This window comes from Ambystoma mexicanum, chromosome 14, assembly GCF_040938575.1.
Source record: "Ambystoma mexicanum isolate Mex_15411 chromosome 14, UKY_AmexF1_1, whole genome shotgun sequence".
Classification (NCBI taxonomy): Eukaryota; Metazoa; Chordata; class Amphibia; order Caudata; family Ambystomatidae; genus Ambystoma; species Ambystoma mexicanum.
This window is the reverse complement of record NC_090940.1, coordinates 55,208,792-55,352,970: the sequence shown is the minus strand read 5'-3', so window position 1 is coordinate 55,352,970 and position 144,179 is coordinate 55,208,792.

Here is a 144,179-nt window from a genome sequence, read left to right as displayed (position 1 = left end):
TGTGTGACTACACATTGATGAACGCATATGTGTGGTCCCTTAGGGCTGATGAGATGTCGCGTGAGAACAAAGTGATCGAGACAGTACAACAGGGGCCGGAAACCTTTGGCGCTCCGGATGCTTTGGACTACAACTCCCATGAGCCCTAGCCTGCGCTGTCAGTGGTGCGGGATTATGGGTGTCATGGTCCAACACATCAGGTTGCAGAACCCTGCGATACCATAATGCAGCGGCAATGCACATGTACCTGGCAGAGAAATCTGGGAGATTGTGCACTATGTATAAGGAGACCATACACATGAGGTAATGAAAATTAATTCTTTTTTGCATTACTGTCTGCTTTGCTGTGTCCTTGTAAGTCATTTGATTGTAAGTTAATAAAGCCACCTTCTGTGTACAGTGCTTTTTTTTCGTAAAGTTGGTGCACGCTTTGTGGGCCCTGGGGGTGTGTATTAGCATTTTGCCCACGGCTGTATATTGAGTAGAAATTGCCCTGCCTGTTGTGTACCCTGGGGCAGTTCTCTTGGCAGCGGGATCCCTTTGTAAACCAAATGCAAACAGACAATGCATGCTGCGGTATTTGGAGATGGCACGTGCTTAGTAAATGTGTGCTGAAACCAAAGCAGAGGGATCGTTTTTTAACATATAAAAAATGACATCAGCTGCGTCTGTTACTCCCTCTATTCTGGTTTTGTGCACTGGCGGGAAAGAGAGATTCTCGGTTTTCACTCTTCGTGCCTTTGCTTGTTGTGGCTTGGCTCCACCCTCTCTTTTTGGGTTCCACGCCGGTTTATAGTGTTCTGTTTATGTATTTTTTCTAGTGTCTGGTGACCGGTTTATAGTGTTCTGTTTATGTATTTTTTCTAGTGTCTGGTGACCTTGTTTTGTAGTCACATGATTACTTTCAGCCAATGTTAGCTGCTAAAATGGACACCAGAAAGATCGATTTCAAAAGCACGCACATCGCTGCTTGGTGGGGAAAGGATGGAGGGTTGGCGCGCGGATTTAGGTTTTGGTGGCAGATAGCCAGCAAAATGAAAAACGTCGAATTTAGCCGCCATCCCATGAATAATGACACATCTTTATACAAGTCCTTCAGATGTACAAAGCTAGTGATATGAAAGTCCTTCAAATGATATGTTGTGTTCCTGGGATTAATATCGTGCTCCGCGGCCTTTTGCATGGTCTCTGGGCGCTCTGGCGGATTTGAAGGCGGCCAGGGTGGGTAAGGTTAGTGGGGAGAGTGGGAAAACAGAAGAAGGCGTTGCTGCTGTGTAGATGCTTGCAGTCTTGAACTACCCAAGTACTGTGCACGGATTTCTTTCCAGGTGGTCTGTGTCGAGTGCATAGAAGCCTAGTGTTTGTGGTGCTAGGGTGAATTGTCAGTGGCAGTGGTAGGTAAATTGGTTGTAGAGGTGTAGAGTTTGTTGTTATTGCAAACATACCAGCACCATTACAGTGATTACATTTAGCAATCAGCACACACTTTTTTTAATGGAATCCTACCTTTGGCCCACCTGATCTCTAACTTCTCTAACTTTCAGTGCTATTTGGATGACACTCAGCTCCCCTTCAGGCTCCCCTCAGCCTTCTCCCCTCTCCTGCTCATTCCTGACTGTCTATCCGGGATTCAGGACTGGTGCACCTCCAATGATATCTGCCTCAATGCCAGTAAGATGGTGATCCTTCTCATTAGGACCCCTGCTCCCTCTTTCCCTCTTTTACTCTGGCTGCCCTCCTTGGGCCCTCTTCCTTCACCTGCCTGTGAGGCAAAAAACCTTGCTGTCATATTCGACTCCACTCTCTCTTTCCCTCTGCAAATCTTGGATGTCGCCAAGAAATCCCACTACCAGCGGCACCTCCTCAAAGGTACTCTTCCCTTCCCCCAGAAACTCACTGTCTCCATAGCCCTATTTCTCTCTAGGCTGGACTACTGTAACAGCCTCTTTCTCAACCTGCCTTTCACTGCACTCTCCCTCTGCAACTCATCCAGAACAGGACTGCAAGACATCCTTGGCCTCATGCCCAGGGACCGCCTCTCTCCACCCCTGAAATCTCTCGACTGGCTCCCGGTGCCTGAAAGGATCAAGTTCAAGACCCTTTGCATTGTCCACAAGGCTTTCTGAGGCAGGGGCCCACACTACATCCAACACTCTCTACCTAAATACCTTCCGCCTCGAGCCCTTCGCTCAGCTAACACCAACTCTCTAAGAGTCAACGCTTCTCCAGGCAGAGAGTGGGGGGTAGATCTCTCTCCTCTGCAGGTGCCTCCCTCTGAAATGGCCTCCCTGCCACTCTTAGACTTGAGCCGGTCCACCTGAAGGTCCGTAAGCAACTCAAAACATTCCTCTTCTCCTCTGCTTTCTCTCTCCCCCTCCCCTGCTCACCACCTGTCCGCCGCACCAACTGTTTGCTTGGCTACACTCAGAGTCTCACTGCATACATGGTTCCTCTTGACCGGTCACCCCTGCCCTGCCTCTGCGCTCCCAGGCACTTAGGGTCTGTAACTTCTACAGTCCCTTGCCTCCTTGTACTTACCCTGAGCTGCGCTGCCCCTGTGCTGCGCTTACTCTGATCATCGCTGCAATGTTTCTGTCCCTCTCCCTGGTGCCTCTACCCCTCCGTTCCCTTGCACCTATCGTTCTCGCACTTCTCCCTCTTTTTCCCCTTGCACTTCTCTTTCTCGCACTCGCATCTGAAAGACACAAAGCCTAGTAACATCGTTTGTCTTGTCCTTCCCCCTGTCTTGTAGTGCCTAGAAACACTTGTGTACAAGCACGTTATAAATGACTTATCATATTATATCATTCTCTATGGGTCAATAATCTAATATTATTTTACCATTCAATGCATTCTGAATTAACGTCAAATGCAAAAAAAAAAGATTGAAAACGTTGAAATATTTTCTTTTTTGATCCAAGCGTGTTATTTTGCTCTTGTGGAAATTGTATTCTTATTACCATTACCCTGAAATCGGCTGCAGAATAGGATTAACTGAGTGGTCACACAGGACTGAGATATCGATCGGCAGAGGCTGCGCCTGCGCACATCGCATAGCTCGGGCTGCCTCGATACCGAGCAGCACCCTGGGAAATGCTGGGCCAATAGCTGCTCTGGAAGCAAGTATAGGCGCGCGGCAGCTCTGCGCTCTTCCGACAAAGGCAATTTGCCGTCTTGGCCGTCGAGCTGTCAGATGCTAAGATGAGCATGAAATGTGGACATGCAGCGAAGAAAACAAGGGCCTGCTGGCTTCTGTGCACGGGCACACACTCCGGGGGTCTCGGAGCAGACGCGTAGACACATTCAAGTTTAATGTAAAACATGTTTGGAAAAAGGCTTGAGGGCAGCCAGCCACGGAACAGAGGAGAAGGTAGTGTTTCCCAAATGTGCACATGGGAGTCATAAATAAGTGGGTGCTTCTGAACTGATCAGGCACCTACCGGCAAATAAATGCCTGAATAACCGGCACTGATTATACTGGTGCTGGTGATTCAGGCAATCCCATCTCATGGAGTCCAATAGGACTGGAAACGTACACTCGTCTCTGCTGCCCATAATATCCTGGTAAATCAGGATATCGGGTGGCAGAGACGGTAGGACCAGTTTGCCGGCGGGTACCGGCAAGCATATGATGATGGCCTGTATGTGGAGATTGGAGGTCCTTCCTGTACTGTGAAGGAAAGAGAGCGAAACCGGGCTTCCTCTTCCTTTTCAGAGAAGTGATCTAACGTGGGTTTGGGTCTCTAACCTTTAAGATTTATCACAGGTGTACGTGAAGCCCTTTAGTGCGGCATCACTCTTATCCAATGGAAGGAAGGTTTGAGAGGATGCTCCCGCCCCTACATGGAGTGATAGGCATACAGCCAGCATAGTGGGCTACCCCTCTGGTCAGGAGCCACCACCACTCCTCCAGGCATGGGTGCCAGAAGCAAGGGCACAGAGATAAAGGAGCCGCCTGGGGCAGGCTGGACAACAGGTTTCCAGCATCGTGCAGGCCTTTATGTTTCCTTCCTACCACAAGGAGAGCATCTTCTGCTTGCTGGCAGTACAAGAGTACTTTGCTGACTTCCTATTTGTAGGCTAAAGGATTCCACAGGACTAAGCTGCCACCTTGGCTTCATTTCAAGAGTTAATATGACTCTTCAAAGTCCCCCTAGCAATGGAGAAGACTCACCGACCCGACGGGTGTAGTGAGGAATTCGACCATCCGCATGGGGAGTGTGCGCATGCCTGGGCTTTTAAAAAAAATGTTGTAGTGAAATGGAATGTTGGGAGATCAGCCTCTGGAAAATGTGTGTGGCTAATCTGCACACATTTTCCAATGCTTGCCGCACAGCAAACACATAGTCACATGTACTCTGGGGGGACACAGCCTACAGGTGCCGTTCTCCTATTATGTTCAGCTGGAATGTGACAGCCACAGGTACATAAACGCATCTCAAGAAGGAGGCAGAACTCCTTCCTGCCTGATGAGAGTTAATTTAAGCAGGTCTGTGAGAGGCCTGGTTGCAGAGCTGACAAAGCGGACAGGAAACCCAACTCCTTTTTGACATGCATATGTGTCAACCTGAAGTCAGCTCCCACCACTTAGTTTGAAAGGCAGTGACTGTTATGTCTGCGACAACTGTTTACAGTAGGCAACCAAAAAGGGTGGAGCCCCTTTCAGAGGGAAGAAGTATGTGATTTGATGGAGACAGAAAGTCTGTTCTCACCATAACTTCAAGTGTTTTCATCCCTTTACCTTTCCAGTTGCAAAGCACTCAGGTTATGTATAACCTTATGCATAACAGAAGATTGTTGATGGGGATCCACAAAGATAGGCATAGCCTGCACCAATCACTGGGGCCCATTTGGCTTTAAATGAGGGCTTATCCCCTCTCTCAGGAGATCATCTGAAGAACTTGCAAGGAGTAACAAGAAGGACTCATTTTGAACCCGGACTGAAGGTACAGTCTGCCTTACAGCTTCTGCCAGTGAAGGAAGGCTAGGAAATCCAAGAAGGAAGCAAGATCTCTCCCTTAAAGGTCTCCCAGGGAACAGAGGGAGATACTCAATCCATAGAAACCCTTAGAAGCTCCAGAACTGGTACCCAGCCAGCACACAGTGTGCCCTGCTAGGCAAGCAAGCTTCCTAGGTGGGAAGTGCCAGAGAGTCTCTGAAATGAAAGAAGGACAAGGTCGTTGCCTGCAACACTCTCCTCAGCTTTGGGTTCTCCACCTTAAAGAACGACACAAGCCCAGCGAAGAAGGTAGGAGGAGTGCACCGACAAGCATCAACCAGCGTCCACTTTTAAGGACATTGTCTAGGCAGTCGAGGCCCTGGAGCTACAACAGACTGCACCGCTGACTGTTGTCCCACTGTAGTTGCTTACGCCATCCAAGACGCCTCGACTAGTACTTCAGACTCGCCAACCAGCATGGAGACAACGATTCCTGAGCCGCCATGTAGGCCAGCCTGCAGCCGTCCATCCAGCCTCACTTGCCATACTGCCTGCCACCTGATTCCTGCAGCTGTCTCCCATCTTGCAATATGTTTCAGAAGCTGCAAAGCACCCTGAAACTGACTCGTCCCTGTCAACCACCAAGATCTTCTACAAGCACAAGGTACATTGTGGTTCTGACCCCCTGGTCCTATTCCGAAGGCCCACAATAACATTTTACGACCCATTTCTCCCTTTTTGCTGAAACCAGGTATCCTTGAACATTGTGATTAATTACTTTACCGACTACCCTCCTGTCAGTATCCCCTTTCCTTCTTGAAACTGCCTGTCCTCTGCATTCCTTTAAAGGGTGAGTTGTATTTTGTAGTGTGCTACAACTGTCTGTTTTAATCCTAATAAAGGTGATATTTGTATACAACCTTGACTGGACAGTCCCTTTTATCATTGGGTAATAATTGTACTTTCACTGTGTTGCATCTAACCAATGATCCACGACCATGCAGAGATAAGCCTGCCGTTCCGTCCATGTTACCAAAATGCAGAAAGGAGGTTTATAATTAACTTGTGTTTCCAATCTTTTCGGATCCCTTCTGGTGTACTAGAGGTGTGGGGCAGATTAATGGTTTATAAACTGATACTCATCCCTGGACCACTGGTGCCCCAGAAGTTGATTTGTCACAGGTGTTGACATTTTTGGGCTTACAGATTGGCACACTGAAAGGCGCTCACAGGTTGCATAGGGTAGAGGCACTAATAAGTGGGAGAATGTATCCAAGAAAAGCACTCTGACAAAAGTTCGGCAAACTGAACCTCATGCCCAGAGTAAATCTTGATGGCAGCGTGTTTGCCAGGAGGCTGAACAGGGCAATGGCTGGAGTCACAGAGAGGTACTATGACATCAGACTCAACACTGACATTGAGGTAGACCGGAGTATGTGGCAGTGTTTTCTGAGAGAATTAAATGGAGTCAGGCTGTGAAGGTGAGCATGGATATCCAGCCCAGAACTGCAGTTATACACTGACATATCTGGGCACAGTGATGAGTGTCGTGCCGAGTGTTGACCCACATCTTGGAAGAGGAAAGGTAAGACAAAGAACATAACGGCTCTAAAATGATTTCAATTGCACTAGCTCTAATGGTTGGGCTTGAGAGGTTGAGAAACAGAAAAGTTTAATTGTGGTCAGACAACATGGCTGTGGTACAGCCCTTTAACTTGGCGTTAGAACCCTAGTAGGGGGCACTGGCCAATCAGGAACGTTCCCTTTCAACTGCCGACCATGTTCCAGAACCACTGGTGGTTCTGGAACACCTTCCGAACATAACACATCTTCCCCCCTTAACAGTGAATGAACAACAACATAAATGAGCCCAAATAAAAACTACCTTTAACAATGAATAAAGAAGAAACCATAGTGTCAATTAATAAACATAAACACAATGACACCATTGGCGTTGAAATCTAAGCACAAAGGAAATCCTTAGACTTGACTGGAAAGTCTTACCTCTTCCACTTACATGTCCCCCATCCAGCACTGTACTTCTTTCATCACAACTCTTCCCTTCTTGACCATCACCTCTTCTTTCCTCTCCTCCCTTACCATCCTCAAATACTGGAATGGATCCCTCCTTGCTTAACGCCAGCCTACCCTTTAACCATACTTCTCCACCATCAACCACCACCACACTGTTCCTCGCTGCTGCAACCCTTTTGGGTGCCAGAAATGTACTTTCCAAGCAGTTGAGACCATACCTGGGATTCACGATAAGGACCCCATCTCCAACCACCCATTCCTGCTCCTTTAAATCAGAGATTTCATCAAAGACTCCCTTGTATTGCCACTGAGCCTCCTCCACTAATCTCATCACCTCCTTCCGATTGACATTCACACTGCAAGCCAACCCAATCCATCACGGACATCATTTTGTACCCCGGTTGGCATCCTTTAATGAGACAAAAAGAGACACCTTGTGACCGAGTGGGGTGTAATACAATAACTCCACACCATTTCTCTCAGAACATCCCTCCATAGTAACCCCGACCTCATAGCCAACTAAATACCACCCTTAAGTAATGTATTTGCCGTTCTACCAGCCCATTTTCCCTGGGATGATATAACGCTGTGCGCATGTGCAGAATACCATACCACATCACAAATATCCTCATTGGCTCTGAGCAGAACTGCACACCATTATCAGTTCCAATTTCTGTGGGAAACCCCTCACAAAAGAAAACTTCTTCAAAAAATGTGATCAATTCTACCGTGGTTGCCTCCCTTATGCCCTTCATATCTCTCATCCACTTCGTAGGATAATCAACCAAAACCACAATGAATTTGAGACCCTCACCCAGGCCTTGAATACGACCCATTAAGTCCACTGCCACCTTTTACCACGGCTCCTCAGGTACTCACACAGGACGAAGCAGCGTCTCCCTCAGCACTTTGCTATTGTCACTCGCTAAACAAACATCACACTCTCGTATTTTCCTATCTACTCTGCTATCCATTGCTGACCACCAGTAACTCTGTCTCAGCATTCTTTTTGTACTGTACATTCCACAATGTCCTTGATGAGCAATATCTATTAGTTCATCCCTATGACCCTCAGGGGGAATTACCTTATGCCCCCTCCTGAGCCTTCCTCCGGGCAAGAACAAGCACAACTCATTCCTCGCCTCATAAAATCCATCAATCTTCGTGTCTACTTCATTCCTACAAGGCCAACCTACCACCGTCCACTCCTTCACCTTGTTAAGTACTGCATCATCTCTCTCTGCTACCCTCCATGCCTCTTCACTCAAAGCACCTTGCTCAACACTGGCAACAATCATTTCCTCTTCTTGTTCCTTCCCTACAACTTCATTATCACAATCCACTGGGAGGCGAGAGAGACAATCGGCCACCACATTCTCCTTGCCAGGAGCATAACACATCTGGAAATCATAATTTTGCAAGCCTAATACCCATTTTGAAATTCTGGGTGATCCTTTGTACCAATTCCCACCAGCTCACATCTGCACCAACGGTCTGTGGTCCGTCTTTTCTGTGAATCGTTGGCCCCATAAGAAAAATGTAAAGTGCATGACAGCCTAAAACACCGCTAAGGCTTCCCTCTCTACAACTGAATACTTCTTTTCTGCACCCCTTATTGGTCTAGACACAAATGCTATCACATGCTCCTGCTTCCCAAAGTTTAATTTTGACAAGGATGCCCCACACCCAACAGGCTAGCATCTACCGTCTGTCCTCTGCCCACTCACAACACCTCCCACGAGTGTAACTTCTTGTGCCGTCCCCCTTCTTTAGTTTTAAGGTTCTTGCTCGTTTGCCGCCCCCCGCGACTCGCTTTTTATGTATTTTCGCCCCCTCGTACCTTGCTACTGAGGTGGCTCCTTTTTCTTCCCTCTGTGCCTGCTGCCGCATGGAGGGGCCTCTGTGCTCTTCCTTCCGCCCCCTTGTGCGGACCGGACTTACCCACCTCGTCGCCACAGATGTGTGGAATGCTGTACAAAGGGCACAGCAAGTTTGGCAATTAAAGGTTTATTTGTTAAGGAGCCCAGAGAGCAGCAGGCACCTCTGGCAAGCTCCCTTTCAACTACTGACCATGTTCCAGTACCACTGGTTGTTCTGGAACACCATCAGAGCATAACCGTTTTCTTTAACTTGCCCCTGGCATGTGTACCCTTGTCATGAGCCTCTTTTGCCTGCCTCTTCCTTATCTGACCCTTAGGGGTAACTTTCCATTTACTGTATTCTAAACGGGTTTTGACTGACCTGTGCTACCAGTCCTGTTTTCCTTGCAGTGCCCTGGCTCCTCCTGGATGCCTATCCTGTGTAACGTGCCCTATGTGCCAATGCTTGTCATTAGTGCCATCTCCTATGTGTTTCCCCTCAGTGCCTGGCATGCTTGTCATTAGTGCCATCTCCTATGTGTTTCCCCTCAGTGGCTGGCATGCTTGTCATTAGTGCCATCTCCTATGTGTCTCCCCTCAGTGCCTGGCTTGCTTGTCATTAGTGCCATCTCCTATGTGTTTCCCCTCAGTGCCTGGCATGCTTGTCATTAGTGCCATCTCCTATGTGTCTCCCCTCAGTGCCTGGCTTGCTTGTCATTAGTGCCATCTCCTATGTGTCTCCCCACAGTGCCTGGCATGCTTGTCATTAGTGCCATCTCCTATGTGTCTCCCCTCAGTGCCTGGCTTGCTTGTCATTAGTGCCATCACCTATGTGTCTCCCCTCAGTGCCTGGCATGCTTGTCATTAGTGCCATCTCCTATGTGTCTCCCCTCAGTGCCTGGCTTGCTTGTCATTAGTGCCACCTCCTATGTGTCTCCCCTCAGTGCCTGGCATGCTTGCCATTAGTGCCATCCCCTATGTGTGTCTCCCCTCAGTGCCCGGCTTGCTTGTCATTAGTGCCATCTCCTATGTGTCTCCCCTCAGTGCCCGGCTTGCTTGTCATTAGTGCCATCTCCTATGTGTCTCCCCTCAGTGCCCGGCATGCTTGCCATTAGTGCCATCTCCTATGTGTCTCCCCTCAGTGCCCGGCTTGCTTGCCATTAGTGCCATCTCCTATGTGCCTCTCCTCAGTGCCCGGCTTGCTTGTCATTAGTGCCATCTCCTATGTGTTTCCCCACAGTGCCCGGCTTGCTTGTCATTGGTGCCATCTCCTATGTGTTTCCCCTCAGTGCCCGGCTTGCTTGTCATTGGTGCCATCTCCTATGTGTTTCCCCTCAGTGCCCGGCATGCTTGTCATTGGTGCCATCTCCTATGTGTCTCCCCTCAGTGCCCGGCTTGCTTGTCATTGGTGCCATCTCCTATGTGTTTCCCCTCAGTGCCTGGCTTGCTTGTCATTGGTGCCATCTCCTATGTGACTCCCCTCAGTGCCTGGCTTGCTTGCCATTAGTGCCATCTCCTATGTGTCTCCCCTCAGTGCCTGGCTTGCTTGTCATTAGTGCCATCTCCTATGTGTTTCCCCTCAGTGCCTGGCTTGCTTGCCATTAGTGCCATCTCCTATGTGTCTCCCCTCAGTGCCTGGCTTGCTTGCCATTAGTGCCATCTCCTATGTGTCTCCCCTCAATGGCTGGCATCCTTGTCATTAGTGCCATCTCCTATGTGTTTCCCCTCAGTGCCTGGCTTTGTGTGTCTCTTTTGGAAACCCTGCCCGTTGGCTCAGTGGCATGTCCATACTCTTTAGACTGGGGTCGGCCAAGTGGGGCACTGACGCATGGAGGGGTGGCATTAAGTACGAGCGCACACACACATAATGATCATAGTTCAGGATATTGGAGTGGCACCTGGGGTGGCCAATCAGATTCCAGGGGTAGCCCATGCTACCTCAGGCCTGCACACGCCACTGCTTTGAATGTGTGCCTGTACTCTGTGCCCTGCCTTTCCCAGCTTGCCCTTGGCATAAAACCCAGCTAGGATGCAACAGGGCTCTGCACAATAAAGGGAGTGGAACACAGGGACGGGGCTCTTGTAAGTTATCTGCCTTTTGTGTGTGTGGCCCCTGTATGTCCTATCTGGCTCCTACGGTCCCCGGCCTGCGGGCCTTCTTCTTGTGTGACTGCCAGGCTTCCTTGATGAGCGTAGGCCGCACCACCTGTCTTCTTTCCTCCATCGTGCAAGCCTGGCTCTTTCAGCTGTGCAGCACCCCCTCCCCCACATTGAGGCGCAAGGCTATATTCTTCCAAAGAGACGTGCATAGACCTCGTTATGAGGACAGCAGTGTGTTGAAAGTGGTGGTAAACAGGTACCACCCTAGTACCGCACCGCCGTACTACAAGTTTCTGCAATACGGTTTCCGGAAGTACGACCAGCAAAAATCTGGTGGTAAACCGCCCCCCTTACTGCCGAGCATCATCAGGCCTACCAAAGCAGAGTCACCACGAATGGTGATTCTCAAATACTGCCATGGAGTCTAAACAATGGGGAATAACACCACTGTGCCCCCACTAATATCATGGTAATGTCATGGACCAAGTGTCAGTAACTGTAGATGAGCTTTGTGTTATTTCCATGGATTCACCACTGATTACTGACAACCCCATCATAACATCATGGTAATGGCATAGGACCAAGTGGCAGTAACGGTAAATGAGCTTGGTGGTATTTCCATGGATTCACCACTGATTACTGTCTTCCCTGTCATAACATCATGGTAATGCCATAGGACGGGTGGCAGTAACGGTAAATGAGCTTGGTTGTATTTCCATGGATTCACCACTGATTACTGCCTAACCCATCATTATATCATGGTAATGGCATAGGACCAAGTGGCAGCAACGGTAAATGAGCTTGGTGGTATTTCCATGGAATCACCATTGATTACTGTCAAACCCGTCATAATATCATGCTAATGCCATAGGACGAGTGGCAGTAACGGTAAATGAGCTTGGTGGTATTTCCATGGATTCACCACTGATTACTGCCAACCCCATCATAACATCATGGTAATGGCATAGGATCAAGTAGCAGTAACAGTAAATGAGCTTGGTGGTATTTCCATGAATTCACCACTGATTACTGTCGACCCAGTCATAACATCATGGTAATGCCATAGGACGGGTGGCAGTCCGGTAATTGAGCTTGGTGGTATTTCCATGGATTCACAACTGATTACTGCCAAACCCATTATAATATCATGGTAATGCCATGGGCTGAGTGGCAGTAACCGTAAATGAGCTTGGTGGTATTTCCTTGGATTCACTACTGATTACTGCCAACCCCACCATAACATCATGGTCATGGCATAGGATCAAGTAGCAGTAACGGTAAATGAGCTTGGTGGTATTTCCATGGATTCACCACTGATTACTGCCAAACCTGTCATAATATCATGGTAATGGCATAGGATCAAGTGGCAGTAACGGTAAATGAGCTTGGTGGTATTTCCATGGATTCACCACTGATTACTGCCAAACCCGTCATAATATCATGGTAATGCCATGGGCTCATTGGCTGTAACAGTAAATGAGCTTGGTGGTATTTCCATGGATTCATCACTGATTACTGCCAACCCCATCATAATATCATTCTAATGCCATAGGACGAGTGGCAGTAACGGTAAATGAGCTTGGTGGTATTTCCATGGATTCACCACCGATTACTGCCAACCCCATCATAACATCATGGTAATGGCATATGATCAAGTAGCAGTAAAGTGGTAGTAACGGTAAATGAGCTTGGTTGTATTACCATGGATTCACCACTGATTACTGCCAACCCCACCATAACATCATGGTAATGGCATAGGATGAAGTAGCAGTAACGGGAAATGAGCTTGGTGGTATTTCCATGGATTCACCACTGATTACTGCCAACCCTGTCATAATATCATGGTAATGGTATAGGAGAGAGTGGCACTAACGGTAAATGAGCTTGGTGGTATTTCCGTGGATTCACCACTGATTAATGCCAACCCCGTCATAACATCATGGTAATGGCATAGGACCAAGTGGCAGCAACGGTAAATGAGCTTGGTGGTATTTCCATGGATTCACCACTGATTACTGTCTTCCCTGTCATAACATCATGGTAATGCCATAGGACGGGTGGCAGTAACGGTAAATGAGCTTGGTGGTATTTCCATGGATTCACCACTGATTACTGCCGAACCCGTCATAATATCATGGTAACGCCATGGGCTCATTGGCTGTAACAGTAAATGAGCTTGGTGGTATTTCCATGGATTCATCACTGATTAATGCCAACCCCGTCATAACATCATGGTAATGGCATAGGACCAAGTGGCAGTAACGGTAAATGAGCTTGGTGGTATTTCCATGGATTCACCACTGATTAATGCCAACCCCGTCATAACATCATGGTAATGGCATAGGAACAAGTGGCAGTAACGTTAAATGAGCTTGGTGGTATTTCCATGGATTCACCACTGATTACTGTCTTCCCTGTCATAACATCATGGTAATGCCATAGGACGGGTGGCAGTAACGGTAAATGAGCTTGGTGGTATTTCCATGGATTCACCACTGATTACTGCCTAACCCATCATAATATCATGGTAATAGCATAGGACCTAGTGGCAGCAACGGTAAATGAGCTTGGTGGTATTTCCATGGAATCACCATTGATTACTGTCAAACCCATCATAATATCATGCTAATGCCATAGGACGAGTGGCAGTAACGGTAAATGAGCTTGGTGGTATTTCCATGGATTCACCACTGATTACTGCCAACCCCATCATAACATCATGGTAATGCCATAGGATGGGTGGCAGTCCCGGTAAATGAGCTTGGTGGTATTTCCATGGATTCACAACTGATTACTGCCAAACCCATTGTAATATCATGGTAATGCCATGGGCTGAGTGGCAGTAACCGGAAATGAGCTTGGTGGTATTTCCATGGATTCACCACTGATTACTGCCAACCCCACCATAACATCATGGTAATGGCATAGGATCAAGTAGCAGTAACGGTAAATGAGCTTGGTGGTATTTCCATGGATTCCCCACTGATTACTGCCAAACCCATCATAATATCATGGTAATGCCATAGGACGAGTGGTAGTAACGGTAAATGAGCTTGGTGGTATTTCCATGGATTCACCACTGATTACTGCCAACCCCATCATAACAGCATGGTAATGCCATAGGACGAGTGGTAGTAACGGTAAATGAGCTTGGTGGTATTTCCATGGATTCACCACTGATTACTGCCAACCCCATCATAACATCATGGTAATGGCATAGGAGGAGTGGCACTAACGGTAAATGAGCTTGGTGGTATTTCCATGGATTCACACTGATTACTGCCAACCCGTCATAATATTATGGTAATGCCATAGGACAGAGTGGCACTAACGGTAAATGAGCTTGGTGGTATTTCCATGGATTCTCCACTGATTACTGCCAACCCCGTTATAATATCATGGTAATGCCATAGGACAAGTGGCAGTAACGATAAATGAGCTTGGTGGTATTTCCATGGATTCACCACTGATTACTGCCAACCCTGTCATAATATCATGGTAATGCCATAGGCTGAGTGGCAGTAACGGTAAATGAGCTTGGTGGTATTTCCATGGATTCACCACTGATTACTGCCAACCCCATCATAACAGCATGGTAATGCCATAGGACGAGTGGTAGCAACGGTAAATGAGCTTTGTTGTATTTCAATGGATTCACCACTGATTACTGCCAACCCCAACATAACATCATGGTAATGGCATAGGATCAAGTAGCAGTAACGGGAAATGAGCTTGGTGGTATTTCCATGGATTCACCACTGATTACTGCCAACCCTGTCATAATATCATGGTAATTGCATAGGAGGGAGTGGCACTAACGGTAAATGAGCTTGGTGGTATTTCCATGGATTCACCACTGATTACTGCCAACCCCATCATAACATCATGGTAATGGCATAGGACGAGTGGCACTAACGGTAAATGAGCTTGGTTGTATTTCCATGGATTCACACTGATTACTGCCAACCCGTCATAATATTATGGTAATGCCATAGGACAGAGTGGCACTAACGGTAAATGAGCTTGGTGGTATTTCCATGGATTCACCACTGATTACTGCCAACCCCGTCATAATATCATGGTAATGCCATAGGACGAGTGGCAGTAACGGTAAATGAGCTTGGTGGTATTTCCATGGATTCACCACTGATTACTGCCAACCCTGTCATAATATCATGGTAATGCCATAGGCTGAGTGGCAGTAACGGTAAATGAGCTTGGTGGTATTTCCATGGATTCACAACTGATTACTGCCAACCCCATCATAACAGCATGGTAATGGCATAGGACTGAGTGGCAGTAACGGTAAATGAGCTTGTGGTATTTCCATAGATTCACAACTGATTACTGCCAACCCCATCATAACATCAAGGTAATGTCATAGGACCAAGTGGCATTAACGGTAAATGAGCTTGGTGGTATTTCCATGGATTCACAACTGATTGCTGCTAACCCCATCATAACATCATGGTAATGGCATAGGACCGAGTGGCAGTAACGGTAAATGAGCTTGGTGGTATTTACATGGATTCACCACTGATTACTGCCAACCCCGTCATAATATCATGGTAATGGCATAGGACAGAGCGGCAGTAATGGTAAATGAGCCTTGTGGTATTTCCATGGATTCACAACTGATTACTGCCGAACCCGTCATAATATCATGGTAATGCCATAGGACGAGTGGCAGTAACGGTAAATGAGCTTGGTGGTATTTCCATGGATTCATCACTGATTACTGTCTACCCCGTCATAACATCATCGGAATGGCATAGGACCAAGTGGCAGCAATGGTAAATGAGCTTGGTGGTATTTCCATGGAATCACCACTGATTACTGTCAAACCCATCATAATATCATGTTAATGCCATAGGACGAGTGGCAGTAACGGTAAATGAGCTTGGTGGTATTTCCATGGATTCACCACTGAATACTGTCGACCCTGTCATAACATCATGGTAATGCCATAGGATGGGTGGCAGTAACGGTAAATGAGTTTGGTGGTATTTCCATGGATTCACCACTGATTACTGCCAAACCCATCATAATATCATGGTAATGCCATAGGACGAGTGGTAGTAACGGTAAATGAGCTTGGTGGTATTTCCATGGATTCACCACTGATTACTGCCAACCCCATCATAACAGCATGGTAATGCCATAGGACGAGTGGTAGTAACGGTAAATGAGCTTGGTGGTATTTCCATGGATTCACCACTGATTACTGCCAACCCCATCATAACATCATGGTAATGGCATAGGACGAGTGGCACTAACGGTAAATGAGCTTGGTGGTATTGCCATGGATTCACACTGATTACTGCCAACCCGTCATAATATTATGGTAATGCCATAGGACAGAGTGGCACTAACAGTAAATGAGCTTGGTGGTATTTCCATGGATTCACCACTGATTACTGCCAACCCCGTTATAATATCATGGTAATGCCATAGGACAAGTGGCAGTAACGGTAAATGAGCTTGGTGGTACTTCCATGGATTCACCACTGATTACTGCCAACCCTGTCATAATATCATGGTAATGCCATAGGCTGAGTGGCAGTAACGGTAAATGAGCTTGGTGGTATTTCCATGGATTCACCACTGATTACTGCCAACCCCATCATAACAGCATGGTAATGCCATAGGACGAGTGGTAGCAACGGTAAATGAGCTTGGTTGTATTTCAATGGATTCACCACTGATTACTGCCAACCCCACCATAACATCATGGTAATGGCATAGGATCAAGTAGCAGTAACGGGAAATGAGCTTGGTGGTATTTCCATGGATTCACCACTGATTACTGCCAACCCTGTCATAATATCATGGTAATGGCATAGGAGGGAGTGGCACTAACGGTAAATGAGCTTGGTGGTATTTCCATGGATTCACCACTGATTACTGCCAACCCCATCATAACATCATGGTAATGGCATAGGACGAGTGGCACTAACGGTAAATGAGCTTGGTTGTATTTCCATGGATTCACACTAATTACTGCCAACCCGTCATAATATTATGGTAATGCCATAGGACAGAGTGGCACTAACGGTAAATGAGCTTGGTGGTATTTCCATGGATTCACCACTGATTACTGCCAACCCCGTCATAATATCATGGTAATGCCATAGGACGAGTGGCAGTAACGGTAAATGAGCTTGGTGGTAATTCCATGGATTCACCACTGATTACTGCCAACCCTGTCATAATATCATGGTAATGCCATAGGCTGAGTGGCAGTAACGGTAAATGAGCTTGGTGGTATTTCCATGAATCCACCACTGATTACTGCCAACCCCATCATAACAGCATGGTAATGGCAAAGGACAGAGTGCCAGTAACGGTAAATGAGCTTGGTGGTATTCGCATGGATTCACCACTGATTACTGCCAACCCCATCATAACTTCATGGTAATGGCATAGGACTGAGTGGCAGTAACGGTAAATTAGCTTGGTGGTATTTCCATAGATTCACAACTGATTACTGCCAACCCCATCATAACATCAAGGTAATGGCATGGGACCAAGTGGCATTAACGGTAAATGAGCTTGGTGGTATTTCCATGGATTCACAACTGATTGCTGCTAACCCCATCATAACATCATGGTAATGGCATAGGACTGAGTGGCAGTAACGGTAAATGAGCTTGGTGGTATTTACATGGATTCACCACTGATTACTGCCAACCCCGTCATAATATCATGGTAATGGCATAGGACAGAGCGGCAGTAATGGTAAATGAGCCTTGTGGTATTTCCATGGATTCACAACTGATTACTGCCAGACCCGTCATAATATCATGGTAATGCCATAGGCTGAGTAGCAGTAATGGTAAATGAGCTTGGTGGTATTTCCATGGATTCACCACTGATTACTGCCAACCCCATCATAACAGCATGGTACTGGCAAAGGAGAGAGTGCCAGTAACGGTAAATGAGCTTGGTGGTATTTGCATGGATTCACCACTGATTACTGCCAACCCCATCATAACTTCATGGTAATGGCATAGGACTGAGTGGCAGTAACAGTAAATGAGCTTGGTGGTATTTCCATAGATTCACAACTGCTTACTGCCAACCCCATCATAACATCATGGTAATGGCATAGGACCGAGTGGCAGTAACGGTAAATGAGCTTGGTGGTATTTCCATGGATTCACAACTGATTGCTGCTAACCCCATCATAAAATCATGGTAATGGCATAGGACCGAGTGGCAGTAACGTAAATGAGCTTGGTGGTATTTCCATGGATTCACCACTGATTACTGCCAACCTCGTCATAATATCATGGTAATGGCATAGGACAGAGTGGCAGTAACAGTAAATGAGCTTGGTGGTATTTCCATGGATTCACCACTGATTACTGCCAAACCTGTCATAATATCATGGTAATGGCATAGGATCAAGTGGCAGTAACGGTAAATGAGCTTGGTGGTATTTCCATGGATTCACCACTGATTACTGCCAACCCCACCATAACATCATGGTAATGGCAAAATATCAAGTATCAGTAACGGTAAATAAGCTTAGTGGAATTTCCATGGATTCACCACTGATTACTGCCAACCCTGTCATAATATCATGGTAATGGCATTGGATCAAGTGGCAGTAGCGGTAAATGAGCTTGTTGGTATTTCCACGGATTCACCACTGATTACTGCCTAACCCGTCATAATAGCATGGTAATGGCATAGGACCAAGTGGCAGCAACGGTAAATTAGCTTGGTGGTATTTCCATGGAATCACCACTGATTACTGTCAAACCCGTCATAATATCATGCTAATGCCATAGGACGAGTGGCAGTAACGGTAAATGAGCTTGGTGGTATTTCCATGGATTCACCACTGATTACTGCCAACCTCATCATAACATCATGGTAATGGCATAGGATCAAGTAGCAGTAACGGTAAATGAGCTTGGTGGTATTTCCATGGATTCACCACTGATTACTGTCGACCCGGTCATAACATCATGGTAATGCCATGGGACGGGTGGCAGTAACGGAAAATGAGCTTGGTGGTATTTCCATGGATTCACAACTGATTACTGCCAAACCCATCATAATATCATGGTAATGCCATGGGCTGAGTGGCAGTAACCGTAAATGAGCTTGGTGGTATTTCCATGGATTCACCACTGATTACTGCCAACCCCACCATAACATCATGGTCATGGCATAGGATCAAGTAGCAGTAACAGTAAATGAGCTTGGTGGTATTTCCATGGATTCACCACTGATTACTGCCAAACCTGTCATAATATCATGGTAATGGCATAGGATCAAGTGGCAGTAACGGTAAATGAGCTTGGTGGTATTTCCATGGATTCACCACTGATTAATGCCAAACCCGTCGTAATATCATGGTAATGGCGTGGGCTCATTGGCTGTAACAGTAAATGAGCTTGGTGGTGTTTCCAAGGATTCACCACTGATTACTGCCTACCCCGTCATAACGTCATGGTAATGGCATAGGACCAAGTGGCAGCAACGGTAAATGATCTTGGTGGTATTTCCATGGAATCACCACTGATTACTGTCAAACCCGTCATAATACCATGCTAATGCCATAGGACGAGTGGCAGTAACGGTAAATGAGCTTGGTGGTATTTCCATGGATTCACCACTGATTACTGCCAAACTCATCATAATATCATGGTAATGCCATAGGACGAGTGGTAGTAACGGTAGATGAGCTTGTTGCTATTGCCATGGATTCACCACTGATTACTGCCAACCCCACCATAACATCATGGTAATGGCATCGGATCAAGTAGCAGTAACGAAAAATAGGTTTGGTGGTATTTCCATGGATTCACCACTGATTACTGTCAACCCTGTCATAATATCATGGTAATCGCATAGGACCGAGTGGCAGTAACAGTAAATGAGCTTGGTGGTATTTCCATGGATTCACCACTGATTACTGCCAACCCTATCATAACATCATGGTAATGGCATAGGACGAGTGGCACTAACGGTAAATGAGCTTGGTGGTATTTCCATGGATTCACCACTGATTACTGCCAACCCTGTCATAATATTAAGGTAATGCCATAGGACGAGTGGTAGTAACTGTAAATGAACTTGGTGGTATTTCCATGGATTCACCTCTGAATTCCTGCCAACCCTGTCATAATATCATGGTAATGGCATAGGACAGAGTGACACTAACGGTAAATGAGCTTGGTGGTATTACCATGGATTCACCACTGATTACTGCCAACCCCGTCATAATATCATGGTAATGCCATAGGACGAGTGGCAGTAACGGTAAATGAGCTTGGTTGTATTTCCATGGATTCACCACTGATTACTGCCAACCCTGTCATAATATCATGGCAATGCCATAGGCTGAGTGGCAGTAACGGTAAATGAGCTTGGTGGTATTTCCATGGATTCACCACTGATTACTGCCAACCCCATCATAACAGCATGGTAATGCCATAGGACGAGTGGTAGTAACGGTAAATGAGCTTGGTGGTATTTCCATGGATTCACAACTGATTACTGCCAACCCCACCATAACATCATGGTAATGGCATAGGATCAAGTAGCAGTAACGGTAAATGAGCTCGGTGGTATTCCCATGGATTCACCACTGATTACTGCCAACCCTGTCATAATATCATGGTAATGGCATAGGACCAAGTGGCAGTAACGGTAAATAAGCTTGGTGGTATTTCCATGGATTCACCACTGATTACTGCCAACCCCGTCATAATATCATGGTAATGCCATAGGACGAGTGGCAGTAACGGTAAATGAGCTTGGTGGTATTTCCATGGATTCACCACTGATTACTGCCAACCCTGTCTTAATATCATGGTAATGCCATAGGCTGAGTGGCAGTAACGGTAAATGAGCTTGGTGGTATTTCCATGGATTCACCACTGATTACTGCCAACCCCATCATAACAGCATGGTAATGGCAAAGGACAGAGTGCCAGTAACAGTAAATGAGCTTGGTGGTATTCGCATGGATTCACCACTGATTACTGCCAACCCCATCATAACATCATGGTAATGGCATAGGACTGAGTGGCAGTAACGGTAAATGAGCTTGGTGGTATTTCCATAGATTCACAACTGATTACTGCCAACCCCATCATAACATCAAGGTAATGGCATAGGACCAAGTGGCATTAACGGTAAATGAGCTTGGTGGTATTTCCATGGATTCACAACTGATTGCTGCTAACCCCATCATAACATCATGGTAATGGCATAGGACCGAGTGGCAGTAACGGTAAATGAGCTTGGTGGTATTTACATGGATTCACCACTGATTACTGCCAACCTCGTCATAATATCATGGTAATGGCATAGGACAGAGCGGCAGTAATGGTAAATGAGCCTTGTGGTATTTCCATGGATTCACAACTGATTACTGCCAGACCCGTCATAATATCATGGTAATGCCATAGGCTGAGTAGCAGTAATGGTAAATGAGCTTGGTGGTATTTCCATGGATTCACCACCGATTACTGCCAACCCCATCATAACAGCATGGTACTGGCAAAGGAGAGAGTGCCAGTAACAGTAAATGAGCTTTGTGGTATTTGCATGGATTCACCACTGATTACTGCCAACCCCATCATAACTTCATGGTAATGGCATAGGACTGAGTGGCTGTAACAGTAAATGAGCTTGGTGGTATTTCCATAGATTCACAACTGCTTACTGCCAACCCCATCATAACATCATGGTAATGGCTTAGGACCAAGTGGAATTCATGGTAAATGAGCTTGGTGGTATTTCCATGGATTCACAACTGATTGCTGCTAACCCCATCATAACATCATGGTAATGGCATAGGACCGAGTGGCAGTAACGGTAAATGAGCTTGGTGGTATTTCCATGGATTCACCACTGATTACTGCCAACCTCGTCATAATATCATGGTAATGGCATAGGACAGAGTGGCAGTAACAGTAAATGAGTTTGGTGGTATTTCCATGGATTCACCACTGATTACTGCCAACCCCACCATAACATCATGGTAATGGCAAAAGATCAAGTATCAGTAACGGTAAATAAGCTTAGTGGAATTTCCATGGATTCACCACTGATTACTGCCAACCTCATCATAACATCATGGTAATGGCATAGGATCAAGTAGCAGTAACGGTAAATGAGCTTGGTGGTATTTCCATGGATTCACCACTGATTACTGTCGACCCGGTCATAACATCATGGTAATGCCATGGGACGGGTGGCAGTAACGGAAAATGAGCTTGGTGGTATTTCCATGGATTCACAACTGATTACTGCCAAACCCATCATAATATCATGGTAATGCCATGGGCTGAGTGGCAGTAACCGTAAATGAGCTTGGTGGTATTTCCATGGATTCACCACTGATTACTGCCAACCCCACCATAACATCATGGTCATGGCATAGGATCAAGTAGCAGTAACAGTAAATGAGCTTGGTGGTATTTCCATGGATTCACCACTGATTACTGCCAAACCTGTCATAATATCATGGTAATGGCATAGGATCAAGTGGCAGTAACGGTAAATGAGCTTGGTGGTATTTCCATGGATTCACCACTGATTACTGCCAAACCCGTCATAATATCATGGTAATGGCGTGGGCTCATTGGCTGTAACAGTAAATGAGCTTGGTGGTATTTCCATGGATTCACCACTGATTACTGCCTACCCCGTCATAACGTCATGGTAATGGCATAGGACCAAGTGGCAGCAACGGTAAATGAGCTTGGTGGTATTTCCATGGAATCACCACTGATTACTGTCAAACCCGTCATAATACCATGCTAATGCCATAGGACGAGTGGCAGTAACGGTAAATGAGCTTGGTGGTATTTCCATGGATTCACCACTGATTACTGCCAAACTCATCATAATATCATGGTAATGCCATAGGACGAGTGGTAGTAACAGTAGATGAGCTTGTTGCTATTGCCATGGATTCACCACTGATTACTGCCAACCCCACCATAACATCATGGTAATGGCATCGGATCAAGTAGCAGTAACGAAAAATAAGCTTGGTGGTATTTCCATGGATTCACCACTGATAACTGTCAACCCTGTCATAATATCATGGTAATCGCATAGGACCGAGTGGCAGTAACAGTAAATGAGCTTGGTGGTATTTCCATGGATTCACCACTGATTACTGCCAACCCTATCATAACATCATGGTAATGGCATAGGACGAGTGGCACTAACGGTAAATGAGCTTGGTGGTATTTCCATGGATTCACCACTGATTACTGCCAACCCTGTCATAATATTAAGGTAATGCCATAGGACGAGTGGTAGTAACGGTAAATGAACTTGGTGGTATTTCCATGGATTCACCTCTGAATTCCTGCCAACCCTGTCATAATATCATGGTAATGGCATAGGACAGAGTGACACTAACGGTAAATGAGCTTGGTGGTATTACCATGGATTCACCACTGATTACTGCCAACCCCGTCATAATATCATGGTAATGCCATAGGACGAGTGGCAGTAACGGTAAATGAGCTTGGTTGTATTTCCATGGATTCACCACTGATTACTGCCAACCCTGTCATAATATCATGGCAATGCCATAGGCTGAGTGGCAGTAACGGTAAATGAGCTTGGTGGTATTTCCATGGATTCACCACTGATTACTGCCAACCCCATCATAACAGCATGGTAATGCCATAGGACGAGTGGTAGTAACGGTAAATGAGCTTGGTGGTATTTCCATGGATTCACAACTGATTACTGCCAACCCCACCATAACATCATGGTAATGGCATAGGATCAAGTAGCAGTAACGGTAAATGAGCTCGGTGGTATTCCCATGGATTCACCACTGATTACTGCCAACCCTGTCATAATATCATGGTAATGGCATAGGACCAAGTGGCAGTAACGGTAAATAAGCTTGGTGGTATTTCCATGGATTCACCACTGATTACTGCCAACCCCGTCATAATATCATGGTAATGCCATAGGACGAGTGGCAGTAACGGTAAATGAGTTTGGTGGTATTTCCATGGATTCACCACTGATTACTGCCAACCCTGTCTTAATATCATGGTAATGCCATAGGCTGAGTGGCAGTAACGGTAAATGAGCTTGGTGGTATTTCCATGGATTCACCACTGATTACTGCCAACCCCATCATAACAGCATGGTAATGGCAAAGGACAGAGTGCCAGTAACAGTAAATGAGCTTGGTGGTATTCGCATGGATTCACCACTGATTACTGCCAACCCCATCATAACATCATGGTAATGGCATAGGACTGAGTGGCAGTAACGGTAAATGAGCTTGGTGGTATTTCCATAGATTCACAACTGATTACTGCCAACCCCATCATAACATCAAGGTAATGGCATAGGACCAAGTGGCATTAACGGTAAATGAGCTTGGTGGTATTTCCATGGATTCACAACTGATTGCTGCTAACCCCATCATAACATCATGGTAATGGCATAGGACCGAGTGGCAGTAACGGTAAATGAGCTTGGTGGTATTTACATGGATTCACCACTGATTACTGCCAACCTCGTCATAATATCATGGTAATGGCATAGGACAGAGCGGCAGTAATGGTAAATGAGCCTTGTGGTATTTCCATGGATTCACAACTGATTACTGCCAGACCCGTCATAATATCATGGTAATGCCATAGGCTGAGTAGCATTAATGGTAAATGAGCTTGGTGGTATTTCCATGGATTCACCACCGATTACTGCCAACCCCATCATAACAGCATGGTACTGGCAAAGGAGAGAGTGCCAGTAACAGTAAATGAGCTTTGTGGTATTTGCATGGATTCACCACTGATTACTGCCAACCCCATCATAACTTCATGGTAATGGCATAGGACTGAGTGGCAGTAACAGTAAATGAGCTTGGTGGTATTTCCATAGATTCACAACTGCTTACTGCCAACCCCATCATAACATCATGGTAATGGCTTAGGACCAAGTGGAATTCATGGTAAATGAGCTTGGTGGTATTTCCATGGATTCACAACTGATTGCTGCTAACCCCATCATAACATCATGGTAATGGCATAGGACCGAGTGGCAGTAACGGTAAATGAGCTTGGTGGTATTTCCATGGATTCACCACTGATTACTGCCAACCTCGTCATAATATCATGGTAATGGCATAGGACAGAGTGGCAGTAACAGTAAATGAGCTTGGTGGTATTTCCATGGATTCACCACTGATTACTGCCAACCCCACCATAACATCATGGTAATGGCAAAAGATCAAGTATCAGTAACGGTAAATAAGCTTAGTGGAATTTCCATGGATTCACCACTGATTACTGCCAACCCTGTCATAATATCATGGTAATGGCATAGGATCAAGTGGCAGTAACGGTAAATGAGCTTGTTGGTATTTCCATGGATTCACCACTGATTACTGCCTAACCCGTCATAATATCATGGTAATGGCATAGGACAAAGTGGCAGCAACGGTAAATTAGCTTGGTGGTATTTCCATGGAATCACCACTGATTACTGTCAAACCCGTCATAATATCATGCTAATGCCATAGGACGAGTGGCAGTAACGGTAAATGAGCTTGGTGGTATTTCCATGGATTCACCACTGATTACTGCCAACCTCATCATAACATCATGGTAATGGCATAGGATCAAGTAGCAGTAACGGTAAATGAGCTTGGTGGTATTTCCATGGATTCACCACTGATTACTGTCGACCCGGTCATAACATCATGGTAATGCCATGGGACGGGTGGCAGTAACGGAAAATGAGCTTGGTGGTATTTCCATGGATTCACAACTGATTACTGCCAAACCCATCATAATATCATGGTAATGCCATGGGCTGAGTGGCAGTAACCGTAAATGAGCTTGGTGGTATTTCCATGGATTCACCACTGATTACTGCCAACCCCACCATAACATCATGGTAATGGCATAGGATCAAGTAGCAGTAACGGTAAATGAGCTTGGTGGTATTTCCATGGATTCACCACTGATTACTGCCAAACCTGTCATAATATCATGGTAATGGCATAGGATCAAGTGGCAGTAACGGTAAATGAGCTTGGTGGTATTTCCATGGATTCACCACTGATTACTGCCAAACCCGTCATAACGTCATGGTAATGGCATAGGATCAAGTAGCAGTAACGGTAAATGAGCTTGGTGGTATTTCCATGGAATCACCACTGATTACTGTCAAACCCGTCATAATACCATGCTAATGCCATTGGACAAGTGGCAGTAACGGTAAATGAGCTTGGTGGTATTTCCATGGATTCACCACTGATTACTGCCAATCCCATCATTACATCATGGTAATGGCATAGGATCAAGTAGCAGAAACGGTAAATGAGCTTGGTGGTATTTCCATGGATTCACCACTGATTACTGTCGACCCTGTCATAACATCATGGTAATGCCATAGGACGGATGGCAGTAACGGTAAATGAGCTTGGTGGTATTTCCATGGATTCAGCACTGATTACTGCCAACCCCATCATAACATCATAGTAATGGCATAGGATCAAGTAGCAGTAACGGTAAATGAGCTTGGTGGTATTTCCATGGATTCACCACTGATTACTGTCGACCCTGTCATAACATCATGGTAATGCCATAGGACGGATGGCAGTAACGGTAAATGAGCTTGGTGGTATTTCCATGGATTCAGCACTGATTACTGCCAAACTCATCATAATATCATGGTAATGCCATAGGACGAGTGGTAGTAACGGTAAATGAGCTTGTTGCTATTTCCATGGATTCACCACTGATTACTGCCAACCCCACCATAACATCATGGTAATGGCATCGGATCAAGTAGCAGTAACGAAAAATAAGCTTGGTGGTCTTTCCATGGATTCACCACTGATTACTGTCAACCCTGTCATAATATCATGGTAATCGCATAGGACCGAGTGGCAGTAACAGTAAATGAGCTTGGTGGTATTTTCATGGATTCACCACTGATTACTGCCAACCCTATCATAACATCATGGTAATGGCATAGGACGAGTGGCACTAACGGTAAATGAGCTTGGTGGTATTTCCATGAATTCACCACTGATTACTGCCAACCCTGTCATAATATTAAGGTAATGCCATAGGACGAGTGGCAGTAACGGTAAATGAACTTGGTGGTATTTCCATGGATTCACCACTGAATTCCTGCCAACCCTGTCATAATATCATGGTAATGGCATAGGACAGAGTGACACTAACGGTAAATGAGCTTGGTGGTATTACCATGGATTCACCACTGATTACTGCCAACCCCGTCATAATATCATGATAATGCCATAGGACGAGTGGCAGTAACTGTAAATGAGCTTGGTTGTATTTCCATGGATTCACCACTGATTACTGCCAACCCCATCATTACATCATGGTAGTGGCATAGGATCAAGTAGCAGTAACGGTAAATGAGCTTGGTGGTATTTCCATGGATTCACCACTGATTACTGTCGACCCTGTCATAACATCATGGTAATGCCATAGGACGGATGGCAGTAACGGTAAATGAGCTTGGTGGTATTTCCATGGATTCACCACTGATTACTGCCAAACTCATCATAATATCATGGTAATGCCATAGGACGAGTGGTAGTAACGGTAAATGAGCTTGTTGGTATTTCCATGGATTCACCACTGATTACTGCCAACCCCACCATAACATCATGGTAATGGCATAGGATCAAGTAGTAGTAACGAAAAATAAGCTTGGTGGTATTTCCATGGATTCACCACTGATTACTGTCAACCCTGTCATAATATCATGGTAATCGCATAGGACCGATTGGCAGTAACAGTAAATGAGCTTGGTGGTATTTCCATGGATTCACCACTGATTACTGCCAACCTTATCATAACATCATGGTAATGGCATAGGACGAGTGGCACTACCTGTAAATGAGCTTGGTGGTATTTCCATGGATTCACCACTGATTACTGCCAACCCTGTCATAATATTAAGGTAATGCCATAGGACGAGTGGCAGTAACGGTAAATGAGCTTGGTGGTATTTCCATGGATTCACCACTGATTACTGCCAACCCTGTCATAATATCATGGTAATGGCATAGGACAGAGTGACACTAACGGTAAATGAGCTTGGTGGTATTACCATGGATTCACCACTCATTACTGCCAACCCTGTCAAAATATCATGGTAATGCCATAGGACGAGTGGCAGTAACGGTAAATGAGCTTGGTGGTATTTCCATGGATTCACCACTGATTACTGCCAACCCCATCATAACAGCATGGTAATGCCATAGGACGAGTGGTAGTAACGGTAAATGAGCTTGGTGGTATTTCCATGGATTTACCACTGATTACTGCCAACCCCACCATAACATCATGGTAATGGCATAGGATCAAGTAGCAGTAACGGTAAATGAGCTCGGTGGTATTCCCATTGATTCACCACTGATTACTGCCAACCCTGTCATAATATCATGGTAATGGCATAGGACCAGGTGGCAGTAACGGTAAATAAGCTTGGTGGTATTTCCATGGATTCACCACTGATTACTGCCAACCCCATCATAACATCATGGTAATGGCATAGGACGAGTGGCACTACCGGTAAATGAGCTTGGTGGTATTTACATGGATTCACCACTGATTACTGACAACCCCGTCATAAAATCATCGTAATGCCATAGGACGAGTGGCAGTAACGGTAAATGAGCTTGGTGGTATTTCCATGGATTCACCACTGATTACTGCCAACCCTGTTGTAATATCATGGTAATGGCACAGGACAGAGTGGCACTAACGGTAAATGAGCTTGATGGTATTTCCATGGATTCACCACTGATTACTGCCAAACCCGTCATAAAATCATCGTAATGCCATAGGACGAGTGGCAGTAACGGTAAATGAGCTTGGTGGTATTTCCATGGATTCACCACTGATTACTGCCAACCCTGTCGTAATATCATGGTAATGGCACAGGACAGAGTGGCATTAACGGTAAATGAGCTTGATGGTATTTCCATGGATTCACCACTGATTACTGCCAACCCCGTCATAATATCATGGTATTGCCATAGGACGAGTGGCAGTAACGGTAAATGAGCTTGGTGGTATTTCCATGGATTCACCACTGATTACTGCCAACCCTGTCATAATATCATGCTAATGCCATAGGACGTGTGGCAGTAACGGTAAATGAGCTTGGTGGTATTTCCATGGATTCACCACTGATTACTGCCAACCCCATCATAACAGCATGGTAATGGCAAAGGACAGAGTGCCAGTAATGGTAAATGAGCTTGGTGGTATTCGCATGGATTCACCACTGATTACTGCCAACCCTGTCATAATATCATGGTAATGGCATAGGACCAAGTGGCAGTAACGGTAAATAAGCTTGGTGGTATTTCCATGGATTCACCACTGATTACTGCCAACCCCATCATAACATCATGGTAATGGCATAGGACGAGTGGCACTACCGGTAAATGAGCTTGGTGGTATTTCCATGGATTCACCACTGATTACTGCCAACCCCGTCATAAAATCATCGTAATGCCATAGGACGAGTGGCAGTAACGGTAAATGAGCTTGGTGGTATTTCCATGGATTCACCACTGATTACTGCCAACCCTGTCGTAATATCATGGTAATGGCACAGGACAGAGTGGCACTAACGGTAAATGAGCTTGATGGTATTTCCATGGATTCACCACTGATTACTGCCAACCCCGTCATAATATCATGGTATTGCCATAGGACGAGTTGCAGTAACGGTAAATGAGCTTGGTGGTATTTCCATGGATTCACCACTGATTACTGCCAACCCTGTCATAATATCATGATAATGGCATAGGCTGAGTGGCAGTAACGGTAAATGAGCTTGGTGGTATTTCCATGGATTCACCACTGATTACTGCCAACCCCATCATAACAGCATGGTAATGGCAAAGGACAGAGTGACAGTAATGGTAAATGAGCTTGGTGGTATTCGCATGGATTCACCACTGATTACTGCCAACCCCATCATAACATCATGGTAATGGCATAGGACTGAGTGGCAGTAACGGTAAATGAGCTTGGTGGTATTTCCATAGATTCACAACTGATTGCTGCTAACCCCATCATAACATCATGGTAATGGCATAGGACCGAGTGGCAGTAACGGTAAATGAGCTTGGTGGTATTTACATGGATTCACCACTGATTACTGCCAACCTCGTCATAATATCATGGTAATGGCATAGGACAGAGCGGCAGTAATGGTAAATGAGCCTTGTGGTATTTCCATGGATTCACAACTGATTACTGCCAGACCCGTCATAATATCATGGTAATGCCATAGGCTGAGTAGCAGTAATGGTAAATGAGCTTGGTGGTATTTCCATGGATTCACCACCGATTACTGCCAACCCCATCATAACAGCATGGTACTGGCAAAGGAGAGAGTGCCAGTAACAGTAAATGAGCTTGGTGGTATTTGCATGGATTCACCACTGATTACTGCCAACCCCATCATAACTTCATGGTAATGGCTTAGGACCAAGTGGAATTCATGGTAAATGAGCTTGGTGGTATTTCCATGGATTCACAACTGATTGCTGCTAACCCCATCATAACATCATGGTAATGGCATAGGACCGAGTGGCAGTAACGGTAAATGAGCTTGGTGGTATTTCCATGGATTCACCACTGATTACTGCCAACCTCGTCATAATATCATGGTAATGGCATAGGACAGAGGGGCAGTAACAGTAAATGAGCTTGGTGGTATTTCCATGGATTCACCACTGATTACTGCCAACCCCACCATAACATCATGGTAATGGCAAAAGATCAAGTATCAGTAACGGTAAATAAGCTTAGTGGAATTTCCATGGATTCACCACTGATTACTGCCAACCCTGTCATAATATCATGGTAATGGCATAGGATCAAGTGGCAGTAACGGTAAATGAGCTTGTTGGTATTTCCAGGGATTCACCACTGATTACTGCCTAACCCGTCATAATATCATGGTAATGGCATAGGACAAAGTGGCAGCAACGGTAAATTAGCTTGGTGGTATTTCCATGGAATCACCACTGATTACTGTCAAACCCGTCATAAAATCATGCTAATGCCATAGGACGAGTGGCAGTAACGGTAAATGAGCTTGGTGGTATTTCCATGGATTCACCACTGATTACTGCCAACCTCATCATAACATCATGGTAATGGCATAGGATCAAGTAGCAGTAACGGTAAATGAGCTTGGTGGTATTTCCATGGATTCACCACTGATTACTGTCGACCCGGTCATAACATAATGGTAATGCCATGGGACGGGTGGCAGTAACGGAAAATGAGCTTGGTGGTATTTCCATGGATTCACAACTGATTACTGCCAAACCCATCATAATATCATGGTAATGCCATGGGCTGAGTGGCAGTAACCGTAAATGAGCTTGGTGGTATTTCCATGGATTCACCACTGATTACTGCCAACCCCACCATAACATCATGGTAATGGCATAGGATCAAGTAGCAGTAACGGTAAATGAGCTTGGTGGTATTTCCATGGATTCACCACTGATTACTGCCAAACCTGTCATAATATCATGGTAATGGCATAGGATCAAGTGGCAGTAACGGTAAATGAGCTTGGTGGTATTTCCATGGATTCACCACTGATTACTGCCACACCCGTCATAACGTCATGGTAATGGCATAGGACCAAGTGGCAGCAACGGTAAATGAGCTTGGTGGTATTTCCATGGAATCACCACTGATTACTGTCAAACCCGTCATAATACCATGCTAATGCCATTGGACAAGTGGCAGTAACGGTAAATGAGCTTGGTGGTATTTCCATGGATTCACCACTGATTACTGCCAATCCCATCATTACATCATGGTAATGGCATAGGATCAAGTAGCAGTAACGGTAAATGAGCTTGGTGGTATTTCCATGGATTCACCACTGATTACTGTCGACCCTGTCATAACATCATGGTAATGCCATAGGACGGATGGCAGTAACGGTAAATGAGCTTGGTGGTATTTCCATGGATTCACCACTGATTACTGCCAACCCCATCATTACATCATGGTAATGGCATAGGATCAAGTAGCAGTAACGGTAAATGAGCTTGGTGGTATTTCCATGGATTCACCACTGATTACTGTCGACCCTGTCATAACATCATGGTAATGCCATAGGACGGATGGCAGTAACGGTAAATGAGCTTGGTGGTATTTCCATGGATTCAGCACTGATTACTGCCAAACTCATCATAATATCATGGTAATGCCATAGGACGAGTGGTAGTAACGGTAAATGAGCTTGTTGCTATTTCCATGGATTCACCACTGATTACTGCCAACCCCACCATAACATCATGGTAATGGCATCGGATCAAGTAGCAGTAACGAAAAATAAGCTTGGTGGTATTTCCATGGATTCACCACTGATTACTGTCAACCCTGTCATAATATCATGGTAATCGCATAGGACCGAGTGGCAGTAACAGTAAATGAGCTTGGTGGTATTTCCATGGATTCACCACTGATTTCTGCCAACCCTATCATAACATCATGGTAATGGCATAGGACGAGTGGCACTAACGGTAAATGAGCTTGGTGGTATTTCCATGGATTCACCACTGATTACTGCCAACCCTGTCATAATATTAAGGTAATGCCATAGGACGAGTGGCAGTAACGGTAAATGAACTTGGTGGTATTTCCATGGATTCACCACTGAATTCCTGCCAACCCTGTCATAATATCATGGTAATGGCATAGGACAGAGTGACACTAACGGTAAATGAGCTTGGTGGTATTACCATGGATTCACCACTGATTACTGCCAACCCCGTCATAATATCATGATAATGCCATAGGACGAGTGGCAGTAACGGTAAATGAGCTTGGTTGTATTTCCATGGATTCACCACTGATTACTGCCAACCCCATCATTACATCATGGTAATGGCATAGGATCAAGTAGCAGTAACGGTAAATGAGCTTGGTGGTAATTCCATGGATTCACCACTGATTACTGTCGACCCTGTCATAACATCATGGTAGTGCCATAGGACGGATGGCAGTAACGGTAAATGAGCTTGGTGGTATTTCCCTGGATTCACCACTGATTACTGCCAAACTCATAATATCATGGTAATGCCATAGGACGAGTGGTAGTAACGGTAAATGAGCTTGTTGGTATTTCCATGGATTCACCACTGATTACTGCCAACCCCACCATAACATCATTGTAATGGCATAGGATCAAGTAGTAGTAACGAAAAATAAGCTTGGTGGTATTTCCATGGATTCACCACTGATTACTGTCAACCCTGTCATAATATCATGGTAATCGCATAGGACCGATTGGCAGTAACAGTAAATGAGCTTGGTGGTATTTCCATGGATTCACCACTGATTACTGCCAACCTTATCATAACATCATGGTAATGGCATAGGACGAGTGGCACTACCGGTAAATGAGCTTGGTGGTATTTCCATGGATTCACCACTGATTACTGCCAACCCTGTCATAATATTAAGGTAATGCCATAGGACGAGTGGCAGTAACGGTAAATGAGCTTGGTGGTATTTCCATGGATTCACCACTGATTACTGCCAACCCTGTCATAATATCATGGTAATGGCATAGGACAGAGTGACACTAACGGTAAATGAGCTTGGTGGTATTACCATGGATTCACCACTGATTACTGCCAACCCCGTCAAAATATCATGGTAATGCCATAGGACGAGTGGCAGTAACGGTAAATGAGCTTGGTGGTATTTCCATGGATTCACCACTGATTACTGCCAACCCATCATAACAGCATGGTAATGCCATAGGACGAGTGGTAGTAACGGTAAATGAGCTTGGTGGTATTTCCATGGATTTACCACTGATTACTGCCAACCCCACCATAACATCATGGTAATGGCATAGGATCAAGTAGCAGTAACGGTAAATGAGCTTGGTGGTATTCCCATGGATTCACCACTGATTACTGCCAACCCTGTCATAATATCATGGTAATGGCATAGGACCAAGTGGCAGTAACGGTAAATAAGCTTGGTGGTATTTCCATGGATTCACCACTGATTACTGCCAACCCCATCATAACATCATGGTAATGGCATAGGACGAGTGGCACTACCGGTAAATGAGCTTGGTGGTATTTCCATGGATTTACCACTGATTACTGCCAACCCCGTCATAAAATCATCGTAATGCCATAGGACGAGTGGCAGTAACGGTAAATGAGCTTGGTGGTATTTCCATGGATTCACCACTGATTACTGCCAACCCTGTCGTAATATCATGGTAATGGCACAGGACAGAGTGGCATTAACGGTAAATGAGCTTGATGGTATTTCCATGGATTCACCACTGATTACTGCCAACCCCGTCATAATATCATGGTATTGCCATAGGACGAGTTGCAGTAACGGTAAATGAGCTTGGTGGTATTTCCATGGATTCACCACTGATTACTGCCAACCCTGTCATAATATCATGGTAAAGGCATAGGCTGAGTGGCAGTAACGGTAAATGAGCTTGGTGGTATTTCCATGGATTCACCACTGATTACTGCCAACCCCATCATAACAGCATGGTAATGGCAAAGGACAGAGTGCCAGTAATGGTAAATGAGCTTGGTGGTATTCGCATGGATTCACCACTGATTACTGCCAACCCTGTCATAATATCATGGTAATGGCATAGGACCAAGTGGCAGTAACGGTAAATAAGCTTGGTGGTATTTCCATGGATTCACCACTGATTACTGCCAACCCCATCATAACATCATGGTAATGGCATAGGACGAGTGGCACTACCGGTAAATGAGCTTGGTGGTATTTCCATGGATTCACCACTGATTACTGCCAACCTCGTCATAAAATCATCGTAATGCCATAGGACGAGTGGCAGTAACGTTAAATGAGCTTGTTGGTATTTCCATGGATTCACCACTGATTACTGCCAACCCTGTCGTAATATCATGGTAATGGCACAGGACAGAGTGGCACTAACGGTAAATGAGCTTGATGGTATTTCCATGGATTCACCACTGATTACTGCCAACCCCGTCATAATATCATGGTATTGCCATAGGAGGAGTTGCAGTAACGGTAAATGAGCTTGGTGGTATTTCCATGGATTCACCACTGATTACTGCCAACCCTGTCATAATATCATGATAATGGCATAGGCTGAGTGGCAGTAACGGTAAATGAGCTTGGTGGTATTTCCATGGATTCACCACTGATTACTGCCAACCCCATCATAACAGCATGGTAATGGCAAAGGACAGAGTGACAGTAATGGTAAATGAGCTTGGTGGTATTCGCATGGATTCACCACTGATTACTGCCAACCCCATCATAACATCATGGTAATGGCATAGGACTGAGTGGCAGTAACGGTAAATGAGCTTGGTGGTATTTCCATAGATTCACAACTGATTACTGCCAACCCCATCATAACATCAAGGTAATAGCATAAGACCAAGTGGCATTAACGGTAAATGAGCTTGGTGGTATTTCCATGGATTCACAACTGATTGCTGCTAACCCCATCATAACATCATGGTAATGGCATAGGACCGAGTGTCAGTAACGGTAAATGAGCTTGGTGGTATTTCCATGGATTCACCACTGATTACTGCCAACCCCGTCATAATATCATGGTAATGGCATAGGACAGAGTTGCAGTAATGGTAAATGAGCTTTGTGGTATTTCCAAGGATTCACAACTGATTACTGCCAACCCTATCATAACAGCATGGTAATGGCAAAGGACAGAGTGCCAGTAATGGTAAATGAGCTTGGTGGTATTCGCATGGATTCACCACTGATTACTGCCAACCCTGTCATAATATCATGGTAATGGCATAGTACCAAGTGGCAGTAACGGTAAATAAGCTTGGTGGTATTTCCATGGATTCACCACTGATTACTGCCAACCCCATCATAACATCATGGTAATGGCATAGGACGAGTGGCACTACCGGTAAATGAGCTTGGTGGTATTTCCATGGATTCACCACTGATTACTGCCAACCCCGTCATAAAATCATCGTAATGCCATAGGACGAGTGGCAGTAACGGTAAATGAGCTTGGTGGTATTTCCATGGATTCACCACTGATTACTGCCAACCCTGTCGTAATATCATGGTAATGGCACAGGACAGAGTGGCACTAACGGTAAATGAGCTTGATGGTATTTCCATGGATTCACCACTGATTACTGCCAACCCTGTCATAATATCATGGTAATGGCATAGGACCAAGTGGCAGTAACGGTAAATAAGCTTGGTGGTATTTCCATGGATTCACCACTGATTACTGCCAACCCCATCATAACATCATGGTAATGGCATAGGACGAGTGGCACTACCGGTAAATGAGCTTGGTGGTATTTCCATGGATTTACCACTGATTACTGCCAACCCCGTCATAAAATCATCGTAATGCCATAGGACGAGTGGCAGTAACGGTAAATGAGCTTGGTGGTATTTCCATGGATTCACCACTGATTACTGCCAACCCTGTTGTAATATCATGGTAATGGCACAGGACAGAGTGGCACTAACGGTAAATGAGCTTGATGGTATTTCCATGGATTCTCCACTGATTACTGCCAAACCCGTCATAAAATCATCGTAATGCCATAGGACGAGTGGCAGTAACGGTAAATGAGCTTGGTGGTATTTCCATGGATTCACCACTGATTACTGCCAACCCTGTCGTAATATCATGGTAATGGCACAGGACAGAGTGGCATTAACGGTAAATGAGCTTGATGGTATTTCCATGGATTCACCACTGATTACTGCCAACCCCGTCATAATATCATGGTATTGCCATAGGACGAGTTGCAGTAACGGTAAATGAGCTTGGTGGTATTTCCATGGATTCACCACTGATTACTGCCAACCCTGTCATAATATCATGGTAAAGGCATAGGCTGAGTCGCAGTAACGGTAAATGAGCTTGGTGGTATTTCCATGGATTCACCACTGATTACTGCCAACCCTGTCATAATATCATGGTAATGGCATAGGACAAAGTGGCAGTAACGGTAAATAAGCTTGGTGGTATTTCCATGGATTCACCACTGATTACTGCCAACCCCATCATAACATCATGGTAATGGCATAGGACGAGTGGCACTACCGGTAAATGAGCTTGGTGGTATTTCCATGGATTCACCACTGATTACTGCCAACCCCGTCATAAAATCATCGTAATGCCATAGGACGAGTGGCAGTAACGGTAAATGAGCTTGGTGGTATTTCCATGGATTCACCACTGATTACTGCCAACCCTGTCGTAATATCATGGTAATGGCACAGGACAGAGTGGCACTAACGGTAAATGAGCTTGATGGTATTTCCATGGATTCACCACTGATTACTGCCAACCCCGTCATAATATCATGGTATTGCCATAGGACGAGTTGCAGTAACGGTAAATGAGCTTGGTGGTATTTCCATGGATTCACCACTGATTACTGCCAACCCTGTCATAATATCATGATAATGGCATAGGCTGAGTGGCAGTAACGGTAAATGAGCTTGGTGGTATTTCCATGGATTCACCACTGATTACTGCCAACCCCATCATAACAGCATGGTAATGGCAAAGGACAGAGTGACAGTAATGGTAAATGAGCTTGGTGGTATTCGCATGGATTCACCACTGATTACTGCCAACCCCATCATAACATCATGGTAATGGCATAGGACTGAGTGGCAGTAACGGTAAATGAGCTTGGTGGTATTTCCATAGATTCACAACTGATTACTGCCAACCCCATCATAACATCAAGGTAATAGCATAAGACCAAGTGGCATTAACGGTAAATGAGCTTGGTGGTATTTCCATGGATTCACAACTGATTGCTGCTAACCCCATCATAACATCATGGTAATGGCATAGGACCGAGTGTCAGTAACGGTAAATGAGCTTGGTGGTATTTCCATGGATTCACCACTGATTACTGCCAACCCCGTCATAATATCATGGTAATGGCATAGGACAGAGTTGCAGTAATGGTAAATGAGCTTTGTGGTATTTCCAAGGATTCACAACTGATTACTGCCAACCCTATCATAACAGCATGGTAATGGCAAAGGACAGAGTGCCAGTAATGGTAAATGAGCTTGGTGGTATTCGCATGGATTCACCACTGATTACTGCCAACCCTGTCATAATATCATGGTAATGGCATAGTACCAAGTGGCAGTAACGGTAAATAAGCTTGGTGGTATTTCCATGGATTCACCACTGATTACTGCCAACCCCATCATAACATCATGGTAATGGCATAGGACGAGTGGCACTACCGGTAAATGAGCTTGGTGGTATTTCCATGGATTCACCACTGATTACTGCCAACCCCGTCATAAAATCATCGTAATGCCATAGGACGAGTGGCAGTAACGGTAAATGAGCTTGGTGGTATTTCCATGGATTCACCACTGATTACTGCCAACCCTGTCGTAATATCATGGTAATGGCACAGGACAGAGTGGCACTAACGGTAAATGAGCTTGATGGTATTTCCATGGATTCACCACTGATTACTGCCAACCCCGTCATAATATCATGGTATTGCCATAGGACGAGTTGCAGTAACGGTAAATGAGCTTGGTGGTATTTCCATGGATTCACCACTGATTACTGCCAACCCTGTCATAATATCATGATAATGGCATAGGCTGAGTGGCAGTAACGGTAAATGAGCTTGGTGGTATTTCCATGGATTCACCACTGATTACTGCCAACCCCATCATAACAGCATGGTAATGGCAAAGGAGACAGAGTGCCAGTAATGGTAAATGAGCTTGGTGGTATTCGCATGGATTCACCACTGATTACTGCCAACCCCATCATAACATCATGGTAATGGCATAGGACTGAGTGTCAGTAACGGTAAATGAGCTTGGTGGTATTTCCATAGATTCACCACTGATTACTGCCAAACTCATCATAATATCATGGTAATGCCATAGGACGAGTGGTAGTAACGGTAAATGAGCTTGTTGGTATTTCCATGGATTCACCACTGATTACTGCCAACCCCACCATAACATCATGGTAATGGCATAGGATCAAGTAGTAGTAACGAAAAATAAGCTTGGTGGTATTTCCATGGATTCACCACTGATTACTGTCAACCCTGTCATAATATCATGGTAATCGCATAGGACCGAGTGGCAGTAACAGTAAATGAGCTTGGTGGTATTTCCATGGATTCACCACTGATTACTGCCAACCCTATCATAACATCATGGTAATGGCATAGGACGAGTGGCACTAACGGTAAATGAGCTTGGTGGTATTTCCATGGATTCACCACTGATTACTGCCAACCCTGTCATAATATTAAGGTAATGCCATAGGACGAGTGGCAGTAACGGTAAATGAGCTTGGTGGTATTTCCATGGATTCACCACTGATTACTGCCAACCCTGTCATAATATCATGGTAATGGCATAGGACAGAGTGACACTAACGGTAAATGAGCTTGGTGGTATTACCATGGATTCACCACTGATTACTGCCAACCCCGTCATAATATCATGGTAATGCCATAGGACGAGTGGCAGTAACGGTAAATGAGCTTGGTTGTATTTCCATGGATTCACCACTGATTACTGCCAACCCTGTCTTAATATCATGGCAATGCCATAGGCTGAGTGGCAGTAACGGTAAATGAGCTTGGTGGTATTTCCATGGATTCACCACTGATTACTGCCAACCCCATCATAACAGCATGGTAATGCCATAGGACGAGTGGTAGTAACGGTAAATGAGCTTGGTGGTATTTCCATGGATTTACCACTGATTACTGCCAACCCCACCATAACATCATGGTAATGGCATAGGATCAAGTAGCAGTAACGGTAAATGAGCTCGGTGGTATTCCCATGGATTCACCACTGATTACTGCCAACCCTGTCATAATATCATGGTAATGGCATAGGACCAAGTGGCAGTAACGGTAAATAAACTTGGTGGTATTTCCATGGATTCACCACTGATTACTGCCAACCCCATCATAACATCATGGTAATGGCATAGGACGAGTGGCACTACCGGTAAATGAGCTTGGTGGTATTTATATGGATTCACCACTGATTACTGCCAACCCTGTCGTAATATCATGGTAATGGCACAGGACAGAGTGGCACTAACGGTAAATGAGCTTGATGGTATTTCCATGGATTCACCACTGATTACTGCCAAACCCGTCATAAAATCATCGTAATGCCATAGGACGAGTGGCAGTAACGGTAAATGAGCTTGGTTGTATTTCCATGGATTCACCACTGATTACTGCCAACCCCATCATAATATCATGGTATTGCCATAGGACGAGTTGCAGTAACGGTAAATGAGCTTGGTGGTATTTCCATGGATTCACCACTGATTACTGCCAACCCTGTCATAATATCATGGTAATGGCATAGGCTGAGTGGCAGTAACGGTAAATGAGCTTGGTGGTATTTCCATGGATTCACCACTGATTACTGCCAACCCCATCATAACAGCATGGTAATGGCAAAGGACAGAGTGCCAGTAATGGTAAATGAGCTTGGTGGTATTCGCATGGATTCACCACTGATTACTGCCAACCCTGTGATAATATCATGGTAATGGCATAGGACCAAGTGGCAGTAACGGTAAATAAGCTTGGTGGTATTTCCATGGATTCACCACTGATTACTGCCAACCCCACCATAACAGCATGGTAATGCCATAGGACGAGTGGTAGTAACGGTAAATGAGCTTGGTGGTATTTCCATGGATTTACCACTGATTACTGCCAACCCCACCATAACATCATGGTAATGGCATAGGACCAAGTGGCAGTAACAGTAAATAAACTTGGTGGTATTTCCATCGATTCACCACTGATTACTGCCAACCCCATCATAACATCATGGTAATGGCATAGGACGAGTGGCACTACCGGTAAATGAGCTTGGTGGTATTTCCATGGATTCACCACTGATTACTGCCAACCCTGTCGTAATATCATGGTAATGGCACAGGACAGAGTGGCACTAACGGTAAATGAGCTTGATGGTATTTCCATGGATTCACCACTGATTACTGCCAAACCCGTCATAAAATCATCGTAATGCCATAGGACGAGTGGCAGTAACGGTAAATGAGCTTGGTTGTATTTCCATGGATTCACCACTGATTACTGCCAACCCCATCATAATATCATGGTTTTGCCATAGGACGAGTTGCAGTAACGGTAAATGAGCTTGGTGGTATTTCCATGGATTCACCACTGATTACTGCCAACCCTGTCATAATATCATGGTAATGGCATAGGCTGAGTGGCAGTAACGGTAAATGAGCTTGGTGGTATTTCCATGGATTCACCACTGATTACTGCCAACCCCATCATAACAGCATGGTAATGGCAAAGGACAGAGTGCCAGTAATGGTAAATGAGCTTGGTGGTATTCGCATGGATTCACCACTGATTACTGCCAACCCTGTCATAATATCATGGTAATGGCATAGGACCAAGTGGCAGTAACGTTAAATAAGCTTGGTGGTATTTCCATGGATTCACCACTGATTACTGCCAACCCCATCATAACATCATGGTAATGGCATAGGACGAGTGGCACTACCGGTAAATGAGCTTGGTGGTATTTCCATGGATTCACCACTGATTACTGCCAACCCCGTCATAAAATCATCGTAATGCCATAGGACGAGTGGCAATAACGGTAAATGAGCTTGGTGGTATTTCCATGGATTCACCACTGATTACTGCCAACCCCGTCATAATATCCTGGTATTGCCATAGGACGAGTTGCAGTAACGGTAAATGAGCTTGGTGGTATTTCCATGGATTCACCACTGATTACTGCCAACCCTGTCATAATATCATGATAATGGCATAGGCTGAGTGGCAGTAACGGTAAATGAGCTTGGTGGTATTTCCATGGATTCACCACTGATTACTGCCAACCCCATCATAACAGCATGGTAATGGCAAAGGACAGAGTGACAGTAATGGTAAATGAGCTTGGTGGTATTCGCATGGATTCACCACTGATTACTGCCAACCCCATCATAACATCATGGTAATGGCATAGGACTGAGTGGCAGTAACGGTAAATGAGCTTGGTGGTATTTCCATAGATTCACAACTGATTACTGCCAACCCCATCATAACATCAAGGTAATAGCATAAGACCAAGTGGCATTAACGGTAAATGCGCTTGGTGGTATTTCCATGGATTCACAACTGATTGCTGCTAACCCCATCATAACATCATGGTAATGGCATAGGACCGAGTGGCAGTAACGGTAAATGAGCTTGGTGGTATTTCCATGGATTCACCACTGATTACTGCCAACCCCGTCATAATATCATGGTAATGGCATAGGACAGAGTTGCAGTAATGGTAAATGAGCCTTCTGGTATTTCCAAGGATTCACAACTGATTACTGCCAAACCCGTCATAATATCATGGTAATGCCATAGGCTGAGTGGCAGTAACGGTAGATGAGCTTGGTAGTATTTCCATGGATTCACCACTGATTACTGCCAACCCTATCATAACAGCATGGTAATGGCAAAGGACAGAGTGGCAGTAACAGTACATGAGCTTGGTGGTATTTGCATGGATTCAACACTGATTACTGCCAACCCCATCATAACATCATGGTAACGGTAAATGAGCTTGGTGGTATTTCCATAGATTCACAACTGATTACTGCCAACCCCATCATAACATCATGGTAATGGCATAGGACCAAGTGGAATTAACGGTAAATGAGCTTGGTGCTATTTCCATGGATTCACAACTGATTGCTGCTAAGCCCATCATAACATCATGTTAATGGCATAGGACCGAGAGGCAGTAACGGTAAATGAGCTTGGTGGTATTTCCATGGATTCACCACTGATTACTGCCAACCCCATCATAATATCATGGTAATGGCATAGGACAGTGTGGCAGTAATGGTAAATGAGCTTGGTTGTATTTCCATGGATTCACCACTGATTACTGCCAAACCTGTCATAATATCATGGTAATGGCTTAGGATCAAGTGGCAGAAACGGTAAATGAGCTTGGTGGTATTTCCATGGATTCACCACTGATTACTGCCGAACCTGTCATAATATCATGGTAATACCATGGGCTCATTGGCTGTAACAGTAAATGAGCTTGGTGGTATTTCCATGGATTCACCACTGATTACTGTCAAACCATTCATAATATCATGCTAATGCCATGGGACGAGTGGCAGTAACGGTAAATGAGCTTGGTGGTATTTCCATGGATTCACCACTGATTACTGCCAACCCTGTCATAATATCATGGTAATGGCATAGGACCGAGTGGAAGTAACGGTAAATGAGCATGGTGGTATTTCCATGGATTCACCATTGATTACTGCCAACCCCATCATAACATCATGGTAATGGCATAGGACGAGTGGCACTAACGGTAAATGAGCTTGGTGGTATTTGCATGGATTTACCACTGATTACTGCCAACCCCACCATAACATCATGGTAATGGCGTAGGACCAAGTGGCAGCAACGGTAAATGAGCTTGGTGGTATTTCCATGGATTCACCACTGATTACTGCCAAACTCATCATAATATCATGGTAATGCCATAGGACGAGTGGTAGTAACGGTAAATGAGCTTGTTGGTATTTCCATGGATTCACCACTGATTACTGCCAACCCCACCATAACATCATGGTAATGGCATAGGATCAAGTAGTAGTAACGAAAAATAAGCTTGGTGGTATTTCCATGGATTCACCACTGATTACTGTCAACCCTGTCATAATATCATGGTAATCGCATAGGACCGATAGGCAGTAACAGTAAATGAGCTTGGTGGTATTTCCATGGATTCACCACTGATTACTGCCAACCTTATCATAACATCATGGTAATGGCATAGGACGAGTGGCACTACCGGTAAATGAGCTTGGTGGTATTTCCATGGATTCACCACTGATTACTGCCAACCCTGTCATAATATTAAGGTAATGCCATAGGACGAGTGGCAGTAATGGTAAATGAGCTTGGTGGTATTTCCATGGATTCACCACTGATTACTGCCAACCCTGTCATAATATCATGGTAATGGCATAGGACAGAGTGACACTAACGGTAAATGAGCTTGGTGGTATTACCATGGATTCACCACTGATTACTGCCAACCCCGTCAAAATATCATGGTAATGCCATAGGACGAGTGGCAGTAACGGTAAATGAGCTTGGTTGTATTTCCATGGATTCACCACTGATTACTGCCAACCCTGTCATAATATCATGGCAATGCCATAGGCTGAGTGGCAGTAACGGTAAATGAGCTTGGTGGTATTTCCATGGATTCACCACTGATTACTGCCAACCCCATCATAACAGCATGGTAATGCCATAGGACGAGTGGCACTAACGGTAAATGAGCTTGGTGGTATTTGCATGGATTTACCACTGATTACTGCCAACCCCACCATAACATCATGGTAATGGCGTAGGACCAAGTGGCAGCAACGGTAAATGAGCTTGGTGGTATTTCCATGGATTCACCACTGATTACTGCCAAACTCATCATAATATCATGGTAATGCCATAGGACGAGTGGTAGTAACGGTAAATGAGCTTGTTGGTATTTCCATGGATTCACCACTGATTACTGTCAACCCTGTCATAATATCATGGTAATCGCATAGGACCGATTGGCAGTAACAGTAAATGAGCTTGGTGGTATTTCCATGGATTCACCACTGATTACTGCCAACCTTATCATAACATCATGGTAATGGCATAGGACGAGTGGCACTACCGGTAAATGAGCTTGGTGGTATTTCCATGGATTCACCACTGATTACTGCCAACCCTGTCATAATATTAAGGTAATGCCATAGGACGAGTGGCAGTAATGGTAAATGAGCTTGGTGGTATTTCCATGGATTCACCACTGATTACAGCCAACCCAGTCATAATATCATGGTAATGGCATAGGACAGAGTGACACTAACGGTAAATGAGCTTGGTGGTATTACCATGGATTCACCACTGATTACTGCCAACCCCGTCAAAATATCATGGTAATGCCATAGGACGAGTGGCAGTAACGGTAAATGAGCTTGGTTGTATTTCCATGGATTCACCACTGATTACTGCCAACCCTGTCATAATATCATGGCAATGCCATAGGCTGAGTGGCAGTAACGGTAAATGAGCTTGGTGGTATTTCCATGGATTCACCACTGATTACTGCCAACCCCATCATAACAGCATGGTAATGCCATAGGACGAGTGGTACTAACGGTAAATGAGTTTGGTGGTATTTCCATGGATTTACCACTGATTACTGCCAACCCCACCATAACATCATGGTAACGGTATAGGATCAAGTAGCAGTAACGGTAAATGAGCTCGGTGGTATTCCCATGGATTCACCACTGATTGCTGCCAACCCTGTCATAATATCATGGTAATGGCATAGGAGCAAGTGGCAGTAACAGTAAATAAGCTTGGTGGTATTTCCATGGATTCACCACTGATTACTGCCAACCCCATCATAACATCATGGTAATGGCATAGGACGAGTGGCACTACCGGTAAATGAGCTTGGTGGTATTGCCATGCCAACCCCGTCATAAAATCATCGTAATGCCATAGGACGAGTGGCAGTAACGGTAAATGAGCTTGGTGGTATTTCCATGGATTCACCACTGATTACTGCCAACCCTGTCGTAATATCATGGTAATGGCACAGGACAGAGTGGCACTAACGGTAAATGAGCTTGATGGTATTTCCATGGATTCATCACTGATTACTGCCAAACCCATCATAAAATCATCGTAATGCCATAGGACGAGTGGCAGTAACGGTAAATGAGCTTGGTGGTATTTCCATGGATTCCCCACTGATTACTGCCAACCCTGTCGTAATATCATGGTAATGGCACAGGACAGAGTGGCATTAACGGTAAATGAGCTTGATGGTATTTCCATGGATTCACCACTGATTACTGCCAACCCCATCATAATATCATGGTATTGCCATAGGACGAGTTGCAGTAACGGTAAATGAGCTTGGTGGTATTTCCATGGATTCACCACTGATTACTGCCAACCCTGTCATAATATCATGGTAATGGCATCGGATCAAGTAGCAGTAACGAAAAATAAGCTTGGTGGTATTTCCATGGATTCACCACTGATTACTGTCAACCCTGTCATAATATCATGGTAATCGCATAGGACCGAGTGGCAGTAACAGTAAATGAGCTTGGTGGTATTTCCATGGATTCACCACTGATTTCTGCCAACCCTATCATAACATCATGGTAATGGCATAGGACGAGTGGCACTAACGGTAAATGAGCTTGGTGGTATTTCCATGGATTCACCACTGATTACTGCCAACCCTGTCATAATATTAAGGTAATGCCATAGGACGAGTGGCAGTAACGGTAAATGAACTTGGTGGTATTTCCATGGATTCACCACTGAATTCCTGCCAACCCTGTCATAATATCATGGTAATGGCATAGGACAGAGTGACACTAACGGTAAATGAGCTTGGTGGTATTACCATGGATTCACCACTGATTACTGCCAACCCCGTCATAATATCATGATAATGCCATAGGACGAGTGGCAGTAACGGTAAATGAGCTTGGTTGTATTTCCATGGATTCACCACTGATTACTGCCAACCCCATCATTACATCATGGTAATGGCATAGGATCAAGTAGCAGTAACGGTAAATGAGCTTGGTGGTAATTCCATGGATTCACCACTGATTACTGTCGACCCTGTCATAACATCATGGTAGTGCCATAGGACGGATGGCAGTAACGGTAAATGAGCTTGGTGGTATTTCCCTGGATTCACCACTGATTACTGCCAAACTCATAATATCATGGTAATGCCATAGGACGAGTGGTAGTAACGGTAAATGAGCTTGTTGGTATTTCCATGGATTCACCACTGATTACTGCCAACCCCACCATAACATCATTGTAATGGCATAGGATCAAGTAGTAGTAACGAAAAATAAGCTTGGTGGTATTTCCATGGATTCACCACTGATTACTGTCAACCCTGTCATAATATCATGGTAATCGCATAGGACCGATTGGCAGTAACAGTAAATGAGCTTGGTGGTATTTCCATGGATTCACCACTGATTACTGCCAACCTTATCATAACATCATGGTAATGGCATAGGACGAGTGGCACTACCGGTAAATGAGCTTGGTGGTATTTCCATGGATTCACCACTGATTACTGCCAACCCTGTCATAATATTAAGGTAATGCCATAGGACGAGTGGCAGTAACGGTAAATGAGCTTGGTGGTATTTCCATGGATTCACCACTGATTACTGCCAACCCTGTCATAATATCATGGTAATGGCATAGGACAGAGTGACACTAACGGTAAATGAGCTTGGTGGTATTACCATGGATTCACCACTGATTACTGCCAACCCCGTCAAAATATCATGGTAATGCCATAGGACGAGTGGCAGTAACGGTAAATGAGCTTGGTGGTATTTCCATGGATTCACCACTGATTACTGCCAACCCATCATAACAGCATGGTAATGCCATAGGACGAGTGGTAGTAACGGTAAATGAGCTTGGTGGTATTTCCATGGATTTACCACTGATTACTGCCAACCCCACCATAACATCATGGTAATGGCATAGGATCAAGTAGCAGTAACGGTAAATGAGCTTGGTGGTATTCCCATGGATTCACCACTGATTACTGCCAACCCTGTCATAATATCATGGTAATGGCATAGGACCAAGTGGCAGTAACGGTAAATAAGCTTGGTGGTATTTCCATGGATTCACCACTGATTACTGCCAACCCCATCATAACATCATGGTAATGGCATAGGACGAGTGGCACTACCGGTAAATGAGCTTGGTGGTATTTCCATGGATTTACCACTGATTACTGCCAACCCCGTCATAAAATCATCGTAATGCCATAGGACGAGTGGCAGTAACGGTAAATGAGCTTGGTGGTATTTCCATGGATTCACCACTGATTACTGCCAACCCTGTCGTAATATCATGGTAATGGCACAGGACAGAGTGGCATTAACGGTAAATGAGCTTGATGGTATTTCCATGGATTCACCACTGATTACTGCCAACCCCGTCATAATATCATGGTATTGCCATAGGACGAGTTGCAGTAACGGTAAATGAGCTTGGTGGTATTTCCATGGATTCACCACTGATTACTGCCAACCCTGTCATAATATCATGGTAAAGGCATAGGCTGAGTGGCAGTAACGGTAAATGAGCTTGGTGGTATTTCCATGGATTCACCACTGATTACTGCCAACCCCATCATAACAGCATGGTAATGGCAAAGGACAGAGTGCCAGTAATGGTAAATGAGCTTGGTGGTATTCGCATGGATTCACCACTGATTACTGCCAACCCTGTCATAATATCATGGTAATGGCATAGGACCAAGTGGCAGTAACGGTAAATAAGCTTGGTGGTATTTCCATGGATTCACCACTGATTACTGCCAACCCCATCATAACATCATGGTAATGGCATAGGACGAGTGGCACTACCGGTAAATGAGCTTGGTGGTATTTCCATGGATTCACCACTGATTACTGCCAACCTCGTCATAAAATCATCGTAATGCCATAGGACGAGTGGCAGTAACGTTAAATGAGCTTGTTGGTATTTCCATGGATTCACCACTGATTACTGCCAACCCTGTCGTAATATCATGGTAATGGCACAGGACAGAGTGGCACTAACGGTAAATGAGCTTGATGGTATTTCCATGGATTCACCACTGATTACTGCCAACCCCGTCATAATATCATGGTATTGCCATAGGAGGAGTTGCAGTAACGGTAAATGAGCTTGGTGGTATTTCCATGGATTCACCACTGATTACTGCCAACCCTGTCATAATATCATGATAATGGCATAGGCTGAGTGGCAGTAACGGTAAATGAGCTTGGTGGTATTTCCATGGATTCACCACTGATTACTGCCAACCCCATCATAACAGCATGGTAATGGCAAAGGACAGAGTGACAGTAATGGTAAATGAGCTTGGTGGTATTCGCATGGATTCACCACTGATTACTGCCAACCCCATCATAACATCATGGTAATGGCATAGGACTGAGTGGCAGTAACGGTAAATGAGCTTGGTGGTATTTCCATAGATTCACAACTGATTACTGCCAACCCCATCATAACATCAAGGTAATAGCATAAGACCAAGTGGCATTAACGGTAAATGAGCTTGGTGGTATTTCCATGGATTCACAACTGATTGCTGCTAACCCCATCATAACATCATGGTAATGGCATAGGACCGAGTGTCAGTAACGGTAAATGAGCTTGGTGGTATTTCCATGGATTCACCACTGATTACTGCCAACCCCGTCATAATATCATGGTAATGGCATAGGACAGAGTTGCAGTAATGGTAAATGAGCTTTGTGGTATTTCCAAGGATTCACAACTGATTACTGCCAACCCTATCATAACAGCATGGTAATGGCAAAGGACAGAGTGCCAGTAATGGTAAATGAGCTTGGTGGTATTCGCATGGATTCACCACTGATTACTGCCAACCCTGTCATAATATCATGGTAATGGCATAGTACCAAGTGGCAGTAACGGTAAATAAGCTTGGTGGTATTTCCATGGATTCACCACTGATTACTGCCAACCCCATCATAACATCATGGTAATGGCATAGGACGAGTGGCACTACCGGTAAATGAGCTTGGTGGTATTTCCATGGATTCACCACTGATTACTGCCAACCCCGTCATAAAATCATCGTAATGCCATAGGACGAGTGGCAGTAACGGTAAATGAGCTTGGTGGTATTTCCATGGATTCACCACTGATTACTGCCAACCCTGTCGTAATATCATGGTAATGGCACAGGACAGAGTGGCACTAACGGTAAATGAGCTTGATGGTATTTCCATGGATTCACCACTGATTACTGCCAACCCTGTCATAATATCATGGTAATGGCATAGGACCAAGTGGCAGTAACGGTAAATAAGCTTGGTGGTATTTCCATGGATTCACCACTGATTACTGCCAACCCCATCATAACATCATGGTAATGGCATAGGACGAGTGGCACTACCGGTAAATGAGCTTGGTGGTATTTCCATGGATTTACCACTGATTACTGCCAACCCCGTCATAAAATCATCGTAATGCCATAGGACGAGTGGCAGTAACGGTAAATGAGCTTGGTGGTATTTCCATGGATTCACCACTGATTACTGCCAACCCTGTTGTAATATCATGGTAATGGCACAGGACAGAGTGGCACTAACGGTAAATGAGCTTGATGGTATTTCCATGGATTCTCCACTGATTACTGCCAAACCCGTCATAAAATCATCGTAATGCCATAGGACGAGTGGCAGTAACGGTAAATGAGCTTGGTGGTATTTCCATGGATTCACCACTGATTACTGCCAACCCTGTCGTAATATCATGGTAATGGCACAGGACAGAGTGGCATTAACGGTAAATGAGCTTGATGGTATTTCCATGGATTCACCACTGATTACTGCCAACCCCGTCATAATATCATGGTATTGCCATAGGACGAGTTGCAGTAACGGTAAATGAGCTTGGTGGTATTTCCATGGATTCACCACTGATTACTGCCAACCCTGTCATAATATCATGGTAAAGGCATAGGCTGAGTCGCAGTAACGGTAAATGAGCTTGGTGGTATTTCCATGGATTCACCACTGATTACTGCCAACCCTGTCATAATATCATGGTAATGGCATAGGACAAAGTGGCAGTAACGGTAAATAAGCTTGGTGGTATTTCCATGGATTCACCACTGATTACTGCCAACCCCATCATAACATCATGGTAATGGCATAGGACGAGTGGCACTACCGGTAAATGAGCTTGGTGGTATTTCCATGGATTCACCACTGATTACTGCCAACCCCGTCATAAAATCATCGTAATGCCATAGGACGAGTGGCAGTAACGGTAAATGAGCTTGGTGGTATTTCCATGGATTCACCACTGATTACTGCCAACCCTGTCGTAATATCATGGTAATGGCACAGGACAGAGTGGCACTAACGGTAAATGAGCTTGATGGTATTTCCATGGATTCACCACTGATTACTGCCAACCCCGTCATAATATCATGGTATTGCCATAGGACGAGTTGCAGTAACGGTAAATGAGCTTGGTGGTATTTCCATGGATTCACCACTGATTACTGCCAACCCTGTCATAATATCATGATAATGGCATAGGCTGAGTGGCAGTAACGGTAAATGAGCTTGGTGGTATTTCCATGGATTCACCACTGATTACTGCCAACCCCATCATAACAGCATGGTAATGGCAAAGGACAGAGTGACAGTAATGGTAAATGAGCTTGGTGGTATTCGCATGGATTCACCACTGATTACTGCCAACCCCATCATAACATCATGGTAATGGCATAGGACTGAGTGGCAGTAACGGTAAATGAGCTTGGTGGTATTTCCATAGATTCACAACTGATTACTGCCAACCCCATCATAACATCAAGGTAATAGCATAAGACCAAGTGGCATTAACGGTAAATGAGCTTGGTGGTATTTCCATGGATTCACAACTGATTGCTGCTAACCCCATCATAACATCATGGTAATGGCATAGGACCGAGTGTCAGTAACGGTAAATGAGCTTGGTGGTATTTCCATGGATTCACCACTGATTACTGCCAACCCCGTCATAATATCATGGTAATGGCATAGGACAGAGTTGCAGTAATGGTAAATGAGCTTTGTGGTATTTCCAAGGATTCACAACTGATTACTGCCAACCCTATCATAACAGCATGGTAATGGCAAAGGACAGAGTGCCAGTAATGGTAAATGAGCTTGGTGGTATTCGCATGGATTCACCACTGATTACTGCCAACCCTGTCATAATATCATGGTAATGGCATAGTACCAAGTGGCAGTAACGGTAAATAAGCTTGGTGGTATTTCCATGGATTCACCACTGATTACTGCCAACCCCATCATAACATCATGGTAATGGCATAGGACGAGTGGCACTACCGGTAAATGAGCTTGGTGGTATTTCCATGGATTCACCACTGATTACTGCCAACCCCGTCATAAAATCATCGTAATGCCATAGGACGAGTGGCAGTAACGGTAAATGAGCTTGGTGGTATTTCCATGGATTCACCACTGATTACTGCCAACCCTGTCGTAATATCATGGTAATGGCACAGGACAGAGTGGCACTAACGGTAAATGAGCTTGATGGTATTTCCATGGATTCACCACTGATTACTGCCAACCCCGTCATAATATCATGGTATTGCCATAGGACGAGTTGCAGTAACGGTAAATGAGCTTGGTGGTATTTCCATGGATTCACCACTGATTACTGCCAACCCTGTCATAATATCATGATAATGGCATAGGCTGAGTGGCAGTAACGGTAAATGAGCTTGGTGGTATTTCCATGGATTCACCACTGATTACTGCCAACCCCATCATAACAGCATGGTAATGGCAAAGGAGACAGAGTGCCAGTAATGGTAAATGAGCTTGGTGGTATTCGCATGGATTCACCACTGATTACTGCCAACCCCATCATAACATCATGGTAATGGCATAGGACTGAGTGTCAGTAACGGTAAATGAGCTTGGTGGTATTTCCATAGATTCACCACTGATTACTGCCAAACTCATCATAATATCATGGTAATGCCATAGGACGAGTGGTAGTAACGGTAAATGAGCTTGTTGGTATTTCCATGGATTCACCACTGATTACTGCCAACCCCACCATAACATCATGGTAATGGCATAGGATCAAGTAGTAGTAACGAAAAATAAGCTTGGTGGTATTTCCATGGATTCACCACTGATTACTGTCAACCCTGTCATAATATCATGGTAATCGCATAGGACCGAGTGGCAGTAACAGTAAATGAGCTTGGTGGTATTTCCATGGATTCACCACTGATTACTGCCAACCCTATCATAACATCATGGTAATGGCATAGGACGAGTGGCACTAACGGTAAATGAGCTTGGTGGTATTTCCATGGATTCACCACTGATTACTGCCAACCCTGTCATAATATTAAGGTAATGCCATAGGACGAGTGGCAGTAACGGTAAATGAGCTTGGTGGTATTTCCATGGATTCACCACTGATTACTGCCAACCCTGTCATAATATCATGGTAATGGCATAGGACAGAGTGACACTAACGGTAAATGAGCTTGGTGGTATTACCATGGATTCACCACTGATTACTGCCAACCCCGTCATAATATCATGGTAATGCCATAGGACGAGTGGCAGTAACGGTAAATGAGCTTGGTTGTATTTCCATGGATTCACCACTGATTACTGCCAACCCTGTCTTAATATCATGGCAATGCCATAGGCTGAGTGGCAGTAACGGTAAATGAGCTTGGTGGTATTTCCATGGATTCACCACTGATTACTGCCAACCCCATCATAACAGCATGGTAATGCCATAGGACGAGTGGTAGTAACGGTAAATGAGCTTGGTGGTATTTCCATGGATTTACCACTGATTACTGCCAACCCCACCATAACATCATGGTAATGGCATAGGATCAAGTAGCAGTAACGGTAAATGAGCTCGGTGGTATTCCCATGGATTCACCACTGATTACTGCCAACCCTGTCATAATATCATGGTAATGGCATAGGACCAAGTGGCAGTAACGGTAAATAAACTTGGTGGTATTTCCATGGATTCACCACTGATTACTGCCAACCCCATCATAACATCATGGTAATGGCATAGGACGAGTGGCACTACCGGTAAATGAGCTTGGTGGTATTTATATGGATTCACCACTGATTACTGCCAACCCTGTCGTAATATCATGGTAATGGCACAGGACAGAGTGGCACTAACGGTAAATGAGCTTGATGGTATTTCCATGGATTCACCACTGATTACTGCCAAACCCGTCATAAAATCATCGTAATGCCATAGGACGAGTGGCAGTAACGGTAAATGAGCTTGGTTGTATTTCCATGGATTCACCACTGATTACTGCCAACCCCATCATAATATCATGGTATTGCCATAGGACGAGTTGCAGTAACGGTAAATGAGCTTGGTGGTATTTCCATGGATTCACCACTGATTACTGCCAACCCTGTCATAATATCATGGTAATGGCATAGGCTGAGTGGCAGTAACGGTAAATGAGCTTGGTGGTATTTCCATGGATTCACCACTGATTACTGCCAACCCCATCATAACAGCATGGTAATGGCAAAGGACAGAGTGCCAGTAATGGTAAATGAGCTTGGTGGTATTCGCATGGATTCACCACTGATTACTGCCAACCCTGTGATAATATCATGGTAATGGCATAGGACCAAGTGGCAGTAACGGTAAATAAGCTTGGTGGTATTTCCATGGATTCACCACTGATTACTGCCAACCCCACCATAACAGCATGGTAATGCCATAGGACGAGTGGTAGTAACGGTAAATGAGCTTGGTGGTATTTCCATGGATTTACCACTGATTACTGCCAACCCCACCATAACATCATGGTAATGGCATAGGACCAAGTGGCAGTAACAGTAAATAAACTTGGTGGTATTTCCATCGATTCACCACTGATTACTGCCAACCCCATCATAACATCATGGTAATGGCATAGGACGAGTGGCACTACCGGTAAATGAGCTTGGTGGTATTTCCATGGATTCACCACTGATTACTGCCAACCCTGTCGTAATATCATGGTAATGGCACAGGACAGAGTGGCACTAACGGTAAATGAGCTTGATGGTATTTCCATGGATTCACCACTGATTACTGCCAAACCCGTCATAAAATCATCGTAATGCCATAGGACGAGTGGCAGTAACGGTAAATGAGCTTGGTTGTATTTCCATGGATTCACCACTGATTACTGCCAACCCCATCATAATATCATGGTTTTGCCATAGGACGAGTTGCAGTAACGGTAAATGAGCTTGGTGGTATTTCCATGGATTCACCACTGATTACTGCCAACCCTGTCATAATATCATGGTAATGGCATAGGCTGAGTGGCAGTAACGGTAAATGAGCTTGGTGGTATTTCCATGGATTCACCACTGATTACTGCCAACCCCATCATAACAGCATGGTAATGGCAAAGGACAGAGTGCCAGTAATGGTAAATGAGCTTGGTGGTATTCGCATGGATTCACCACTGATTACTGCCAACCCTGTCATAATATCATGGTAATGGCATAGGACCAAGTGGCAGTAACGTTAAATAAGCTTGGTGGTATTTCCATGGATTCACCACTGATTACTGCCAACCCCATCATAACATCATGGTAATGGCATAGGACGAGTGGCACTACCGGTAAATGAGCTTGGTGGTATTTCCATGGATTCACCACTGATTACTGCCAACCCCGTCATAAAATCATCGTAATGCCATAGGACGAGTGGCAATAACGGTAAATGAGCTTGGTGGTATTTCCATGGATTCACCACTGATTACTGCCAACCCCGTCATAATATCCTGGTATTGCCATAGGACGAGTTGCAGTAACGGTAAATGAGCTTGGTGGTATTTCCATGGATTCACCACTGATTACTGCCAACCCTGTCATAATATCATGATAATGGCATAGGCTGAGTGGCAGTAACGGTAAATGAGCTTGGTGGTATTTCCATGGATTCACCACTGATTACTGCCAACCCCATCATAACAGCATGGTAATGGCAAAGGACAGAGTGACAGTAATGGTAAATGAGCTTGGTGGTATTCGCATGGATTCACCACTGATTACTGCCAACCCCATCATAACATCATGGTAATGGCATAGGACTGAGTGGCAGTAACGGTAAATGAGCTTGGTGGTATTTCCATAGATTCACAACTGATTACTGCCAACCCCATCATAACATCAAGGTAATAGCATAAGACCAAGTGGCATTAACGGTAAATGCGCTTGGTGGTATTTCCATGGATTCACAACTGATTGCTGCTAACCCCATCATAACATCATGGTAATGGCATAGGACCGAGTGGCAGTAACGGTAAATGAGCTTGGTGGTATTTCCATGGATTCACCACTGATTACTGCCAACCCCGTCATAATATCATGGTAATGGCATAGGACAGAGTTGCAGTAATGGTAAATGAGCCTTCTGGTATTTCCAAGGATTCACAACTGATTACTGCCAAACCCGTCATAATATCATGGTAATGCCATAGGCTGAGTGGCAGTAACGGTAGATGAGCTTGGTAGTATTTCCATGGATTCACCACTGATTACTGCCAACCCTATCATAACAGCATGGTAATGGCAAAGGACAGAGTGGCAGTAACAGTACATGAGCTTGGTGGTATTTGCATGGATTCAACACTGATTACTGCCAACCCCATCATAACATCATGGTAACGGTAAATGAGCTTGGTGGTATTTCCATAGATTCACAACTGATTACTGCCAACCCCATCATAACATCATGGTAATGGCATAGGACCAAGTGGAATTAACGGTAAATGAGCTTGGTGCTATTTCCATGGATTCACAACTGATTGCTGCTAAGCCCATCATAACATCATGTTAATGGCATAGGACCGAGAGGCAGTAACGGTAAATGAGCTTGGTGGTATTTCCATGGATTCACCACTGATTACTGCCAACCCCATCATAATATCATGGTAATGGCATAGGACAGTGTGGCAGTAATGGTAAATGAGCTTGGTTGTATTTCCATGGATTCACCACTGATTACTGCCAAACCTGTCATAATATCATGGTAATGGCTTAGGATCAAGTGGCAGAAACGGTAAATGAGCTTGGTGGTATTTCCATGGATTCACCACTGATTACTGCCGAACCTGTCATAATATCATGGTAATACCATGGGCTCATTGGCTGTAACAGTAAATGAGCTTGGTGGTATTTCCATGGATTCACCACTGATTACTGTCAAACCATTCATAATATCATGCTAATGCCATGGGACGAGTGGCAGTAACGGTAAATGAGCTTGGTGGTATTTCCATGGATTCACCACTGATTACTGCCAACCCCATCATAACATCATGGTAATAGCATAGGTTCAAGTAGCAGTAACAGTAAATGAGCTTGGTGGTATTTCCATGGATTCACCACTGATTACTGCCAACCCTGTCATAATATCATGGTAATGGCATAGGACCGAGTGGAAGTAACGGTAAATGAGCATGGTGGTATTTCCATGGATTCACCATTGATTACTGCCAACCCCATCATAACATCATGGTAATGGCATAGGACGAGTGGCACTAACGGTAAATGAGCTTGGTGGTATTTGCATGGATTTACCACTGATTACTGCCAACCCCACCATAACATCATGGTAATGGCGTAGGACCAAGTGGCAGCAACGGTAAATGAGCTTGGTGGTATTTCCATGGATTCACCACTGATTACTGCCAAACTCATCATAATATCATGGTAATGCCATAGGACGAGTGGTAGTAACGGTAAATGAGCTTGTTGGTATTTCCATGGATTCACCACTGATTACTGCCAACCCCACCATAACATCATGGTAATGGCATAGGATCAAGTAGTAGTAACGAAAAATAAGCTTGGTGGTATTTCCATGGATTCACCACTGATTACTGTCAACCCTGTCATAATATCATGGTAATCGCATAGGACCGATAGGCAGTAACAGTAAATGAGCTTGGTGGTATTTCCATGGATTCACCACTGATTACTGCCAACCTTATCATAACATCATGGTAATGGCATAGGACGAGTGGCACTACCGGTAAATGAGCTTGGTGGTATTTCCATGGATTCACCACTGATTACTGCCAACCCTGTCATAATATTAAGGTAATGCCATAGGACGAGTGGCAGTAATGGTAAATGAGCTTGGTGGTATTTCCATGGATTCACCACTGATTACTGCCAACCCTGTCATAATATCATGGTAATGGCATAGGACAGAGTGACACTAACGGTAAATGAGCTTGGTGGTATTACCATGGATTCACCACTGATTACTGCCAACCCCGTCAAAATATCATGGTAATGCCATAGGACGAGTGGCAGTAACGGTAAATGAGCTTGGTTGTATTTCCATGGATTCACCACTGATTACTGCCAACCCTGTCATAATATCATGGCAATGCCATAGGCTGAGTGGCAGTAACGGTAAATGAGCTTGGTGGTATTTCCATGGATTCACCACTGATTACTGCCAACCCCATCATAACAGCATGGTAATGCCATAGGACGAGTGGCACTAACGGTAAATGAGCTTGGTGGTATTTGCATGGATTTACCACTGATTACTGCCAACCCCACCATAACATCATGGTAATGGCGTAGGACCAAGTGGCAGCAACGGTAAATGAGCTTGGTGGTATTTCCATGGATTCACCACTGATTACTGCCAAACTCATCATAATATCATGGTAATGCCATAGGACGAGTGGTAGTAACGGTAAATGAGCTTGTTGGTATTTCCATGGATTCACCACTGATTACTGCCAACCCCACCATAACATCATGGTAATGGCATAGGATCAAGTAGTAGTAACGAAAAATAAGCTTGGTGGTATTTCCATGGATTCACCACTGATTACTGTCAACCCTGTCATAATATCATGGTAATCGCATAGGACCGATTGGCAGTAACAGTAAATGAGCTTGGTGGTATTTCCATGGATTCACCACTGATTACTGCCAACCTTATCATAACATCATGGTAATGGCATAGGACGAGTGGCACTACCGGTAAATGAGCTTGGTGGTATTTCCATGGATTCACCACTGATTACTGCCAACCCTGTCATAATATTAAGGTAATGCCATAGGACGAGTGGCAGTAATGGTAAATGAGCTTGGTGGTATTTCCATGGATTCACCACTGATTACAGCCAACCCAGTCATAATATCATGGTAATGGCATAGGACAGAGTGACACTAACGGTAAATGAGCTTGGTGGTATTACCATGGATTCACCACTGATTACTGCCAACCCCGTCAAAATATCATGGTAATGCCATAGGACGAGTGGCAGTAACGGTAAATGAGCTTGGTTGTATTTCCATGGATTCACCACTGATTACTGCCAACCCTGTCATAATATCATGGCAATGCCATAGGCTGAGTGGCAGTAACGGTAAATGAGCTTGGTGGTATTTCCATGGATTCACCACTGATTACTGCCAACCCCATCATAACAGCATGGTAATGCCATAGGACGAGTGGTACTAACGGTAAATGAGTTTGGTGGTATTTCCATGGATTTACCACTGATTACTGCCAACCCCACCATAACATCATGGTAACGGTATAGGATCAAGTAGCAGTAACGGTAAATGAGCTCGGTGGTATTCCCATGGATTCACCACTGATTGCTGCCAACCCTGTCATAATATCATGGTAATGGCATAGGAGCAAGTGGCAGTAACAGTAAATAAGCTTGGTGGTATTTCCATGGATTCACCACTGATTACTGCCAACCCCATCATAACATCATGGTAATGGCATAGGACGAGTGGCACTACCGGTAAATGAGCTTGGTGGTATTGCCATGCCAACCCCGTCATAAAATCATCGTAATGCCATAGGACGAGTGGCAGTAACGGTAAATGAGCTTGGTGGTATTTCCATGGATTCACCACTGATTACTGCCAACCCTGTCGTAATATCATGGTAATGGCACAGGACAGAGTGGCACTAACGGTAAATGAGCTTGATGGTATTTCCATGGATTCATCACTGATTACTGCCAAACCCATCATAAAATCATCGTAATGCCATAGGACGAGTGGCAGTAACGGTAAATGAGCTTGGTGGTATTTCCATGGATTCCCCACTGATTACTGCCAACCCTGTCGTAATATCATGGTAATGGCACAGGACAGAGTGGCATTAACGGTAAATGAGCTTGATGGTATTTCCATGGATTCACCACTGATTACTGCCAACCCCATCATAATATCATGGTATTGCCATAGGACGAGTTGCAGTAACGGTAAATGAGCTTGGTGGTATTTCCATGGATTCACCACTGATTACTGCCAACCCTGTCATAATATCATGGTAATGGCATAGGCTGAGTGGCAGTAACGGTAAATGAGCTTGGTGGTATTTCCATGGATTCACCACTGATTACTGCCAACCCCATCATAACAGCATGGTAATGGCAAAGGACAGAGTGCCAGTAATGGTAAATGAGCTTGGTGGTATTCGCATGGATTCACCACTGATTACTGCCAACCCTGTCATAATATCATGGTAATGGCATAGGACCAAGTGGCAGTAACGGTAAATAAGCTTGGTGATATTTCCATGGATTCACCACTGATTATTGCCAACCCCATCATAACATCATGGTAATGGCATAGGACGAGTGGCACTACCGGTAAATGAGCTTGGTGGTATTTCCATGGATTCACCACTGATTACTGCCAACCCCGTCATAAAATCATCGTAATGCCATAGGACGAGTGGCAGTAACGGTAAATGAGCTTGGTGGTATTTCCATGGATTCACCACTGATTACTGCCAACCCTGTCGTAATATCATGGTAATGGCACAGGACAGAGTGGCACTAACGGTAAATGAGCTTGATGGTATTTCCATGGATTCACCACTGATTACTGCCAACCCCGTCATAATATCATGGTATTGCCATAGGACGAGTTGCAGTAACGGTAAATGAGCTTGGTGGTATTTCCATGGATTCACCACTGATTACTGCCAACCCTGTCATAATATCATGATAATGGCATAGGCTGAGTGGCAGTAACGGTAAATGAGCTTGGTGGTATTTCCATGGATTCACCACTGATTACTGCCAACCCCATCATAACATCATGGTAATGGCAAAGGACAGAGTGCCAGTAATGGTAAATGAGCTTGGTGGTATTCGCATGGATTCACCACTGATTACTGCCAACCCCATCATAACATCATGGTAATGGCATAGGACTGAGTGTCAGTAACGGTAAATGAGCTTGGTGGTATTTCCATAGATTCACCACTGATTACTGCCAAACTCATCATAATATCATGGTAATGCCATAGGACGAGTGGTAGTAACGGTAAATGAGCTTGTTGGTATTTCCATGGATTCACCACTGATTACTGCCAACCCCACCATAACATCATGGTAATGGCATAGGATCAAGTAGTAGTAACGAAAAATAAGCTTGGTGGTATTTCCATGGATTCACCACTGATTACTGTCAACCCTGTAATAATATCATGGTAATCGCATAGGACCGAGTGGCAGTAACAGTAAATGAGCTTGGTGGTATTTCCATGGATTCACCACTGATTACTGCCAACCCTATCATAACATCATGGTAATGGCATAGGACGAGTGGCACTAACGGTAAATGAGCTTGGTGGTATTTCCATGGATTCACCACTGATTACTGCCAACCCTGTCATAATATTAAGGTAATGCCATAGGATGAGTGGCAGTAACGGTAAATGAGCTTGGTGGTATTTCCATGGATTCACCACTGATTACTGCCAACCCTGTCATAATATCATGGTAATGGCATAGGACAGAGTGACACTAACGGTAAATGAGCTTGGTGGTATTACCATGGATTCACCACTGATTACTGCCAACCCCGTCATAATATCATGGTAATGCCATAGGACGAGTGGCAGTAACGGTAAATGAGCTTGGTTGTATTTCCATGGATTCACCACTGATTACTGCCAACCCTGTCATAATATCATGGCAATGCCATAGGCTGAGTGGCAGTAACGGTAAATGAGCTTGGTGGTATTTCCATGGATTCACCACTGATTACTGCCAACCCCATCATAACAGCATGGTAATGCCATAGGACGAGTGGTAGTAACGGTAAATGAGCTTGGTGGAATTTCCATGGATTTACCACTGATTACTGCCAACCCCACCATAACATCATGGTAATGGCATAGGATCAAGTAGCAGTAACGGTAAATGAGCTCGGTGGTATTCCCATGGATTCACCACTGATTACTGCCAACCCTGTCATAATATCATGGTAATGGCATAGGACCAAGTGGCAGTAACGGTAAATAAACTTGGTGGTATTTCCATGGATTCACCACTGATTACTGCCAACCCCATCATAACATCATGGTAATGGCATAGGACGAGTGGCACTACCGGTAAATGAGCTTGGTGGTATTTCCATGGATTCACCACTGATTACTGCCAACCCTGTCGTAATATCATGGTAATGGCACAGGACAGAGTGGCACTAACGGTAAATGAGCTTGATGGTATTTCCATGGATTCACCACTGATTACTGCCAAACCCGTCATAAAATCATCGTAATGCCATAGGACGAGTGGCAGTAACGGTAAATGAGCTTGGTTGTATTTCCATGGATTCACCACTGATTACTGCCAACCCCGTCATAATATCATGGTATTGCCATAGGACGAGTTGCAGTAACGGTAAATGAGCTTGGTGGTATTTCCATGGATTCACCACTGATTACTGCCAACCCTGTCATAATATCATGGTAATGGCATAGGCTGAGTGGCAGTAACGGTAAATGAGCTTGGTGGTATTTCCATGGATTCACCACTGATTACTGCCAACCCCATCATAACAGCATGGTAATGGCAAAGGACAGAGTGCCAGTAATGGTAAATGAGCTTGGTGGTATTCGCATGGATTCACCACTGATTACTGCCAACCCTGTCATAATATCATGGTAATGGCATAGGACCAAGTGGCAGTAACGGTAAATAAGCTTGGTGGTATTTCCATGGATTCACCACTGATTACTGCCAACCCCATCATAACATCATGGTAATGGCATAGGACGAGTGGCACTACCGGTAAATGAGCTTGGTGGTATTTCCATGGATTCACCACTGATTACTGCCAACCCCGTCATAAAATCATCGTAATGCCATAGGACGAGTGGCAATAACGGTAAATGAGCTTGGTGGTATTTCCATGGATTCACCACTGATTACTGCCAACCCTGTCGTAATATCATGGTAATGGCACAGGACAGAGTGGCACTAACGGTAAATGAGCTTGATGGTATTTCCATGGATTCACCACTGATTACTGCCAACCCCGTCATAATATCATGGTATTGCCATAGGACGAGTTGCAGTAACGGTAAATGAGCTTGGTGGTATTTCCATGGATTCACCACTGATTACTGCCAACCCTGTCATAATATCATGATAATGGCATAGGCTGAGTGGCAGTAACGGTAAATGAGCTTGGTGGTATTTCCATGGATTCACCACTGATTACTGCCAACCCCATCATAACAGCATGGTAATGGCAAAGGACAGAGTGACAGTAATGGTAAATGAGCTTGGTGGTATTCGCATGGATTCACCACTGATTACTGCCAACCCCATCATAACATCATGGTAATGGCATAGGACTGAGTGGCAGTAACGGTAAATGAGCTTGGTGGTATTTCCATAGATTCACAACTGATTACTGCCAACCCCATCATAACATCAAGGTAATAGCATAAGACCAAGTGGCATTAACGGTAAATGAGTTTGGTGGTATTTCCATGGATTCACAACTGATTTCTGCTAACCCCATCATAACATCATGGTAATGGCATAGGACCGAGTGGCAGTAACGGTAAATGAGCTTGGTGGTATTTCCATGGATTCACCACTGATTACTGCCAACCCCGTCATAATATCATGGTAATGGCATAGGACAGAGTTGCAGTAATGGTAAATGAGCCTTGTGGTATTTCCAAGGATTCACAACTGATTACTGCCAAACCCGTCATAATATCATGGTAATGCCATAGGCTGAGTGGCAGTAACGGTAAATGAGCTTGGTAGTATTTCCATGGATTCACCACTGATTACTGCCAACCCTATCATAACAGCATGGTAATGGCAAAGGACAGAGTGGCAGTAACAGTACATGAGCTTGGTGGTATTTGCATGGATTCATCACTGATTACTGCCAACCCCATCATAACATCATGGTAACGGTAAATGAGCTTGGTGGTATTTCCATAGATTCACAACTGATTACTGCCAACCCCATCATAACATCATGGTAATGGCATAGGACCAAGTGGAATTAACGGTAAATGAGCTTGGTGCTATTTCCATGGATTCACAACTGATTGCTGCTAAACCCATCATAACATCATGGTAATGGCATAGGACCGAGAGGCAGTAACGGTAAATGAGCTTGGTGGTATTTCCATGGATTCACCACTGATTACTGCCAACCCCATCATAATATCATGATAATGGCATAGGACAGTGTGGCAGTAATGGTAAATGAGCTTGGTTGTATTTCCATGGATTCACCACTGATTACTGCCAAACCTGTCATAATATCATGGTAATGGCTTAGGATCAAGTGGCAGAAACGGTAAATGAGCTTGGTGGTATTTCCATGGATTCACCACTGATTACTGCCGAACCTGTCATAATATCATGGTAATACCATGGGCTCATTGGCTGTAACAGTAAATGAGCTTGGTGGTATTTCCATGGATTCACCACTGATTACTGTCAAACCATTCATAATATCATGCTAATGCCATGGGACGAGTGGCAGTAACGGTAAATGAGCTTGGTGGTATTTCCATGGATTCACCACTGATTACTGCCAACCCCATCATAACATCATGGTAATAGCATAGGTTCAAGTAGTAACAGTAAATGAGCTTGGTGGTATTTCCATGGATTCACCACTGATTACTGCCAACCCTGTCATAATATCATGGTAATCGCATAGGACCGAGTGGAAGTAACGGTAAATGAGCATGGTGGTATTTCCATGGATTCACCATTGATTACTGCCAACCCCATCATAACATCATGGTAATGGCATAGGACGAGTGGCACTAACGGTAAATGAGCTTGGTGGTATTTGCATGGATTTACCACTGATTACTGCCAACCCCATCATAACAGCATGGTAATGGTATAGGACGAGTGGCACTAACGGTAAATGAGCTTGGTGGTATTTGCATGGATTCACCACTGATTACTGCCAACCCCATCATAACAGCATGGTAATGGCAAAGGACAGAGTGCCAGTAATGGTAAATGAGCTTGGTGGTATTCGCATGGATTCACCACTGATTACTGCCAACCCTGTCATAATATCATGGTAATGGCATAGGACCAAGTGGCAGTAACGGTAAATAAGCTTGGTGGTATTTCCATGGATTCACCACTGATTACTGCCAACCCCATCATAACATCATGGTAATGGCATAGGACGAGTGGCACTACCGGTAAATGAGCTTGGTGGTATTTCCATGGATTCACCACTGATTACTGCCAACCCCGTCATAAAATCATCGTAATGCCATAGGACGAGTGGCAATAACGGTAAATGAGCTTGGTGGTATTTCCATGGATTCACCACTGATTACTGCCAACCCTGTCGTAATATCATGGTAATGGCACAGGACAGAGTGGCACTAACGGTAAATGAGCTTGATGGTATTTCCATGGATTCACCACTGATTACTGCCAACCCCGTCATAATATCATGGTATTGCCATAGGACGAGTTGCAGTAACGGTAAATGAGCTTGGTGGTATTTCCATGGATTCACCACTGATTACTGCCAACCCTGTCATAATATCATGATAATGGCATAGGCTGAGTGGCAGTAACGGTAAATGAGCTTGGTGGTATTTCCATGGATTCACCACTGATTACTGCCAACCCCATCATAACAGCATGGTAATGGCATAGGACAGTGTGGCAGTAATGGTAAATGAGCTTGGTTGTATTTCCATGGATTCACCACTGATTACTGCCAAACCTGTCATAATATCATGGTAATGGCTTAGGATCAAGTGGCAGAAACGGTAAATGAGCTTGGTGGTATTTCCATGGATTCACCACTGATTACTGCCGAACCTGTCATAATATCATGGTAATACCATGGGCTCATTGGCTGTAACAGTAAATGAGCTTGGTGGTATTTCCATGGATTCACCACTGATTACTGTCAAACCATTCATAATATCATGCTAATGCCATGGGACGAGTGGCAGTAACGGTAAATGAGCTTGGTGGTATTTCCATGGATTCACCACTGATTACTGCCAACCCCATCATAACATCATGGTAATAGCATAGGTTCAAGTAGCAGTAACAGTAAATGAGCTTGGTGGTATTTCCATGGATTCACCACTGATTACTGCCAACCCTGTCATAATATCATGGTAATCGCATAGGACCGAGTGGAAGTAACGGTAAATGAGCATGGTGGTATTTCCATGGATTCACCATTGATTACTGCCAACCCCATCATAACATCATGGTAATGGCATAGGACGAGTGGCACTAACGGTAAATGAGCTTGGTGGTATTTGCATGGATTTACCACTGATTACTGCCAACCCCATCATAACAGCATGGTAATGGCATAGGACGAGTGGCACTAACGGTAAATGAGCTTGGTGGTATTTGCATGGATTCACCACTGATTACTGCCAACCCCATCATAACAGCATGGTAATGGCAAAGGACAGAGTGCCAGTAATGGTAAATGAGCTTGGTGGTATTCGCATGGATTCACCACTGATTACTGCCAACCCTGTCATAATATCATGGTAATGGCATAGGACCAAGTGGCAGTAACGGTAAATAAGCTTGGTGGTATTTCCATGGATTCACCACTGATTACTGCCAACCCCATCATAACATCATGGTAATGGCATAGGACGAGTGGCACTACCGGTAAATGAGCTTGGTGGTATTTCCATGGATTCACCACTGATTACTGCCAACCCCGTCATAAAATCATCGTAATGCCATAGGACGAGTGGCAATAACGGTAAATGAGCTTGGTGGTATTTCCATGGATTCACCACTGATTACTGCCAACCCTGTCGTAATATCATGGTAATGGCACAGGACAGAGTGGCACTAACGGTAAATGAGCTTGGTGGTATTTCCATGGATTCACCACTGATTACTGCCAACCCCATCATAACATCATGGTAATGGCATAGGACGAGTGGCACTACCGGTAAATGAGCTTGGTGGTATTTCCATGGATTTACCACTGATTACTGCCAACCCCGTCATAAAATCATCGTAATGCCATAGGACGAGTGGCAATAACGGTAAATGAGCTTGGTGGTATTTCCATGGATTCACCACTGATTACTGCCAACCCCGTCATAAAATCATCGTAATGCCATAGGACGAGTGGCAATAACGGTAAATGAGCTTGGTGGTATTTCCATGGATTCACCACTGATTACTGCCAACCCTGTCGTAATATCATGGTAATGGCACAGGACAGAGTGGCACTAACGGTAAATGAGCTTGATGGTATTTCCATGGATTCACCACTGATTACTGCCAACCCCGTCATAATATCATGGTATTGCCATAGGACGAGTTGCAGTAACGGTAAATGAGCTTGGTGGTATTTCCATGGATTCACCACTGATTACTGCCAACCCTGTCATAATATCATGATAATGGCATAGGCTGAGTGGCAGTAACGGTAAATGAGCTTGGTGGTATTTCCATGGATTCACCACTGATTACTGCCAACCCCATCATAACAGCATGGTAATGGCATAGGACAGTGTGGCAGTAATGGTAAATGAGCTTGGTTGTATTTCCATGGATTCACCACTGATTACTGCCAAACCTGTCATAATATCATGGTAATGGCTTAGGATCAAGTGGCAGAAACGGTAAATGAGCTTGGTGGTATTTCCATGGATTCACCACTGATTACTGCCGAACCTGTCATAATATCATGGTAATACCATGGGCTCATTGGCTGTAACAGTAAATGAGCTTGGTGGTATTTCCATGGATTCACCACTGATTACTGTCAAACCATTCATAATATCATGCTAATGCCATGGGACGAGTGGCAGTAACGGTAAATGAGCTTGGTGGTATTTCCATGGATTCACCACTGATTACTGCCAACCCCATCATAACATCATGGTAATAGCATAGGTTCAAGTAGCAGTAACAGTAAATGAGCTTGGTGGTATTTCCATGGATTCACCACTGATTACTGCCAACCCTGTCATAATATCATGGTAATCGCATAGGACCGAGTGGAAGTAACGGTAAATGAGCATGGTGGTATTTCCATGGATTCACCATTGATTACTGCCAACCCCATCATAACATCATGGTAATGGCATAGGACGAGTGGCACTAACGGTAAATGAGCTTGGTGGTATTTGCATGGATTTACCACTGATTACTGCCAACCCCATCATAACAGCATGGTAATGGCATAGGACGAGTGGCACTAACGGTAAATGAGCTTGGTGGTATTTGCATGGATTCACCACTGATTACTGCCAACCCCATCATAACAGCATGGTAATGGCAAAGGACAGAGTGCCAGTAATGGTAAATGAGCTTGGTGGTATTCGCATGGATTCACCACTGATTACTGCCAACCCTGTCATAATATCATGGTAATGGCATAGGACCAAGTGGCAGTAACGGTAAATAAGCTTGGTGGTATTTCCATGGATTCACCACTGATTACTGCCAACCCCATCATAACATCATGGTAATGGCATAGGACGAGTGGCACTACCGGTAAATGAGCTTGGTGGTATTTCCATGGATTCACCACTGATTACTGCCAACCCCGTCATAAAATCATCGTAATGCCATAGGACGAGTGGCAATAACGGTAAATGAGCTTGGTGGTATTTCCATGGATTCACCACTGATTACTGCCAACCCTGTCGTAATATCATGGTAATGGCACAGGACAGAGTGGCACTAACGGTAAATGAGCTTGATGGTATTTCCATGGATTCACCACTGATTACTGCCAACCCCGACATAATATCATGGTATTGCCATAGGACGAGTTGCAGTAACGGTAAATGAGCTTGGTGGTATTTCCATGGATTCACCACTGATTACTGCCAACCCTGTCATAATATCATGATAATGGCATAGGCTGAGTGGCAGTAACGGTAAATGAGCTTGGTGGTATTTCCATGGATTCACCACTGATTACTGCCAACCCCATCATAACAGCATGGTAATGGCAAAGGACAGAGTGACAGTAATGGTAAATGAGCTTGGTGGTATTCGCATGGATTCACCACTGATTACTGCCAACCCCATCATAACATCATGGTAATGGCATAGGACTGAGTGGCAGTAACGGTAAATGAGCTTGGTGGTATTTCCATAGATTCACAACTGATTACTGCCAACCCCATCATAACATCAAGGTAATAGCATAAGACCAAGTGGCATTAACGGTAAATGAGTTTGGTGGTATTTCCATGGATTCACAACTGATTTCTGCTAACCCCATCATAACATCATGGTAATGGCATAGGACCGAGTGGCAGTAACGGTAAATGAGCTTGGTGGTATTTCCATGGATTCACCACTGATTACTGCCAACCCCGTCATAATATCATGGTAATGGCATAGGACAGAGTTGCAGTAATGGTAAATGAGCCTTGTGGTATTTCCAAGGATTCACAACTGATTACTGCCAAACCCGTCATAATATCATGGTAATGCCATAGGCTGAGTGGCAGTAACGGTAAATGAGCTTGGTAGTATTTCCATGGATTCACCACTGATTACTGCCAACCCTATCATAACAGCATGGTAATGGCAAAGGACAGAGTGGCAGTAACAGTACATGAGCTTGGTGGTATTTGCATGGATTCAACACTGATTACTGCCAACCCCATCATAACATCATGGTAACGGTAAATGAGCTTGGTGGTATTTCCATAGATTCACAACTGATTACTGCCAACCCCATCATAACATCATGGTAATGGCATAGGACCAAGTGGAATTAACGGTAAATGAGCTTGGTGCTATTTCCATGGATTCACAACTGATTGCTGCTAAGCCCATCATAACATCATGGTAATGGCATAGGACCGAGAGGCAGTAACGGTAAATGAGCTTGGTGGTATTTCCATGGATTCACCACTGATTACTGCCAACCCCATCATAATATCATGGTAATGGCATAGAACAGTGTGGCAGTAATGGTAAATGAGCTTGGTTGTATTTCCATGGATTCACCACTGATTACTGCCAAACCTGTCATAATATCATGGTAATGGCTTAGGATCAAGTGGCAGAAACGGTAAATGAGCTTGGTGGTATTTCCATGGATTCACCACTGATTACTGCCGAACCTGTCATAATATCATGGTAATACCATGGGCTCATTGGCTGTAACAGTAAATGAGCTTGGTGGTATTTCCATGGATTCACCACTGATTACTGTCAAACCATTCATAATATCATGCTAATGCCATGGGACGAGTGGCAGTAACGGTAAATGAGCTTGGTGGTATTTCCATGGATTCACCACTGATTACTGCCAACCCCATCATAACATCATGGTAATAGCATAGGTTCAAGTAGCAGTAACAGTAAATGAGCTTGGTGGTATTTCCATGGATTCACCACTGATTACTGCCAACCCTGTCATAATATCATGGTAATCGCATAGGACCGAGTGGAAGTAACGGTAAATGAGCATGGTGGTATTTCCATGGATTCACCATTGATTACTGCCAACCCCATCATAACATCATGGTAATGGCATAGGACGAGTGGCACTAACGGTAAATGAGCTTGGTGGTATTTGCATGGATTTACCACTGATTACTGCCAACCCCACCATAACATCATGGTAATGGCGTAGGACCAAGTGGCAGCAACGGTAAATGAGCTTGGTGGTATTTCCATGGATTCACCACTGATTACTGCCAAACTCATCATAATATCATGGTAATGCCATAGGACGAGTGGTAGTAACGGTAAATGAGCTTGTTGGTATTTCCATGGATTCACCACTGATTACTGCCAACCCCACCATAACATCATGGTAATGGCATAGGATCAAGTAGTAGTAACGAAAAATAAGCTTGGTGGTATTTCCATGGATTCACCACTGATTACTGTCAACCCTGCCATAATATCATGGTAATCGCATAGGACCGATTGGCAGTAACGGTAAATGAGCTTGGTGGTATTTCCATGGATTCACCACTGATTACTGCCAACCTTATCATAACATCATGGTAATGGCATAGGACGAGTGGCACTACCGGTAAATGAGCTTGGTGGTATTTCCATGGATTCACCACTGATTACTGCCAACCCTGTCATAATATTAAGGTAATGCCATAGGACGAGTGGCAGTAACGGTAAATGAGCTTGGTGGTATTTCCATGGATTCACCACTGATTACTGCCAACCCTGTCATAATATCATGGTAATGGCATAGGACAGAGTGACACTAACGGTAAATGAGCTTGGTGGTATTACCATGGATTCACCACTGATTACTGCCAACCCCGTCAAAATATCATGGTAATGCCATAGGACGAGTGGCAGTAACGGTAAATGAGCTTGGTTGTATTTCCATCGATTCACCACTGATTACTGCCAACCCTGTCATAATATCATGGCAATGCCATAGGCTGAGTGGCAGTAACGGTAAATGAGCTTGGTGGTATTTCCATGGATTCACCACTGATTACTGCCAACCCCATCATAACAGCATGGTAATGCCATAGGACGAGTGGTACTAACGGTAAATGAGTTTGGTGGTATTTCCATGGATTTACCACTGATTACTGCCAACCCCACCATAACATCATGGTAATGGTATAGGATCAAGTAGCAGTAACGGTAAATGAGCTCGGTGGTATTCCCATGGATTCACCACTGATTGCTGCCAACCCTGTCATAATATCATGGTAATGGCATAGGACCAAGTGGCAGTAACGGTAAATAAGCTTGGTGGTATTTCCATGGATTCACCACTGATTACTGCCAACCCCATCATAACATCATGGTAATGGCATAGGACGAGTGGCACTACCGGTAAATGAGCTTGGTGGTATTGCCATGGATTCACCACTGATTACTGCCAACCCCGTCATAAAATCATCGTAATGCCATAGGACGAGTGGCAGTAACGGTAAATGAGCTTGGTGGTATTTCCATGGATTCACCACTGATTACTGCCAACCCTGTCGTAATATCATGGTAATGGCACAGGACAGAGTGGCACTAACGGTAAATGAGCTTGATGGTATTTCCATGGATTCACCACTGATTACTGCCAAACCCGTCATAAAATCATCGTAATGCCATAGGACGAGTGGCAGTAACGGTAAATGAGCTTGGTGGTATTTCCATGGATTCCCCACTGATTACTGCCAACCCTGTCGTAATATCATGGTAATGGCACAGGACAGAGTGGCATTAACGGTAAATGAGCTTGATGGTATTTCCATGGATTCACCACTGATTACTGCCAACCCCATCATAATATCATGGTATTGCCATAGGACGAGTTGCAGTAACGGTAAATGAGCTTGGTGGTATTTCCATGGATTCACCACTGATTACTGCCAACCCTGTCATAATATCATGGTAATGGCATAGGCTGAGTGGCAGTAACGGTAAATGAGCTTGGTGGTATTTCCATGGATTCACCACTGATTACTGCCAACCCCATCATAACAGCATGGTAATGGCAAAGGACAGAGTGCCAGTAATGGTAAATGAGCTTGGTGGTATTCGCATGGATTCACCACTGATTACTGCCAACCCTGTCATAATATCATGGTAATGGCATAGGACCAAGTGGCAGTAACGGTAAATAAGCTTGGTGGTATTTCCATGGATTCACCACTGATTATTGCCAACCCCATCATAACATCATGGTAATGGCATAGGACGAGTGGCACTACCGGTAAATGAGCTTGGTGGTATTTCCATGGATTCACCACTGATTACTGCCAACCCCGTCATAAAATCATCGTAATGCCATAGGACGAGTGGCAGTAACGGTAAATGAGCTTGGTGGTATTTCCATGGATTCACCACTGATTACTGCCAACCCTGTCGTAATATCATGGTAATGGCACAGGACAGAGTGGCACTAACGGTAAATGAGCTTGATGGTATTTCCATGGATTCACCACTGATTACTGCCAACCCCGTCATAATATCATGGTATTGCCATAGGACGAGTTGCAGTAACGGTAAATGAGCTTGGTGGTATTTCCATGGATTCACCACTGATTACTGCCAACCCTGTCATAATATCATGATAATGGCATAGGCTGAGTGGCAGTAACGGTAAATGAGCTTGGTGGTATTTCCATGGATTCACCACTGATTACTGCCAACCCCATCATAACATCATGGTAATGGCAAAGGACAGAGTGCCAGTAATGGTAAATGAGCTTGGTGGTATTCGCATGGATTCACCACTGATTACTGCCAACCCCATCATAACATCATGGTAATGGCATAGGACTGAGTGTCAGTAACGGTAAATGAGCTTGGTGGTATTTCCATAGATTCACCACTGATTACTGCCAACCCCATCATAATATCATGGTAATGCCATAGGACGAGTGGTAGTAACGGTAAATGAGCTTGTTGGTATTTCCATGGATTCACCACTGATTACTGCCAACCCCACCATAACATCATGGTAATGGCATAGGATCAAGTAGTAGTAACGAAAAATAAGCTTGGTGGTATTTCCATGGATTCACCACTGATTACTGTCAACCCTGTAATAATATCATGGTAATCGCATAGGACCGAGTGGCAGTAACAGTAAATGAGCTTGGTGGTATTTCCATGGATTCACCACTGATTACTGCCAACCCTATCATAACATCATGGTAATGACATAGGACGAGTGGCACTAACGGTAAATGAGCTTGGTGGTATTTCCATGGATTCACCACTGATTACTGCCAACCCTGTCATAATATTAAGGTAATGCCATAGGATGAGTGGCAGTAACGGTAAATGAGCTTGGTGGTATTTCCATGGATTCACCACTGATTACTGCCAACCCTGTCATAATATCATGGTAATGGCATAGGACAGAGTGACACTAACGGTAAATGAGCTTGGTGGTATTACCATGGATTCACCACTGATTACTGCCAACCCCGTCATAATATCATGGTAATGCCATAGGACGAGTGGCAGTAACGGTAAATGAGCTTGGTTGTATTTCCATGGATTCACCACTGATTACTGCCAACCCTGTCATAATATCATGGCAATGCCATAGGCTGAGTGGCAGTAACGGTAAATGAGCTTGGTGGTATTTCCATGGATTCACCACTGATTACTGCCAACCCCATCATAACAGCATGGTAATGCCATAGGACGAGTGGTAGTAACGGTAAATGAGCTTGGTGGTATTTCCATGGATTTACCACTGATTACTGCCAACCCCACCATAACATCATGGTAATGGCATAGGATCAAGTAGCAGTAACGGTAAATGAGCTCGGTGGTATTCCCATGGATTCACCACTGATTACTGCCAACCCTGTCATAATATCATGGTAATGGCATAGGACCAAGTGGCAGTAACGGTAAATAAACTTGGTGGTATTTCCATGGATTCACCACTGATTACTGCCAACCCCATCATAACATCATGGTAATGGCATAGGACGAGTGGCACTACCGGTAAATGAGCTTGGTGGTATTTCCATGGATTCACCACTGATTACTGCCAACCCTGTCGTAATATCATGGTAATGGCACAGGGCAGAGTGGCACTAACGGTAAATGAGCTTGATGGTATTTCCATGGATTCACCACTGATTACTGCCAAACCCGTCATAAAATCATCGTAATGCCATAGGACGAGTGGCAGTAACGGTAAATGAGCTTGGTTGTATTTCCATGGATTCACCACTGATTACTGCCAACCCCGTCATAATATCATGGTATTGCCATAGGACGAGTTGCAGTAACGGTAAATGAGCTTGGTGGTATTTCCATGGATTCACCACTGATTACTGCCAACCCTGTCATAATATCATGGTAATGGCATAGGCTGAGTGGCAGTAACGGTAAATGAGCTTGGTGGTATTTCCATGGATTCACCACTGATTACTGCCAACCCCATCATAACAGCATGGTAATGGCAAAGGACAGAGTGCCAGTAATGGTAAATGAGCTTGGTGGTATTTGCATGGATTCACCACTGATTACTGCCAACCTTATCATAACATCATGGTAATGGCATAGGACGAGTGGCACTACCGGTAAATGAGCTTGGTGGTATTTCCATGGATTCACCACTGATTACTGCCAACCCTGTCATAATATTAAGGTAATGCCATAGGACGAGTGGCAGTAACGGTAAATGAGCTTGGTGGTATTTCCATGGATTCACCACTGATTACTGCCAACCCTGTCATAATATCATGGTAATGGCATAGGACAGAGTGACACTAACGGTAAATGAGCTTGGTGGTATTACCATGGATTCACCACTGATTACTGCCAACCCCGTCAAAATATCATGGTAATGCCATAGGACGAGTGGCAGTAACGGTAAATGAGCTTGGTTGTATTTCCATGGATTCACCACTGATTACTGCCAACCCTGTCATAATATCATGGCAATGCCATAGGCTGAGTGGCAGTAACGGTAAATGAGCTTGGTGGTATTTCCATGGATTCACCACTGATTACTGCCAACCCCATCATAACAGCATGGTAATGCCATAGGACGAGTGGTACTAACGGTAAATGAGTTTGGTGGTATTTCCATGGATTTACCACTGATTACTGCCAACCCCACCATAACATCATGGTAATGGTATAGGATCAAGTAGCAGTAACGGTAAATGAGCTCGGTGGTATTCCCATGGATTCACCACTGATTGCTGCCAACCCTGTCATAATATCATGGTAATGGCATAGGACCAAGTGGCAGTAACGGTAAATAAGCTTGGTGGTATTTCCATGGATTCACCACTGATTACTGCCAACCCCATCATAACATCATGGTAATGGCATAGGACGAGTGGCACTACCGGTAAATGAGCTTGGTGGTATTGCCATGGATTCACCACTGATTACTGCCAACCCGTCATAAAATCATCGTAATGCCATAGGACGAGTGGCACTACCGGTAAATGAGCTTGGTGGTATTTCCATGGATTCACCACTGATTACTGCCAACCCTGTCATAATATTAAGGTAATGCCATAGGACGAGTGGCAGTAACGGTAAATGAGCTTGGTGGTATTTCCATGGATTCACCACTGATTACTGCCAACCCTGTCATAATATCATGGTAATGGCATAGGACAGAGTGACACTAACGGTAAATGAGCTTGGTGGTATTACCATGGATTCACCACTGATTACTGCCAACCCCGTCAAAATATCATGGTAATGCCATAGGACGAGTGGCAGTAACGGTAAATGAGCTTGGTTGTATTTCCATGGATTCACCACTGATTACTGCCAACCCTGTCATAATATCATGGCAATGCCATAGGCTGAGTGGCAGTAACGGTAAATGAGCTTGGTGGTATTTCCATGGATTCACCACTGATTACTGCCAACCCCATCATAACAGCATGGTAATGCCATAGGACGAGTGGTACTAACGGTAAATGAGTTTGGTGGTATTTCCATGGATTTACCACTGATTACTGCCAACCCCACCATAACATCATGGTAATGGTATAGGATCAAGTAGCAGTAACGGTAAATGAGCTCGGTGGTATTCCCATGGATTCACCACTGATTGCTGCCAACCCTGTCATAATATCATGGTAATGGCATAGGACCAAGTGGCAGTAACGGTAAATAAGCTTGGTGGTATTTCCATGGATTCACCACTGATTACTGCCAACCCCATCATAACATCATGGTAATGGCATAGGACGAGTGGCACTACCGGTAAATGAGCTTGGTGGTATTGCCATGGATTCACCACTGATTACTGCCAACCCGTCATAAAATCATCGTAATGCCATAGGACGAGTGGCAGTAACGGTAAATGAGCTTGGTGGTATTTCCATGGATTCACCACTGATTACTGCCAACCCTGTCGTAATATCATGGTAATGGCACAGGACAGAGTGGCACTAACGGTAAATGAGCTTGATGGTATTTCCATGGATTCACCACTGATTACTGCCAAACCCGTCATAAAATCATCGTAATGCCATAGGACGAGTGGCAGTAACGGTAAATGAGCTTGGTGGTATTTCCATGGATTCCCCACTGATTACTGCCAACCCTGTCGTAATATCATGGTAATGGCACAGGACAGAGTGGCATTAACGGTAAATGAGCTTGATGGTATTTCCATGGATTCACCACTGATTACTGCCAACCCCATCATAATATCATGGTATTGCCATAGGACGAGTTGCAGTAACGGTAAATGAGCTTGGTGGTATTTCCATGGATTCACCACTGATTACTGCCAACCCTGTCATAATATCATGGTAATGGCATAGGCTGAGTGGCAGTAACGGTAAATGAGCTTGGTGGTATTTCCATGGATTCACCACTGATTACTGCCAACCCCATCATAACAGCATGGTAATGGCAAAGGACAGAGTGCCAGTAATGGTAAATGAGCTTGGTGGTATTCGCATGGATTCACCACTGATTACTGCCAACCCTGTCATAATATCATGGTAATGGCATAGGACCAAGTGGCAGTAACGGTAAATAAGCTTGGTGGTATTTCCATGGATTCACCACTGATTATTGCCAACCCCATCATAACATCATGGTAATGGCATAGGACGAGTGGCACTACCGGTAAATGAGCTTGGTGGTATTTCCATGGATTCACCACTGATTACTGCCAACCCCGTCATAAAATCATCGTAATGCCATAGGACGAGTGGCAGTAACGGTAAATGAGCTTGGTGGTATTTCCATGGATTCACCACTGATTACTGCCAACCCTGTCGTAATATCATGGTAATGGCACAGGACAGAGTGGCACTAACGGTAAATGAGCTTGATGGTATTTCCATGGATTCACCACTGATTACTGCCAACCCCGTCATAATATCATGGTATTGCCATAGGACGAGTTGCAGTAACGGTAAATGAGCTTGGTGGTATTTCCATGGATTCACCACTGATTACTGCCAACCCTGTCATAATATCATGATAATGGCATAGGCTGAGTGGCAGTAACGGTAAATGAGCTTGGTGGTATTTCCATGGATTCACCACTGATTACTGCCAACCCCATCATAACATCATGGTAATGGCAAAGGACAGAGTGCCAGTAATGGTAAATGAGCTTGGTGGTATTCGCATGGATTCACCACTGATTACTGCCAACCCCATCATAACATCATGGTAATGGCATAGGACTGAGTGTCAGTAACGGTAAATGAGCTTGGTGGTATTTCCATAGATTCACCACTGATTACTGCCAAACTCATCATAATATCATGGTAATGCCATAGGACGAGTGGTAGTAACGGTAAATGAGCTTGTTGGTATTTCCATGGATTCACCACTGATTACTGCCAACCCCACCATAACATCATGGTAATGGCATAGGATCAAGTAGTAGTAACGAAAAATAAGCTTGGTGGTATTTCCATGGATTCACCACTGATTACTGTCAACCCTGTAATAATATCATGGTAATCGCATAGGACCGAGTGGCAGTAACAGTAAATGAGCTTGGTGGTATTTCCATGGATTCACCACTGATTACTGCCAACCCTATCATAACATCATGGTAATGGCATAGGACGAGTGGCACTAACGGTAAATGAGCTTGGTGGTATTTCCATGGATTCACCACTGATTACTGCCAACCCTGTCATAATATTAAGGTAATGCCATAGGATGAGTGGCAGTAACGGTAAATGAGCTTGGTGGTATTTCCATGGATTCACCACTGATTACTGCCAACCCTGTCATAATATCATGGTAATGGCATAGGACAGAGTGACACTAACGGTAAATGAGCTTGGTGGTATTACCATGGATTCACCACTGATTACTGCCAACCCCGTCATAATATCATGGTAATGCCATAGGACGAGTGGCAGTAACGGTAAATGAGCTTGGTTGTATTTCCATGGATTCACCACTGATTACTGCCAACCCTGTCATAATATCATGGCAATGCCATAGGCTGAGTGGCAGTAACGGTAAATGAGCTTGGTGGTATTTCCATGGATTCACCACTGATTACTGCCAACCCCATCATAACAGCATGGTAATGCCATAGGACGAGTGGTAGTAACGGTAAATGAGCTTGGTGGTATTTCCATGGATTTACCACTGATTACTGCCAACCCCACCATAACATCATGGTAATGGCATAGGATCAAGTAGCAGTAACGGTAAATGAGCTCGGTGGTATTCCCATGGATTCACCACTGATTACTGCCAACCCTGTCATAATATCATGGTAATGGCATAGGACCAAGTGGCAGTAACGGTAAATAAACTTGGTGGTATTTCCATGGATTCACCACTGATTACTGCCAACCCCATCATAACATCATGGTAATGGCATAGGACGAGTGGCACTACCGGTAAATGAGCTTGGTGGTATTTCCATGGATTCACCACTGATTACTGCCAACCCTGTCGTAATATCATGGTAATGGCACAGGGCAGAGTGGCACTAACGGTAAATGAGCTTGATGGTATTTCCATGGATTCACCACTGATTACTGCCAAACCCGTCATAAAATCATCGTAATGCCATAGGACGAGTGGCAGTAACGGTAAATGAGCTTGGTTGTATTTCCATGGATTCACCACTGATTACTGCCAACCCCGTCATAATATCATGGTATTGCCATAGGACGAGTTGCAGTAACGGTAAATGAGCTTGGTGGTATTTCCATGGATTCACCACTGATTACTGCCAACCCTGTCATAATATCATGGTAATGGCATAGGCTGAGTGGCAGTAACGGTAAATGAGCTTGGTGGTATTTCCATGGATTCACCACTGATTACTGCCAACCCCATCATAACAGCATGGTAATGGCAAAGGACAGAGTGCCAGTAATGGTAAATGAGCTTGGTGGTATTTGCATGGATTCACCACTGATTACTGCCAACCCTGTCATAATATCATGGTAATGGCATAGGACCAAGTGGCAGTAACGGTAAATAAGCTTGGTGGTATTTCCATGGATTCACCACTGATTACTGCCAACCCCATCATAACAGCATGGTAATGCCATAGGACGAGTGGTAGTAACGGTAAATGAGCTTGGTGGTATTTCCATGGATTTACCACTGATTACTGCCAACCCCACCATAACATCATGGTAATGGCATAGGATCAAGTAGCAGTAACGGTAAATGAGCTCGGTGGTATTCCCATGGATTCACCACTGATTACTGCCAACCCTGTCATAATATCATGGTAATGGCATAGGACCAAGTGGCAGTAACGGTAAATAAACTTGGTGGTATTTCCATGGATTCACCACTGATTACTGCCAACCCCATCATAACATCATGGTAATGGCATAGGACGAGTGGCACTACCGGTAAATAAGCTTGGTGGTATTTCCATGGATTCACCACTGATTACTGCCAACCCTGTCGTAATATCATGGTAATGGCACAGGACAGAGTGGCACTAACGGTAAATGAGCTTGATGGTATTTCCATGGATTCACCACTGATTACTGCCAAACCCGTCATAAAATCATCGTAATGCCATAGGACGAGTGGCAGTAACGGTAAATGAGCTTGGTTGTATTTCCATGGATTCACCACTGATTACTGCCAACCCCGTCATAATATCATGGTATTGCCATAGGACGAGTTGCAGTAACGGTAAATGAGCTTGGTGGTATTTCCATGGATTCACCACTGATTACTGCCAACCCTGTCATAATATCATGGTAATGGCATAGGCTGAGTGGCAGTAACGGTAAATGAGCTTGGTGGTATTTCCATGGATTCACCACTGATTACTGCCAACCCCATCATAACAGCATGGTAATGGCAAAGGACAGAGTGCCAGTAATGGTAAATGAGCTTGGTGGTATTCGCATGGATTCACCACTGATTACTGCCAACCCTGTCATAATATCATGGTAATGGCATAGGACCAAGTGGCAGTAACGGTAAATAAGCTTGGTGGTATTTCCATGGATTCACCACTGATTACTGCCAACCCCATCATAACATCATGGTAATGGCATAGGACGAGTGGCACTACCGGTAAATGAGCTTGGTGGTATTTCCATGGATTCACCACTGATTACTGCCAACCCTGTCATAAAATCATCGTAATGCCATAGGACGAGTGGCAATAACGGTAAATGAGCTTGGTGGTATTTCCATGGATTCACCACTGATTACTGCCAACCCTGTCGTAATATCATGGTAATGGCACAGGACAGAGTGGCACTAACGGTAAATGAGCTTGATGGTATTTCCATGGATTCACCACTGATTACTGCCAACCCCGTCATAATATCATGGTATTGCCATAGGACGAGTTGCAGTAACGGTAAATGAGCTTGGTGGTATTTCCATGGATTCACCACTGATTACTGCCAACCCTGTCATAATATCATGATAATGGCATAGGCTGAGTGGCAGTAACGGTAAATGAGCTTGGTGGTATTTCCATGGATTCACCACTGATTACTGCCAACCCCATCATAACAGCATGGTAATGGCAAAGGACAGAGTGACAGTAATGGTAAATGAGCTTGGTGGTATTCGCATGGATTCACCACTGATTACTGCCAACCCCATCATAACATCATGGTAATGGCATAGGACTGAGTGGCAGTAACGGTAAATGAGCTTGGTGGTATTTCCATAGATTCACAACTGATTACTGCCAACCCCATCATAACATCAAGGTAATAGCATAAGACCAAGTGGCATTAACGGTAAATGAGTTTGGTGGTATTTCCATGGATTCACAACTGATTTCTGCTAACCCCATCATAACATCATGGTAATGGCATAGGACCGAGTGGCAGTAACGGTAAATGAGCTTGGTGGTATTTCCATGGATTCACCACTGATTACTGCCAACCCCGTCATAATATCATGGTAATGGCATAGGACAGAGTTGCAGTAATGGTAAATGAGCCTTGTGGTATTTCCAAGGATTCACAACTGATTACTGCCAAACCCGTCATAATATCATGGTAATGCCATAGGCTGAGTGGCAGTAACGGTAAATGAGCTTGGTAGTATTTCCATGGATTCACCACTGATTACTGCCAACCCTATCATAACAGCATGGTAATGGCAAAGGACAGAGTGGCAGTAACAGTACATGAGCTTGGTGGTATTTGCATGGATTCAACACTGATTACTGCCAACCCCATCATAACATCATGGTAACGGTAAATGAGCTTGGTGGTATTTCCATAGATTCACAACTGATTACTGCCAACCCCATCATAACATCATGGTAATGGCATAGGACCAAGTGGAATTAACGGTAAATGAGCTTGGTGCTATTTCCATGGATTCACAACTGATTGCTGCTAAGCCCATCATAACATCATGGTAATGGCATAGGACCGAGAGGCAGTAACGGTAAATGAGCTTGGTGGTATTTCCATGGATTCACCACTGATTACTGCCAACCCCATCATAATATCATGGTAATGGCATAGGACAGTGTGGCAGTAATGGTAAATGAGCTTGGTTGTATTTCCATGGATTCACCACTGATTACTGCCAAACCTGTCATAATATCATGGTAATGGCTTAGGATCAAGTGGCAGAAACGGTAAATGAGCTTGGTGGTATTTCCATGGATTCACCACTGATTACTGCCGAACCTGTCATAATATCATGGTAATACCATGGGCTCATTGGCTGTAACAGTAAATGAGCTTGGTGGTATTTCCATGGATTCACCACTGATTACTGTCAAACCATTCATAATATCATGCTAATGCCATGGGACGAGTGGCAGTAACGGTAAATGAGCTTGGTGGTATTTCCATGGATTCACCACTGATTACTGCCAACCCCATCATAACATCATGGTAATAGCATAGGTTCAAGTAGCAGTAACAGTAAATGAGCTTGGTGGTATTTCCATGGATTCACCACTGATTACTGCCAACCCTGTCATAATATCATGGTAATCGCATAGGACCGAGTGGAAGTAACGGTAAATGAGCATGGTGGTATTTCCATGGATTCACCATTGATTACTGCCAACCCCATCATAACATCATGGTAATGGCATAGGACGAGTGGCACTAACGGTAAATGAGCTTGGTGGTATTTGCATGGATTTACCACTGATTATTGCCAACCCCAGCATAACATCATGGTAATGGCGTAGGACCAAGTGGCAGCAACGGTAAATGAGCTTGGTGGTATTTCCATGGATTCACCACTGATTACTGCCAAACTCATCATAATATCATGGTAATGCCATAGGACGAGTGGTAGTAACGGTAAATGAGCTTGTTGGTATTTCCATGGATTCACCACTGATTACTGCCAACCCCACCATAACATCATGGTAATGGCATAGGATCAAGTAGTAGTAACGAAAAATAAGCTTGGTGGTATTTCCATGGATTCACCACTGATTACTGTCAACCCTGTCATAATATCATGGTAATCGCATAGGACCGATTGGCAGTAACAGTAAATGAGCTTGGTGGTATTTCCATGGATTCACCACTGATTACTGCCAACCTTATCATAACATCATGGTAATGGCATAGGACGAGTGGCACTACCGGTAAATGAGCTTGGTGGTATTTCCATGGATTCACCACTGATTACTGCCAACCCTGTCATAATATTAAGGTAATGCCATAGGACGAGTGGCAGTAACGGTAAATGAGCTTGGTGGTATTTCCATGGATTCACCACTGATTACTGCCAACCCTGTCATAATATCATGGTAATGGCATAGGACAGAGTGACACTAACGAAAAAATGAGCTTGGTGGTATTACCATGGATTCACCACTGATTACTGCCAACCCCGACAAAATATCATGGTAATGCCATAGGACGAGTGGCAGTAACGGTAAATGAGCTTGGTTGTATTTCCATGGATTCACCACTGATTACTGCCAACCCTGTCATAATATCATGGCAATGCCATAGGCTGAGTGGCAGTAACGGTAAATGAGCTTGGTGGTATTTCCATGGATTCACCACTGATTACTGCCAACCCCATCATAACAGCATGGTAATGCCATAGGACGAGTGGTAGTAACGGTAAATGAGCTTGGTGGTATTTCCATGGATTTACCACTGATTACTGCCAACCCCACCATAACATCATGGTAATGGTATAGGATCAAGTAGCAGTAACGGTAAATGAGCTCGGTGGTATTCCCATGGATTCACCACTGATTGCTGCCAACCCTGTCATAATATCATGGTAATGGCATAGGACCAAGTGGCAGTAACGGTAAATAAGCTTGGTGGTTTTTCCATGGATTCACCACTGATTACTGCCAACCCCATCATAACATCATGGTAATGGCATAGGACGAGTGGCACTACCGGTAAATGAGCTTGGTGGTATTGCCATGGATTCACCACTGATTACTGCCAACCCCGTCATAAAATCATCGTAATGCCATAGGACGAGTGGCAGTAACGGTAAATGAGCTTGGTGGTATTTCCATGGATTCACCACTGATTACTGCCAACCCTGTCGTAATATCATGGTAATGGCACAGGACAGAGTGGCACTAACGGTAAATGAGCTTGATGGTATTTCCATGGATTCACCACTGATTACTGCCAAACCCATCATAAAATCATCGTAATGCCATAGGACGAGTGGCAGTAACGGTAAATGAGCTTGGTGGTATTTCCATGGATTCACCACTGATTACTGCCAACCCTGTCGTAATATCATGGTAATGGCACAGGACAGAGTGGCATTAACGGTAAATGAGCTTGATGGTATTTCCATGGATTCACCACTGATTACTGCCAACCCCATCATAATATCATGGTATTGCCATAGGACGAGTTGCAGTAACGGTAAATGAGCTTGGTGGTATTTCCATGGATTCACCACTGATTACTGCCAACCCTGTCATAATATCATGGTAATGGCATAGGCTGAGTGGCAGTAACGGTAAATGAGCTAGGTGGTATTTCCATGGATTCACCACTGATTACTGCCAACCCCATCATAACAGCATGGTAATGGCAAAGGACAGAGTGCCAGTAATGGTAAATGAGCTTGGTGGTATTCGCATGGATTCACCACTGATTACTGCCAACCCTGTCATAATATCATGGTAATGGCATAGGACCAAGTGGCAGTAACAGTAAATAAGCTTGGTGGTATTTCCATGGATTCACCACTGATTATTGCCAACCCCATCATAACATCATGGTAATGGCATAGGACGAGTGGCACTACCGGTAAATGAGCTTGGTGGTATTTCCATGGATTCACCACTGATTACTGCCAACCCCGTCATAAAATCATCGTAATGCCATAGGACGAGTGGCAGTAACGGTAAATGAGCTTGGTGGTATTTCCATGGATTCACCACTGATTACTGCCAACCCTGTCGTAATATCATGGTAATGGCACAGGACAGAGTGGCACTAACGGTAAATGAGCTTGATGGTATTTCCATGGATTCACCACTGATTACTGCCAACCCCGTCATAATATCATGGTATTGCCCTAGGACGAGTTGCAGTAACGGTAAATGAGCTTGGTGGTATTTCCATGGATTCACCACTGATTACTGCCAACCCTGTCATAATATCATGATAATGGCATAGGCTCAGTGGCAGTAACGGTAAATGAGCTTGGTGGTATTTCCATGGATTCACCACTGATTACTGCCAACCCCATCATAACATCATGGTAATGGCAAAGGACAGAGTGCCAGTAATGGTAAATGAGCTTGGTGGTATTCGCATGGATTCACCACTGATTACTGCCAACCCCATCATAACATCATGGTAATGGCATAGGACTGAGTGGCAGTAACGGTAAATGAGCTTGGTGGTATTTCCATAGATTCACCACTGATTACTGCCAAACTCATCATAATATCATGGTAATGCCATAGGACGAGTGGTAGTAACGGTAAATGAGCTTGTTGGTATTTCCATGGATTCACCACTGATTACTGCCAACCCCACCATAACATCATGGTAATGGCATAGGATCAAGTAGTAGTAACGAAAAATCAGCTTGGTGGTATTTCCATGGATTCACCACTGATTACTGTCAACCCTGTCATAATATCATGGTAATCGCATAGGACCGAGTGGCAGTAACAGTAAATGAGCTTGGTGGTATTTCCATGGATTCACCACTGATTACTGCCAACCCTATCATAACATCATGGTAATGGCATAGGACGAGTGGCACTAACGGTAAATGAGCTTGGTGGTATTTCCATGGATTCACCACTGATTATTGCCAACCCTGTCATAATATTAAGGTAATGCCATAGGACGAGTGGCAGTAACGGTAAATGAGCTTGGTGGTATTTCCATGGATTCACCACTGATTACTGCCAACCCTGTCGTAATATCATGGTAATGGCACAGGACAGAGTGGCATTAACGGTAAATGAGCTTGATGGTATTTCCATGGATTCACCACTGATTACTGCCAACCCCATCATAATATCATGGTATTGCCATAGGACGAGTTGCAGTAACGGTAAATGAGCTTGGTGGTATTTCCATGGATTCACCACTGATTACTGCCAACACTGTCATAATATCATGGTAATGGCATAGGCTGAGTGGCAGTAACGGTAAATGAGCTTGGTGGTATTTCCATGGATTCACCACTGATTACTGCCAACCCCATCATAACAGAATGGTAATGGCAAAGGACAGAGTGCCAGTAATGGTAAATGAGCTTGGTGGTATTCGCATGGATTCACCACTGATTACTGCCAACCCTGTCATAATATCATGGTAATGGCATAGGACCAAGTGGCAGTAACGGTAAATAAGCTTGGTGGTATTTCCATGGATTCACCACTGATTATTGCCAACCCCATCATAACATCATGGTAATGGCATAGGACGAGTGGCACTACCGGTAAATGAGCTTGGTGGTATTTCCATGGATTCACCACTGATTACTGCCAACCCCGTCATAAAATCATCGTAATGCCATAGGACGAGTGGCAGTAACGGTAAATGAGCTTGGTGGTATTTCCATGGATTCACCACTGATTACTGCCAACCCTGTCGTAATATCATGGTAATGGCACAGGACAGAGTGGCACTAACGGTAAATGAGCTTGATGGTATTTCCATGGATTCACCACTGATTACTGCCAACCCCGTCATAATATCATGGTATTACCATAGGACGAGTTGCAGTAACGGTAAATGAGCTTGGTGGTATTTCCATGGATTCACCACTGATTACTGCCAACCCTGTCATAATATCATGATAAATGCATAGGCTGAGTGGCAGTAACGGTAAATGAGCTTGGTGGTATTTCCATGGATTCACCACTGATTACTGCCAACCCCATCATAACAGCATGGTAATGGCAAAGGACAGAGTGCCAGTAATGGTAAATGAGCTTGGTGGTATTCGCATGGATTCACCACTGATTACTGCCAACCCCATCATAACATCATGGTAATGGCATAGGACTGAGTGGCAGTAACGGTAAATGAGCTTGGTGGTATTTCCATAGATTCACCACTGATTACTGCCAAACTCATCATAATATCATGGCAATGCCATAGGACGAGTGGTAGTAACGGTAAATGAGCTTGTTGGTATTTCCATGGATTCACCACTGATTACTGCCAACCCCACCATAACATCATGGTAATGGCATAGGATCAAGTAGTAGTAACGAAAAATCAGCTTGGTGGTATTTCCATGGATTCACCACTGATTACTGTCAACCCTGTCATAATATCATGGTAATCGCATAGGACCGAGTGGCAGTAACAGTAAATGAGCTTGGTGGTATTTCCATGGATTCACCACTGATTACTGCCAACCCTATCATAACATCATGGTAATGGCATAGGACGAGTGGCACTAACTGTAAATGAGCTTGGTGGTATTTCCATGGATTCACCACTGATTACTGCCAACCCTGTCATAATATTAAGGTAATGCCATAGGACGAGTGGCAGTAACGGTAAATGAGCTTGGTGGTATTTCCATGGATTCACCACTGATTACTGCCAACCCTGTCATAATATCATGGTAATGGCATAGGACAGTGTGACACTAACGGTAAATGAGCTTGGTGGTATTACCATGGATTCACCACTGATTACTGCCAACCCCATCATAACATCATGGTAATGGCATAGGACGAGTGGCACTACCGGTAAATGAGCTTGGTGGTATTGCCATGGATTCACCACTGATTACTGCCAACCCCGTCATAAAATCATCGTAATGCCATAGGACGAGTGGCAGTAACGGTAAATGAGCTTGGTGGTATTTCCATGGATTCACCACTGATTACTGCCAACCCTGTCGTAATATCATGGTAATGGCACAGGACAGAGTGGCACTAACGGTAAATGAGCTTGATGGTATTTCCATGGATTCACCACTGATTACTGCCAAACCCGTCATAAAATCATCGTAATGCCATAGGACGAGTGGCAGTAACGGTAAATGAGCTTGGTGGTATTTCCATGGATTCCCCACTGATTACTGCCAACCCTGTCGTAATATCATGGTAATGGCACAGGACAGAGTGGCATTAACGGTAAATGAGCTTGATGGTATTTCCATGGATTCACCACTGATTACTGCCAACCCCATCATAATATCATGGTATTGCCATAGGACGAGTTGCAGTAACGGTAAATGAGCTTGGTGGTATTTCCATGGATTCACCACTGATTACTGCCAACCCTGTCATAATATCATGGTAATGGCATAGGCTGAGTGGCAGTAACGGTAAATGAGCTTGGTGGTATTTCCATGGATTCACCACTGATTACTGCCAACCCCATCATAACAGCATGGTAATGGCAAAGGACAGAGTGCCAGTAATGGTAAATGAGCTTGGTGGTATTCGCATGGATTCACCACTGATTACTGCCAACCCTGTCATAATATCATGGTAATGGCATAGGACCAAGTGGCAGTAACGGTAAATAAGCTTGGTGGTATTTCCATGGATTCACCACTGATTATTGCCAACCCCATCATAACATCATGGTAATGGCATAGGACGAGTGGCACTACCGGTAAATGAGCTTGGTGGTATTTCCATGGATTCACCACTGATTACTGCCAACCCCGTCATAAAATCATCGTAATGCCATAGGACGAGTGGCAGTAACGGTAAATGAGCTTGGTGGTATTTCCATGGATTCACCACTGATTACTGCCAACCCTGTCGTAATATCATGGTAATGGCACAGGACAGAGTGGCACTAACGGTAAATGAGCTTGATGGTATTTCCATGGATTCACCACTGATTACTGCCAACCCCGTCATAATATCATGGTATTGCCATAGGACGAGTTGCAGTAACGGTAAATGAGCTTGGTGGTATTTCCATGGATTCACCACTGATTACTGCCAACCCTGTCATAATATCATGATAATGGCATAGGCTGAGTGGCAGTAACGGTAAATGAGCTTGGTGGTATTTCCATGGATTCACCACTGATTACTGCCAACCCCATCATAACATCATGGTAATGGCAAAGGACAGAGTGCCAGTAATGGTAAATGAGCTTGGTGGTATTCGCATGGATTCACCACTGATTACTGCCAACCCCATCATAACATCATGGTAATGGCATAGGACTGAGTGTCAGTAACGGTAAATGAGCTTGGTGGTATTTCCATAGATTCACCACTGATTACTGCCAACCCCATCATAATATCATGGTAATGCCATAGGACGAGTGGTAGTAACGGTAAATGAGCTTGTTGGTATTTCCATGGATTCACCACTGATTACTGCCAACCCCACCATAACATCATGGTAATGGCATAGGATCAAGTAGTAGTAACGAAAAATAAGCTTGGTGGTATTTCCATGGATTCACCACTGATTACTGTCAACCCTGTAATAATATCATGGTAATCGCATAGGACCGAGTGGCAGTAACAGTAAATGAGCTTGGTGGTATTTCCATGGATTCACCACTGATTACTGCCAACCCTATCATAACATCATGGTAATGACATAGGACGAGTGGCACTAACGGTAAATGAGCTTGGTGGTATTTCCATGGATTCACCACTGATTACTGCCAACCCTGTCATAATATTAAGGTAATGCCATAGGATGAGTGGCAGTAACGGTAAATGAGCTTGGTGGTATTTCCATGGATTCACCACTGATTACTGCCAACCCTGTCATAATATCATGGTAATGGCATAGGACAGAGTGACACTAACGGTAAATGAGCTTGGTGGTATTACCATGGATTCACCACTGATTACTGCCAACCCCGTCATAATATCATGGTAATGCCATAGGACGAGTGGCAGTAACGGTAAATGAGCTTGGTTGTATTTCCATGGATTCACCACTGATTACTGCCAACCCTGTCATAATATCATGGCAATGCCATAGGCTGAGTGGCAGTAACGGTAAATGAGCTTGGTGGTATTTCCATGGATTCACCACTGATTACTGCCAACCCCATCATAACAGCATGGTAATGCCATAGGACGAGTGGTAGTAACGGTAAATGAGCTTGGTGGTATTTCCATGGATTTACCACTGATTACTGCCAACCCCACCATAACATCATGGTAATGGCATAGGATCAAGTAGCAGTAACGGTAAATGAGCTCGGTGGTATTCCCATGGATTCACCACTGATTACTGCCAACCCTGTCATAATATCATGGTAATGGCATAGGACCAAGTGGCAGTAACGGTAAATAAACTTGGTGGTATTTCCATGGATTCACCACTGATTACTGCCAACCCCATCATAACATCATGGTAATGGCATAGGACGAGTGGCACTACCGGTAAATGAGCTTGGTGGTATTTCCATGGATTCACCACTGATTACTGCCAACCCTGTCGTAATATCATGGTAATGGCACAGGGCAGAGTGGCACTAACGGTAAATGAGCTTGATGGTATTTCCATGGATTCACCACTGATTACTGCCAAACCCGTCATAAAATCATCGTAATGCCATAGGACGAGTGGCAGTAACGGTAAATGAGCTTGGTTGTATTTCCATGGATTCACCACTGATTACTGCCAACCCCGTCATAATATCATGGTATTGCCATAGGACGAGTTGCAGTAACGGTAAATGAGCTTGGTGGTATTTCCATGGATTCACCACTGATTACTGCCAACCCTGTCATAATATCATGGTAATGGCATAGGCTGAGTGGCAGTAACGGTAAATGAGCTTGGTGGTATTTCCATGGATTCACCACTGATTACTGCCAACCCCATCATAACAGCATGGTAATGGCAAAGGACAGAGTGCCAGTAATGGTAAATGAGCTTGGTGGTATTTGCATGGATTCACCACTGATTACTGCCAACCTTATCATAACATCATGGTAATGGCATAGGACGAGTGGCACTACCGGTAAATGAGCTTGGTGGTATTTCCATGGATTCACCACTGATTACTGCCAACCCTGTCATAATATTAAGGTAATGCCATAGGACGAGTGGCAGTAACGGTAAATGAGCTTGGTGGTATTTCCATGGATTCACCACTGATTACTGCCAACCCTGTCATAATATCATGGTAATGGCATAGGACAGAGTGACACTAACGGTAAATGAGCTTGGTGGTATTACCATGGATTCACCACTGATTACTGCCAACCCCGTCAAAATATCATGGTAATGCCATAGGACGAGTGGCAGTAACGGTAAATGAGCTTGGTTGTATTTCCATGGATTCACCACTGATTACTGCCAACCCTGTCATAATATCATGGCAATGCCATAGGCTGAGTGGCAGTAACGGTAAATGAGCTTGGTGGTATTTCCATGGATTCACCACTGATTACTGCCAACCCCATCATAACAGCATGGTAATGCCATAGGACGAGTGGTACTAACGGTAAATGAGTTTGGTGGTATTTCCATGGATTTACCACTGATTACTGCCAACCCCACCATAACATCATGGTAATGGTATAGGATCAAGTAGCAGTAACGGTAAATGAGCTCGGTGGTATTCCCATGGATTCACCACTGATTGCTGCCAACCCTGTCATAATATCATGGTAATGGCATAGGACCAAGTGGCAGTAACGGTAAATAAGCTTGGTGGTATTTCCATGGATTCACCACTGATTACTGCCAACCCCATCATAACATCATGGTAATGGCATAGGACGAGTGGCACTACCGGTAAATGAGCTTGGTGGTATTGCCATGGATTCACCACTGATTACTGCCAACCCGTCATAAAATCATCGTAATGCCATAGGACGAGTGGCAGTAACGGTAAATGAGCTTGGTGGTATTTCCATGGATTCACCACTGATTACTGCCAACCCTGTCGTAATATCATGGTAATGGCACAGGACAGAGTGGCACTAACGGTAAATGAGCTTGATGGTATTTCCATGGATTCACCACTGATTACTGCCAAACCCGTCATAAAATCATCGTAATGCCATAGGACGAGTGGCAGTAACGGTAAATGAGCTTGGTGGTATTTCCATGGATTCCCCACTGATTACTGCCAACCCTGTCGTAATATCATGGTAATGGCACAGGACAGAGTGGCATTAACGGTAAATGAGCTTGATGGTATTTCCATGGATTCACCACTGATTACTGCCAACCCCATCATAATATCATGGTATTGCCATAGGACGAGTTGCAGTAACGGTAAATGAGCTTGGTGGTATTTCCATGGATTCACCACTGATTACTGCCAACCCTGTCATAATATCATGGTAATGGCATAGGCTGAGTGGCAGTAACGGTAAATGAGCTTGGTGGTATTTCCATGGATTCACCACTGATTACTGCCAACCCCATCATAACAGCATGGTAATGGCAAAGGACAGAGTGCCAGTAATGGTAAATGAGCTTGGTGGTATTCGCATGGATTCACCACTGATTACTGCCAACCCTGTCATAATATCATGGTAATGGCATAGGACCAAGTGGCAGTAACGGTAAATAAGCTTGGTGGTATTTCCATGGATTCACCACTGATTATTGCCAACCCCATCATAACATCATGGTAATGGCATAGGACGAGTGGCACTACCGGTAAATGAGCTTGGTGGTATTTCCATGGATTCACCACTGATTACTGCCAACCCCGTCATAAAATCATCGTAATGCCATAGGACGAGTGGCAGTAACGGTAAATGAGCTTGGTGGTATTTCCATGGATTCACCACTGATTACTGCCAACCCTGTCGTAATATCATGGTAATGGCACAGGACAGAGTGGCACTAACGGTAAATGAGCTTGATGGTATTTCCATGGATTCACCACTGATTACTGCCAACCCCGTCATAATATCATGGTATTGCCATAGGACGAGTTGCAGTAACGGTAAATGAGCTTGGTGGTATTTCCATGGATTCACCACTGATTACTGCCAACCCTGTCATAATATCATGATAATGGCATAGGCTGAGTGGCAGTAACGGTAAATGAGCTTGGTGGTATTTCCATGGATTCACCACTGATTACTGCCAACCCCATCATAACATCATGGTAATGGCAAAGGACAGAGTGCCAGTAATGGTAAATGAGCTTGGTGGTATTCGCATGGATTCACCACTGATTACTGCCAACCCCATCATAACATCATGGTAATGGCATAGGACTGAGTGTCAGTAACGGTAAATGAGCTTGGTGGTATTTCCATAGATTCACCACTGATTACTGCCAAACTCATCATAATATCATGGTAATGCCATAGGACGAGTGGTAGTAACGGTAAATGAGCTTGTTGGTATTTCCATGGATTCACCACTGATTACTGCCAACCCCACCATAACATCATGGTAATGGCATAGGATCAAGTAGTAGTAACGAAAAATAAGCTTGGTGGTATTTCCATGGATTCACCACTGATTACTGTCAACCCTGTAATAATATCATGGTAATCGCATAGGACCGAGTGGCAGTAACAGTAAATGAGCTTGGTGGTATTTCCATGGATTCACCACTGATTACTGCCAACCCTATCATAACATCATGGTAATGGCATAGGACGAGTGGCACTAACGGTAAATGAGCTTGGTGGTATTTCCATGGATTCACCACTGATTACTGCCAACCCTGTCATAATATTAAGGTAATGCCATAGGATGAGTGGCAGTAACGGTAAATGAGCTTGGTGGTATTTCCATGGATTCACCACTGATTACTGCCAACCCTGTCATAATATCATGGTAATGGCATAGGACAGAGTGACACTAACGGTAAATGAGCTTGGTGGTATTACCATGGATTCACCACTGATTACTGCCAACCCCGTCATAATATCATGGTAATGCCATAGGACGAGTGGCAGTAACGGTAAATGAGCTTGGTTGTATTTCCATGGATTCACCACTGATTACTGCCAACCCTGTCATAATATCATGGCAATGCCATAGGCTGAGTGGCAGTAACGGTAAATGAGCTTGGTGGTATTTCCATGGATTCACCACTGATTACTGCCAACCCCATCATAACAGCATGGTAATGCCATAGGACGAGTGGTAGTAACGGTAAATGAGCTTGGTGGTATTTCCATGGATTTACCACTGATTACTGCCAACCCCACCATAACATCATGGTAATGGCATAGGATCAAGTAGCAGTAACGGTAAATGAGCTCGGTGGTATTCCCATGGATTCACCACTGATTACTGCCAACCCTGTCATAATATCATGGTAATGGCATAGGACCAAGTGGCAGTAACGGTAAATAAACTTGGTGGTATTTCCATGGATTCACCACTGATTACTGCCAACCCCATCATAACATCATGGTAATGGCATAGGACGAGTGGCACTACCGGTAAATGAGCTTGGTGGTATTTCCATGGATTCACCACTGATTACTGCCAACCCTGTCGTAATATCATGGTAATGGCACAGGGCAGAGTGGCACTAACGGTAAATGAGCTTGATGGTATTTCCATGGATTCACCACTGATTACTGCCAAACCCGTCATAAAATCATCGTAATGCCATAGGACGAGTGGCAGTAACGGTAAATGAGCTTGGTTGTATTTCCATGGATTCACCACTGATTACTGCCAACCCCGTCATAATATCATGGTATTGCCATAGGACGAGTTGCAGTAACGGTAAATGAGCTTGGTGGTATTTCCATGGATTCACCACTGATTACTGCCAACCCTGTCATAATATCATGGTAATGGCATAGGCTGAGTGGCAGTAACGGTAAATGAGCTTGGTGGTATTTCCATGGATTCACCACTGATTACTGCCAACCCCATCATAACAGCATGGTAATGGCAAAGGACAGAGTGCCAGTAATGGTAAATGAGCTTGGTGGTATTTGCATGGATTCACCACTGATTACTGCCAACCCTGTCATAATATCATGGTAATGGCATAGGACCAAGTGGCAGTAACGGTAAATAAGCTTGGTGGTATTTCCATGGATTCACCACTGATTACTGCCAACCCCATCATAACAGCATGGTAATGCCATAGGACGAGTGGTAGTAACGGTAAATGAGCTTGGTGGTATTTCCATGGATTTACCACTGATTACTGCCAACCCCACCATAACATCATGGTAATGGCATAGGATCAAGTAGCAGTAACGGTAAATGAGCTCGGTGGTATTCCCATGGATTCACCACTGATTACTGCCAACCCTGTCATAATATCATGGTAATGGCATAGGACCAAGTGGCAGTAACGGTAAATAAACTTGGTGGTATTTCCATGGATTCACCACTGATTACTGCCAACCCCATCATAACATCATGGTAATGGCATAGGACGAGTGGCACTACCGGTAAATAAGCTTGGTGGTATTTCCATGGATTCACCACTGATTACTGCCAACCCTGTCGTAATATCATGGTAATGGCACAGGACAGAGTGGCACTAACGGTAAATGAGCTTGATGGTATTTCCATGGATTCACCACTGATTACTGCCAAACCCGTCATAAAATCATCGTAATGCCATAGGACGAGTGGCAGTAACGGTAAATGAGCTTGGTTGTATTTCCATGGATTCACCACTGATTACTGCCAACCCCGTCATAATATCATGGTATTGCCATAGGACGAGTTGCAGTAACGGTAAATGAGCTTGGTGGTATTTCCATGGATTCACCACTGATTACTGCCAACCCTGTCATAATATCATGGTAATGGCATAGGCTGAGTGGCAGTAACGGTAAATGAGCTTGGTGGTATTTCCATGGATTCACCACTGATTACTGCCAACCCCATCATAACAGCATGGTAATGGCAAAGGACAGAGTGCCAGTAATGGTAAATGAGCTTGGTGGTATTCGCATGGATTCACCACTGATTACTGCCAACCCTGTCATAATATCATGGTAATGGCATAGGACCAAGTGGCAGTAACGGTAAATAAGCTTGGTGGTATTTCCATGGATTCACCACTGATTACTGCCAACCCCATCATAACATCATGGTAATGGCATAGGACGAGTGGCACTACCGGTAAATGAGCTTGGTGGTATTTCCATGGATTCACCACTGATTACTGCCAACCCTGTCATAAAATCATCGTAATGCCATAGGACGAGTGGCAATAACGGTAAATGAGCTTGGTGGTATTTCCATGGATTCACCACTGATTACTGCCAACCCTGTCGTAATATCATGGTAATGGCACAGGACAGAGTGGCACTAACGGTAAATGAGCTTGATGGTATTTCCATGGATTCACCACTGATTACTGCCAACCCCGTCATAATATCATGGTATTGCCATAGGACGAGTTGCAGTAACGGTAAATGAGCTTGGTGGTATTTCCATGGATTCACCACTGATTACTGCCAACCCTGTCATAATATCATGATAATGGCATAGGCTGAGTGGCAGTAACGGTAAATGAGCTTGGTGGTATTTCCATGGATTCACCACTGATTACTGCCAACCCCATCATAACAGCATGGTAATGGCAAAGGACAGAGTGACAGTAATGGTAAATGAGCTTGGTGGTATTCGCATGGATTCACCACTGATTACTGCCAACCCCATCATAACATCATGGTAATGGCATAGGACTGAGTGGCAGTAACGGTAAATGAGCTTGGTGGTATTTCCATAGATTCACAACTGATTACTGCCAACCCCATCATAACATCAAGGTAATAGCATAAGACCAAGTGGCATTAACGGTAAATGAGTTTGGTGGTATTTCCATGGATTCACAACTGATTTCTGCTAACCCCATCATAACATCATGGTAATGGCATAGGACCGAGTGGCAGTAACGGTAAATGAGCTTGGTGGTATTTCCATGGATTCACCACTGATTACTGCCAACCCCGTCATAATATCATGGTAATGGCATAGGACAGAGTTGCAGTAATGGTAAATGAGCCTTGTGGTATTTCCAAGGATTCACAACTGATTACTGCCAAACCCGTCATAATATCATGGTAATGCCATAGGCTGAGTGGCAGTAACGGTAAATGAGCTTGGTAGTATTTCCATGGATTCACCACTGATTACTGCCAACCCTATCATAACAGCATGGTAATGGCAAAGGACAGAGTGGCAGTAACAGTACATGAGCTTGGTGGTATTTGCATGGATTCAACACTGATTACTGCCAACCCCATCATAACATCATGGTAACGGTAAATGAGCTTGGTGGTATTTCCATAGATTCACAACTGATTACTGCCAACCCCATCATAACATCATGGTAATGGCATAGGACCAAGTGGAATTAACGGTAAATGAGCTTGGTGCTATTTCCATGGATTCACAACTGATTGCTGCTAAGCCCATCATAACATCATGGTAATGGCATAGGACCGAGAGGCAGTAACGGTAAATGAGCTTGGTGGTATTTCCATGGATTCACCACTGATTACTGCCAACCCCATCATAATATCATGGTAATGGCATAGGACAGTGTGGCAGTAATGGTAAATGAGCTTGGTTGTATTTCCATGGATTCACCACTGATTACTGCCAAACCTGTCATAATATCATGGTAATGGCTTAGGATCAAGTGGCAGAAACGGTAAATGAGCTTGGTGGTATTTCCATGGATTCACCACTGATTACTGCCGAACCTGTCATAATATCATGGTAATACCATGGGCTCATTGGCTGTAACAGTAAATGAGCTTGGTGGTATTTCCATGGATTCACCACTGATTACTGTCAAACCATTCATAATATCATGCTAATGCCATGGGACGAGTGGCAGTAACGGTAAATGAGCTTGGTGGTATTTCCATGGATTCACCACTGATTACTGCCAACCCCATCATAACATCATGGTAATAGCATAGGTTCAAGTAGCAGTAACAGTAAATGAGCTTGGTGGTATTTCCATGGATTCACCACTGATTACTGCCAACCCTGTCATAATATCATGGTAATCGCATAGGACCGAGTGGAAGTAACGGTAAATGAGCATGGTGGTATTTCCATGGATTCACCATTGATTACTGCCAACCCCATCATAACATCATGGTAATGGCATAGGACGAGTGGCACTAACGGTAAATGAGCTTGGTGGTATTTGCATGGATTTACCACTGATTATTGCCAACCCCAGCATAACATCATGGTAATGGCGTAGGACCAAGTGGCAGCAACGGTAAATGAGCTTGGTGGTATTTCCATGGATTCACCACTGATTACTGCCAAACTCATCATAATATCATGGTAATGCCATAGGACGAGTGGTAGTAACGGTAAATGAGCTTGTTGGTATTTCCATGGATTCACCACTGATTACTGCCAACCCCACCATAACATCATGGTAATGGCATAGGATCAAGTAGTAGTAACGAAAAATAAGCTTGGTGGTATTTCCATGGATTCACCACTGATTACTGTCAACCCTGTCATAATATCATGGTAATCGCATAGGACCGATTGGCAGTAACAGTAAATGAGCTTGGTGGTATTTCCATGGATTCACCACTGATTACTGCCAACCTTATCATAACATCATGGTAATGGCATAGGACGAGTGGCACTACCGGTAAATGAGCTTGGTGGTATTTCCATGGATTCACCACTGATTACTGCCAACCCTGTCATAATATTAAGGTAATGCCATAGGACGAGTGGCAGTAACGGTAAATGAGCTTGGTGGTATTTCCATGGATTCACCACTGATTACTGCCAACCCTGTCATAATATCATGGTAATGGCATAGGACAGAGTGACACTAACGGTAAATGAGCTTGGTGGTATTACCATGGATTCACCACTGATTACTGCCAACCCCGACAAAATATCATGGTAATGCCATAGGACGAGTGGCAGTAACGGTAAATGAGCTTGGTTGTATTTCCATGGATTCACCACTGATTACTGCCAACCCTGTCATAATATCATGGCAATGCCATAGGCTGAGTGGCAGTAACGGTAAATGAGCTTGGTGGTATTTCCATGGATTCACCACTGATTACTGCCAACCCCATCATAACAGCATGGTAATGCCATAGGACGAGTGGTAGTAACGGTAAATGAGCTTGGTGGTATTTCCATGGATTTACCACTGATTACTGCCAACCCCACCATAACATCATGGTAATGGTATAGGATCAAGTAGCAGTAACGGTAAATGAGCTCGGTGGTATTCCCATGGATTCACCACTGATTGCTGCCAACCCTGTCATAATATCATGGTAATGGCATAGGACCAAGTGGCAGTAACGGTAAATAAGCTTGGTGGTTTTTCCATGGATTCACCACTGATTACTGCCAACCCCATCATAACATCATGGTAATGGCATAGGACGAGTGGCACTACCGGTAAATGAGCTTGGTGGTATTGCCATGGATTCACCACTGATTACTGCCAACCCCGTCATAAAATCATCGTAATGCCATAGGACGAGTGGCAGTAACGGTAAATGAGCTTGGTGGTATTTCCATGGATTCACCACTGATTACTGCCAACCCTGTCGTAATATCATGGTAATGGCACAGGACAGAGTGGCACTAACGGTAAATGAGCTTGATGGTATTTCCATGGATTCACCACTGATTACTGCCAAACCCATCATAAAATCATCGTAATGCCATAGGACGAGTGGCAGTAACGGTAAATGAGCTTGGTGGTATTTCCATGGATTCACCACTGATTACTGCCAACCCTGTCGTAATATCATGGTAATGGCACAGGACAGAGTGGCATTAACGGTAAATGAGCTTGATGGTATTTCCATGGATTCACCACTGATTACTGCCAACCCCATCATAATATCATGGTATTGCCATAGGACGAGTTGCAGTAACGGTAAATGAGCTTGGTGGTATTTCCATGGATTCACCACTGATTACTGCCAACCCTGTCATAATATCATGGTAATGGCATAGGCTGAGTGGCAGTAACGGTAAATGAGCTAGGTGGTATTTCCATGGATTCACCACTGATTACTGCCAACCCCATCATAACAGCATGGTAATGGCAAAGGACAGAGTGCCAGTAATGGTAAATGAGCTTTGTGGTATTCGCATGGATTCACCACTGATTACTGCCAACCCTGTCATAATATCATGGTAATGGCATAGGACCAAGTGGCAGTAACAGTAAATAAGCTTGGTGGTATTTCCATGGATTCACCACTGATTATTGCCAACCCCATCATAACATCATGGTAATGGCATAGGACGAGTGGCACTACCGGTAAATGAGCTTGGTGGTATTTCCATGGATTCACCACTGATTACTGCCAACCCCGTCATAAAATCATCGTAATGCCATAGGACGAGTGGCAGTAACGGTAAATGAGCTTGGTGGTATTTCCATGGATTCACCACTGATTACTGCCAACCCTGTCGTAATATCATGGTAATGGCACAGGACAGAGTGGCACTAACGGTAAATGAGCTTGATGGTATTTCCATGGATTCACCACTGATTACTGCCAACCCCGTCATAATATCATGGTATTGCCCTAGGACGAGTTGCAGTAACGGTAAATGAGCTTGGTGGTATTTCCATGGATTCACCACTGATTACTGCCAACCCTGTCATAATATCATGATAATGGCATAGGCTCAGTGGCAGTAACGGTAAATGAGCTTGGTGGTATTTCCATGGATTCACCACTGATTACTGCCAACCCCATCATAACATCATGGTAATGGCAAAGGACAGAGTGCCAGTAATGGTAAATGAGCTTGGTGGTATTCGCATGGATTCACCACTGATTACTGCCAACCCCATCATAACATCATGGTAATGGCATAGGACTGAGTGGCAGTAACGGTAAATGAGCTTGGTGGTATTTCCATAGATTCACCACTGATTACTGCCAAACTCATCATAATATCATGGTAATGCCATAGGACGAGTGGTAGTAACGGTAAATGAGCTTGTTGGTATTTCCATGGATTCACCACTGATTACTGCCAACCCCACCATAACATCATGGTAATGGCATAGGATCAAGTAGTAGTAACGAAAAATCAGCTTGGTGGTATTTCCATGGATTCACCACTGATTACTGTCAACCCTGTCATAATATCATGGTAATCGCATAGGACCGAGTGGCAGTAACAGTAAATGAGCTTGGTGGTATTTCCATGGATTCACCACTGATTACTGCCAACCCTATCATAACATCATGGTAATGGCATAGGACGAGTGGCACTAACGGTAAATGAGCTTGGTGGTATTTCCATGGATTCACCACTGATTATTGCCAACCCTGTCATAATATTAAGGTAATGCCATAGGACGAGTGGCAGTAACGGTAAATGAGCTTGGTGGTATTTCCATGGATTCACCACTGATTACTGCCAACCCTGTCGTAATATCATGGTAATGGCACAGGACAGAGTGGCATTAACGGTAAATGAGCTTGATGGTATTTCCATGGATTCACCACTGATTACTGCCAACCCCATCATAATATCATGGTATTGCCATAGGACGAGTTGCAGTAACGGTAAATGAGCTTGGTGGTATTTCCATGGATTCACCACTGATTACTGCCAACACTGTCATAATATCATGGTAATGGCATAGGCTGAGTGGCAGTAACGGTAAATGAGCTTGGTGGTATTTCCATGGATTCACCACTGATTACTGCCAACCCCATCATAACAGAATGGTAATGGCAAAGGACAGAGTGCCAGTAATGGTAAATGAGCTTGGTGGTATTCGCATGGATTCACCACTGATTACTGCCAACCCTGTCATAATATCATGGTAATGGCATAGGACCAAGTGGCAGTAACGGTAAATAAGCTTGGTGGTATTTCCATGGATTCACCACTGATTATTGCCAACCCCATCATAACATCATGGTAATGGCATAGGACGAGTGGCACTACCGGTAAATGAGCTTGGTGGTATTTCCATGGATTCACCACTGATTACTGCCAACCCCGTCATAAAATCATCGTAATGCCATAGGACGAGTGGCAGTAACGGTAAATGAGCTTGGTGGTATTTCCATGGATTCACCACTGATTATTGCCAACCCCATCATAACATCATGGTAATGGCATAGGACGAGTGGCACTACCGGTAAATGAGCTTGGTGGTATTTCCATGGATTCACCACTGATTACTGCCAACCCCGTCATAAAATCATCGTAATGCCATGGGACGAGTGGCAGTAACGGTAAATGAGCTTGGTGGTATTTCCATGGATTCACCACTGATTACTGCCAACCCTGTCGTAATATCATGGTAATGGCACAGGACAGAGTGGCACTAACGGTAAATGAGCTTGATGGTATTTCCATGGATTCACCACTGATTACTGCCAACCCCGTCATAATATCATGGTATTACCATAGGACGAGTTGCAGTAACGGTAAATGAGCTTGGTGGTATTTCCATGGATTCACCACTGATTACTGCCAACCCTGTCATAATATCATGATAAATGCATAGGCTGAGTGGCAGTAACGGTAAATGAGCTTGGTGGTATTTCCATGGATTCACCACTGATTACTGCCAACCCCATCATAACAGCATGGTAATGGCAAAGGACAGAGTGCCAGTAATGGTAAATGAGCTTGGTGGTATTCGCATGGATTCACCACTGATTACTGCCAACCCCATCATAACATCATGGTAATGGCATAGGACTGAGTGGCAGTAACGGTAAATGAGCTTGGTGGTATTTCCATAGATTCACCACTGATTACTGCCAAACTCATCATAATATCATGGCAATGCCATAGGACGAGTGGTAGTAACGGTAAATGAGCTTGTTGGTATTTCCATGGATTCACCACTGATTACTGCCAACCCCACCATAACATCATGGTAATGGCATAGGATCAAGTAGTAGTAACGAAAAATCAGCTTGGTGGTATTTCCATGGATTCACCACTGATTACTGTCAACCCTGTCATAATATCATGGTAATCGCATAGGACCGAGTGGCAGTAACAGTAAATGAGCTTGGTGGTATTTCCATGGATTCACCACTGATTACTGCCAACCCTATCATAACATCATGGTAATGGCATAGGACGAGTGGCACTAACTGTAAATGAGCTTGGTGGTATTTCCATGGATTCACCACTGATTACTGCCAACCCTGTCATAATATTAAGGTAATGCCATAGGACGAGTGGCAGTAACGGTAAATGAGCTTGGTGGTATTTCCATGGATTCACCACTGATTACTGCCAACCCTGTCATAATATCATGGTAATGGCATAGGACAGTGTGACACTAACGGTAAATGAGCTTGGTGGTATTACCATGGATTCACCACTGATTACTGCCAACCCCGTCATAATATAATGGTAATGCCATAGGACGAGTGGCAGTAACGGTAAATGAGCTTGGTTGTATTTCCATGGATTCACCACTGATTACTGCCAACCCTGTCATAATATCATGGCAATGCCATAGGCTGAGTGGCAGTAACGGTAAATGAGCTTGGTGGTACTTCCATGGATTCACCACTGATTACTGCCAACCCCATCATAACAGCATGGTAATGCCATAGGACGAGTGGTAGTAACGGTAAATGAGCTTGGTGGTATTTCCATGGATTTACCACTGATTACTGCCAACCCCACCATAACATCATGGTAATGGCATAGGATCAAGTAGCAGTAACGGTAAATGAGCTCGGTGGTATTCCCATGGATTCACCACTGATTACTGCCAACCCTGTCATAATATCATGGTAATGGCATAGGACCAAGTGGCAGTAACGGTAAATAAGCTTGGTGGTATTTCCATGGATTCACCACTGATTACTGCCAACCCCATCATAACATCATGGTAATGGCATAGGACGAGTGGCACTACCGGTAAATGAGCTTGGTGGTATTTCCATGGATTCACCACTGATTACTGCCAACCCCGTCATAAAATCATCGTAATGCCATAGGACGAGTGGCAGTAACGGTAAATGAGCTTGGTGGTATTTCCATGGATTCACCACTGATTACTGCCAACCCTGTCGTAATATCATGGTAATGGCACAGGACAGAGTGGCATTAACGGTAAATGAGCTTGATGGTATTTCCATGGATTCACCACTGATTACTGCCAAACCCGTCATAATATCATGGTATTGCCATAGGACGAGTTGCAGTAACGGTAAATGAGCTTGGTGGTATTTCCATGGATTCACCACTGATTACTGCCAACCCTGTCATAATATCATGGTAATGGCATAGGCTGAGTGGCAGTAACGGTAAATGAGCTTGGTGGTATTTCCATGGATTCACCACTGATTACTGCCAACCCCATCATAACAGCATGGTAATGGCAAAGGACAGAGTGCCAGTAATGGTAAATGAGCTTGGTGGTATTTGCATGGATTCACCGCTGATTACTGCCAACCCTGTCATAATATCATGGTAATGGCATAGGACCAAGTGGCAGTAACGGTAAATAAGCTTGGTGGTATTTCCATGGATTCACCACTGATTACTGCCAACCCCATCATAACATCATGGTAATGGCATAGGACGAGTGGCACTACCGGTAAATGAGCTTGGTGGTATTTCCATGGATTCACCACTGATTACTGCCAACCCCGTCATAAAATCATCGTAATGCCATAGGACGAGTGGCAGTAACGGTAAATGAGCTTGGTGGTATTTCCATGGATTCACCACTGATTACTGCCAACCCTGTCGTAATATCATGGTAATGGCACAGGACAGAGTGGCACTAACGGTAAATGAGCTTGATGGTATTTCCATGGATTCACCACTGATTACTGCCAACCCCGTCATAATATCATGGTATTGCCATAGGACGAGTTGCAGTAACGGTAAATGAGCTTGGTGGTATTTCCATGGATTCACCACTGATTACTGCCAACCCTGTCATAATATCATGATAATGGCATAGGCTGAGTGGCAGTAACGGTAAATGAGCTTGGTGGTATTTCCATGGATTCACCACTGATTACTGCCAACCCCATCATAACAGCATGGTAATGGCAAAGGACAGAGTGACAGTAATGGTAAATGAGCTTGGTGGTATTCGCATGGATTCACCACTGATTACTGCCAACCCCATCATAACATCATGGTAATGGCATAGGACTAAGTGGCAGTAACGGTAAATGAGCTTGGTGGTATTTCCATAGATTCACAACTGATTACTGCAAACCCCATCATAACATCAAGGTAATAGCATAAGACCAAGTGGCATTAACGATAAATGAGCTTGGTGGTATTTCCATGGATTCACAACTGATTGCTGCTAACCCCATCATAACATCATGGTAATGGCATAGGACCGAGTGGCAGTAACGGTAAATGAGCTTGGTGGTATTTCCATGGATTCACCACTGATTACTGCCAACCCTGTCATAATATCATGGTAATGGCATAGGACAGAGTTGCAGTAATGGTAAATGAGCCTTGTGGTATTTCCAAGGATTCACAACTGATTACTGCCAAACCCGTCATAATATCATGGCAATGCCATAGGCTGAGTGGCAGTAACGGTAAATGAGCTTGGTAGTATTTCCATGGATTCACCACTGATTACTGCCAACCCTATCATAACAGCATGGTAATGGCAAAGGACAGAGTGCCAGTAATGGTAAATGAGCTTGGTGGTATTCGCATGGATTCACCACTGATTACTGCCAACCCTGTCATAATATCATGGTAATGGCATAGTACCAAGTGGCAGTAACGGTAAATAAGCTTGGTGGTATTTCCATGGATTCACCACTGATTACTGCCAACCCCATCATAACATCATGGTAATGGCATAGGACGAGTGGCACTACCGGTAAATGAGCTTGGTGGTATTTCCATGGATTCACCACTGATTACTGCCAACCCCGTCATAAAATCATTGTAATGCCATAGGACGAGTGGCAGTAACGGTAAATGAGCTTGGTGGTATTTCCATGGATTCACCACTGATTACTCCCAACCCTGTCGTAATATCATGGTAATGGCACAGGACAGAGTGGCATTAACGGTAAATGAGCTTGATGGTATTTCCATGGATTCACCACTGATTACTGCCAAACCCGTCATAATATCATGGTATTGCCATAGGACGAGTTGCAGTAACGGTAAATGAGCTTGGTGGTATTTCCATGGATTCACCACTGATTACTGCCAACCCTGTCATAATATCATGGTAATGGCATAGGCTGAGTGGCAGTAACGGTAAATGAGCTTGGTGGTATTTCCATGGATTCACCACTGATTACTGCCAACCCCATCATAACAGCATGGTAATGGCAAAGGACCGAGTGCCAGTAATGGTAAATGAGCTTGGTGGTATTCGCATGGATTCACCGCTGATTACTGCCAACCCTGTCATAATATCATGGTAATGGCATAGGACCAAGTGGCAGTAACGGTAATTAAGCTTGGTGGTATTTCCATGGATTCACCACTGATTACTGCCAACCCCATCATAACATCATGGTAATGGCATAGGACGAGTGGCACTACCGGTAAATGAGCTTGGTGGTATTTCCATGGATTCACCACTGATTACTGCCAACCCCGTCATAAAATCATCGTAATGCCATAGGACGAGTGGCAGTAACGGTAAATGAGCTTGGTGGTATTTCCATGGATTCACCACTGATTACTGCCAACCCTGTCGTAATATCATGGTAATGGCACAGGACAGAGTGGCACTAACGGTAAATGAGCTTGATGGTATTTCCATGGATTCACCACTGATTACTGCCAACCCCGTCATAATATCATGGTATTGCCATAGGACGAGTTGCAGTAACGGTAAATGAGCTTGGTGGTATTTCCATGGATTCACCACTGATTACTGCCAACCCTGTCATAATATCATGATAATGGCATAGGCTGAGTGGCAGTAACGGTAAATGAGCTTGGTGGTATTTCCATGGATTCACCACTGATTACTGCCAACCCCATCATAACAGCATGGTAATGGCAAAGGAGACAGAGTGCCAGTAATGGTAAATGAGCTTGGTGGTATTCGCATGGATTCACCACTGATTACTGCCAACCCCATCATAACATCATGGTAATGGCATAGGACTGAGTGGCAGTAACGGTAAATGAGCTTGGTGGTATTTCCATAGATTCACCACTGATTACTGCCAAACTCATCATAATATCATGGTAATGCCATAGGACGAGTGGTAGTAACGGTAAATGAGCTTGGTGGTATTTCCATGGATTCACCACTGATTACTGTCAACCCTGTCCTAATATCATGGTAATCGCATAGGACCGAGTGGCAGTAACAGTAAATGAGCTTGGTGGTATTTCCATGGATTCACCACTGATTACTGCCAACCCTATCATAACATCATGGTAATGGCATAGGACGAGTGGCACTAACGGTAAATGAGCTTGGTGGTATTTCCATGGATTCACCACTGATTACTGCCAACCCTGTCATAATATTAAGGTAATGCCATAGGACGAGTGGCAGTAACGGTAAATGAGCTTGGTGGTATTACCATGGATTCACCACTGATTACTGCCAACCCCGTCATAACATCATGGTAATGGCATAGGACGAGTGGCACTAACTGTAAATGAGCTTGGTGGTATTTCCATGGATTCACCACTGATTACTGCCAACCCTGTCATAATATTAAGGTAATGCCATAGGACGAGTGGCAGTAACGGTAAATGAGCTTGGTGGTATTTCCATGGATTCACCACTGATTACTGCCAACCCTGTCATAATATCATGGTAATGGCATAGGACAGTGTGACACTAACGGTAAATGAGCTTGGTGGTATTACCATGGATTCACCACTGATTACTGCCAACCCCGTCATAATATAATGGTAATGCCATAGGACGAGTGGCAGTAACGGTAAATGAGCTTGGTTGTATTTCCATGGATTCACCACTGATTACTGCCAACCCTGTCATAATATCATGGCAATGCCATAGGCTGAGTGGCAGTAACGGTAAATGAGCTTGGTGGTACTTCCATGGATTCACCACTGATTACTGCCAACCCCATCATAACAGCATGGTAATGCCATAGGACGAGTGGTAGTAACGGTAAATGAGCTTGGTGGTATTTCCATGGATTTACCACTGATTACTGCCAACCCCACCATAACATCATGGTAATGGCATAGGATCAAGTAGCAGTAACGGTAAATGAGCTCGGTGGTATTCCCATGGATTCACCACTGATTACTGCCAACCCTGTCATAATATCATGGTAATGGCATAGGACCAAGTGGCAGTAACGGTAAATAAGCTTGGTGGTATTTCCATGGATTCACCACTGATTACTGCCAACCCCATCATAACATCATGGTAATGGCATAGGACGAGTGGCACTACCGGTAAATGAGCTTGGTGGTATTTCCATGGATTCACCACTGATTACTGCCAACCCCGTCATAAAATCATCGTAATGCCATAGGACGAGTGGCAGTAACGGTAAATGAGCTTGGTGGTATTTCCATGGATTCACCACTGATTACTGCCAACCCTGTCGTAATATCATGGTAATGGCACAGGACAGAGTGACACTAACGGTAAATGAGCTTGATGGTATTTCCATGGATTCACCACTGATTACTGCCAAACCCGTCATAAAATCATCGTAATGCCATAGGACGAGTGGCAGTAACGGTAAATGAGCTTGGTGGTATTTCCATGGATTCACCACTGATTACTGCCAACCCTGTCGTAATATCATGGTAATGGCACAGGACAGAGTGGCATTAACGGTAAATGAGCTTGATGGTATTTCCATGGATTCACCACTGATTACTGCCAAACCCGTCATAATATCATGGTATTGCCATAGGACGAGTTGCAGTAACGGTAAATGAGCTTGGTGGTATTTCCATGGATTCACCACTGATTACTGCCAACCCTGTCATAATATCATGGTAATGGCATAGGCTGAGTGGCAGTAACGGTAAATGAGCTTGGTGGTATTTCCATGGATTCACCACTGATTACTGCCAACCCCATCATAACAGCATGGTAATGGCAAAGGACAGAGTGCCAGTAATGGTAAATGAGCTTGGTGGTATTTGCATGGATTCACCGCTGATTACTGCCAACCCTGTCATAATATCATGGTAATGGCATAGGACCAAGTGGCAGTAACGGTAAATAAGCTTGGTGGTATTTCCATGGATTCACCACTGATTACTGCCAACCCCATCATAACATCATGGTAATGGCATAGGACGAGTGGCACTACCGGTAAATGAGCTTGGTGGTATTTCCATGGATTCACCACTGATTACTGCCAACCCCGTCATAAAATCATCGTAATGCCATAGGACGAGTGGCAGTAACGGTAAATGAGCTTGGTGGTATTTCCATGGATTCACCACTGATTACTGCCAACCCTGTCGTAATATCATGGTAATGGCACAGGACAGAGTGGCACTAACGGTAAATGAGCTTGATGGTATTTCCATGGATTCACCACTGATTACTGCCAACCCCGTCATAATATCATGGTATTGCCATAGGACGAGTTGCAGTAACGGTAAATGAGCTTGGTGGTATTTCCATGGATTCACCACTGATTACTGCCAACCCTGTCATAATATCATGATAATGGCATAGGCTGAGTGGCAGTAACGGTAAATGAGCTTGGTGGTATTTCCATGGATTCACCACTGATTACTGCCAACCCCATCATAACAGCATGGTAATGGCAAAGGACAGAGTGACAGTAATGGTAAATGAGCTTGGTGGTATTCGCATGGATTCACCACTGATTACTGCCAACCCCATCATAACATCATGGTAATGGCATAGGACTGAGTGGCAGTAACGGTAAATGAGCTTGGTGGTATTTCCATAGATTCACAACTGATTACTGCAAACCCCATCATAACATCAAGGTAATAGCATAAGACCAAGTGGCATTAACGATAAATGAGCTTGGTGGTATTTCCATGGATTCACAACTGATTGCTGCTAACCCCATCATAACATCATGGTAATGGCATAGGACCGAGTGGCAGTAACGGTAAATGAGCTTGGTGGTATTTCCATGGATTCACCACTGATTACTGCCAACCCTGTCATAATATCATGGTAATGGCATAGGACAGAGTTGCAGTAATGGTAAATGAGCCTTGTGGTATTTCCAAGGATTCACAACTGATTACTGCCAAACCCGTCATAATATCATGGCAATGCCATAGGCTGAGTGGCAGTAACGGTAAATGAGCTTGGTAGTATTTCCATGGATTCACCACTGATTACTGCCAACCCTATCATAACAGCATGGTAATGGCAAAGGACAGAGTGCCAGTAATGGTAAATGAGCTTGGTGGTATTCGCATGGATTCACCACTGATTACTGCCAACCCTGTCATAATATCATGGTAATGGCATAGTACCAAGTGGCAGTAACGGTAAATAAGCTTGGTGGTATTTCCATGGATTCACCACTGATTACTGCCAACCCCATCATAACATCATGGTAATGGCATAGGACGAGTGGCACTACCGGTAAATGAGCTTGGTGGTATTTCCATGGATTCACCACTGATTACTGCCATCCCCGTCATAAAATCATTGTAATGCCATAGGACGAGTGGCAGTAACGGTAAATGAGCTTGGTGGTATTTCCATGGATTCACCACTGATTACTGCCAACCCTGTCGTAATATCATGGTAATGGCACAGGACAGAGTGGCATTAACGGTAAATGAGCTTGATGGTATTTCCATGGATTCACCACTGATTACTGCCAAACCCGTCATAATATCATGGTATTGCCATAGGACGAGTTGCAGTAACGGTAAATGAGCTTGGTGGTATTTCCATGGATTCACCACTGATTACTGCCAACCCTGTCATAATATCATGGTAATGGCATAGGCTGAGTGGCAGTAACGGTAAATGAGCTTGGTGGTATTTCCATGGATTCACCACTGATTACTGCCAACCCCATCATAACAGCATGGTAATGGCAAAGGACCGAGTGCCAGTAATGGTAAATGAGCTTGGTGGTATTCGCATGGATTCACCGCTGATTACTGCCAACCCTGTCATAATATCATGGTAATGGCATAGGACCAAGTGGCAGTAACGGTAAATAAGCTTGGTGGTATTTCCATGGATTCACCACTGATTACTGCCAACCCCATCATAACATCATGGTAATGGCATAGGACGAGTGGCACTACCGGTAAATGAGCTTGGTGGTATTTCCATGGATTCACCACTGATTACTGCCAACCCCGTCATAAAATCATCGTAATGCCATAGGACGAGTGGCAGTAACGGTAAATGAGCTTGGTGGTATTTCCATGGATTCACCACTGATTACTGCCAACCCTGTCGTAATATCATGGTAATGGCACAGGACAGAGTGGCACTAACGGTAAATGAGCTTGATGGTATTTCCATGGATTCACCACTGATTACTGCCAACCCCGTCATAATATCATGGTATTGCCATAGGACGAGTTGCAGTAACGGTAAATGAGCTTGGTGGTATTTCCATGGATTCACCACTGATTACTGCCAACCCTGTCATAATATCATGATAATGGCATAGGCTGAGTGGCAGTAACGGTAAATGAGCTTGGTGGTATTTCCATGGATTCACCACTGATTACTGCCAACCCCATCATAACAGCATGGTAATGGCAAAGGAGACAGAGTGCCAGTAATGGTAAATGAGCTTGGTGGTATTCGCATGGATTCACCACTGATTACTGCCAACCCCATCATAACATCATGGTAATGGCATAGGACTGAGTGGCAGTAACGGTAAATGAGCTTGGTGGTATTTCCATAGATTCACCACTGATTACTGCCAAACTCATCATAATATCATGGTAATGCCATAGGACGAGTGGTAGTAACGGTAAATGAGCTTGTTGGTATTTCCATGGATTCACCACTGATTACTGCCAACCCCACCATAACATCATGGTAATGGCATAGGATCAAGTAGTAGTAACGAAAAATAAGCTTGGTGGTATTTCCATGGATTCACCACTGATTACTGTCAACCCTGTCCTAATATCATGGTAATCGCATAGGACCGAGTGGCAGTAACAGTAAATGAGCTTGGTGGTATTTCCATGGATTCACCACTGATTACTGCCAACCCTATCATAACATCATGGTAATGGCATAGGACGAGTGGCACTAACGGTAAATGAGCTTGGTGGTATTTCCATGGATTCACCACTGATTACTGCCAACCCTGTCATAATATTAAGGTAATGCCATAGGACGAGTGGCAGTAATGGTAAATGAGCTTGGTGGTATTACCATGGATTCACCACTGATTACTGCCAACCCCGTCATAATATCATGGTAATGCCATAGGACGAGTGGCAGTAACGGTAAATGAGCTTGGTTGTATTTCCATGGATTCACCACTGATTACTGCCAACCCTGTCATAATATCATGGCAATGCCATAGGCTGAGTGGCAGTAACGGTAAATGAGCTTGGTGGTATTTCCATGGATTCACCACTGATTACTGCCAACCCCATCATAACAGCATGGTAATGCCATAGGACGAGTGGTAGTAACGGTAAATGAGCTTGGTGGTATTTCCATGGATTTACCACTGATTACTGCCAACCCCACCATAACATCATGGTAATGGCATAGGATCAAGTAGCAGTAACGGTAAATGAGCTCGGTGGTATTCCCATGGATTCACCACTGATTACTGCCAACCCTGTCATAATATCATGGTAATGGCATAGGACCAAGTGGCAGTAACGGTAAATAAGCTTGGTGGTATTTCCATGGATTCACCACTGATTACTGCCAACCCCATCATAACATCATGGTAATGGCATAGGACGAGTGGCACTACCGGTAAATGAGCTTGGTGGTATTTCCATGGATTCACCACTGATTACTGCCAACCCCGTCATAAAATCATCGTAATGCCATAGGACGAGTGGCAGTAACGGTAAATGAGCTTGGTGGTATTTCCATGGATTCACCACTGATTACTGCCAACCCTGTCGTAATATCATGGTAATGGCACAGGACAGAGTGGCACTAACGGTAAATGAGCTTGATGGTATTTCCATGGATTCACCACTGATTACTGCCAAAGCCGTCATATAATCATCGTAATGCCATAGGACGAGTGGCAGTAACGGTAAATGAGCTTGGTGGTATTTCCATGGATTCACCACTGATTACTGCCAACCCTGTCGTAATATCATGGTAATGGCACAGGACAGGGTGGCATTAACGGTAAATGAGCTTGAAGGTATTTCCATGGATTCACCACTGATTACTGCCAACCCCGTCATAATATCATGGTATTGCCATAGGACGAGTTGCAGTAACGGTAAATGAGCTTGGTGGTATTTCCATGGATTCACCACTGATTACTGCCAACCCTGTCATAATATCATGATAATGGCATAGGCTGAGTGGCAGTAACGGTAAATGAGCTTGGTGGTATTTCCATGGATTCACCACTGATTACTGCCAACCCCATCATAACAGCATGGTAATGGCAAAGGACAGAGTGCCAGTAATGGTAAATGAGCTTGGTGGTATTCGCATGGATTCACCACTGATTACTGCCAACCCTGTCATAATATCATGGTAATGGCATAGGACCAAGTGGCAGTAACGGTAAATAAGCTTGGTGGTATTTCCATGGATTCACCACTGATTACTGCCAACCCCATCATAACATCATGGTAATGGCATAGGACGAGTGGCACTACCGGTAAATGAGCTTGGTGGTATTTCCATGGATTCACCACTGATTACTGCCAACCCCGTCATAAAATCATCGTAATGCCATAGGACGAGTGGCAGTAACGGTAAATGAGCTTGGTGGTATTTCCATGGATTCACCACTGATTACTGCCAACCCTGTCGTAATATCATGGTAATGGCACAGGACAGAGTGGCACTAACGGTAAATGAGCTTGATGGTATTTCCATGGATTCACCACTGATTACTGCCAACCCCGTCATAATATCATGGTATTGCCATAGGACGAGTTGCAGTAACGGTAAATGAGCTTGGTGGTATTTCCATGGATTCACCACTGATTACTGCCAACCCTGTCATAATATCATGATAATGGCATAGGCTGAGTGGCAGTAACGGTAAATGAGCTTGGTGGTATTTCCATGGATTCACCACTGATTACTGCCAACCCCATCATAACAGCATGGTAATGGCAAAGGACAGAGTGACAGTAATGGTAAATGAGCTTGGTGGTATTCGCATGGATTCACCACTGATTACTGCCAACCCCATCATAACATCATGGTAATGGCATAGGACTGAGTGGCAGTAACGGTAAATGAGCTTGGTGGTATTTCCATAGATTCACAACTGATTACTGCCAACCCCATCATAACATCAAGGTATTAGCATAAGACCAAGTGGCATTAACGGTAAATGAGCTTGGTGGTATTTCCATGGATTCACAACTGATTGCTGCTAACCCCATCATAACATCATGGTAATGGCATAGGACCGAGTGGCAGTAACGGTAAATGAGCTTGGTGGTATTTCCATGGATTCACCACTGATTACTGCCAATCCCGTCATAATATCATGGTAATGGCATAGGACAGAGTTGCAGTAATGGTAAATGAGCCTTGTGGTATTTCCAAGGATTCACAACTGATTACTGCCAAACCCGTCATAATATCATTGTAATGCCATAGGCTGAGTGGCAGTAACGGTAAATGAGCTTGGTAGTATTTCCATGGATTCACCACTGATTACTGCCAACCCTATCATAACAGCATGGTAATGGCAAAGGACAGAGTGGCAGTAACAGTACATGAGCTTGGTGGTATTTGCATGGATTCACCACTGATTACTGCCAACCCCATCATAACATCATGGTAACGGTAAATGAGCTTGGTGGTATTTCCATAGATTCACAACTGATTACTGCCAACCCCATCATAACATCATGGTAATGGCATAGGACTAAGTGGAATTAACGGTACATGAGCTTGGTGCTATTTCCATGGATTCACAACTGATTGCTGCTAAGCTCATCATAACATCATGGTAATGGCATAGGACCGAGAGGCAGTAACGGTAAATGAGCTTGGTGGTATTTCCATGGATTCACCACTGATTACTGCCAACCCCATCATAATATCATGGTAATGGCATAGGACAGTGTGGCAGTAATGGTAAATGAGCTTGGTTGTATTTCCATGGATTCACCACTGATTACTGCCAACCCCATCATAACATCATGGTAATGGCATAGGACTGAGTGACAGTAACGGTAAATGAGCTTGGTGGTATTTCCATAGATTCACAACTGATTACTGCCAACCCCATCATAACATCAAGGTAATAGCATAAGACCAAGTGGCATTAACGGTAAATGAGCTTGGTGGTATTTCCATGGATTCACAACTGATTGCTGCTAACCCCATCATAACATCATGGTAATGGCATAGGACCGAGTGGCAGTAACGGTAAATGAGCTTGGTGGTATTTCCATGGATTCACCACTGATTACTGCCAACCCCGTCATAATATCATGGTAATGGCATAGGACAGAGTTGCAGTAATGGTAAATGAGCCTTGTGGTATTTCCAAGGATTCACAACTGATTACTGCCAAACCCGTCATAATATCATGGTAATGCCATAGGCTGAGTGGCAGTAACGGTAAATGAGCTTGGTAGTATTTCCATGGATTCACCACTGATTACTGCCAACCCTATCATAACAGCATGGTAATGGCAAAGGACAGAGTGGCAGTAACAGTACATGAGCTTGGTGGTATTTGCATGGATTCACCACTGATTACTGCCAACCCCATCATAACATCATGGTAACGGTAAATGAGCTTGGTGGTATTTCCATAGATTCACAACTGATTACTGCCAACCCCATCATAACATCATGGTAATGGCATAGGACTAAGTGGAATTAACGGTAAATGAGCTTGGTGCTATTTCCATGGATTCACAACTGATTGCTGCTAAGCCCATCATAACATCATGGTAATGGCATAGGACCGAGAGGCAGTAACGGTAAATGAGCTTGGTGGTATTTCCATGGATTCACCACTGATTACTGCCAACCCCATCATAATATCATGGTAATGGCATAGGACAGTGTGGCAGTAATGGTAAATGAGCTTGGTTGTATTTCCATGGATTCACCACTGATTACTGCCAAACCTGTCATAATATCATGGTAATGGCTTAGGATCAAGTGGCAGAAACGGTAAATGAGCTTGGTGGTATTTCCATGGATTCACCACTGATTACTGCCGAACCTGTCATAATATCATGGTAATACCATGGGCTCATTGGCTGTAACAGTAAATGAGCTTGGTTGTATTTCCATGGATTCACCACTGATTACTGCCAAACCTGTCATAATATCATGGTAATGGCTTAGGATCAAGTGGCAGAAACGGTAAATGAGCTTGGTGGTATTTCCATGGATTCACCACTGATTACTGCCGAACCTGTCATAATATAATGGTAATACCATGGGCTCATTGGCTGTAACAGTAAATGATCTTGGTGGTATTTCCATGGATTCACCACTGATTACTGTCAAACCCTTCATAATATCATGCTAATGCCATGGGACGAGTGGCAGTAACGGTAAATGAGCTTGGTGGTATTTCCATGGATTCACCACTGATTACTGCCAACCCCATCATAACATCATGGTAATAGCATAGGTTCAAGTAGCAGTAACAGTAAAAGAGCTTGGTGGTATTTCCATGGATTCACCACTGATTACTGCCAACCCTGTCATAATATCATGGTAATCGCATAGGACCGAGTGGCAGTAACGGTAAATGAGCATGGTGGTATTTCCATGGATTCACCATTGATTACTGCCAACCCCATCATAACATCATGGTAATGGCATAGGACGAGTGGCACTAACGGTAAATGAGCTTGGTGGTATTTCCATGGATTTACCACTGATTACTGCCAACCCCACCATAACATCATGGTAATGGCGTAGGACCAAGTGGCAGCAACGGTAAATGAGCTTGGTGGTATTTCCATGGAATCACCACTGATTACTGTCAAACCCGTCATAATATCATGCTAATGCCATAGGACGAGTGGCAGTAACGGTAAATGAGCTTGGTGGTATTTCCATGGATTCACCACTGATTACTGCCAACCCCATCATTACATCATGGTAATGGCATAGGATCAAGTAGCAGTAACGGTAAATGAGCTTGGTGGTATTTCCATGGATTCACCACTGATTACTGCCAACCCTGTCATAATATCATGATAATGGCATAGGCTGAGTGGCAGTAACGGTAAATGAGCTTGGTGGTATTTCCATGGATTCACCACTGATTACTGCCAACCCCATCATAACAGCATGGTAATGGCAAAGGACAGAGTGACAGTAATGGTAAATGAGCTTGGTGGTATTCGCATGGATTCACCACTGATTACTGCCAACCCCATCATAACATCATGGTAATGGCATAGGACTGAGTGGCAGTAACGGTAAATGAGCTTGGTGGTATTTCCATAGATTCACAACTGATTACTGCCAACCCCATCATAACATCAAGGTAATAGCATAAGACCAAGTGGCATTAACGGTAAATGAGCTTGGTGGTATTTCCATGGATTCACAACTGATTGCTGCCAACCCCGTCATAATATCATGGTAATGGCATAGGACAGAGTGGCAGTAACAGTAAATGAGCTTGGTGGTATTTCCATGGATTCACCACTGATTACTGCCAACCCCATCATAATATCATGGTAATGGCATAGGACAGAGTTGCAGTAATGGTAAATGAGCCTTGTGGTATTTCCAAGGATTCACAACTGATTACTGCCAAACCCGTCATAATATCATGGTAATGCCATAGGCTGAGTGGCAGTAACGGTAAATGAGCTTGGTAGTATTTCCATGGATTCACCACTGATTACTGCCAACCCTATCATAACAGCATGGTAATGGCAAAGGACGAGTGCCAGTAATGGTAAATGAGCTTGGTGGTATTCGCATGGATTCACCGCTGATTACTGCCAACCCCATCATAACATCATGGTAACGGTAAATGAGCTTGGTGGTATTTCCATAGATTCACAACTGATTACTGCCAACCCCATCATAACATCATGGTAATGGCATAGGACTAAGTGGAATTAACGGTAAATGAGCTTGGTGCTATTTCCATGGATTCACAACTGATTGCTGCTAAGCCCATCATAACATCATGGTAATGGCATAGGACCGATAGGCAGTAACGGTAAATGAGCTTGGTGGTATTTCCATGGATTCACCACTGATTACTGCCAACCCCATCATAATATCATGGTAATGGCATAGGACAGTGTGGCAGTAATGGTAAATGAGCTTGGTTGTATTTCCATGGATTCACCACTGATTACTGCCAAACCTGTCATAATATCATGGTAATGGCTTAGGATCAAGTGGCAGAAACGGTAAATGAGCTTGGTGGTATTTCCATGGATTCACCACTGATTACTGCCGAACCTGTCATAATATCATGGTAATACCATGGGCTCATTGGCTGTAACAGTAAATGAGCTTGGTGGTATTTCCATGGATTCACCACTGATTACTGTCAAACCCTTCATAATATCATGCTAATGCCATGGGACGAGTGGCAGTAACGGTAAATGAGCTTGGTGGTATTTCCATGGATTCACCACTGATTACTGCCAACCCCATCATAACATCATGGTAATAGCATAGGTTCAAGTAGCAGTAACAGTAAATGAGCTTGGTGGTATTTCCATGGATTCACCACTGATTACTGCCAACCCTGTCATAATATCATGGTAATCGCATAGGACCGAGTGGCAGTAACGGTAAATGAGCATGGTGGTATTTCCATGGATTCACCATTGATTACTGCCAACCCCTTCATAACATCATGGTAATGGCATAGGACGAGTGGCACTAACGGTAAATGAGCTTGGTGGTATTTCCATGGATTTACCACTGATTACTGCCAACCCCACCATAACATCATGGTAATGGCGTAGGACCAAGTGGCAGCAACGGTAAATGAGCTTGGTGGTATTTCCATGGAATCACCACTGATTACTGTCAAACCCGTCATAAAATCATGCTAATGCCATAGGACGAGTGGCAGTAACGGTAAATGAGCTTGGTGGTATTTCCATGGATTCACCACTGATTACTGCCAACCCCATCATTACATCATGGTAATGGCATAGGATCAAGTAGCAGTAACGGTAAATGAGCTTGGTGGTATTTCCATGGATTCACCACTGATTACTGCCAACCCTGTCATAATATCATGATAATGGCATAGGCTGAGTGGCAGTAACGGTAAATGAGCTTGGTGGTATTTCCATGGATTCACCACTGATTACTGCCAACCCCATCATAACAGCATGGTAATGGCAAAGGACAGAGTGACAGTAATGGTAAATGAGCTTGGTGGTATTTGCATGGATTCACCACTGATTACTGCCAACCCCATCATAACATCATGGTAATGGCATAGGACTGAGTGGCAGTAACGGTAAATGAGCTTGGTGGTATTTCCATAGATTCACAACTGATTACTGCCAACCCCATCATAACATCAAGGTAATAGCATAAGACCAAGTGGCATTAACGGTAAATGAGCTTGGTGGTATTTCCATGGATTCACAACTGATTGCTGCTAACCCCATCATAACATCATGGTAATGGCATAGGACCGAGTGGCAGTAACGGTAAATGAGCTTGGTGGTATTTCCATGGATTCACCACTGCTTACTGCCAAACCAGTCATAATATCATGGTAATGGCATAGGACAGAGTTGCAGTAATGGTAAATGAGCCTTGTGGTATTTCCAAGGATTCACAACTGATTACTGCCAAACCCGTCATAATATCATGGCAATGCCATAGGCTGAGTGGCAGTAACGGTAAATGAGCTTGGTAGTATTTCCATGGATTCACAACTGATTACTGCCAACCCTATCATAACAGCATGGTAATGGCAAAGGACAGAGTGCCAGTAATGGTAAATGAGCTTGGTGGTATTCGCATGGATTCACCACTGATTACTGCCAACCCTGTCATAATATCATGGTAATGGCATAGTACCAAGTGGCAGTAACGGTAAATAAGCTTGGTGGTATTTCCATGGATTCACCATGATTACTGCCAACCCCATCATAACATCATGGTAATGGCATAGGACGAGTGGCACTACCGGTAAATGAGCTTGGTGGTATTTCCATGGATTCACCACTGATTACTGCCAACCCCGTCATAAAATCATCGTAATGCCATAGGACGAGTGGCAGTAACGGTAAATGAGCTTGGTGGTATTTCCATGGATTCACCACTGATTACTGCCAACCCTGTCGTAATATCATGGTAATGGCACAGGACAGAGTGGCACTAACGGTAAATGAGCTTGATGGTATTTCCATGGATTCACCACTGATTACTGCCAACCCCGTCATAATATCATGGTAATGGCATAGGACGAGTGGCACTAACGGTAAATGAGCTTGGTGGTATTTCCATGGATTCACCACTGATTACTGCCAAACCTGTCATAATATTAAGGTAATGCCATAGGACGAGTGGCAGTAACGGTAAATGAGCTTGGTAGTATTTCCATGGATTCACCACTGATTACTGCCAACCCTATCATAACAGCATGGTAATGGCAAAGGAGCTTGGTGGTATTTCCATAGATTCACAACTGATTACTGCCAACCCCATCATAACATCATGGTAATGGCATAGGACTAAGTGGAATTAACGGTAAATGAGCTTGGTGCTATTTCCATGGATTCACAACTGATTGCTGCTAAGCTCATCATAACATCATGGTAATGGCATAGGACCGAGAGGCAGTAACGGTAAATGAGCTTGGTGGTATTTCCATGGATTCACCACTGATTACTGCCAACCCCATCATAATATCATGGTAATGGCATAGGACAGTGTGGCAGTAATGGTAAATGAGCTTGGTTGTATTTCCATGGATTCACCACTGATTACTGCCAAACCTGTCATAATATCATGGTAATGGCTTAGGATCAATTGGCAGAAACGGTAAATGAGCTTGGTGGTATTTCCATGGATTCACCACTGATTACTGCCGAACCTGTCATAATATCATGGTAATACCATGGGCTCATTGGCTGTAACAGTAAATGATCTTGGTGGTATTTCCATGGATTCACCACTGATTACTGTCAAACCCTTCATAATATCATGCTAATGCCATGGGACGAGTGGCAGTAACGGTAAATGAGCTTGGTGGTATTTCCATGGATTCGCCACTGATTACTGCCAACCCCATCATAACATCATGGTAATAGCATAGGTTCAAGTAGCAGTAACAGTAAATGAGCTTGGTGGTATTTCCATGGATTCACCACTGATTACTGCCAACCCTGTCATAATATCATGGTAATCGCATAGGACCGAGTGGCAGTAACGGTAAATGAGCATGGTGGTATTTCCATGGATTCACCATTGATTACTGCCAACCCCATCATAACATCATGGTAATGGCATAGGACGAGTGGCACTAACGGTAAATGAGCTTGGTGGTATTTCCATGGATTTACCACTGATTACTGCCAACCCCACCATAACATCATGGTAAGGGCGTAGGACCAAGTGGCAGCAACGGTAAATGAGCTTGGTGGTATTTCCATGGAATCACCACTGATTACTGTCAAACCCGTCATAATATCATGCTAATGCCATAGGACGAGTGGCAGTAACGGTAAATGAGCTTGGTGGTATTTCCATGGATTCACCACTGATTACTGCCAACCCCATCATTACATCATGGTAATGGCATAGGATCAAGTAGCAGTAACGGTAAATGAGCTTGGTGGTATTTCCATGGATTCACCACTGATTACTGCCAACCCTGTCATAATATCATGATAATGGCATAGGCTGAGTGGCAGTAACGGTAAATGAGCTTGGTGGTATTTCCATGGATTCACCACTGATTACTGCCAACCCCATCATAACAGCATGGTAATGGCAAAGGACAGAGTGACAGTAATGGTAAATGAGCTTGGTGGTATTCGCATGGATTCACCACTGATTACTGCCAACCCCATCATAACATCATGGTAATGGCATAGGACTGAGTGGCAGTAACGGTAAATGAGCTTGGTGGTATTTCCATAGATTCACAACTGATTACTGCCAACCCCATCATAACATCAAGGTAATAGCATAAGACCAAGTGGCATTAACGGTAAATGAGCTTGGTGGTATTTCCATGGATTCACAACTGATTGCTGCTAACCCCATCATAACATCATGGTAATGGCATAGGACCGAGTGGCAGTAACGGTAAATGAGCTTGGTGGTATTTCCATGGATTCACCACTGATTACTGCCAACCCCGTCATAATATCATGGTAATGGCATAGGACAGAGTTGCAGTAATGGTAAATGAGCCTTGTGGTATTTCCAAGGATTCACAACTGATTACTGCCAAACCCGTCATAATATCATGGTAATGCCATAGGCTGAGTGGCAGTAACGGTAAATGAGCTTGGTAGTATCTCCATGGATTCACCACTGATTACTGCCAACCCTATCATAACAGCATGGTAATGGCAAAGGACAGAGTGGCAGTAACAGTACATGAGCTTGGTGGTATTTGCATGGATTCACCACTGATTACTGCCAACCCCATCATAACATCATGGTAACGGTAAATGAGCTCGGTGGTATTTCCATAGATTCACAACTGATTACTGCCAACCCCATCATAACATCATGGTAATGGCATAGGACTAAGTGGAATTAACGGTAAATGAGCTTGGTGCTATTTCCATGGATTCACAACTGATTGCTGCTAAGCCCATCATAACATCATGGTAATGGCATAGGACCGAGAGGCAGTAACGGTAAATGAGCTTGGTGGTATTTCCATGGATTCACCACTGATTACTGCCAACCCCATCATAATATCATGGTAATGGCATAGGACAGTGTGGCAGTAATGGTAAATGAGCTTGGTTGTATTTCCATGGATTCACCACTGATTACTGCCAAACCTGTCATAATATCATGGTAATGGCTTAGGATCAAGTGGCAGAAACGGTAAATGAGCTTGGTGGTATTTCCATGGATTCACCACTGATTACTGCCGAACCTGTCATAATATCATGGTAATACCATGGGCTCATTGGCTGTAACAGTAAATGAGCTTGGTTGTATTTCCATGGATTCACCACTGATTACTGCCAAACCTGTCATAATATCATGGTAATGGCTTAGGATCAAGTGGCAGAAACGGTAAATGAGCTTGGTGGTATTTCCATGGATTCACCACTGATTACTGCCGAACCTGTCATAATATCATGGTAATACCATGGGCTCATTGGCTGTAACAGTAAATGAGCTTGGTGGTATTTCCATGGATTCACCACTGATTACTGTCAAACCCTTCATAATATCATGCTAATGCCATGGGACGAGTGGCAGTAACGGTAAATGAGCTTGGTGGTATTTCCATGGATTCACCACTGATTACTGCCAACCCCATCATAACATCATGGTAATAGCATAGGTTCAAGTAGCAGTAACAGTAAATGAGCTTGGTGGTATTTCCATGGATTCACCACTGATTACTGCCAACCCTGTCATAATATCATGGTAATCGCATAGGACCGAGTGGCAGTAACGGTAAATGAGCATGGTGGTATTTCCATGGATTCACCATTGATTACTGCCAACCCCTTCATAACATCATGGTAATGGCATAGGACGAGTGGCACTAACGGTAAATGAGCTTGGTGGTATTTCCATGGATTTACCACTGATTACTGCCAACCCCACCATAACATCATGGTAATGGCGTAGGACCAAGTGGCAGCAACGGTAAATGAGCTTGGTGGTATTTCCATGGAATCACCACTGATTACTGTCAAACCCGTCATAAAATCATGCTAATGCCATAGGACGAGTGGCAGTAACGGTAAATGAGCTTGGTGGTATTTCCATGGATTCACCACTGATTACTGCCAACCCCATCATTACATCATGGTAATGGCATAGGATCAAGTAGCAGTAACGGTAAATGAGCTTGGTGGTATTTCCATTGATTCACCACTGATTACTGCCAACCCTGTCATAATATCATGATAATGGCATAGGCTGAGTGGCAGTAACGGTAAATGAGCTTGGTGGTATTTCCATGGATTCACCACTGATTACTGCCAACCCCATCATAACAGCATGGTAATGGCAAAGGACAGAGTGACAGTAATGGTAAATGAGCTTGGTGGTATTCGCATGGATTCACCACTGATTACTGCCAACCCCATCATAACATCATGGTAATGGCATAGGACTGAGTGGCAGTAACGGTAAATGAGCTTGGTGGTATTTCCATAGATTCACAACTGATTACTGCCAACCCCATCATAACATCAAGGTAATAGCATAAGACCAAGTGGCATTAACGGTAAATGAGCTTGGTGGTATTTCCATGGATTCACAACTGATTGCTGCTAACCCCATCATAACATCATGGTAATGGCATAGGACCGAGTGGCAGTAACGGTAAATGAGCTTGGTGGTATTTCCATGGATTCACCACTGCTTACTGCCAAACCAGTCATAATATCATGGTAATGGCATAGGACAGAGTTGCAGTAATGGTAAATGAGCCTTGTGGTATTTCCAAGGATTCACAACTGATTACTGCCAAACCCGTCATAATATCATGGCAATGCCATAGGCTGAGTGGCAGTAACGGTAAATGAGCTTGGTAGTATTTCCATGGATTCACAACTGATTACTGCCAACCCTATCATAACAGCATGGTAATGGCAAAGGACAGAGTGCCAGTAATGGTAAATGAGCTTGGTGGTATTCGCATGGATTCACCACTGATTACTGCCAACCCTGTCATAATATCATGGTAATGGCATAGTACCAAGTGGCAGTAACGGTAAATAAGCTTGGTGGTATTTCCATGGATTCACCATGATTACTGCCAACCCCATCATAACATCATGGTAATGGCATAGGACGAGTGGCACTACCGGTAAATGAGCTTGGTGGTATTTCCATGGATTCACCACTGATTACTGCCAACCCCGTCATAAAATCATCGTAATGCCATAGGACGAGTGGCAGTAACGGTAAATGAGCTTGGTGGTATTTCCATGGATTCACCACTGATTACTGCCAACCCTGTCGTAATATCATGGTAATGGCACAGGACAGAGTGGCACTAACGGTAAATGAGCTTGATGGTATTTCCATGGATTCACCACTGATTACTGCCAACCCCGTCATAATATCATGGTAATGGCATAGGACGAGTGGCACTAACGGTAAATGAGCTTGGTGGTATTTCCATGGATTCACCACTGATTACTGCCAAACCTGTCATAATATTAAGGTAATGCCATAGGACGAGTGGCAGTAACGGTAAATGAGCTTGGTAGTATTTCCATGGATTCACCACTGATTACTGCCAACCCTATCATAACAGCATGGTAATGGCAAAGGAGCTTGGTGGTATTTCCATAGATTCACAACTGATTACTGCCAACCCCATCATAACATCATGGTAATGGCATAGGACTAAGTGGAATTAACGGTAAATGAGCTTGGTGCTATTTCCATGGATTCACAACTGATTGCTGCTAAGCTCATCATAACATCATGGTAATGGCATAGGACCGAGAGGCAGTAACGGTAAATGAGCTTGGTGGTATTTCCATGGATTCACCACTGATTACTGCCAACCCCATCATAATATCATGGTAATGGCATAGGACAGTGTGGCAGTAATGGTAAATGAGCTTGGTTGTATTTCCATGGATTCACCACTGATTACTGCCAAACCTGTCATAATATCATGGTAATGGCTTAGGATCAATTGGCAGAAACGGTAAATGAGCTTGGTGGTATTTCCATGGATTCACCACTGATTACTGCCGAACCTGTCATAATATCATGGTAATACCATGGGCTCATTGGCTGTAACAGTAAATGATCTTGGTGGTATTTCCATGGATTCACCACTGATTACTGTCAAACCCTTCATAATATCATGCTAATGCCATGGGACGAGTGGCAGTAACGGTAAATGAGCTTGGTGGTATTTCCATGGATTCGCCACTGATTACTGCCAACCCCATCATAACATCATGGTAATAGCATAGGTTCAAGTAGCAGTAACAGTAAATGAGCTTGGTGGTATTTCCATGGATTCACCACTGATTACTGCCAACCCTGTCATAATATCATGGTAATCGCATAGGACCGAGTGGCAGTAACGGTAAATGAGCATGGTGGTATTTCCATGGATTCACCATTGATTACTGCCAACCCCATCATAACATCATGGTAATGGCATAGGACGAGTGGCACTAACGGTAAATGAGCTTGGTGGTATTTCCATGGATTTACCACTGATTACTGCCAACCCCACCATAACATCATGGTAAGGGCGTAGGACCAAGTGGCAGCAACGGTAAATGAGCTTGGTGGTATTTCCATGGAATCACCACTGATTACTGTCAAACCCGTCATAATATCATGCTAATGCCATAGGACGAGTGGCAGTAACGGTAAATGAGCTTGGTGGTATTTCCATGGATTCACCACTGATTACTGCCAACCCCATCATTACATCATGGTAATGGCATAGGATCAAGTAGCAGTAACGGTAAATGAGCTTGGTGGTATTTCCATGGATTCACCACTGATTACTGCCAACCCTGTCATAATATCATGATAATGGCATAGGCTGAGTGGCAGTAACGGTAAATGAGCTTGGTGGTATTTCCATGGATTCACCACTGATTACTGCCAACCCCATCATAACAGCATGGTAATGGCAAAGGACAGAGTGACAGTAATGGTAAATGAGCTTGGTGGTATTCGCATGGATTCACCACTGATTACTGCCAACCCCATCATAACATCATGGTAATGGCATAGGACTGAGTGGCAGTAACGGTAAATGAGCTTGGTGGTATTTCCATAGATTCACAACTGATTACTGCCAACCCCATCATAACATCAAGGTAATAGCATAAGACCAAGTGGCATTAACGGTAAATGAGCTTGGTGGTATTTCCATGGATTCACAACTGATTGCTGCTAACCCCATCATAACATCATGGTAATGGCATAGGACCGAGTGGCAGTAACGGTAAATGAGCTTGGTGGTATTTCCATGGATTCACCACTGATTACTGCCAACCCCGTCATAATATCATGGTAATGGCATAGGACAGAGTTGCAGTAATGGTAAATGAGCCTTGTGGTATTTCCAAGGATTCACAACTGATTACTGCCAAACCCGTCATAATATCATGGTAATGCCATAGGCTGAGTGGCAGTAACGGTAAATGAGCTTGGTAGTATCTCCATGGATTCACCACTGATTACTGCCAACCCTATCATAACAGCATGGTAATGGCAAAGGACAGAGTGGCAGTAACAGTACATGAGCTTGGTGGTATTTGCATGGATTCACCACTGATTACTGCCAACCCCATCATAACATCATGGTAACGGTAAATGAGCTCGGTGGTATTTCCATAGATTCACAACTGATTACTGCCAACCCCATCATAACATCATGGTAATGGCATAGGACTAAGTGGAATTAACGGTAAATGAGCTTGGTGCTATTTCCATGGATTCACAACTGATTGCTGCTAAGCCCATCATAACATCATGGTAATGGCATAGGACCGAGAGGCAGTAACGGTAAATGAGCTTGGTGGTATTTCCATGGATTCACCACTGATTACTGCCAACCCCATCATAATATCATGGTAATGGCATAGGACAGTGTGGCAGTAATGGTAAATGAGCTTGGTTGTATTTCCATGGATTCACCACTGATTACTGCCAAACCTGTCATAATATCATGGTAATGGCTTAGGATCAAGTGGCAGAAACGGTAAATGAGCTTGGTGGTATTTCCATGGATTCACCACTGATTACTGCCGAACCTGTCATAATATCATGGTAATACCATGGGCTCATTGGCTGTAACAGTAAATGAGCTTGGTTGTATTTCCATGGATTCACCACTGATTACTGCCAAACCTGTCATAATATCATGGTAATGGCTTAGGATCAAGTGGCAGAAACGGTAAATGAGCTTGGTGGTATTTCCATGGATTCACCACTGATTACTGCCGAACCTGTCATAATATCATGGTAATACCATGGGCTCATTGGCTGTAACAGTAAATGATCTTGGTGGTATTTCCATGGATTCACCACTGATTACTGTCAAACCCTTCATAATATCATGCTAATGCCATGGGACGAGTGGCAGTAACGGTAAATGAGCTTGGTGGTATTTCCATGGATTCACCACTGATTACTGCCAACCCCATCATAACATCATGGTAATAGCATAGGTTCAAGTAGCAGTAACAGTAAATGAGCTTGGTGGTATTTCCATGGATTCACCACTGATTACTGCCAACCCTGTCATAATATCATGGTAATCGCATAGGACCGAGTGGCAGTAACGGTAAATGAGCATGGTGGTATTTCCATGGATTCACCATTGATTACTGCCAACCCCATCATAACATCATGGTAATGGCATAGGACGAGTGGCACTAACGGTAAATGAGCTTGGTGGTATTTCCATGGATTTACCACTGATTACTGCCAACCCCACCATAACATCATGGTAATGGCGTAGGACCAAGTGGCAGCAACGGTAAATGAGCTTGGTGGTATTTCCATGGAATCACCACTGATTACTGTCAAACCCGTCATAATATCATGCTAATGCCATAGGACGAGTGGCAGTAACGGTAAATGAGCTTGGTGGTATTTCCATGGATTCACCACTGATTACTGCCAACCCCATCATTACATCATGGTAATGGCATAGGATCAAGTAGCAGTAACGGTAAATGAGCTTGGTGGTATTTCCATGGATTCACCACTGATTACTGCCAACCCTGTCATAATATCATGATAATGGCATAGGCTGAGTGGCAGTAACGGTAAATGAGCTTGGTGGTATTTCCATGGATTCACCACTGATTACTGCCAACCCCATCATAACAGCATGGTAATGGCAAAGGACAGAGTGACAGTAATGGTAAATGAGCTTGGTGGTATTCGCATGGATTCACCACTGATTACTGCCAACCCCATCATAACATCATGGTAATGGCATAGGACTGAGTGGCAGTAACGGTAAATGAGCTTGGTGGTATTTCCATAGATTCACAACTGATTACTGCCAACCCCATCATAACATCAAGGTAATAGCATAAGACCAAGTGGCATTAACGGTAAATGAGCTTGGTGGTATTTCCATGGATTCACAACTGATTGCTGCTAACCCCATCATAACATCATGGTAATGGCATAGGACCGAGTGGCAGTAACGGTAAATGAGCTTGGTGGTATTTCCATGGATTCACCACTGATTACTGCCAACCCCGTCATAATATCATGGTAATGGCATAGGACAGAGTTGCAGTAATGGTAAATGCGCCTTGTGGTATTTCCAAGGATTCACAACTGATTACTGCCAAACCCGTCATAATATCATGGTAATGCCATAGGCTGAGTGGCAGTAACGGTAAATGAGCTTGGTAGTATTTCCATGGATTCACCACTGATTACTGCCAACCCTATCATAACAGCATGGTAATGGCAAAGGACAGAGTGGCAGTAACAGTACATGAGCTTGGTGGTATTTGCATGGATTCACCACTGATTACTGCCAACCCCATCATAACATCATGGTAACGGTAAATGAGCTTGGTGGTATTTCCATAGATTCACAACTGATTACTGCCAACCCCATCATAACATCATGGTAATGGCATAGGACTAAGTGGAATTAACGGTAAATGAGCTTGGTGCTATTTCCATGGATTCACAACTGATTGCTGCTAAGCCCATCATAACATCATGGTAATGGCATAGGACCGAGAGGCAGTAACGGTAAATGAGCTTGGTGGTATTTCCATGGATTCACCACTGATTACTGCCAACCCCATCATAATATCATGGTAATGGCATAGGACAGTGTGGCAGTAATGGTAAATGAGCTTGGTTGTATTTCCATGGATTCACCACTGATTACTGCCAAACCTGTCATAATATCATGGTAATGGCTTAGGATCAAGTGGCAGAAACGGTAAATGAGCTTGGTGGTATTTCCATGGATTCACCACTGATTACTGCCGAACCTGTCATAATATCATGGTAATACAATGGGCTCATTGGCTGTAACAGTAAATGAGCTTGGTGGTATTTCCATGGATTCACCACTGATTACTGCCAACCCTGTCATAATATCATGGTAATCGCATAGGACCGAGTGGCAGTAACGGTAAATGAGCATGGTGGTATTTCCATGGATTCACCACTGATTACTGCCAACCCCATCATAACATCATGGTAATAGCATAGGTTCAAGTAGCAGTAACAGTAAATGAGCTTGGTGGTATTTCCATGGATTCACCACTGATTACTGCCAACCCTGTCATAATATCATGGTAATCGCATAGGACCGAGTGGCAGTAACGGTAAATGAGCATGGTGGTATTTCCATGGATTCACCATTGATTACTGCCAACCCCATCATAACATCATGGTAATGGCATAGGGCGAGTGGCACTAACGGTAAATGAGCTTGGTGGTATTTCCATGGATTTACCACTGATTACTGCCAACCCCACCATAACATCATGGTAATGGCGTAGGACCAAGTGGCAGCAACGGTAAATGAGCTTGGTGGTATTTCCATGGAATCACCACTGATTACTGTCAAACCCGTCATAATATCATGCTAATGCCATAGGACGAGTGGCAGTAACGGTAAATGAGCTTGGTGGTATTTCCATGGATTCACCACTGATTACTGCCAACCCCATCATTACATCATGGTAATGGCATAGGATCAAGTAGCAGTAACGGTAAATGAGCTTGGTGGTATTTCCATGGATTCACCACTGATTACTGCCAACCCTGTCATAATATCATGATAATGGCATAGGCTGAGTGGCAGTAACGGTAAATGAGCTTGGTGGTATTTCCATGGATTCACCACTGATTACTGCCAACCCCATCATAACAGCATGGTAATGGCAAAGGACAGAGTGACAGTAATGGTAAATGAGCTTGGTGGTGTTCGCATGGATTCACCACTGATTACTGCCAACCCCATCATAACATCATGGTAATGGCATAGGACTGAGTGGCAGTAACGGTAAATGAGCTTGGTGGTATTTCCATAGATTCACAACTGATTACTGCCAACCCCATCATAACATCAAGGTAATAGCAAAAGGACAAGTGGCATTAACGGTAAATGAGCTTGGTGGTATTTCCATGGATTCACAACTGATTGCTGCTAACCCCATCATAACATCATGGTAATGGCATAGGACCGAGTGGCAGTAACGGTAAATGAGCTTGGTGGTATTTCCATGGATTCACCACTGATTACTGCCAACCCCGTCATAATATCATGGTAATGGCATAGGACAGAGTTGCAGTAATGGTAAATGAGCCTTGTGGTATTTCCAAGGATTCACAACTGATTACTGCCAAACCCGTCATAATATCATCGTAATGCCATAGGCTGAGTGGCAGTAACGGTAAATGAGCTTGGTAGTATTTCCATGGATTCACAACTGATTACTGCCAACCCTATCATAACAGCATGGTAATGGCAAAGGACAGAGTGCCAGTAATGGTAAATGAGCTTGGTGGTATTCGCATGGATTCACCACTGATTACTGCCAACCCTGTCATAATATCATGGTAATGGCATAGTACCAAGTGGCAGTAACGGTAAATAAGCTTGGTGGTATTTCCATGGATTCACCACTGATTACTGCCAACCCCATCATAACATCATGGTAATGGCATAGGACGAGTGGCACTACCGGTAAATGAGCTTGGTGGTATTTCCATGGATTCACCACTGATTATTGCCAACCCCGTCATAAAATCATCGTAATGCCATAGGACGAGTGGCAGTAACGGTAAATGAGCTTGGTGGTATTTCCATGGATTCACCACTGATTACTGCCAACCCTGTCGTAATATCATGGTGATGGCACAGGACAGAGTGGCACTAACGGTAAATGAGCTTGATGGTATTTCCATGGATTCACCACTGATTACTGCCAACCCCGTCATAATATCATGGTAATGGCATAGGACGAGTGGCACTAACGGTAAATGAGCTTGGTGGTATTTCCATGGATTCACCACTGATTACTGCCAACCCTGTCATAATATTAAGGTAATGCCATAGGACGAGTGGCAGTAACGGTAAATGAGCTTGGTGGTATTTCCATGGATTCACCACTGATTACTGCCAACCCTGTCATAATATCATGGTAATGGCATAGGACAGAGTGACACTAACGGTAAATGAGCTTGGTGGTATTACCATGGATTCACCACTGATTACTGCCAACCCGTCATAATATCATGGTAATGCCATAGGACGAGTGGCAGTAACGGTAAATGAGCTTGGTTGTATTTCCATGGATTCACCACTGATTACTGCCAACCCTGTCATAATATCATGGCAATGCCATAGGCTGAGTGGCAGTAACGGTAAATGAGCTTGGTGGTATTTCCATGGATTCACCACTGATTACTGCCAACCCCATCATAACAGCATGGTAATGCCATAGGACGAGTGGTAGTAACGGTAAATGAGCTTGGTGGTATTTCCATGGATTTACCACTGATTACTGCCAACCCCACCATAACATCATGGTAATGGCATAGGATCAAGTAGCAGTAACGGTAAATGAGCTCGGTGGTATTCCCATGGATTCACCACTGATTACTGCCAACCCTGTCATAATATCATGGTAATGGCATAGGACCAAGTGGCAGTAACGGTAAATAAGCTTGGTGGTATTTCCATGGATTCACCACTGATTACTGCCAACCCCATCATAACATCATGGTAATGGCATAGGACGAGTGGCACTACCGGTAAATGAGCTTGGTGGTATTTCCATGGATTCACCACTGATTACTGCCAACCCCGTCATAAAATCATCGTAATGCCATAGGACGAGTGGCAGTAATGGTAAATGAGCTTGGTGGTATTTCCATGGATTCACCACTGATTACTGCCAACCCTGTCGTAATATCATGGTAATGGCACAGGACAGAGTGGCACTAACGGTAAATGAGCTTGATGGTATTTCCATGGATTCACCACTGATTACTGCCAACCCCATCATAACAGCATGGTAATGGCAAAGGACAGAGTGCCAGTAATGGTAAATGAGCTTGGTGGTATTTCCATGGATTCACCACTGATTACTGCCAACCCTGTCATAATATCATGGTAATGGCATAGGCTGAGTGGCAGTAACGGTAAATGAGCTTGGTGGTATTTCCATGGATTCACCACTGATTACTGCCAACCCCATCATAACAGCATGGTAATGGCAAAGGACAGAGTGCCAGTAATGGTAAATGAGCTTGGTGGTATTCGCATGGATTCACCACTGATTACTGCCAACCCTGTCATAATATCATGGTAATGGCAAAGGACAGAGTGGCAGTAACAGTACATGAGCTTGGTGGTATTTGCATGGATTCACCACTGATTACTGCCAACCCCATCATAACATCATGGTAACGGTAAATGAGCTTGGTGCTATTTCCATGGATTCACAACTGATTGCTGCTAAGCCCATCATAACATCATGGTAATGGCATAGGACCGAGAGGCAGTAACGGTAAATGAGCTTGGTGGTATTTCCATGGATTCACCACTGATTACTGCCAACCCCATCATAATATCATGGTAATGGCATAGGACAGTGTGGCAGTAATGGTAAATGAGCTTGGTTGTATTTCCATGGATTCACCACTGATTACTGCCAAACCTGTCATAATATCATGGTAATGGCTTAGGATCAAGTGGCAGAAACGGTAAATGAGCTTGGTGGTATTTCCATGGATTCACCACTGATTACTGCCGAACCTGTCATAATATCATGGTAATACCATGGGCTCATTGGCTGTAACAGTAAATGAGCTTGGTGGTATTTCCATGGATTCACCACTGATTACTGTCAAACCCTTCATAATATCATGCTAATGCCATGGGACGAGTGGCAGTAACGGTAAATGAGCTTGGTGGTATTTCCATGGATTCACCACTGATTACTGCCAACCCCATCATAACATCATGGTAATAGCTTAGGTTCAAGTAGCAGTAACAGTAAATGAGCTTGGTGGTATTTCCATGGATTCACCACTGATTACTGCCAACCCTGTCATAATATCATGGTAATCGCATAGGACCGAGTGGCAGTAACGGTAAATAAGCTTGGTGGTATTTCCATGGATTCACCATTGATTACTGCCAACCCCATCATAACATCATGGTAATGGCATAGGACGAGTGGCACTAACGGTAAATAAGCTTGGTGGTATTTCCATGGATTTACCACTGATTACTGCCAACCCCACCATAACATCATGGTAATGGCGTAGGACCAAGTGGCAGCAACGGTAAATGAGCTTGGTGGTATTTCCATGGAATCACCACTGATTACTGTCAAACCCGTCATAATATCATGCTAATGCCATAGGACGAATGGCAGTAACGGTAAATGAGCTTGGTGGTATTTCCATGGATTCACCACTGATTACTGCCAACCCCATCATTACATCATGGTAATGGCATAGGATCAAGTAGCAGTAACGGTAAATGAGCTTGGTGGTATTTCCATGGATTCACCACTGATTACTGCCAACCCTGTCATAATATCATGATAATGGCATAGGCTGAGTGGCAGTAACGGTATATGAGCTTGGTGGTATTTCCATGGATTCACCACTGATTACTGCCAACCCCATCATAACAGCATGGTAATGGCAAAGGACAGAGTGACAGTAATGGTAAATGAGCTTGGCGGTATTCGCATGGATTCACCACTGATTACTGCCAACCCCATCATAACATCATGTTAATGGCATAGGACTGAGTGGGAGTAACGGTAAATGAGCTTGGTGGTATTTCCATAGATTCACAACTGATTACTGCCAACCCCATCATAACATCAAGGTAATAGCATAAGACCAAGTGGCATTAACGGTAAATGAGCTTGGTTGTATTTCCATGGATTCACAACTGATTGCTGCTAATCCATCATAACATCATGGTAATGGCATAGGACCGAGTGGCAGTAACGGTAAATGAGCTTGGTGGTATTTCCATGGATTCACCACTGATTACTGCCAACCCCGTCATAATATCATGGTAATGGCATAGGACAGAGTTGCAGTAATGGTAAATGAGCCTTGTGGTATTTCCAAGGATTCACAACTGATTACTGCCAAACCCGTCATAATATCATGGTAATGCCATAGGCTGAGTGGCAGTAACGGTAAATGAGCTTGGTAGTATTTCCATGGATTCACAACTGATTACTGCCAACCCTATCATAACAGCATGGTAATGGCAAAGGACAGAGTGCCAGTAATGGTAAATGAGCTTGGTGGTATTCGCATGGATTCACCACTGATTACTGCCAACCCTGTCATAATATCATGGTAATGGCATAGTACCAAGTGGCAGTAACGGTAAATAAGCTTGGTGGTATTTCCATGGATTCACCACTGATTACTGCCAACCCCATCATAACATCATGGTAATGGCATAGGACGAGTGGCACTACCGGTAAATGAGCTTGGTGGTATTTCCATGGATTCACCACTGATTACTGCCAACCCCGTCATAAAATCATCGTAATGCCATAGGACGAGTGGCAGTAACGGTAAATGAGCTTGGTGGTATTTCCATGGATTCACCACTGATTACTGCCAACCCTGTCGTAATATCATGGTAATGGCACAGGACAGAGTGGCACTAACGGTAAATGAGCTTGATGGTATTTCCATGGATTCACCACTGATTACTGCCAACCCCGTCATAATATCATGGTAATGGCATAGGACGAGTGGCACTAACGGTAAATGAGCTTGGTGGTATTTCCATGGATTCACCACTGATTACTGCCAACCCTGTCATAATATCATGGTAATGGCATAGGACAGAGTGACACTAACGGTAAATGAGCTTGGTGGTATTACCATGGATTCACCACTGATTACTGCCAACCCGTCATAATATCATGGTAATGCCATAGGACGAGTGGCAGTAACGGTAAATGAGCTTGGTTGTATTTCCATGGATTCACCACTGATTACTGCCAACCCTGTCATAATATCATGGCAATGCCATAGGCTGAGTGGCAGTAACGGTAAATGAGCTTGGTGGTATTTCCATGGATTCACCACTGATTACTGCCAACCCCATCATAACAGCATGGTAATGCCATAGGACGAGTGGTAGTAACGGTAAATGAGCTTGGTGGTATTTCCATGGATTTACCACTGATTACTGCCAACCCCACCATAACATCATGGTAATGGCATAGGATCAAGTAGCAGTAACGGTAAATGAGCTCGGTGGTATTCCCATGGATTCACCACTGATTACTGCCAACCCTGTCATAATATCATGGTAATGGCATAGGACCAAGTGGCAGTAACGGTAAATAAGCTTGGTGGTATTTCCATGGATTCACCACTGATTACTGCCAACCCCATCATAACATCATGGTAATGGCATAGGACGAGTGGCACTACCGGTAAATGAGCTTGGTGGTATTTCCATGGATTCACCACTGATTACTGCCAACCCCGTCATAAAATCATCGTAATGCCATAGGACGAGTGGCAGTAACGGTAAATGAGCTTGGTGGTATTTCCATGGATTCACCACTGATTACTGCCAACCCTGTCGTAATATCATGGTAATGGCACAGGACAGAGTGGCACTAACGGTAAATGAGCTTGATGGTATTTCCATGGATTCACCACTGATTACTGCCAACCCCATCATAACAGCATGGTAATGGCAAAGGACAGAGTGCCAGTAATGGTAAATGAGCTTGGTGGTATTTCCATGGATTCACCACTGACTACTGCCAACCCTGTCATAATATCATGGTAATGGCATAGGCTGAGTGGCAGTAACGGTAAATGAGCTTGGTGGTATTTCCATGGATTCACCACTGATTACTGCCAACCCCATCATAACAGCATGGTAATGGCAAAGGACAGAGTGCCAGTAATGGTAAATGAGCTTGGTGGTATTCGCATGGATTCACCACTGATTACTGCCAACCCTGTCATAATATCATGGTAATGGCATAGGACCAAGTGGCAGTAACGGTAAATAAGCTTGGTGGTATTTCCATGGATTCACCACTGATTACTGCCAACCCCATCATAACATCATGGTAATGGCATAGGACGAGTGGCACTACCGGTAAATGAGCTGGTTGGTATTTCCATGGATTCACCACTGATTACTGCCAACCCCGTCATAAAATCATCGTAATGCCATAGGACGAGTGGCAGAAACGGTAAATGAGCTTGGTGGTATTTCCATGGATTCACCACTGATTACTGCCAACCCTGTCGTAATATCATGGTAATGGCACAGGACAGAGTGGCACTAACGGTAAATGAGCTTGATGGTATTTCCATGGATTCACCACTGATTACTGCCAACCCCGTCATAATATCATGGTATTGCCATAGGACGAGTTGCAGTAACGGTAAATGAGCTTGGTGGTATTTCCATGGATTCACCACTGATTACTGCCAACCCTGTCATAATATCATGATAATGGCATAGGCTGAGTGGCAGTAACGGTAAATGAGCTTGGTGGTATTTCCATGGATTCACCACTGATTACTGCCAACCCCATCATAACAGCATGGTAATGGCAAAGGACAGAGTGACAGTAATGGTAAATGAGCTGGGTGGTATTCGCATGGATTCACCACTGATTACTGCCAACCCCATCATAACATCATGGTAATGGCATAGGACTGAGTGGCAGTAACGGTAAATGAGCTTGGTGGTATTTCCAAAGATTCACAACTGATTACTGCCAACCCCATCATAACATCAAGGTAATAGCATAAGACCAAGTGGCATTAACGGTAAATGAGCTTGGTGGTATTTCCATGGATTCACAACTGATTGCTGCTAACCCCATCATAACATCATGGTAATGGCATAGGACTGAGTGGCAGTAACGGTAAATGAGCTTGGTGGTATTTCCATGGATTCACCACTGATTACTGCCAACCCCGTCATAATATCATGGTAATGGCATAGGACAGAGTTGCAGTAATGGTAAATGAGCCTTGTGGTATTTCCAAGGATTCACAACTGATTACTGCCAAACCCGTCATAATATCATGGTAATGCCATAGGCTGAGTGGCAGTAACGGTAAATGAGCTTGGTAGTATTTCCATGGATTCACCACTGATTACTGCTAACCCTATCATAACAGCATGGTAATGGCAAAGGACAGAGTGGCAGTAACAGTACATGAGCTTGGTGGTATTTGCATGGATTCACCACTGATTACTGCCAACCCCATCATAACATCATGGTAACGGTAAATGAGCTTGGTGGTATTTCCATAGATTCACAACTGATTACTGCCAACCCCATCATAACATCATGGTAATGGCATAGGACTAAGTGGAATTAACGGTAAATGAGCTTGGTGCTATTTCCATGGATTCACAACTGATTGCTGCTAAGCCCATCATAACATCATGGTAATGGCATAGGACCGAGAGGCAGTAACGGTAAATGAGCTTGGTGGTATTTCCATGGATTCACCACTGATTACTGCCAACCCCATCATAATATCATGGTAATGGCATAGGACAGTGTGGCAGTAATGGTAAATGAGCTTGGTTGTATTTCCATGGATTCACCACTGATTACTGCCAACCCCGTCATAATATCATGGTAATGGCATAGGACAGAGTTGCAGTAATGGTAAATGAGCCTTGTGGTATTTCCAAGGATTCACAACTGATTACTGCCAAACCCGTCATAATATCATGGTAATGCCATAGGCTGAGTGGCAGTAACGGTAAATGAGCTTGGTAGTATTTCCATGGATTCACCACTGATTACTGCCAACCCTATCATAACAGCATGGTAATGGCAAAGGACAGAGTGGCAGTAACAGTACATGAGCTTGGTGGTATTTGCATGGATTCACCACTGATTACTGCCAACCCCATCATAACATCATGGTAACGGTAAATGAGCTTGGTGGTATTTCCATAGATTCACAACTGATTACTGCCAACCCCATCATAACATCATGGTAATGGCAAAGGACAGAGTGCCAGTAATGGTAAATGAGCTTGGTGGTATTTCCATAGATTCACAACTGATTACTGCCAACCCCATCATAACATCATGGTAATGGCATAGGACTAAGTGGAATTAACGGTAAATGAGCTTGGTGCTATTTCCATGGATTCACAACTGATTGCTGCTAAGCCCATCATAACATCAAGGTAATGGCATAGGACCGAGAGGCAGTAACGGTAAATGAGCTTGGTGGTATTTCCATGGATTCACCACTGATTACTGCCAACCCCATCATAATATCATGGTAATGGCATAAGACAGTGTGGCAGTAATGGTAAATGAGCTTGGTTGTATTTCCATGGATTCACCACTGATTACTGCCAACCCCGTCATAATATCATGGTAATGGCATAGGACAGAGTTGCAGTAATGGTAAATGAGCCTTGTGGTATTTCCAAGGATTCACAACTGATTACTGCCAAACCCGTCATAATATCATGGTAATGCCATAGGCTGAGTGGCAGTAACGGTAAATGAGCTTGGTAGTATTTCCATGGATTCACCACTGATTACTGCCAACCCTATCATAACAGCATGGTAATGGCAAAGGACAGAGTGGCAGTAACAGTACATGAGCTTGGTGGTATTTGCATGGATTCACCACTGATTACTGCCAACCCCATCATAACATCATGGTAACGGTAAATGAGCTTGGTGGTATTTCCATAGATTCACAACTGATTACTGCCAACCCCATCATAACATCATGGTAATGGCATAGGACTAAGTGGAATTAACGGTAAATGAGCTTGGTGCTATTTCCATGGATTCACAACTGATTGCTGCTAAGCCCATCATAACATCATGGTAATGGCATAGGACCGAGAGGCAGTAACGGTAAATGAGCTTGGTGGTATTTCCATGGATTCACCACTGATTACTGCCAACCCCATCATAATATCATGGTAATGGCATAGGACAGTGTGGCAGTAATGGTAAATGAGCTTGGTTGTATTTCCATGGATTCACCACTGATTACTGCCAAACCTGTCATAATATCATGGTAATGGCTTAGGATCAAGTGGCAGAAACGGTAAATGAGCTTGGTGGTATTTCCATGGATTCACCACTGATTACTGCCGAACCTGTCATAATATCATGGTAATACCATGGGCTCATTGGCTGTAACAGTAAATGAGCTTGGTGGTATTTCCATGGATTCACCACTGATTACTGTCAAACCCTTCATAATATCATGGTAATGCCATGGGACGAGTGGCAGTAACGGTAAATGAGCTTGGTGGTATTTCCATGGATTCACCACTGATTACTGCCAACCCCATCATAACATCATGGTAATAGCATAGGTTCAAGTAGCAGTAACAGTAAATGAGCTTGGTGGTATTTCCATGGATTCACCACTGATTACTGCCAACCCTGTCATAATATCATGGTAATCGCATAGGACCGAGTGGCAGTAACGGTAAATGAGCATGGTGGTATTTCCATGGATTCACCATTGATTACTGCCAACCCCATCATAACATCATGGTAATGGCATAGGACGAGTGGCACTAACGGTAAATGAGCTTGGTGGTATTTCCATGGATTTACCACTGATTACTGCCAACCCCACCATAACATCATGGTAATGGCGTAGGACCAAGTGGCAGCAACGGTAAATGAGCTTGGTGGTATTTCCATGGAATCACCACTGATTACTGTCAAACCCGTCATAATATCATGCTAATGCCATAGGACGAGTGGCAGTAACGGTAAATGAGCTTGGTGGTATTTCCATGGATTCACCACTGATTACTGCCAACCCCATCATTACATCATGGTAATGGCATAGGATCAAGTAGCAGTAACGGTAAATGAGCTTGGTGGTATTTCCATGGATTCACCACTGATTACTGTCGACCCTGTCATAACATCATGGTAATGCCATAGGACGGGTGGCAGTAACGGTAAATGAGCTTGGTGGTATTTCCATGGATTCACCACTGATTACTGCCAAACTCATCATAATATCATGGTAATGCCATAGGACGAGTCGTAGTAACGGTAAATGAGCTTGGTGGTATTTCCATGGATTTACCACTGATTACTGCCAACCCCACCATAACATCATGGTAATGGCATAGGATCAAGTAGCAGTAACGGTAAATGAGCGCGGTGGTATTTCCATGGATTCACCACTGATTACTGCCAACCCTGTCATAATATCATGGTAATGGCATAGGACCAAGTGGCAGTAACAGTAACTAAGCTTGGTGGTATTTCCATGGATTCACCACTGATTACTGCCAACCCTGTCGTAATATCATGGTAATGCCATAGGACAAGTGGCAGTAACGGTAAATGAGCTTGGTGGTATTTCCATGGATTCACCACTGATTACTGCCAACCCTGTCGTAATATCATGGTAATGGCATAGGACAGAGTGGCACTAACGGTAAATGAGCTTGGTGGTATTTCCATGGATTTACCACTGATTACTTCCAACCCCATCATAACATCATGGTAATGGCATAGGACGAGTGGCACTACCGGTAAATGAGCTTGGTGCTATTTCCATGGACTCACCACTGATTACTGCCAACCCCGTCATAAAATCATCGTAATGTCATAGGACGAGTGGCAGTAACGGTAAATGAGCTTGGTGGTATTTCCATGGATTCACCACTGATTACTGCCAACCCCGTCATAATATCATGGTATTGCCATAGGAAGAGTGGCAGTAACGGTAAATGAGCTTGGTGGTATTTCCATGGATTCACCACTGATTACTGCCAACCCTGTCATAATATCATGGTAATGGCATAGGCTGAGTGGCAGTAACGGTAAATGAGCTTGGTGGTATTTCCATGGATTCACCACTGATTACTGCCAACCCCATCATAACAACATGGTAATGGCAAAGGACAGAGTGCCAGTAATGGTAAATGAGCTTGGTGGTATTTGCATGGATTCACCACTGATTACTGCCAACCCCATTATAACATCATGGTAATGGCATAGGACTGAGTGGCAGTAACGGTAAATGAGCTTGGTGGTATTTCCATAGATTCACAACTGATTACTGCCAACCCCATCATAACATCAAGGTAATGGCATAGGGCCAAGTGGCATTAACGGTAAATGAGCTTGGTGGTATGTCCATGGATTCACAACTGATTACTGCCAACCCTGTCATAATATCATGGTAATGGCATAGGACAGAGTAGCAGTAATAGTAAATGAGCCTTGTAGTATTTCCATGGATTCACAAATGATTACTGCCAAACCCGTCATAATATCATGGTAATGCGGCTGAGTGGCAGTAACGGTAAATGAGCTTGGTGGTATTTCCATGGATTCACCACTGATTACTGCCAACCCCATCATAACAGCATGGTAATGGCAAAGGACGGAGTGCCAGTAACGGTAAATGAGCTTAGTGGTAATTGCATGGATTCACCACTGATTACTGCCAACCCCATCATAACATCATGGTAATGGCCTAGGACTGAGTGGCAGTAACGGTAAATGAGCTTGGTGGTATTGCCATAGATTCACAACTGATTACTGCCAACCCCATCATAACATCATGGTAATGGCATAGGACCATGTGGCATTAACGGTAAATGAGCTTGGTGGTATTTCCATGGATTCACAACTGATTGCTGCTAACCCCATCATAACATCATGGTAATGGCATAGGACCGAGTGGCAGTAACGGTAAATGAGCTTGGTGGTATTTCCATGGATTCACCACTGATTACTGCCAACCTCGTTATAATATCATGGTAATGGCATAGGACAGAGTGGCAGTAACGGTAAATGAGCTTGGTGGTATTTCCATGGATTCACCACTGATTACTGCCAACCCCATCAGAACAGCATGGTAATGGAATAGGACAGAGTGCCAGTAACAGTAAATGAGCTTGGTGGTATTTCCATGGATTCACCACTGATTACAGCCAACACCGTCATAATGTCATGGTAATGGCATAGGGCTGAGTGGCAGTTATGGTAAATGAGTTTGGTGGTATTTCCATGGATTCACCACTGATTACTGCCAACCCCGTCATAATATCATGGTAATGCCATAGGACGAGTGCCAGTAACGGTAAATGAGCTTGGTGGTATTTCCATAGATTCACAACTGCTTACTGCCAACACCATCATAACATCATGGTAATGGCTTAGGACCAAATGGAATTCATGGTAAATGAGCTTGGTGGTATTTCCATGGATTCACAACTGATTGCTGCTAACCCCATCATAACATCATGGTAATGGCATAGGACCGAGTGGCAGTAACGGTAAATGAGCTTGGTGGTATTTCCATGGATTCACCACTGATTACTGCCAACCCCGTCATAATATCATGGTAATGGCATAGGACAGAGTGGCAGTAACAGTAAATGAGCTTGGTGGTATTTCCATGGATTCACCACTGATTACTGCCAAACCTGTCATAATATCATGGTAATGGCATAGGATCAAGTGGCAGTAACGGTAAATGAGCTTGGTGGTATTTCCATGGATTCACCACTGATTACTGCCAACCTCAACATAACATCATGGTAATGGCAAAAGATCAAGTATCAGTAACGGTAAATAAGCTTCGTGGAATTTCCATGGATTCACCACTGATTACTGCCAACCCTGTCATAATATCATGGTAATGGCATAGGATCAA